Source organism: Catharus ustulatus, chromosome 2 (assembly GCF_009819885.2).
Source record: "Catharus ustulatus isolate bCatUst1 chromosome 2, bCatUst1.pri.v2, whole genome shotgun sequence".
Taxonomy (NCBI): Eukaryota; Metazoa; Chordata; class Aves; order Passeriformes; family Turdidae; genus Catharus; species Catharus ustulatus.
In genome coordinates, this window is record NC_046222.1 from 92,636,976 (window position 1) to 92,781,154 (window position 144,179).

The 144,179-nt window shown below is 40.6% G+C and overlaps 2 protein-coding genes across 2 annotated transcripts in view; one reads left to right on the forward strand and one right to left on the reverse strand.

Annotated features, from left to right (window-relative positions):
* Nucleotides 1-15,456: 15,456 nt before the first annotated feature.
* VWA3B (von Willebrand factor A domain containing 3B) lies at nt 15,457-79,758 on the reverse strand. Its single transcript, XM_033052477.1, has 28 exons — nt 79,659-79,758; nt 76,514-76,599; nt 74,629-74,850; nt 72,946-73,040; nt 70,362-70,612; nt 68,672-68,831; nt 63,031-63,200; nt 61,037-61,161; nt 54,462-54,578; nt 52,683-52,879; nt 51,902-52,056; nt 50,015-50,153; nt 48,424-48,555; nt 45,334-45,432; nt 43,603-43,785; nt 42,108-42,235; nt 40,914-41,020; nt 40,112-40,249; nt 39,246-39,282; nt 38,971-39,127; nt 35,348-35,466; nt 28,564-28,614; nt 27,173-27,392; nt 23,560-23,680; nt 22,697-22,821; nt 20,220-20,357; nt 19,573-19,670; nt 15,457-16,450 (listed from the first exon to the last, which is right to left on the reverse strand). Exons 2-28 carry the CDS (start codon nt 76,551-76,553, stop codon nt 16,261-16,263), a joined length of 3,714 nt encoding a protein of 1,237 aa, XP_032908368.1. The 5' UTR covers nt 76,554-76,599; nt 79,659-79,758; the 3' UTR covers nt 15,457-16,260.
* A 36,300-nt stretch (nt 79,759-116,058) lies between these two features.
* Nucleotides 116,059-144,179, forward strand: part of TMEM131 (transmembrane protein 131) — a 66,639-nt gene continuing 38,518 nt past the window's right edge. The window contains exons 1-2 of the mRNA XM_033051727.1: nt 116,059-116,224; nt 135,453-135,514. Of these exons, the coding sequence (XP_032907618.1) occupies nt 116,059-116,224; nt 135,453-135,514 (228 nt within the window). The remainder of the gene's footprint in view (nt 116,225-135,452; nt 135,515-144,179) is intronic.

A 144,179-nucleotide genomic window follows, 5' to 3' on the forward strand; every position in this document is an offset into this window, starting at 1 on the left:
GAACACCAGAGCAACTCTTATCTGCTGGTTTCCAGAGGACAAGTGCTACTGGATCTTTCTACAGGATCACTGCTTTAAGAAGGTCACTTTATCTGGACTGCTACCACCACCCTAACTAGCAGGATGTCAGGCTGTATTCTGACTCTGTCAGTGGTTTTTCTTTTGTACTATTGCAAGTATTTTATTTTTCTCTCTTTTCCTATTAAATTGTATTTCTGACTTGGAGTCTCTCACTGGTTTTGCTTTCAAACCATTACAGTCATGCTACTTAGAGACTGGGAAGGAGACCTCTGCAGATTCTTCTGCCCTTTCCATTCCATGCAGTTGTTTTTTCTAGAGAAGAGCTAAGAGTCCTTTTGGTGTAAGTACCCTTCCTTGAGTAATTCCTGGGTTGTTTCATTTATGTTTTCCTTATCCTCAAAGCATGGACTGATCAGTATAGAAACAGCGGGTGAATGGCATGTGGCTGTAATTCAGAGCTAGGCAAGCCAGATGTCTGGTTTGCATGGCAATTCTGAGTCAGATAACTCATAATACAGAAGAGGACCATCTTCTCCAAAATCAAAACCTTGAAATGTGAGCAGTTATGATTCACAAGGAAACTCCATTCATCTTTCATGATGAATGTCAAAAATACAGCATAAAAAATGAGAGAAGGCAACTTCAGAACCTTCTGGTTGCTAAAGTAAAGCCCCAGCATACAACAACACCACATTGTGATCAGGCTGTTCTTGGCACTGCAGAAATCACAGCCGTTTTCAAAAATAAATAATAAAGATATATACTACATCAAAACTATTGGAAAGGGACATTGCAGCGTGTTTCTTTTTCTGAAAGATGTAGAGAGGTTGGGTGACTAAGTCACTGCTGCACTCATTTCAAAGAATAACAAAACTAAAATTAGGACAATAGTCTAGAAATTGCTGTACCACAACAAAGTCAGTAGTCACTTTAATTGTGGCTATGTTTTGTTTAGGGATAATATGCAGAAATGAACAGTAGAGGGTGTTAGCTTAAAAGAAAACTTGAGTTAGCTCTGTGGAATAAATCCTGTTTAATACAATTCACAACAAGAAAAAATCAGGTGCTGGGAAGTACCTTGTCTCAGTGCAAATGGCACTAGAGGACCTGCCCATGACCTTACCTAAGAGCAAAGTCAAGGAAAAAAAATAACTGTGAACAAATGTCTCTTAAAATAATAAAATTTTAAAATTATTTAGATTGGAAAAGACCTCTAAGATAATTGAGTCCAGCTGTTAACCTGGCACCACTAAACCATGTCCCCAAGTGTCCCATCTGCACATCTTTTAAATACCTCCAGGGACGGTGACTTCACCGCTACCTGGGCAGCTTGTTTCAGTGCTTCATAATCCTTTCACTGAAGAAGTTTTTTCTGATATCTAATCTGGACCTCTCCAGGCACAGTTTGAGGCTATTTCTTCTCATTCTGTCATTTGTTACCTGGCAGAAGAGACTGCCCCCCTGTTTTTATGTCATTCATGACTAATTAGTAGACTTGAATGATTTTTCAATGTAGCTTGCAGATTGGATAATTATTCCTTTGATGACTTTCTGGATAGCAGCTCAGAAAATATTTTCAATTACAGTAATTTCACAATTATATAATTATATAATTAATTTTAATAATCATAATTAATTTTATAAATAATTATATAATTAATTTGACTAAAATTTTGGTCCGAACCCGGAAGTGCGGCTTATAATCACGTGTTGCTTACATATGGACAAAGAACGAAAAGTTGCTGTTTTAGTTTGGAGGACAGGTGTCTGCTGAGAAAGGCAGGAGCTTCTCTTTGAAATGGAGACTGTAAACCCCCTCCCTCCAAATTATTATAATTTTGAAATCAAGGGGTTCTCAGGCAAAGATATGGGAATTAGGAATAACAGTTCTTTACTAGGGAAATTAAAATAGAAATACAGTACTACAAAGAAACAAACTCCAAACCCTGACAAAGTCAGAGTACAACCTGACACCCTGTCAGGCAGGGTGTTGGTAGCAGTCCCATTAAATGGTGGCTGCATCCTCCTGCAGTGACAGATGTGGCTCAGTTGGAGCAGTGCTCCTGCAGAAGGTGCAGTTTCCCACTGGAGGTCCAGTGGTGATGTGGAGAAATCTGGTTTTCCTCTGGAGTCCAGTGGAGAAAGGGGCTCCCTTAGTGTCCCAAAACCTCTGTTTTTATTTTGGTAAGAAATGTTGGGCCCTTCCCCCTGTCTGGAGCAACTTCCAATGGGATGCAGTAATTTTATCAGTCCCACAGTGGGACTCAATGGGCCATTAGCAGAAAACGACTCTCTGGAGGAAGGATGAGTTGTGAAAAGATAAAGAACAATGCCCCGCCTGGTTTCAATGGATCGCCCATTAGCAGAATATCTTTCACAGAGATAAGGATCACTGCCCCCACCCTCAACAGATGGTGATGGAAGAGATACCTTTTATCACTCTCTGTATTATAACGTGCGGCTTATAATCAGGTGTGGCTTATATATGGACAAAGAACGAATAGTTGCCGACACCCAGAAGCGCAGCTTGTAATCAGGTGCTTCTTATATTTGTGAAATTACTGTACATTTTTTTTTTGTAGCATGTCTCAGTATTACTAGATTTGCCTTTGTTTTCTGCAGTTTCCTAATGTCAAAACAATTTCTTCCACTCTTCACATAATTAGGCAGATATAAATGGTAGTGGCTATAAATGGACAAACCTAAGCCTCTCCTGCAGTACTCACCAGAGGGAATGACTTTACTGACAGGGATCAGTGCTATTTTAGGTGCTGTGGATTATTTCCCCCAGCATCTAGCAGCCAGACAAAATGAGTCCTTAGTAAGTCTTACGTCATATATGCCAGCCTGAAACAGATGCCTTGAACACCCTTAGCCATCTCAGATAGCTCTGGACTGATGTTTGGGCAGCTGGACTTCATCCTGTTTGTTTCAATTCTGTGGATCTGAAGAAAAAGAATATATAGAGAAAAAAAGACAGAGATAGTTCCTCAGGAAACATATTTGTGGCTAGAGCATTTATGAGCATCACATCTAAAATCCTCAATCATGGGACTTCCCTCCCTTTCCATTCACTTAGATGCCAAATTTGTGTCCCGGACACACACTAAGTGCTTGCATTTAGATTTCAACTCTCAGATGAAAATTGTCAAGCATTGGTCTTACCACAAACTTGGCCACCTTTATTTTTGTACATTTCAATGTACATTTTAGTTCATAAGACCCCATGAACATCACAAATGAGACACATTTTTAAAGTATTGTACAGTTGGAAGTACCAGGTATTATGGGGAATTAATTGAAGTCGCAGACTATGGTGTCCAGAGTTCCTGTAAGAACAAGCCCTCACACTTATCTGGGGCAACTGCTGGGAAGATCGAAAGGGCAGTGCCCCTGAGCTCAGCATTACACAGCTTGTAAGAAGTCCAAAGCCCTTGTAGAAGTGTTTGTAGTTTCATTCAAGAAAATATATTTTAGAAAAGCCAAACAGCAATAGATGTGCATGTAAATACAACATATAATAAAACTTTATTATTACCTACTTTGCCAGAGCCACTGCATAAATATTCTGAGATCTGTCTTTGCTGGTTTCTGTGTAGGAGTGGCCTTGTCCTCTCAGCTTCTCCCTGACTTGTTTGAATTTAAAAAGTTTTTGCCACTGCAAAGCACCTGCAAACCACATACACACAAGGTCACATTTATATAGGAACAAAAGTTTTAGTCACTGGTGGGAGGTGAGGAATTTTGTATTCAGTACTTTGGCATGCTGTGAACTTCAAGGCTTTTTCAGCAGTTTTATGGGTAATGATCAAAACTGGTCAGACTGGTCATTGGATTGTATTGATCTCTTAAAGCAACACAAAGTGGGTAGGCTTGGAAAAGAGAGAAAAAACAACCATAGACTATTTGTCAGCTGCCAGTTTGTCACTAGGAAAGTTCCTCTTGGTGGATCAGACATCCTGCACAAAATGTCACATATTTATGAGAGAAAGGGTTCCCAGAAGTCCCACCAACCATGGAAAATGTTTGGGATTTGCTGTTTTGTGCCAATTATAAAGCACATCCCCTGAAGCTTTCTAGTGTAACCCATTTCTCTGTGGAGTTAAAACCTGCAATCTCCTGTTGCTCTTACAGCCAGAATTAAGCTAAAGATTCCACAGTAAGAAAATAAGAAAGAAAAGGCAAGTAAAATTAATTTTTGTCCTTTAGCACATGAAGGAAGTCTGTGTAGGTTTTGTGCTCAGGCTGAAAACACAGTGAGAGTGTAGCTGCTCTGTGACCACAAGGGCTGGCAGAACTGAAGGAATCAGCAAGCACAGCATTGCTCATCCCAGCCAGAGCTAACGTGGCTGAATGCACTTAGCCATATATTTAATTAAGGGAACAAACAGGCCAACACTCAGCTGCCAGCCCTGCAGGCATACTCACAGTGTAATTATCTGGAAACATATTTTTAAATTCATGTGCAAAAGATATTTAGGTACTCAATACAAAGCTGTTAGGCTGAAATGCTGCCTCTTGTTTGTTGAGGAAGGGTCTGAGTTTCCTTCTTCTGCAAAGCAGCTGAATAAAATAATGATTGATGGTGAATCCTGGCATGAATTTTCTTGTGGAAGAAATTTTCTCTGGTGCTATACCTCTTATAATTTATCCACAGGCAGATTGCCTCATGTCACCCATTAAGATGCAAGTTTAAAAAAAGGCCAGTAAATACCAAAATATGTTTCAGTTCAGGAAGAAAAGGACCAAGATAAGTAATGAAAGGTATAACACATATAGCATACCCTGCCTTGGTGTCTAATCTGCCACCATTCTATTCCAGCCATCTATTAAATCCAAGAGCATCTTGCCTTTTTATGCACAACTCAGCTTCAGTATCTATGACCTCCTGTAACAGTAATCTCTACAAAAACTTGCTTAGTCCTTGTCTTTTGTATGCTTGTATTTATGTTTTTTAGTACTTTGCACACCTAGCAAGGGCAAAGCTCTTTCAGTTCAAGGTGACTTTCGTGTTGGATCAATGAAAACAGCAGAAGAGAATAAACAGGCAGCTTCTGTGGGTGGTAAACCAATGCAGTATGCGTGAAAATACTTTCAGAACAAAATGAGGCTCTGCAGACAGGCAGAGAAGGTTGAAAACATGAAGTATAGTAGAAAGAAAAAAAAAAACGATTCTGCTGTATTTGCCATCTGTATTCACTGCATTGCCTGGATCTACTCCCCTCACACATTTCTTGGTTAAAGATTTCGGTTTCCATTTCATCTGTGAAAAGCGAGTAGATTCACAGCATGCTGTATTAGAAAGAGCATGGGGAGATGGTGATTCCATGAATTTCTGGCATGTAAGGAGACCATCTCAGCCCAGGACCGCCTGTCACGTTCCCAGCACGGTCCCACACATCCCAGCCAGCAGGGAGAGCAGTGCCCCAAGGATGAAGAACAGAGCCTGCAGCAGCTCCAGCAGCGCCGGAGCGCAGGAGAGGCAGTGGCACTGCAGCACCGGCTGTGCCTTAGGCAGCGGCTAACAGGATATTCCAGGGAAGGTGTCATGTCAGTGATCTGTCTGAGGAGAATGTTTGGCTTGAAAATCATCATCCTCAAATATTTTTTGCTTACTGCTGTCCCAGATTCTGTTTTCAAGCACAAGCATGTAAGCTCTACATTAAGTCTGAGCCTACAAGCAGCTGTGTAGCACCAGTATTGTAGAGTGGATCTTAAATCAGTGCAGGCTGCTTCTTGTCTGGGCTGATCAATGCAGCATCAGTGCTGCAGGAGTCACTGTCAGGTGGCTTCTGATTGACTCAGGGGACTGACAGACATGTTTGCAAAAAAACAAATCTGCATACATACTACATAAAACAAAGGTGAGCTGTGGAGGATCTCCATTATCCTAATCACTGTCTGATGCAGCAAAAACTCAGCTTAGGGTCACAAATCTGATCTTAAGATCAGTGCATGCAGGTAGCTGTCACTACATGTCAAAGCTTGTGTCACAAATTTCTCAACATCCTCTCCTTAAAACCCACAAACAACTAAAGATCATGTGGAGAACAGACAGAGAGGCATCTGCTTGGATGCTGTAATGCTCAGCTCTGAGTGACCTGTGAGGGAAACTGTCTGGAGCAGGGAATACCACTGGAGATGGACAACTACCTCTTCTAAATCTGCTAAGGACCGAGACATGGGGCAACTTTCACAGGAAGGGATGACACTGCCAGTGCAGAGACCTCAACCATAATAGCTTTTGGAGTGGAAGAACTGGGCAAAAAGAGCTGGTGTTCAGTTTAGGCCACAGATGTGTTTGTATTTGTTGGCTTCTGACCTTTTCTTACAGCCCTGTAATTAGAAGACTGAGCTTACAATGTGTTGTAAAATCATCCCTCACACAGTTTTGCCCTCAGTATGTTTGCTGTTAAATTGGAACCTTGGCACCACCAAGCCAGGTTGAGGTGTGTCTGTGCAGAAGCAGCAAGGCTGCATCAGCAAACCTTGTCTCATAGTTTGGGCAGGTACAGCACTTGTTTAATGCTGTTGGCCTGGCTCCAGAGCCACTGTGGGGAGGACTGGGATCACTAACTGCTTGGTTTTCATGGGCACTCAGCATACACCTGCATGCTTTTCTGCTGAGCATTCCCCTCTCCCAGGAGAAACACCTTCCAGCTGGAGGAAAACCTCAGCTCTGATGCCAACACTCTCATTTTATCAACAGCAGAGGGTTGCAGTTGGCTCTGGAGCACTCAGAGCCATGGGGATGTGTGATGAAGAGGAGCTTATGTGCTCTCTCACAGTGTTGCTGTATTTATGCAGCAGCCAAGCCCTAGGCAAGCAAGGAAACAGCTTGAGTTTGTTATACAGACTTCCATGAAGCTTCCTTTTTTTCTCAGAAGATAGGATATTGATCTGATTTCCCATTTTCACAACTGAGTAGGAGGTTACTGATGCCTTTCTAAAGGAATTCAGGCTCAATTGTCTGCTTCCTGCCTTTCTAACAGCTGGCACCAACAGGACAGCTAACAGGTGTTCTCTCCCTATGCCTTTCATGCAGACCTGAATGCCAGGGTTTGAGTCTCAAATCTTGGGTTCAAGGCTTGGTCCAGAATGATGAATACATATGCAGGTGAACATTTTTTTCTGTTTGTTTGCTTGGGGGTTTTTGTTTAGTTTTTTTGTTTAGTTATTTTTGCTATGTTCCTTTAGCAAGACTTAGTAGCTGGAAAAGAACAGAAAGAAGTAGTCTGAGGCAGTGTGATGAAGAAGCAACCTGGATTTTTGATGGTCTGGTTATGCGCCCTTGACAGAATCTGAAACTAGGCCTTCCTGGTCAGGCTCAGCTATCTGGTAAATCCAAATGGAAAATTCATCTTATTGGCAGACCACAATAATACTACTTACAGTAGTTTCACGAATACAAGCCGCACGGATTATAAGCCGCACTTCCGGTGCCTCGACAATGTTGCTGTCTTTGTCAATAGATAAGCCGCACCCCGAATATTAGCCGCACTTTCGTTCGTCGCGAGAATCCGTGCGCAGCTTTCACAAATTGGCCAATTAGTAACAGGATCGCGGCATAGTGGGCTTTACTGGCTCGGGGCGGGACCAGGAAGGCTCGGCCTGCTCATGGTTGCCGACGGGGCCGGGTGGCCCAGCTCAGCGCCACGGCTTGGCGGGGCTGGCCGGGTGGTGCTGCCGCCGCCGCCGGGCTCGCTGGCCCCCCTCTCCCGTCAGCACCGCCCCACTGCCGCGTTCGCTCGCCCGGCCGGCGGGGCTGCCGCTGCCGCCGCCGGGCTCGCCGGCCGCCCCCTCCCGTCTGCACCGCCGCCGCGTTTCCTCGCCCTGGCCGGCACTGCAGGCCCCCGCACCGCCGGGCTCCCCCACGCTGCTGGCCCCGATTCTGCTGGGCTTCCCCCGCTGCCAGGCAGCCCCACCCGTCGGCCTTCCTGCTTCTGCCATGTTCCCCTGCACTGCTAGCCCCAGTTCTCCCGGGCTCCCCCGCCCTGCTGGCTCAGGCTCTGCCGCCCCCCCTGCCCCGCCCTGCTGGCCCGGGCTCTGCCGCCCCCCTGCCCCGCCCTGCTGGCTCAGGCTCTGCCGCCCGCCCCCCACACTGCTGGCCCCGCCTCTGCCAGGCTTTCCCACCTCTGCCGGGGCCGGCCGGGCTCCAGCTTGGCTTGGGGCTGCCGCGGGCTCTCACTTCCGTGTTGGCAGCTTTTAGAATTTTGTTAATGTATTAGCCGCCCCGGAATATTGGCCGCACTTCCGGGTTTCCACCAAAATTTTGGTCAAATTGGTGCGGCTTGTATTCGTGAAATTACTGTATCTTTTTAAAAGAGATGGAGGACAGACACAAGCATATGGAAACATAACCTTCCATACATCTCACCAGGGTGTGGAACTCAGGACAGAACTCAGTTTGTGCAAATGGACCAACAGGAATGTTTGAATTAAAAGAATAAATCACCCTAACAATTCCCAAGCTTACTGAAAAGCAATGCAACAAAACATTTAACCAAACTCAGGCAGGAAAGTCTTGCGGCCACAGTAGGGAAAATTAATAAATGTTATCCCATGACAGGTGGTTCTTGAGGTCAAGAACACATCCAGAACATAACTGTGCAATGGATCCTTAATAACAGGTGAAAAGGGAACTCATTCATCACCATCCATATTTCTGTAATACATCAGTTTTTAAACATAACCTGTTTAAATAACCAACAGTGATTGATGGCCACCTTTTATGCATAAGAATTAGCCATTCAGACTAACTGTGCTGGCCATTTTAATCCTGTGCTTGGTTAACATTCCTGTTTGTATTTTGTGCACCCAATGTAATACTAAGGTAAGTTTCTTTGGCCATTATTTGAAACAGGATCCAAGTCTTTGGCACTGTCAGATGGCACATAATTCATCTGCACATACTTAGTATTTACATACAAAATTGGCCCACACTCCATTTTCTTCATGTCATTGGAATTGCACCTGCTCAGCCTCAAACACCCAGTAATCAAAAAGACATAGGTGAGATCATCATGTCAATGCTAGACTAATTTGAGACACATCTTCCTCAAAAAAATGTGAGCAGGTCAATTCCAAAGTCTGTGTGACTGAAAGCCACTCTTGGGGATAAAACAGATATCTAAACCATCCATTTAGATATCTTCTCTGCCATCAGGTAAGGGGCTCTTCTATCCCTTGGTAGTGCCATTTCCTTCACAAAATGAAATGTTCATCTCCACAGTAAAGTATTTCTTTCCAGATGCCCTGTCCTAAAATTTCCTGAATGCTGTGGTATAGTGATATCTCTTCACTGTATAGAAAAGACCCTCAGTGACTGCCTGTACCAGGGACTCCATGTGTGTGCCAGCTCCATTCTCCAAGAGCAAGCTCTAGGACATGCCGAAGGAAAGAACAGAAGGTGATATGAGCCATGCTAACTGCAGCTTCCAGGATAGACCATTTCAGTTTCTCCTGGGTTTGAGTCTTCCCTAAATCAGGCCAAGCAAAAAATTTCCACACTCTCTCACAGCCCCACTGAACTATCCTGGCTTCATGGTCATTTTGGCTGCACAAATTCTATATTTCTCTTTTACTAAATAAAAATGTCCTCTTTTTTTTTTTCTTTTTATTTTTTTCTTTTTTTTTTCTTTTTTTCTTTTTCCTCCGCACTGAGACAAAAGCAGGTATCAAACCCTCAAGATTTTCCCAAAAGTGATCTCTGGTGAAACCAGTGTTCTCCTGGGAAATACCTGCACAGCTACTGTGTAGGATTTTCCCGGCCAACTGTACACCTGAACTGGCTACCTAGAGCAGGCAATTGAAAAACGCCTAAAGGAACCACTCCAGAGATATTTAAATATATCCTCAAAGACTCTGCCTCCACTGACTATAGAAATATTTATATCTATATCTATATCTATATCTATATCTATCTCTATCTCTATCTCTATCTATCTATCTATCTATCTATCTATCTATCTATCTATCTATCTATCTATCTATCTAATCTATCTCCTGTCTCTTAAAGGATGGTACAAGGATATTCTCATTTTTGTCTCTATTACTCTTTCTTTAATCATCCAGCAACCCTGGGGATGCTGCTTTTACCAGGCTCTGGAGAATTTCCTTCAGTCGGACTTTGCAAGCATCAAGGAGACTTCGGTGGGCTGGAAGGTGAAGCACTCAACAACTGCAGTTTGACACCTTGAGGAACACCAGGATAATGAAATGGAGAGGGAAGATGCTAGGAGAGAACAAGGACTCTTTAGTGAGAGAACACACTTACCCACCATGAGCTTGGATGTCACAGTTCAAACATCCCCTGAAATTTGTCATTATACAAATAACTCAATGACTATGTTAACAGAGCAGTAGTTCTGCATAAAGATTTTTTTGCTTTCTTCCTCACAAGTTCAAACCAGTCTGTCTTTCAGGTATTTTAAAGTATTCTCACTTTCTAACTCTGTAGCTTGTAGTTGTTGTATTCACAGGCCAATCTTTGATCTTACTCTTTCTCAGGAATCATCTCCCAGGAACTGCTAGGTTAGGGGATAGGCTACATGGAACTTTGTTTGACCCTTCTCTGAAGGGTCACTGAAGAGTCACTTCTTAGTCATATCATATGAGACCACCAACTACTGGGCACCCTCCTAGCACAAAATGATGACAATCATAATGAATGACAAAAGATCAGAAGCTGGAGGAAAAATGAAAGAGAATAAAATAGGAAGAAACAAAGTAAACAAAAGCATGTAGTCTATTTTGCTTCAGACTTTGGTTTTCAACGATCATATAAAAATCACTTGTGTAGTAGAAAACAATACTGTGGAAGGAATCAGAAGGATAAAGAAGGATAAGTATATGATGTACAGGTTGGGGAAGCAACAGCATAGATTGAATACATATAGAATATGAGTATGATTAGTTTTTAGGAGTGATTGTCATCCATAGCTACCACTGAAACTCTGAAGCTGCAGTTTAAAAATCAAAAGCACGCCTTTGAAAATTGTCTAATAAACATGTACCACCAGCACTTACATACACAAAGGAACATTCTGATTCTTCTTCAGCACCCTAAGAGACAGAAATCTAGAGTTCACACGTGTAAGGGTCAGGAAATTTCTTGACTCTGTCCTGTCTGTCTGCAGTACAAAATACTGAAAGGTATTGTGGCCATAGTGCTTCCCAGAGTAGAGTGAAAGCTGCACTGTTAAATGAGTGTTCCCCATCACACACAGTTCACAACCTGTTCATTGTCTCCAGCCAGTGTACAGGCTTTGTTTTTTCCTAAGATGCTGAAGGAACCCATTCTGGTCTTGCTCATAGGACCTGGACTGAACGGTCCTCCGTCTCTGCCCTCACATCCCCCAAACAAACCTCCTAAACTAATGGAACTGCACTTCTTTTCCCTTGCCTGTCTCCATGTTTCATTCTTTATGGGGAAAGAGACGGAGAGTTTAGCACACTTTCCTCTTTCCATAAGCAGACAACCCTGAGAGAAGACAGAATGTTTCTAGCCAAGCTGTACCATGGTATCAAGAGACAAACAAAAGCTAAATCTGGCCGCTGTTGAGGAGCCCTTAGCCACACACAGCTGCAGTAAGGAACAGATGCAGGCATAGCTGAATTGACATCAACTGCTCATTAGACAAGCCATGACCAACAGATGGGAACAGTGCTTTATTATGATAGCCTTCTCCAAATGCTGAATGAACTAGATGGAAAATGAGACTGGAAAATGAGAGGGTACTAAAAATGGGAAATCTTACTGCAGGAAATCCAGCCAATTCCATAGAATGCCAGGTGCTACAGCTGCTCCACTCTTGAACCCAATTCAGACAAACTACGTTTGCTACAGAAAAGGATAGAAAATGTTCATTTTCAAAGGTCTCCCAACTGCCCATATTGGCAGTTACAGTAATTATCAGCATAATTGCTTCAAGTCACATCTCATTATAAATGAAAGAGGAGATTTTGGCTCTGATAGCTATTATTTGCTAATGCATCAGGCAGTGCAGTGTATTACTGTGTATTATACCTGTATTTCACCCTAATTTTTTTCTTATTTTTTTTTTTACTAGATACAAATTTTAGAAAATTGACAAGGAAGTTATAGGAACAAATATTAGGCATTTCAGAACAGAGAGAAAACTAGAAAAACAGGCAGAAGAATTTTTCTATGGAAAGAGATACATTATTTTACTGCACTTACAAAAACAATTATTGCAATAACCAAGGACAGGGTTAAGTATCAATGGTCTTGCTACATCAAATAGTATTATTTGAGTTACCAAGACAAAGAATCATTAGCCAACAGTCAGCAGGAATTTTCCAGGCTTTCATTCACTCTTTTTATAAACACATAGAGCTAACTAACACAGTAAGAGTGGCAAGCATGCACATCAAAATAATGTTTCAAATATAGCAGTTCTGGAAGAAATAAAGGAGAATTCACTTCACACAACAATGAAGCTAATATACACTAAATAACTAACACAATTACTTAATCTTTATTTACTTCTGTTTATGCTGTTTCCGCAAGAGGGACCAACAGGAATGGGCTGTTGATTCCTCTTAACAATCAGAAATATTTTAGCTGAGGAGAAACCAAACCACAAACTGTCCAAATTCCCTTGATTCATACAGGGCCCACAGCTCTGTTGAAATATAAGGCTTTATGAGAATAGAAGGCTTCATCAACCAGCTATATAAGAGCCATGTAGCTGAACCTTCATGAACCTGGGGAACACAAAAATCCATCTTGGTATCTGGCAATGCTCATTCAAGTTTAGGAGAACTTACTTCCTCATATGGCTAGTGAATGTACACATGAAGGCAGCAGAAACATGGGCAGAAGTGTTGATTAACACATCAAATAGTTACAAAACATAGCCCAGTCAGATTATTTAATGCATACCATATACATATATATACACATATATACATATCTATCTATCTATCTATATATATATATGTGTGTGTGTATGTATATATGAAGAAAATGCCTTTACTTCAGTCAAACAGATCAGGACTATTGAGCTTTTATAGAAGTTAAAAGATATCCAAATTATCTAGGTATTTGATAAGACAAGGAAAAGAATATGTGGGACGAATATACATCTTTCAGATAAACCCAGTTTAACAGACTGTTTTCAGAAAACTAAAAAAGCATAACCTTGTTCCTGTAAAAGATATTTAACTACAAAAGTTGTTAATATTACAGCTATTCAAAACATTTCCCCAAGATGCAGACTATTTTTAAAAATTTTGCCTTTGTATAAACAATCCAGAAATAATGAAGTAATGAAAGCAACTATTAGGAAAATGTGGAAAGGGATCACTCTGATGAACACTGTTGTGTCCAGTGTATGAAAGGCAATATTTATTTGAGACTTCAGAGTGATACAGAGGTCTGAAGAGGAAAACAGGGTATTTCACCTCACTTGTGCAGCTCCTGACTTGAATATCCAGCTTTATTTCAGCACTACAAAAACTCCATTAAGGGAAACTCCATTGTTAGATACATGATATTTTTAATACCTGGTCCATAGAGACTAACTGAATAATTCATTAGAATGGTGGTGCTTTCCAACTCCTCGTCCATGTTATTTAACACCTACCCACATCAATGTAATCAAATATGACAACTTCTAAGGAAAAGTGTTAACCTGCACAGGGGAATCTCACAGATCTGGTGCTCAACACACATTGAACTGCCAAGCAGTAAGTGTAAACTAATAGCTCATACTTGACGGGAAGTTAAGCAGAAGGAAAAAAACAATGCCAGGCAAATTTGTTTTCTTTATTCTCTTCATCTTTAAAATGAGATCCAGTATTAGCACAGTTCAAAGAGATGTGTATATCAGGGGTCAGGTACACAGAGTGAAACATTTGCATAGTATGAAAATGGAGCAACTATCCACACTCAAAGAGAATAAATACACAGTCACATAGAGGGATTGGAAAAAGAGATATCTAACAAAACCATGTGAGGATGACCATATAGTGTTACTTAACATCTTTATCAGCTCTGACTTTAACCTTTCTGATAAAACACAGAAGGGTACGTAAATGAAAATAAATTTTAGAAAAAAACCCCACATTCAATATTTATGGTGTCACAAGAACAGGAAAAGGTACTTTCTTCAGGATGTTTGACCTGCATATGACATTGAAACCTTGTTAGAATATTATGAGATTATTTGCTAAATCCAGGCAGGATTAAAATGCACAGATAACTACTGCTCTCATGTAATCTTTCCTCCAAGCTGCAGGGAATCAGTTACAGGACTTGCTGATCACATTAGGATTATTTCACATTTCCTCAGCATCTGCATCTTGAAATGTCTAAGACGAAGGCATCTGGGATAATAGAGCATTTCCAGTGATGTAGCCCCACCTTTGGAAACATGGTTTCTCACTGGACAAGCCCAACACCTCTGCTCTCACATGATTCTGATCAGGCCACTCATAAAATGCCCATTATATAATGGGCACCATAATACCTACTATAACCAGTGTACAGTAATTTCACAAATACAAGCCGCAGCAATTTGACAAAAATTTTGGTGGAAACCCGGAAGTGTGGCTAATAGTCGGGGGCGGCTAATATGTGAATAATTTTCTGACATTTACAACCCCAGACGTGCCAGCCAGGGCGCCAAGCCAAGCACCTGCCAGTAAAAGCCGGCATTCGGCGATTGTTACAGTGTTACTGTGTTGCCCTGGCTCCCTGCAGGCAGCACGGGGGGGCGGGGAGAGAGGCGGGAGAGTTCTCTTCTTTCCTCCTCTGCCGCAGCCCAGGGGAGGGGGGGGGGGGGGGGGGGGGCGCGCGCCACCATTGCCGCGGTTCGGGGAGGACGGGGGCCCTGCGCCGCCATTGCTGTGGCTTGGGGAGGAGAGGGGGGGGGCTGCGCCGCCATTGCTGCGGCCCGGGGAGCCGACGGGGGCCCTGCGCCGCCATTGCCGCGGCTCCGGGAGCCGATGGGAGCCCCGCGCAGCCATTGCCGCAGCTCGGGGAGGAGGCGGGGTGCTTTGTCCGCGCCCACCGCCGGCGCCAAGGGCGCAGGAAAGCTCCGTCCCCGCCTGCCGCCGCTGCCGTAGGAGCAGGGGAAGCTCCGTCCCTGCCTGCCACCACGGGGCAGCGCCGACCCGGGGTGACCGAGCCCAGTGGCAGCAGCGGCCAGCCCCGAGCGGCAGCGCCGGGCTGGGCCACCTGGCCCCGTCAGCAGCCCCTAGCGGGCCGAGCCTGCACAGCCTTAGCTCAGCCAGTAAACCCCGCCCTCCCGCGGTTCTGTTACTAATTGCACGTGGGTCCTCGCTGCGAACGACAGAGCGGCTTATATTCGTGTGCGGCTTATCTATGGACAAAAACCGAAATATTTGCCAACACCCAGAGATGCGGCTTATACTCAGTGCGGCTTGTATTCGTGAATTTACTGTAAATGGAATTTGCAAGCAATCTTTAAAAGATGAGTGAGAACACAGAAGCAACATTCAGATGAGCCAAATCAAGTTGATTGAAAACAAGATGACTGAGTAAATTTATAACCCATCACTTCTGGACATAAATACACAATGGGGCTGTTGAAAACGTATTTAAAATGGTACAAGGAGGTACACCTAGCAAGTATGGATAAAAACCCTGTCATCTTTCCACTAAATGAAAAGCTGACTGACATAATGGCAGGCCTACACTAACCCAACCTCTGCTCCAGAGTGACAGAGAGTATAGGCACTGCTGTCAGCTTTAACTGAGCCAGCTCATACACCAAAAGCAATTTAATCTCTGAAGCACTGAGATACAGGAGCAATAATTTAAAACCCACAATACAGACATAACTTAATCTAACAAAGCACAAGCAGTAGAGGGACTGGAATATATACTCTGCTTACAAGCAGGCACTAAGGTTTGGTGTTACTGTATCCTCACTGCTACTACAACTGTTAGGGAAATTAAGGTGGCATATGCTGTAATCTGCTTTATTCATTTCTTGCTGTTGCTGTGAAAACACATGCTGAGAAGGTGTCAAGAACAGTTTCTAAAGAAGGTGAAAGAATTTCATCATATAGGACATGGGAAAGCTAACTTGGCTAACACCCAGAAATGCAGAAATCTGTTTCTTGTGTGGGGAATAGCTAAAGGCCCATCACAGAAGCTTAATTCTTAAAACTTACACTTTTCCAGAGCTACATCTTTACCTCCAAATTCTTTCTTCTTGCTAGACAGTTAATTTCTTCCTGTCTGTTTTACTTCACTTCCAGAGACAAAAGATTATCAAAATCTGACATCAACTCCCTGCGATGCCTTTTGTCCAATGTTGACCTCTTCTTTTTCTTTTTTCTCCTCTTTTCTTTCACAATACTTTTCTTTGCTTCTCCTTCTCCTTCATCTTCCACAGGTGGGCGAGGGCAGGGCTTTGCAGTCTTACCATCCAGGCTGGAAAACCAGAAAAGGAAATCCACAAAGCTAAAAGCACACATCTCATAAAGCCTCTTTTACATGGCACAGATTTCACCTTTCTCCATATCTCACAGTACTGACAAGAGAAGGACTTCTCACACTCTTGACCATTTGACAGGGCTATAAATGTTCTACAATACAGTTTCCATTTTACTAATAGAATTAAGTGAAGGATACCCTAAAACAGAGCTCTGGCCCTTAATCATATTTGCCTCTTATGACTCCAGAAAGGATGTGGGCAAAAAGGACCCTTTTGCTCTGTGGGTCCAGATCACACAGTGTTTTACTTTACATATGGAACTTGTTAGCTATATTTGCAGAGAGCTTTTTCTCCATAACTATTTCCTTCCATAGTGATAGCAGGAAAATGCCCCAAACAGATACTAAAGTCTCATACTAAAATTGTAAGAGCTGTATTAGTACCTCTAAAGAATAGTCAGTTAAGCATAACCCCAATACACACCACAAAAACATTAAAAGACAATCCCAAACAACTCAGAGCTGGAGTTAGCCAAACCATTGTAATACATCTACGGGCACTGAGGATTTCCTGTCGACATGGGAACCTGGGAAGTGCCTTTTAATTTTTTTTCCCTTACTACTCCAGTACTTAGCATAAAGTGTTGGTCTCTTTTTGAGGTTCTAATATCATATTGTATTCAGAATTTTTTATTCCTTTCCAATTAAATTATGCTTTGGCATTGTTCCTTTCAACAATGTCAGCACTTTCTCATTAGATCTGTGCACACCCATGAGCAATATGCTGCAGTGTCCCCCTCTAAGAAGGACACAGGAGGGAGGGATTTATTTCAGAAATATAATAAATAACAAATTTCATTGGAAAGCACACTTCCATGCCCTCATAAAAGGCAGGGGTTCTAGTGCATTCATTTGGTGCATTCACTTCAGTTAATTCTCCAAAGAATTCCTGTTTGCCAGTGCATAACTCAATTTTCTCCTCATTTGTACATAAAAATGGCAATTCAGCTTGCTAATAAATTCTCTTTGGAGAGTGAATATTTTTACTAAAGCACTTTTTCATGAAACAAAGCATGTAGAATAGACACTATTCTTATTGCTTATGCATTTAATCACATCTTTTCTTAATAAGGTACTTCATTTAGAATACAATTCAACTCAGTGGAAGGAAAAAACTGCTGATTTTTCTGGAATTCAGACCAGTTATATACCTGCTTCTTTTCAACTGGTTGTATGCATTAAGAAGGAAACCATGGTCTTCAGGTTTGCTTTTTGGTGACAAGAGGCGACTGTCATATCAATGATGTGGCCTGGGAAAAAGCACTGATGTATTCCCAGATTTGGAATTCTGCTCAGTAAAGAGAGGGTATTCATTTGTTTGTGTGCTGTGTCTGCAAGCTGGTGGAAGGTTGAGTGTCAAACTGTACTGGGATCACTACTAGAAAATATGTGGGAATCACAGGACTTGAATTTCAGTTGCTTCTCACTCCATGCCTTCTCAGTGAATCCATAGATCAGCCCACAACTGGTACCCTCACTCATAATTTTTAGATTAAATCTTTAATGATGATAATCATATTAGAACATTTCAGTGAAAATTAAGAACATCTGTGGGTGACCAAGCACTGGAGCAGGTTTCCCAGAGAGAGTGTGCAGTCTCCTCACTGGAGATACCATTTGGATGCAATCATGTGCCATGTGCTCTGGGATGACCCTGCTTGAGCAGGAGGATTGAACCAGATGACCCACTGTGGTGCCTTCCAATCTGACCCATCCCATGATTCTGTGATCTAAAATTGCCTTGAATAGTGGAATATATTTCTCTCTACAACTACCAGAAAGGAAAGTGTAGCTGGGGGTGGGTTGGTCTCTTCTCCCAGATAACCAGTGAGAGGACAAGAGCACACAGCCTCAAGCAGCACCAGGAGAAGGTTTAGGCAGGACATTAGGAAGAAGCTCTTCACAGAAGGAGTGAATGGGCATTAGAATGGGCTGCCCAGGGAGATGGTAAAATCACCATCCTTGGAGGTGTTTAAGAATAAAGACTGAATGTGGCACTCAGTGCCATGGTCTAGTTGACAAGGAGGTGTTGGGTGATAGGTTGGACTCAATGATCCCAGGGGTCTTTTCCAACCAAGCTAATTCTGGGATTCTGTGATTTTTCCTGTTCATGTTTCCTCTTGGAAATAAACTTCCCATGATGGAGATTATATGATTCTTTTGCAGCAGTGCTCATACTACAGGAAAGAGGAAATCCTTCATCTTGTGGATGTCAAGGCAAATGGAAGATTCAAAACAAATTATGTTTTTTCACACAAAATGTTAGACTGTGCGACTCCCCCAGGAAGAAGCTATGAATGATGAAGTTTTACATGGTTTCAAAAAAAGTAACTCCACAAATTCATGGAAGAAAATTCCATCAAGGCTGTTTAATACAGAGACTTCAATTCTGCTTCAGAGAATTTTTAAATCCCAAATTATTGTAGGTTGGGAATGTATTTTAGAGAAATATCCCTGGATGTTTGTTCTGATCTTATTGTCCATCCTAAGGTTGTCTGAAAATGTTCGTCTTCTAAAGGGTGTCACAATTTCAACTGGATTAAACTAGAACTTAATACATGATGAAAATCCATAAATACCTGGAACCACGGCATTTTCAGTGCACACTTCATATCTTGCTGCACATTAATTATACAGAACCTAAGTAGGGGCTCATGCTCATCTTACACACTCTCTCTCCATCATTCTCCATATTTAAGTCCAGAAGATGAACAAGTACCGTAGAAAACAATTGCAATTTAATGTGCAGCTTTACATAACAATAAATATCTTAAAAGGAAAGTAAGATCTACAACAAATAGAAACTCCATCTCACGTTTCAGCAACCCCCTTAACAATTTTCTGGGACTAAGCTTCAAACCACCACATCCCACCAATGTTTCCAGAGTGAAAATAGGGCAAGAGATTCTCACATAGTTGCATGAGTAGAGTAAGCCAGTTCACAATAGCTGTAGTTAGAGTAATACATATAGAAACCTGACAGTATAGCTGAATTTAAAGTGCTACATTTAGGATTCAAATTTTTTAAAATTTGGTATTTTCAGTTCAAACGTACTCACATCTCATAATCCACTGTCTGCACTGTTCTTATGTACTGACACGAATAGATATACTTGGCTTGGCTGATTTTAATGAGCTCGCTTCTTACACAGTGTTCCTGCAATAACACAATCAACATTCATCTAATTTAAACTGAAATCTCATAACCAATGAAGATAAATATGCATAAAAAGTCAACTGTTTAAATGAAACTGCAATCAGCCTCTAATAAAGACAATTAATATAAAAGTTTCAAGTACAAAGTAAATTTTCTGTAATGCACGTTATAAAAATGCAGTAAAATTATCATAATGGCTTACAAACAAAAAACAAAATAAACAAACATAATGGAATTAATTTCAGACTATACTGACTGTGTTAAAACTCCCTGTTTCTTATTTTAGAAGTATGGAACTTGTGAAAGCCACCAAATGTATGAAAGAAGGAAGAACAGTGTATGATTTAAGAATAAATTATCCTACAGAATTTCTTTGATCAGGTTTATTACATGAGCTCTTCATTGCACTCTGAAATCTGATTTACTCTGGTTAGCTGGAGACTCAGATTGGGATAGGGAGCTCATCAGCCTAGAAAATTCTATCTGCCTCTTCAAAAACAGAATAATGGTAAAATGGCCAGACTGGTATCATCTTCTAGGATTACTTACCTCCTTGCTGTTGAACATCAGTACTGTGTAGAGTTTGTCACCTGCTTCCACTCTCTCTGGTGTTGCTATGACAATGGCAGGTGCATAATATTCATTTTCTGCCTTTCTCCCAGTTCTGGCAAGCACATAGTCTCCAACCTGCACACCAGAAAAGCATCAATGCAAGAACCATGTAACTTGTGAGGTTTACAAGATACAAAGCGCAACTACTAAGGTATTTTTACATCATTCTACCATGTTCCCATGATTTAATATAGAGCATTGAAAGAAAAGAACTTGGTTCTTGCATTTCTGATCATGTAATTTCCACTGAATCAGGAAGAGAACACAAAACAAAAATAAAGGACTGAGCTCTACCAAATGTACCTGGGTTATCTGGCAACTGAATGAGGAAACTCCTACAAATTGTCCATTCCCTTGGATTCTATGCATTTTTTAAGGCTTTCAACAAGTTTTTAAGCCAACCTTGGGAATTTTAGATAATTCCAGATGTAACTGATTTATCCAAAATTGTTTTTAAAATTAACACAGAAGTCAAAATTTTACATCAAATTCTGCAGGTCTCTAGAGTTGGATACAGAACTGACAGAAGTATCAGGAGCTACCATATCAGGATTTGCCTTCATCTCAAAGTGAAAAAAAGGTACATCTCTAGTTTTATATGTAGCAATGCAATTATAAACATGTTTCTTTAATTCATAACAGACGGATCAATGCTGCAATCATCACCTTTCTGGTGTGTAGAATAAGAATCACCAAAAAAACCCAGTTGTGATTACAGATAATCAGCTGATAAATTTTAAAGAAAACCAGAAATGAAACAGGGATTATAATTTTTTATTACTGTTATTTGCCTTAGTATATGGTTATTTGCTGGATTTAAAACATGCTGTGGAAACCAAATGGTTAAAAATTGATGTAAATCACACTGAAGTATAAAAGGTTCTCTTACATTTATAATCTATGTACTCGCAAACAATAACTGTACTACTAAATAGCTCACCTTTCCTCTATGGGTGGGGAAATATTCATGTTTTATAAAAAAACAATATACAGTAAATTCACGAATACAAGCCGCACTGAGTATAAGCCGCATCTCTGGGTGTTGGCAAATATTTTGTTTTTTGTCCATAGATAAGCCGCACACGAACATAAACCGCTCTGTCGTTCGCAGCGAGGACCCGCGTGCAATTAGTAACAGAACCGCGGGAGGGCGGGGTTTACTGGCTGAGCTAAGGCTGTGCAGGCTCGGCCCGCTAGGGGCCGCTGACGGGGCCAGGTGGCCCAGCCCGGTGCTGCCGCTCGGGGCCGGCCGCCGCTGCCACTGGGCTCGGTCACCCCGGGTCGGCGCTGCCCCGCGGTGGCAGGCAGGGACGGAGCTTCCCCCGCTCCTACGGCAGCGGCGGCGGGCGGGGACGGAGCTTTCCCGCGCCCGTGGCGCCGGCGGCGGGCGCGGACAAAGCACCCCGCCTCCTCCCCGAGCCGCGGTAATGGCGGCGCGCGCTTCCCGCCCCCCCCCCGGGCCTCGGCAATGGCTGCGCAGGGCTCCCGTCGGCTCCCGGAGCCGTGGCAATAGCGGCGCTTCCCCCCCGTCGGCTCCCCGGGCCGCGGCAATGGCGGCGCGGCCCCCCCGCATCCTCCCCGAGCCGCGGCAATGGCGGCGCCCCCCCCCGTCGGCTCCCGGAGCCGTGGCAATAGCGGCGCTTCCCCCCCGTCGGCTCCCCGGGCCGCGGCAATGGCGGCGCGGCCCCCCCGCATCCTCCCCGAGCCGCGGCAATGGCGGCGCCCCCCCCCGTCGGCTCCCGGGGCCGCGGCAATGGCGGCGCCCCCCCCCCCGTCGGCTCCCCGGGCCGCGGCAATGGCGGCGCCCCCCCCGCGTCCTCCCCGGGCCGCGGCAATGGCGGCGCCCCCCCCCCCGTCGGCTCCCCGGGCCGCGGCAATGGCGGCGCCCCCCCCCCCCCCCTCCCCTGGGCTGCAGCAGAGGAGGAAAGAGAGCTCTCCCGCCTCTCTCCCCGCCCCCCGTGCTGCCTGCAGGGAGCCAGGACAACATGGTAACACTGTAACAATTGCGAAATGCCGGCTTTTACTGGCCGGTGCTTGGCTCGGCACTCTGGCTGGCACGTCTGGGGTTGTAAATGTCAGAAAATTATTAATATATTAGCTGCACCCGACTATTAGCCGCACTTCTGGGTTTCCACCAAAATTTTTGTCAAATTGCTGCGGCTTGTATTCGTGAAATTACTGTAGATTAATTTAGAACACACAATTTCAATAAACAAAGTAATAGAATTACAATGAAAACAATCTTCAAACAAATGACAAACTTCATGTTGAAACAGCATGATAATACTATAATGAAAAAATCTTCTTTAAAATAAATAAATGTATTTAAAAGTTTTTTTAACTCTATAATTTATTCTATTGAGCAAGTAAAATATAAAATGCATATTTGCAATAATGAAAAAATAGTTTTTCACCTGCAGATGTGGGCATGGCATAGCACCTCCCACAGGTATAGTGAACTTGACAGGGACATCACAGCTCTCCCCATTGCTGAAGTCAACAAGTGCAGATGTAGAACTGATATTCCTTATCACAGTTCCTGAAAAAGACCCAGAATAAAATATTCAAATTATTTTACTTTCACCTCTTGTGGTAATTATTTCTTTTAAAAATCCTGTAGGCTGTCACACATCACTGAGGTCAAACATGTCTATACTATACATTCTTCATTTTCATTTAGCTACTGTAAGCTGTGCTAGGGCTGCTTTACTAACCATTCTTAATACTGCTAGAAAAAGAAAATGAAATCTTTTTCAACCACAGGTCTGAAATTTGTAAGTTGATCAGGTTAACATAATAAAACTGACAGTTTAAATAATAAAACTACTGCCACAGTTAAAAATATGTAATTGAAAAAAAATCCCAACCAAAAAAGTAAAGGTAACACAAATATAAAGACATACATAAGAGAATATTTTTCTTAAGAAATAACAGAACCGAGTTTTACCTAGTAACCATTCTGGCTTAAAATTCAACAAAAAGACAGCAGCATTTAGTGATATTTTCAGACACATGCAAAAGCTTGGCTTACTGTTTTCTTTCACACTTTTCATAGACAAACATATAATTGCTCTCCAACTTTACAAAATTAATGTCTTCTTATAAATGTGTATATATATTTATGTGCACATACAAAATATATATTAGTTTTTCATGAATATACACATGCAATATTAAATGTCATTAAGAAAGAAGTAGTTAATTATGACCATAACTTATGTTTTATCAGTATTAAGGAACACTAAATAATACTGAAAATATGGACAAAAATGTATACCTGGATAATAAAATCCTGTGATGTCTGATCTTGCAATTACCTTTTGGCTTTTGTGAGTCACAAATATTTGACGTTTTTGTCTTGTCTTAGACTTCAGCTTCCCACTTTCTTCTTCAAGTCTCTGTAATTTGACATAATTATTTTTCTACAACAGTTAATGCAGTCCATCTTAATCTGTTCTTTGGAATTATTTTAAAATCGAGGCAATGTAATGCTACGAGATCTGTAAGAATGCACTGTAAATTGTAAATGCACTTTAAACTTTCAGAAGTAAGTCCTAAGTACAGGAAGTACTCATGTAAGAGTTTTCACTATAAAATCCTGTTCTGTATGGTCAAAGAATACCTGCATTTTCATGTGTTTAGGCAGAAATTTACTTTGATGAATTATAGGCTTTGCTTACCATTTTCCTACAAAAAATTTTACAAAGCTACATAATTCATATTAAAGGATGAGGTAAGGGAAAATCAACTCTTTTTTCAGAATAAGAATATTTGCTCTACACATTTATTTTGTCCAGATAGGAGAGTTTTCACTGTAATCTGATTTGCATTAGAAGTACCTCACTGTATGGGATGAAGCATTAAAAAATCAAATATGAAATCAAACAATGTTCACACAAATCTTCAAGTGTCTGGGAAAAAAAGTTTATTTCCACACTATAAATTCAAAATTTGACATTTTCAACCATTTTAAAACATTCCAGTTTAGCAAAATATTGTACCACATCTTCCAGACCTAACACTGTCCATTATTCTGTCTTACTAGTTTAGGTTCTTCATACACTAATTATTTTTGCCATTCTGCTCACAATAATGTTCCTAAATATAAACTGCAAACAAATGCAAAACAAATGAATGAAACACTAAATGAACACTAAATGAAAATTGTGGCATTTATTTTCACAACTAAATAAATCAGTTTCACCATTAATTTTTAAAATATTTATTAGCCTATCTCCTACTATTTGCAGTCATCTATCTCTTACATAGTTCTTTTGAATCATAAAGATATGCAACTTGAAATCTCAAACTTTTCCCCAGGTCTACACATTGTTCTGAAAAACTACCATAAGTCACAGACTCTTAATAAAACCCCTGCTTGCTAGGATGTGTATGACTTGCTTCTTTTTCTGATAACATTACTGTTCTAAAAAAAAAGTATTCGATTTGATACTTTATTTTCCCTAATAGTCAATAATGATGGAAATGATATTAATAACTTTGTCTAAGTTGTTTGTTCTCAGTTTCACTACAATTATCACAATCTCTTTTTTTCAAACTCCCCCTTAAAAATCACAAACAACCCAAGGAAAAATGTCCTAAAAATAAGCAAAACACACAAAAGAGGAAAGGAGATATAAATGAGAGATATATGGGATTTTTCTAGCTTATTCTTTACCCTTAGAACATATTAATTATATCAACAGTTTGCCTTTTCAAACTCAGAACCAGGGGCTCTTTACAGAGCTTAACTGACTGCTTGAAGTATATAACTCAACAAAGGCTGACCTGAGAGCAGACCTACAGTTCAGACACAAAAAGGTATTTGGGTAAAGCATTTACTTAATTCCTCAGGCTCCAAAAGGACAGCTGCTGCTGAATATTTATTATCAACTAATTTGTAATGCTTGACTAATAGCTTGGGCAACTTCCAGCACTCTACATTAATCCAAATACTAAAGACGACACAAGCATCCACAATGAGGATTCCGAGTCATGCAGATTTCAGGTGGCTCAGAAACACTGTCTAAATTCAAATCCATCTTTCTTTTCTCTCACACAGCATTTAGGTGTTCAGCAGGATTGACCCAGACACTATTTGAGTGGCCATTTCTGGCATTCAGTATTTTTATTACAAAAGAGCCCCATCTGATTCTCAGGGATTTTTACCATGTTTCGCTCTGCTTCTGTTGAAGGTAATGCATTAAACCACAATGGGTGAAGGAGACTTTGTTTGCTTCCTCCAGTAGCTGCTACATTTTTAAATTCCCTTTCAAAAAGAATAGTCTTCGCACTTTCCTACTATAAGTGAGAATAGATGTGAAAAATACGCACAGATCTCCATGTATCTTGGCTCAAACTCTGGGTTTTCATAGTCCTGACACCTGCAGAGTCAAGCAACCACCACTCTTCCCTGGGTGCCAGTGGGAACAAGACCATCCTATGTGGACCTAGCCCATTTTTATACAACAGCCTAAAAAGAAAGAGCTAACAACTAAGGTGTTTTATTTAAAATTCAGTGAAAAAATCATCAGGAAATTTAAAAGTCTGCTTTGCTGACTAGAGTTTTGGGATAACTGTGATTTTTCTATGATGTCACAATGACAATTCCATGCAGTGCCATATCAGCTATTTCCTTGCTGTAATATATTTCAGTTGGCAGTTTATTTCTCTAGACCCATTTTGTGGGCAGACATCACAAAACCTTCATCTACACTTTTAAAAGGCTCCTCATTTTTCTTCATTTTCTCCCACTCTTTTTCTACCACATAAACAGAATTCTAATTACATCTGCATTTCTGCCTCTTACTCTTGAAGCCTTTCAGTTGCAGATTAGCAATTACTGAAGATGCCCCTCTGATTAGACTCCTAAAGCGGGTTGACTCAGGATAAGTGATTGCACAATGTTAATCACATCATGTCTGAGAGCACACACTGGTTATTCCAAGGCAACAGTAAAATTACACTCAACAAATGAAACATAAACATGTTTCTGCTGCTCTTGTATTGGGACATTATACAGCATAGGTAAATCAATAATCAAAATAACTGCAACAATAATGTAATATTTTCAAACTAATATGAAATGAATCAAGATCATCTGTTTTTTGAAGACATCCAAATGTTTCCAAATGTGCAGTCATAATGGAATTTAAAAACTCAAAAAAACCCTCAAAAAGACAGAAAACACACACACATACATATACAAAAACACTAACTTCAATCATAGTTTCAGAGTAGCTAGACTAATGTATTAATGCTAAACTAAAGTATTAATGAAATGGAGAGAGAAAAAAAGCCTCTTTGCCTAGCCAAAAGTTGGTGCCCACTTCAGAAGGACCTCCAGATGCCACTGACTCAGTTCACAATGCTGTGATATTGCACCAGTTCATGTATACTCACATTTTAGGGACAATTAAATTTTAATGTACAAAGTTGAATCCCACCTCTTCTCTCTGCATTTCTTTTACAAGAAATGTACCATGGAAGATTACAGTGAACTCCTCCAATATTACAAGATCTTTTAGTCCTGTTTATCAGATATTAACCCAACCACAAATCTTGTATCTAAATTGCCTTTAATATATCTGTTATTTTTCTTTCCTGCTATCATTGCAGCAGAGATTAAGATCCTTTGCTGCAATTTATTTCTAAGAGGCTTGATTTCTGTGGCTCTCTCTAAAGCTTCAGAACTTCTACTTCCCCAATATTTAAAAAAAAGTAACTGAAAGCTTGTTCTCTTTTAAAATACCTTCTTTTCTCCATCCCTTTTATTTACCATCATGCTACATGTCTCCTTTATCATCTATGATCATGGAAAAAAAAGAGTATTCCAGAGGTAAATAGTGAGAAGGAATACCTTAGGGGGAAAAATCTTTCCCATGTATTACCTTTTTATTGTTGCTTATGCGTGATTCTGAGCTTTTCTTGGTTTCCTTTTTGACAGCTTCCTGAAGATCAGAGGCTTGCTGTATATATGTTAATGCTGTCAATATCTCATCTTCTAACAGTTTCACATCTTCATAGGAAACTGGCCATCCTAAATTCTCTAAAGCCTCCAGTAAAGCTTCTTTATGCTGTATATATTGGACTGGCCCATCCTCTTTAAATCTTAAAAAACACATATATTTTAAGAAATCAGTAATCACAAGTAGGAAAAATTTTAATTACATCAGTGCTTTACAGATAGAGTCACAAACTGTGATGGCAGAATAAAGAATCAGATTTGCTCAATTCATCTTCTGCATGCTACAAGTTCTTGCATTTCATCCAGATACTGCTGTGTTCAGTCAAACAATCATGTCTGGTATAACTATATTTTATATGAAGACAGCTACAGGGAAATTCAAGTGGCTGAGCCATAATTTCTAAAAAATAAATCAAATGTTTTAATATCTATGCACCAATATTAATGATTAATATGCTCCTCTAGCAATAGACTGTGCAACTGCTATGTTTTTTTCATCACATGCATAATTTGCCATATGTTATCAATAATTAAACATTTTGGACGACACCCTGTCAAACTTCTATACTCCGCAACTCATTGTCTAGCAAGAGATATCTATTTCCTTTTTTTTTCATTACATGCTTTTTTGTTTAAGAGTCTTCATTTCCTCTGTGCACCAGAATGAGGTTTTAGTTCTCCTTATTAATGATAGAACTGTAGGTTTTCTACTTATTAGCTTATGTCTTCTTAAAAGCATTCTAGTTGTCATTCCCATTTTTCTGTGAAGAACTATTTCATGCCCATTCAGTTTTCATTAATTGATCTTTGCTTTATTCACTGGGACAAACAGATGCTAACTTCACTGATTTTTATACAGCAATTAATTTTCTAAATCAATATAAAAATAGGCCAGTTAACATAGTATAAACTTCTGGAGTGAAATATAGTTTCAGCACATGCTTTTAAGGTGCTTATTACACCTTAACAAACCAGCCACTAGAGAGCTCTTTATGGGATGAGAGAAGATTTACTTTGATGTCGAAAGCAATGACATGCTGCCCTCCCAAGGCCCTCCACTTGACACTGATTAAGGATAGAGAAGCAACATTCAAATGGAACACAAGTCCTTTCCTTTAAAAATAATCAACACCACAAAAAGGAGGTCCAGAATTTAATGTCACTCCATATCATATGTACATTTTTGAAAGCAAGGTATACTTACGAAATATTTGAAAATTAAACCAGTTGGTTATAGAAATAGTGATAAAAAACTACCAAATATTTACGATCAGCCCTTCAGAGTACATTAGAAAACTAAAAGTGATAGCTTACTTGTCTCTTTCCTCCTGAGATAGTGCTCTCCAAATAACTAGGTTCAGGCGCCTATTAAAGAAAGCAAAGCAGTTTTTGAGGGAATGCAGTTCCTTGTGCAGCTGATCATCTCAAAACTAGCAAATAAACACAGTTTCTTAAGATATCTGCACTGATTTGTATTCCAAGCACACTGTATCATCAAATTGTATCCTTATGGTTCAGCTATGGAATTATCAACTGTAAAAGAAGATGGGAAAACAGTATCTTCCATCAAATAACAGCATGACTATTTCTGGGTCATAGAAGGTTTAATGGCAATCACTGCTCCTTCCTGACAGGATTTTCTATGGATGGTTGTCTTCAGCACCAGCAAGTTAAATCAAATAACAAAATTTATTAAATTCCAGTTAAGCTGCACAGTTCCTACAACTAAATGTTTTCAGAAAATGTAGTCTGAATGTAGCAATGCTAATTTCGCTTTTTTTTCCCCTGCTAAGATTACCCCTCAGTTTTGCCATTCAGGTTTCTAATTCATTAAACTCTGCCTATGAAGACAAACTACTGACAGGAAAACAGAAGTGATTATTTCAAAGCAATGTAGTTCTGAGATCTTTTAAAAGCACCACTAAACTTTCTGCTTTTGCTTTTTAAGACATAAATTTTAAACTCTTGTAAGATCATCTAGCTTTTCTTTATTAACATCCCAGACAAGCCATCACTCAATTACTTAATTTCACCTATAGATCCTAATTACTGTAATTCTAGAAAAATTTTCCAAACTTCCTTTGGATACAAGAACAAATTCATTGCTAGGAAAAATTCAGATTGTAACCTGATGGACTACAAGTACAGTAAATTCACGAATACAAGCCGCACGGACTATAAGCCGCATATCCGGTGTGTTGCCAACATTGTTGCCTTTGTTAATAGATAAGCCGCTCCCGGAATATTAGCCGCAATTTAGTTCGCTGCGAACTTTCACAAAGTTGTCATTTAGTAACACAATCGCGGGATCGCGGGGCTTACTGGCTTACTGCCGACCTTGGAAACATTGTTTCCAAGTGAAAAAAGACACACCCTTTATTTACAAGCCGAAAAAGACAGGAACAATAGTGTGGTCATTTTGCGAGCATTCCCAATGGATCTGCGTTGCCTTTAAACAGCCGCTCAGCCGCGCGGGCAGGCAGCTGAGCTCCGAGCGGAGCCACATCTCCGTGCTGGCACAGACACCCCGCTCAGCCCCGCGGGTGAGCGGCGCCCCCCAGCCCTGTCCCAGCAGGGCGAGCGGCTGCTCTGCCCCTCCCCCTGTGAGCTGAGCGGCCCCCCCCCAGCCCTCTCCCAGCAGGGCGAGTGACTGCTCTACCCCTCTCCCAGCACGGCGAGCGACTGCTCTACCCCTCTCCCAGCACAACGAGCGACTGCTCTACCCCTCTCCCAGCACGGCGAGCGGCTGCTCTACCCCTCTCCCAGCACGGCGAGCGGCTGCTCTACCCCTCTCCCAGCACGGCGAGCGGCTGCTCTACCCCTCTCCCAGCACGGCGAGCGGCTGCTCTACCCCTCTCCCAGCAGGGCGAGCGGCTGCTCTACCCCTCTCCCAGCAGGGCGAGAGGTTGCTCTGCCCCTCTCCCTGTGAGCTGAGCGGCCCCCCCCAGCCCTCTCCCAGCAGGGCGAGCGACTGCTCTACCCCTCTCCCAGCACGGCGAGCGACTGCTCTACCCCTCTCCCAGCACGGCGAGCGACTGCTCTACCCCTCTCCCAGCAGGGCGAGCGGCTGCTCTACCCCTCTCCCAGCACGGCGAGCGGCTGCTCTACCCCTCTCCCAGCACGGCGAGCGGCTGCTCTACCCCTCTCCCAGCACGGCGAGCGGCTGCTCTACCCCTCTCCCAGCACGGCGAGCGGCTGCTCCACCCCTCTCCCAGCAGGGCGAGCGGCTGCTCCACCCCTCTCCCAGCACGGCGAGCGACTGCTCTACCCCTCTCCCAGCACGGCGAGCGACTGCTCTACCCCTCTCCCAGCACGGCGAGCGACTGCTCTACCCCTCTCCCTGTGAGCTGAGCGGCCCCCCCCAGCCCTCTCCCAGCAGGGCGAGCGACTGCTCTACCCCTCTCCCAGCAGGGCGAGCGACTGCTCTACCCCTCTCCCATCAGGGCGAGCGGCTGCTCTACCCCTCTCCCAGCACGGTGAGCGACTGCTCTACCCCTCTCCCAGCACGGTGAGCGACTGCTCTACCCCTCTCCCATCAGGGCGAGCAGCTGCTCTACCCCTCTCCCAGCAGGGCGAGCAGCCGCTTCATCCTTCTCCCTGCAAGCCTAGCAGCTCCCTCAGCCCTCTCCCTGCAAGCCCAGCCAGCCCCGCAGCCGCACAAGACTGAAAACACTTTAAAAAGTACAGAGAAATATCACACACTTTTATCGAACTGCCGAGGTAACTCGCCGAGGTAACTCACCCCGATAACAACCCCCGCCCCTCAGTAACGCCGCCATCCACAGGCAGGCAATAAGCTGTTCTCTGATTGGTTCATCGTCGGAACAACGGGAAACCATGGATTTCAAAGTGTTTCGGCTCGGGACTGGACTGGTATGATACTAGGTAAGGGCAGATATCACATTTTTGTCCATAGATTAGCCGCACCCAAATATTAGCCGCACTTCCGGGTTTCCACCAAAATTTTTGTCTAATTACTGCGGCTTGTATTCGTGAAATTACTGTAGTCTTGCCAGATTTACGGGTGCATGTACAAAAACAAGCACATTAACAACATAATACTAAATACTTCATGAATACTAATACTTGATGAATACTAAATTCTTGATGATTCATTTTATCTACCAGAAACTAAGTCCCAGCATTTTTAGAATACAAACTACAGTAGTTTCACGAATACAAGCCGCATGGATTATAAGCCGCACCCCCGGTGCCTCGACAATGTTGCTGTCTTTGTCAATAGATAAGCCGCACCCCGAATATTAGCCGCACTTTCGTTCGTCGCGAGAATCCGTGCGCAGCTTTCACAAATTGGCCAATTAGTAACAGGATCGCGGCATAGCGGGCTTTACTGGCTCGGGGCGGGGCCAGGCAGGCTCGGCCCGCTCATGGTTGCCGACGGGGCCGGGTGGCCCAGCTCAGCGCCACGGCTCGGCGGGGCTGGCCGGTTGGTGCTGCCGCCGCTGCCGGGCTCGCTGGCCCCCCTCTCCCGTCAGCACCGCCCCACTGCCGCGTTCGCTCGCCCGGCTGGCACGGCTGCCGCCGCCGCCGCCGGGCTCGCCGCTCGCCCCGCGCCGCGTTCGCTCGCCCTGCGCCGCTTTCGCTCGCGCCGCTTTTGCTCGTGCCGCGCCTCGCTCGCCCTGTGCCGCGCCTTGCTCGCCCCGCGCCGCGTTCGCCCCGCGCCGCTTTCGCTTGCGCCGCTTTCGCTCGCCCCGCGCCTCGCTCGCCCCGCGCCGCGCTCGCCCCGCGCCGCGCTCGTGCCGCGCCGCGTTTGCTCGCGCCGCGCCTCGCTCGCCCCGCGCCGCGTTCGCCCCGCGCCGCCGGCAGGGCTGCCGCCGCCGCTGCCAGGCTCGCCGGCCGCCCCCTCCCGTCTGCACCGCCGCCGCGTTTCCTCGCCCTGACCGGCACTGCAGGCCCCCGCACCGCCGGGCTCCCCCACGCTGCTGGCCCCGATTCTGCTGGGCTTCCCCCGCTGCCAGGCAGCCCCACCCGCCGGCCTTCCTGCTTCTGCCACGCTCCCCTGCACTGCTAGCCCCAGTTCTCCCGGGCTCCCCCGCCCTGCTGGCCTGGGCTCTGCCGCCCCCCTGCCCCGCCCTGCTGGCTCAGGCTCTGCCGCCCGCCCCCCACACTGCTGGCCCCGCCTCTGCCAGGCTTTCCCACCTCTGCCGGGGCCGGCCGGGCTCCAGCTTGGCTTGGGGCTGCCGCGGGCTCTCACTTCCGTGTTGGCAGCTTTTAGAATTTTGTTAATGTATTAGCCGCCCCGGAATATTGGCCGCACTTGCGGGTTTCCACCAAAATTTTGGTCAAATTGGTGCGGCTTGTATTCGTGAAATTACTGTACTTAGTTCATTCTCAATATACAGTCTCAGCATGCTCCAATGCCTATTTCATCCTTCTAAATTTGCACACTCATAACTAAGTTGGCTATAAAAGCTTCTGACTATACAAAATCATACACATTATGAAGCTTTCACTGTTTTTCTCTTTTAATACTATATATTCTCTCTGTCAGACCACAAAAATTCTGCCCCCACCACTTTTCTGCCCCTAAATCTAATGCTAAACTCAATCTGCATACGGAGAAAATACTGGCATGTTTGCTTCTCTGCTGGAAACCTGCATGTCCTGATCTATTGTTTCATCTACAAATGTCAGAATAAATTTGTGACCAACCACTATTTACAAAGCTGAACTGCAGCTTTTGGAAATTCAGTTACTAGAAAAGGGCTATGACATCTAGACAAAAAAAATTTTCACTGGCTTGCTGTTTCACATGTAGAGGAAAAGCAAAGAGATCTCTTTTTTTGTACTGTCTATTATAGGATCTTCAGGTAGATTTGTCTTCTATACCTCTTCTTCATGGAAGTAGGAACTGGATCCTACTATTGTAAGCACACAGATTCAGTGATCTCTGTTGGTAAACAGAAGTAAACAGTAATCCTTACCAAAGTTTTAGGGAGACTGTGGAAATGCTATCAGAGTTTAATCAAAAACAATTTTCTTTCCCTTAAAATCAAAGTCAGTAAGTGTAAAAAATTCAATGAAAAACTTGAATTTTTTTCAGAATTCATCATCACAAATACACCACTTTAACCTTCTATTAAAATAAGTGACAAATCAATTTCTATGAATCCTTCTGATAACATCAGTGATACCAACATTGTCTCAATGACAGAACAAACAAAACAAGAGACTTTTATTCACTGAACTCCATTAATACTAGACATAGCAAGCAGCATTTTCAATTCAAAATTCTTTATTTTACCACAAAAGATCTACAGTAATTTCACGACTATAAGGTGCACCCTTTTGACTAAAATTTTGGTTCGAACCCAGAAGTGTGCCTTATAGTCTGGTGCGCCTTATATAATGGACAAAGTTCGGAAATTTGCCAACCTGGAAGTGCGAGTTGCGAGCTCAGCCGGAACGCACAGGAGCTGTGGCCGCGCGAGGGAAGCCGGGAACCATGGGAGCCGCGGCTGCTGGGCAGGGGAAACCGGGAACCGGCGCCGCCACCAGGCGGAGGGACGCCGGGACGCGGCGCGGCTGCCAGGCAGGGGGATGCTGCGCAGCTGCCAGCTGGGAAGAAGCAGGGAGAAGCCATGCAGCCACTGGCCGGAGGGACGCGGTGCGGCTGCTGGCTGGGGGGATGTGGGGAGAAGCAGCATGGCGGCCACTGGCCAGGGAGAAGCGGGGAGAAGCAGGAAGAAGTGGCGCAGCGGCCGCTGGCCGGGGAGAAGCAGGGAGAAGTGGCGCATTGGCTGCCGGCCGGGGAGAAGTGGAGAAGGAGGGAGTCGCCGCCCCTGGCCCGGCACTAACCGCGCAGGGAGGCAGGGAGGGAACCACCGCTGCCGGCTCCGGAGCGGTGCTAAGCATGTGGGGACGGAGGGAGCTGCCGGCTCCAGCCCGGCGTGAATTGCACAGGGAGGGAGGGAGGGAGCTGTTGCCGCCAGCTCTGGACTGGCACGAATTGCGCAGGGACGGAGGAAGCCGCTGCCCGCCGCTGGCCCGGAGCAAGCTCTGCGGGGAAGGAGGGAGCCGCTGCCGGCCTGGCGCAAGCTGCACGGGGAGGGAGGGAGGGAGGGAGGGAGGGAGCTGCCAGCCCGGTGCGAGCCATGTCCACCCCGAGCCAACCCGGACCGCGGGCAGCCCCGAGCTGGCACCGCATGCAGGTGAGAGTGCCAAGGCACCCGGTACGGGGAGGGCGCCTGGGGCTGCATTTAAAGGCTACGCCAATCTGTGAAAAATGTTTGCAATTTGAGCACCTGCCAGTAAACCCTGCAATTGTGCGATTCCGTTACTATTTCATTACTTTGTTGCATGCAGCGCAGCTCCTCGCTGCAAAAAAAAAAAATGCGCCTTATAGTCCGGTGCACCTTATATAATGTACAAAGTTGCAAAATTTGTTGGCTCCTGGAGGGGCGCCTTATACTCCGGTGCGCCTTATGGTCGTGAAATTACTGTATCTAAGACAATACGATTGAAAAAGAAAGCTTTGGTATTTTAGAAAGAACTGGTATGATCATAGAGCTAGCAAGGAAAATAAGACCCCCTCAAACTAACATTTAATTAAAAAGTACAATACATAAGCCTCTCAAAAAAACCCCACACCAAATTTAAATTGTCAGTTTCTTATTGGTGCCTCAGTTATATTCTTGCATGCATAGATGGTGATAGAGAGCTGGCAGCAAAAAACAGGTCCTTAATTTAAGTGTCAGCCTATGGATATAGGACCTTAATTTTAAGTTAAAAGTCTGGCTAGCATTGTATGTTTAAGGGCAATTCCTCTCGAGGAATGACTGGTTTCAGGTTTGCTCCCAAAAAGTAAAATAATTTTGCTTTTGTCACTGAACAAACATAATATGAGCAACATGTTGTTATTTATCTCCTTGCCTATTATCTGTTTTCACATTTGCCTTTTTTAGTGTGGTTTTTTTTAAGAAAATAAAATTTCTCCTACATGTTGATGGTGGATTAAAGTGTGTCAACATAGAGAATTATCATTATAGAGCAAAGCATGTGTGAGGAAATACTGAGTACAGAGGAAAAAACTGAAACATGACAGTAACCATAATAAATTCCTGGTGAGTAGACTTGCCTCTCATAGGATTTAATTGCTTGTTCCAGCTTCTCTTTATAGGCATCAAGATTCACTGCCCAAGGATTAATTAGCGCAATCCCCTTCTTGTCACTGCTAACATGGGCCAATGGTAACATCTATTACAAAATAAAAGACACAAATATCATTTATCATACAAATTTTCAAATGACTGAATGCCAAGACTCAGAACAGCCAGAAGGAACACTGGAAGAAGAAAGACAATGTTAATCTCCCCAAAACTGTCTTCAACACATATGACTGAGTGGGAATCTTCCCCAAGTGTCTGTCTGAGATCAGGATATAATGAGAAAAACATGGATGAGGTTCAATTTACATTAAACTAAAACCTCTGTAGGGGGAATAAGACAATTAATCAGAAAATAGAGTAATAAAGAGAATTATTGAATTGAGAAAATTTTTCAGTGATGCTTTGTGTTTGCATCATCTCAGCACAGCTGGATTCCAAATTGCAACAGTATAAATCATTCTTTTAGGAGCTGTGGTGTGACTTCATATCACCCTTTCTTTCCAAGGACCTCTTCTCTCTGACTAATAAATCTGTGTCACATCAGTGCCAGACCACATCAAAGCTCTTAATATGAAATTAATCTTAAAATCACTTAGAAGCTAAAGACAATGGGAACATGTCAGTGAGAGCATCAGAGACAGATGAGGTAAATCTCTGCCCATAACTCTAAGCAGTGATATCTGGCTACTTGTCATTTCCAGGTGAAGTTTGAAAGCTGGCAGGCAGGGAAGTGATGACCCTCTTTCAAGTCCTGCAATGCCTTGATTGTTGTCTACAAAGTTACTCAAACCAAGGTAACAGAAGCTCAGCAGGACCTCACCATGTAGGATTCTGCACAAATTCTGAGAGTAATTTCAAGTACCAACAGCATAATTTGCAACATGACTATTTAATATCATTTATAAAAATACTTTGTTTAGAATAGAAGAGGCAGAGAAACATAAACACATTATTATACTTTTGAAGATAAAAACCAGAATGGAATGCATTCTTAGCAAATACTAAACTTGAAATACTATGCATACTTTGAGAACAATGAAAACTGCTCATGAAGTCAAGTGAAATTTGACATATTCAGCTGATAGAAATCACTGAGTAGTTTTTTATTGCCAAAATATTTTTTTCATTTCCTAAATTAAATACTTTAACTTTCACAATAAAAGAATTCACTTGGTTCAAAATGGCTTTTATTTCAAACCCCAAGTTTCAAAATCTTAAAGACAAAACCAAAACACAATAACCCTATAAAAATTTTCTTATTTTAGACCAAAGAAAGATGGTTTTGTTGGCTGAATCTGATTCTTTTGAGCAAAGCACTGAGTCAAAACTCCATGACTTGCAAACCTGTACTTAGATGCCATAACCTGCAACATATATTTGCATAATTCTACAGGGAAGTTTTCCCTCAGAATTACCATAGCATCATTTCTGAATATGAACCTGGATGGGTAGTTTAATAAATTAACTTTGAAATAACTGAGGTGAAACTGACAGATAGCACAGAACTGAAAACAACAGGTCAGCCTCTTGTTAATGAACAGTTGTCATGGAAACCTTTTTCTTACTGCATCTCCAAGGTAAGAGAACTGTTCATACTTATTCTATCATCACTGCTGGTAAAGGCCAAAAATAAAAATTTTACTATCCCCTAAAAAGCAAACAAGGATGTCTGTATTCCACATCGAGAAAACTAAGATCTCAGAAGGAACAATGCAAAATTATCTGCACATTTATTATCTTCAATGAAGTGTTCTGAAGTACTGTAATAATCAAGATCCTTAAAGTCTCCTATTCAAGCTCACTGTCTAGTGTCTATTTTCTTGATATGCTGGTGTGAAGCTTGAAGTGGATTCTGTAGCTCAGAAATTCTACTGCTTTCACCTTGTGTGCAACCCTTAACCTTCTGTTTCTTTTCTATACTCAGCTTCAGATCCAGAAAAATCCATTCCTCTACACATAGAACAATAATTCTTCACTGCCTGAGAAACTGGGTGTCTGATTACAACTAATGGAGACTCGTAGGTATGAAGAAAGTACAAAAATTATTATTCTGCCTTAACATCCCCAAATCTAAAGAAAGCCCATGGATCACTGTTTGGATTCTGTACAGAACCTGTTAATTAAAATAACACTGAATTTAATTCAGTCCTGAACTAGACTACCAGGAGTTGCTATGAATTGTTACTTGTACACAGTACTTGCTGAATCATAGTTTAGACTATTTTCAAAGACAGACAGTCTTTTACAGAGTGCTTTGGTTTTTGCAAGGGTTTTCTGCAATGAATTCAAAGAGCTGTTCATTGAGAAACATGGAATTAAGAGGACCTCTTAAGTATATTCAGAAGAAGATGGAAAAAGAAGTAACTGCTCACAAATGAGATGTAAAAGTTTTGTGAAATTCACGATGACTTTTGTTTGACATTTATGGTAGATTGTTTTGCGCAGTTTTGTAACTATTGCATGTCTGAACTTTTTTGAAAAATGGTTATTTTGCATCTGAAATGTTAAAATGTACCTTTAAAATGTTCTCATATAAAAAGATATCTTTCAATTCTATTTTTTAAAAATCCCACTCATAAAAAAATTCTTACAGATCTTGGTTTTGACTTGGTTTTACCAAATAAGAGGAACTGCTTTTACCAAAAAGAGGAACTGTTTTTTCTTCTACAGTCTGCATGCTTTAGCAAAAATTATCATTCTTAAATTAAAAAAATAAAAATGAATACTTTAAAATGTAAAATTATGTATATTTTCTACAAATCTTTTACTTAGTTCTATGCCACATTCTATTACGAATGTCTTGTTCTTTGTTTATTATTTTTTTAAAAAAAGTTGTTTAGTTTTTTCTTTGAGCATTGTTTAAAGAAACAGTTTTTATAAATTGAAATGAGCTGCATCATATTCATAGGACTTTTGTAGGATACATTGCACAAGAAAAATTAGAGCAACTTGCCATGAAATGGATTTCCTATAAGTGGAATGGCAATTCAATCTTTATGATACAAAATTTCCCCTAAATTTTACAAAACTTAAAACTGCCTAAAATTTCATTTAAAATCTCTCAAAAATTAATTTTAATTACATTAAAATTTAATTACATTAATTTTAATTTAATTTAATTACATTTAATTACATTAAATGTACATTAATTTAATGACAATACTTCTCAAAATACCTTTGACTGTGTTCACAGACACATGTTAAAGTTGAGAATGTACAAATGCACGAAATGCCCACCAGCACCCTTTTCCAGATGACTTTGTGAAATAAAAGACATCCTTCAGTGAATTAATAAGTATCAGTGGAGGCTGTGGTGCTCAAGAAATTGCCTAACACCCAATGGCTGCACACTGCCACCAGCTGGTAACTGTGAAACAACTTCAGGGTAAAGCACGCAAGACATACTCATAGTTATCAGTTTTATCTTCTTACTGATGCATGAATGAACATCCAGAAATGCATGATACATTTAGTGCACATCAACAATCTGCAACACCAGAAAATGTTATTGTGACATTCATAGAAATGAATTTTAAAAATCCTTTTGAAAACACTATTTTGGTCTAGCTTTCACACAGCACAGGAGTTTTACCTTATCAAATACTTTAGAAACTACATGCTTGTCCAGAATTGGGATGTATTTTGTACTGCGAGGGACAGCTGTAGGAGCTAAGGCATCCATGATGGTGAGTCGCCTAGCAGCCAAGCCGTGGGTCTTTAACCAGAGAGCTGAAGAGATATCTAGAGAACTAGAAAAGAGAGACTGAGATGTAGCACAAGGTAGAAATACAATTGAAAGTTTGAAATGAGTGAAGAAAATATGTAATATATAAGTTTTGTATTTCATTTATATATGCACACACATACCTTTTAGATGCCCTTTCCACATTCTGCATTTTCACATCTAAAGAAAACATTTGCATTTTGTTATCTCAGAGATTTTGTGCACACAAAAAATATGCATAAATAAGTTGCCATATAATAGCACTGATTTTTTTATTTGAGCCTACAAGCAGCATCATGCACAAGGCCTATACAACATTTCAGTTGCTAATTAAGCACTGAGAATTACTTTTCCCCACCTCCATTGTGCTTGATCAATAGTAAGATTGTTGCCATATGCCTCATGAGCCCTAATCAGCCAGCCAGGAAATTTATAAAATAGGAAGGTAATTTTGTTTTTTAAATTGGAATTTGTTTCAGTTTATTTATTTTTGACCAAGACCGAAGATTAACTAGCTTATTTCCCGAGTCAAAATGTAATACTGAGTACTACCACTAATGAGGTGATGAGGAGTAGCTAATTTAAGGTACACCAATATGAAAATCTCTATAAAAGATGCACAAAAAACTAAACATAAGATGCTGAAATGTAAAAAAGTCAAACATCTTCAAGCGTCATAGGTAAGGTTTTACAATTACTTAGACAATATATCATAAAGTTCTGAGTTGGACTAATTATTGAAAGAAATTAATACTATCTGGATGTATTTCTAAGCCCCACTGAAAACCCAGTAGCAAACTTCTAGTTTGGGAACTGGCAGGAGTCTGGCCATAGCTGTAAGGACACTCTCACAGTACCCAACTTCATGTCCAACTCTGCATCTCTGCTGAGTTTCAGTCCTTTGTACTGCAGATCTTCACAGTTTTGCCTCAAAGGAGGCACCATTAGTTACGAACGGGAGAAACCTTATCATCTGCCCCACTTGGAGCTTCTTATTCTGTCAACTTGCCTTTGAAAATGGTTGTACATTTCACACCCTTCTTGACAGAAAAACCCTTTTCCTCTGGATTCACTCCTTCCTCTGGGCTTCCTTCCCTAGATTTCACACCTTGGCTCAGGATTCGCAGCAGACTTGTCTTTGTTTGATCTGTAGTTGTTGAAAGGGAAAGAAAGGAAGATCTAATTTACCGCTCAAATACATACCTGGGATTTTTGAGTTCCTCTTTAGTATTCAGTATCTAAGGGACTGCCTACATAATACCTCAAACAGAAAACTACTTCAACAGTAAGTTGTACTTCGCATTTTCCCAAAAGATGAGGGTTTATTTTACTTCAGCTGGGTAAATTAAGTTTCAGACTTCATACAAAGGACACTTCCAGGAGAAATGTAGTAGTAAGGGTGTAGTAAAAGGAAACATTAGTGTAAATAATGCTGTAATTGGTACAATAGAGATCACCTCTTCATTCTTGCCAATGATGTACTTACTTAGAATAAAAAGAGATTATGGTTTAATATCTACTGTTAAAAAACTGTTTACAGAGCTTTCATAACATTCTGCTAAAATACTACTTTTTCATGGCAGGGCCTGTGACAAAGCACAAATGAGCAGACGTTTGTCTGGTTGGGCCAAATGAGTAGGATGGCTGAAAAGCAGAGATGAAAAGTTTAGATTTTCAAAATGATGATTACTTAAGTCAGCAAACACTTAATTTGTTCCCAAAACGAGGGATGATTTTTTGCTATTTGCAAAAGAATCATTTCAAGGTAATGAATGAATTCTGCTGCCAATTACAGCTCATTTGAGTCTTACCTGCATATAATGCTTTCTTTCTTCGGGCTGGACTGGCAGCAGTGCTTTGCCCAGTTTGCTCATGTGATGGCACTGATGGTTCTTCTGAAGTACAGCATGGAGTACTCCTAAGAGAATTACTCAGCTCTTAAATGTGTTTGGTTACAGGGACACAGTGTGTCTGCTTGTGATTACTGTTTGTAAGTGACAAGAAGAAATTACTGCAACATATAACACCAGTTTAAAAAATGCTAAGCTGAAGTTTTCTGGCAATTTAAACACTGATTTCAAATGCTTCCAACAGTGGAAAATATTTTTTGTTATACCAATATGCATTTCAAAGGAGAGTTCAAAGAAGGTTAAAATATTCTTAGGTTTTTTAATTATTTAAATGTACTTTCTTACTTTATTTAAAAGATGTTCATTACTTTTAAGGTAACACCCTCATATACTTTTAATAAAAAAGAATGTTCTGTAATAGCTATTTCAAATCCCAGGGCTAAGTAGCTACCATCAACAATGAAAATATCTGCTACATACCTATATATGCACATATACACACACACACATATATATCTATGTCCCAGCATTAATAAAAAATAAAATATGCAAATTCTGAAATAAACACTTAAAAACTTTTCATACTGGACATCCTACCTGCCCTTTCACACATGAAATCATAACACATCACTGTCCAATTTTAATAACTTTTACTTTATTTTCATTTCTTTACTGTATTAAATTGATTTCTGTCTTAAAAATCTGATTCCTTTTAATGCATTTTTAAAATGTTTTTTACTATTATTGCACAAATAAATACACAAATATATTTTTACATAATTTATGTTTCAAACAGCATATACCAATGAGTGGCCATTTAGTCAGGAAGTATCAAGCCAGCTCTACTTAGATGACCGTAATTTTTCATGAATTCTCTAGGTCAGAGGGACCAATTTTTTCATGTGTTGGAGGCAAAAAAAAAATTTCCCCTCCTTGCTTTAATTATTCATAATATGTTGAGACTATTGGTATATTTGAGATAATTTTGTTTCAGGCATCACAGTATTACTAAATTTTTCTAGATTTTTCTTTTCCATTACCTTGTCTGTTTAAAAAACCTTGAGAGTAAGAAAGCAACAACCCTTCTTTTAAGAAGGAGAAATGTAAGAGATAGTTCCCACCTATTATTAACATAATAACAGAATGAGGACATACTTATTCTCTGGATAATTTTCTTTATTATAAGAGTTCATCATCAGACTTTTCTCATGAAAGGTCTTCACCTTCTCTAGATCTTTCTCTCCTTGATCAATTTCTCTTTTCAAAAGATGCATGTCTTTATTCTAACAAAAAGAAAATCAAATGTTTTAGTACAGTTACTCCAAATTATGTTTCATTTCTGAACTGAAATAATGATCGTTCTGATAGGAACTGACTTGGGACAGCTTCCAAATTTTGTATACTTTTCCATGTAGGCTCTTGTGCTTGGCATTATAGCCTTTCAGATTATTCTGGAAAATGGCAAGCATTCCCTAACTAGCCTGTTACCCCTTGAGATATGAACACCTGTATTTCTGAATAAGGTAATAAGGCCACTACCTTCGCTCATTTCAAGCTAGTAAGGAAAAAAGTAAGGAAATTAATAAAATACAATACAAGGTATGTAATTAAAAGGGACAGCCTGTCATTCTACAGATCTCAACTGTATCACGTACTATCCCAGGCCCAGGGAAACAAAAAACATACTCTTCAAGCAAACACTGGAATTGACTAGGAATCATGTAGGATAGAGGAGGAAACTGGAAGGAAATTCCAACAATGTTCCCTCTACAGCTCCCACAGGGTCACAGGCTCCCATCTCCAAGTCTGGAGATGTACAACACAGACTCTGGCCCTCATTTTCCCAACATGAGCAGTGTCACACAGTCCACACCAGCAGAATCACTGAAATTCCCCAGAACTATGACATTTTTCAAGAGCTGGATTATTTTCGCATCTTCCTTCTAATTGGTGTCTGTAAAGTTCAAATTTCCCAGTACTGTCTTGTACTCATGGTTCAACTACCACCATTTCTGAAATCTATGCAACCAATTCACTGAGTGGTAATTTTAATTAAAAGCAAGGATACATTTCAAATGGGTGTTTCTGTCTATTCAGAAATTTCCTGTTGGAGATTGTTGAGCTGCATAATCACACTTGATAGAATACTGCTATTCTAGACATTTTACTCCTTATAGATCTCTCCCAAGCAGCTACTGCAGAACAAACTTCTGATGAAATCCATAGAATCATTATCATTCAAATTCAGCTCTGCATTCTCTTATTTATTACAAACTATATTTTAACTTTAAACAGTAACTAATTTCTGAAACAGCAGAGATTATGTGTTTCTTCCAGAGCTGATTTGGTCTATATGTACTTTTTAGGTTTTACTTTTCAAGTGGGAGGGCATCAGGAGAAGGAGAATGTGTTTTGCAACAATGGCACTACAAATATACTTTGCATTATATCTAGCAGGCTTTTTTTCGTGGTCTAGAAAAAATTCACAAGCAAAATAATCATATTATCGCTTTCATATCACATCAAATCTGACTAGGATTAACCCTCTCGTTTTTAGTAATCTATTGTAATATGAAATCACAATAATGCAAGTCATATGGCTCTTCAAAGTAGCATGAAGCAGCAAATATATTTATTTTCAGATACTTACAACAATAAACTCTGTAGTATCAGGATCACTCCAACAAACGTTGTAATAATGAAACCGTCCCTCTGTTTTAGTAGATAGTTCATACAAAAATTTATTGGCTTCTATATCATCACAGTTGAAGGATACAGTATGGATGGGAATTTTACAGTGAAGTTGGATTTCAGCCAAAATTATCTGAGGGGGCTGAAAATCAAAAAAACTTCTTATGTTAAAAATGTGGCATCTAGAAACATATTTATCAAAACATGGAGAACTTGTAAAAATTTAATCACTCATTCTGTTGCTCAGAGATGGATATAGATCAGTTAAAAGCATCCACTTTACACAGATTGCTATTTCAATTAGAAATCAGCTAAATGAGCTAATTAAAACTGATTTTGAAAGACTGATAAATGCATTAAGGCACATGATGTAAATTGTAATATAATCAGTACTCTTTGTTTCTGAAGTTTTAAAGGAAATTACAGTAATTTCATTATTACAAGCCGCACCATTTTGACCAAAATTTTGGTCTGAACCCGAAGAGCAGCGTATAATCAGGTGCAGCTAATATGTTGATGAGGTTCAGAAATTTACTAACCCGGAAGTACGAGCCCGCATGGCCCTGAGCCAATCCAAGCCCTCATGGTCCTGGCAGAGGAAAAGTGGGACCGATCCAAGCCCTCACGGCCGCGGCAGAGGAAAAGCGGGGCCAATCCGAGTCTGCACAGCCCCTGCAGGGGAAAAGCGGAGCCCATCCGAGCTGACCCGGCCCCTGCAGGGGAAAAGCGGGGCCCTGATCCGAGCTTGCCCGGTCCCTGCAGGGGAAAAGTGGGGCTGAGCCAAGCCTGCACGGCCCTGATCCGAGCCAGTAAACCCCGCAATCCCACGATTCTGTTACTAAATGGTAACTTTGTGAAAGTTGCACGCGGATCCTTGCTGCGAATGAAAGTGCGGCTTACAGCCCGGTGCAGTTTATTTATGGAGGAAAAACGAAATGTTACCGACACCACGGAAGTGCGGCTTATACTCAGTGCGGCTTGAAATCATGAAATTACTGTACTTATGTTTAGGAAATTAAACTACTACATTAGTGTTTAGTTTCACAGGATGTCTGCAAAAATATTTTTGGAAGTATACAAGTGTGGATCTTTTTAAGAAACTAAATTAGTTTAAAGAAAGGTTGATTCAATACCAGGAAAGAAACTAGAGCTTGAGAAAACAGGAAAGCTAGTTTCCTCCTACCATAAAGAAATAAAATTTAGGTGAAAATGTAGATCTATCATCTCCAAAAATGATGAAGGATCTGGTAGAAAAAAAAATATTGATTCAGTTCTCTAAATTCTGGTAACATTTCAGTTTTTCAAAATACTCAAAAATCTTGACAAATTAAGCAGTGTTTGCAATATAATTGTTGTGTTGTTTAAACTTTAATAGCTAAAGGCAGTATCAGCCATTTCCTTTCTTTAACTGTTAAAAAAGTATAAAAGACATTAACAAGGTAAAAAGAAATTACTTACTAATTTTGAAATTTAAAATATTTAAAATATGAATATTAGTAAGTGTACATGAAGCCAAATTATTATTTGGTAAAATATTAATTTATATTCTTAGCAAGAAAAACTGTGAAAAAATGCCAATAAATATCCAAGAGACTCCACAAGATTCAGCACCGCAGGCATGACAGTCATCTCATAATTCCAACTGCTGACACCTCTTTTCTGCATTTTCTGTTTTCTTATTCTGAAATACCTGGTCAGGTCTCCCATCAGTCAAGAGATAAATAGCCTGATTGTCAGTATCAGCAAGAGCAATCTGGAGAGCTTTGAGTGTATTTGTGGAACTTCCAGCCTAAGAAACCAAAGAGCAAAAGGCAAAGAAACAGCTATAAATGCTAACAGTTCTTTGTCTCTGTTCTTAAATTCATAATGACAGTGTACTGATTCAAGGGATAATACAGAACCAAAATGACTAAAAATGGTGAAAACATTTATTTTATGTAGCTAACAAAAGCTAAGTAAGTGTCGAAGTAACATAAACTGGTATCAGATTGGTATTCAGTGCTTATGCAAACACACAGAAGCAAAATGCTGGCAACAGTAATCTGAGTTGTAAAAGAAAAAACAATCACTGAAAGACTATAAACAGATAGGAAGATGTAAGACAAAAGATGCATTCTTGTCATTTTTACCACTGATGCTCCAGCTTGCTAACTCATCACACTCCCTTGAAACACATATTTTACTTAACCAAACAGTTCAAAAGTTGCTCAAAAGAGTTGTGTCATTTCATTTCTCCAAAACTGGCAAAGGAGTTGTCGGTTTTCCAAACTTATTTTTCCAGAGTTTCTCCCATCTACCCCCTTCACACATTAATGTAAGCATCATTTGTATTTTATAACCAAAAAGTTAGCTATAACAACAAAATATGCCCAGAAAACTACTGCTGTGCTCACTAAAAATTTCCATTGGAATAATACTAGCACTTTTCCTATGTCATTCACATACTTAGTGATCATAATCTTTCTTCTTTTTACACTAAATTAAATGAAACGCATTTCATGGAATGCACTTAGGAACCTAAGACCTACATTTTATGTCTTCAAGTGTCCAGCTTTTAAACATTGTGTACAAGACCTTCCAAATTAAAGGTACACGTAAGGTTTACCAGTATGGAAAACTATTTCATCAAGTCTTAGTTTTTTAATGGAACCAAAGCAAAACCTCAAAAAATATAGGAGTCGTGTTTTTATGCTTGTATAACACCTGAGTACTGCTCTGGAGGGCAGTGAAAATTGTAGTGGTGTAAGAAGAGATTCAGGATCCAGGTATATAATGCATATAAATTTATATAAAAGATAAATGTAAATATCCAACATTGACCCATACATGCAAAAACATGCTAAGAGATAACATTATTTCTTCAGTCCTATGAGATGTTAAAATTTCTTCCAGTCCTTCCCACCAGCAATCCATTCTATTAAGAAGGGCAAAGGAAATCAGGTGAAATGGAAGAGAAGGTATATTCTGATAATTATTCTGTATGGCTACATAAGAGTGGAAGGGCCAGGCAACGTGATAGTTCATCTACTTAATTATCTTATCTTCTAACTCACAAACAATCCTTACCAATACCCACTCATAAGAAACAACCGGCCTAAGCTATTAAATTTATCTAATACTCCTGATGTTTTAGTAATTAAAAAGTTTTAGACACATTGCTCATTGTCATGTATAAATTGGCCAAACTGATTTAAAACAAAACAGCTTTTTTCACGTCTTTTCACATCATGGGAACATAGGGTAGATGCAGATGATTTGCAGGAAATAACCCTGTACCTTATGGCAAAAGTTGTTCATTTTAGGTTTCTCAATTGCTGCTGTTACAAATGAACACCAGTTTTATCAGTGTTTAAACAACAATGGCATATTTCAACTATATGACAGTACTAGCACTAAAATTTTAAATGCTATCACATCTAAAGGATTTTTAAGGAGCAGTTAGTTACTGTTTATAGTTCAACTTCCTTATTCATAATCTTGGGACCAAAGAGCATAAAATGGGATCAAAGGATCTACTCTGAATAATATCCCAGAGTAACCCTCTATTCATTTCAGCTTCAGTGTAAAGCCAGTTTTTTGATCTCAGACTTATGCGAGCAATGCTTAAAAGAGGCTACAAGGTCAGCAGCAGATATCATCCCTGAAATAAAGTAGACTGTTCTTGTGCCTTCCTATTCCATTCTAGCTATCTAGATCTGAACTTAGAATGAAATTTATAACAAAAAATTCACACTTTCATGAGTGATTGAAAAGGCCATTCACCAATGCATATACCAGATGGTATCAAAATATGGTAGTTCAAAGTATTATTGAACTTGCATGATGCTGTACAACATACATTACTTAAACAGAGACAAGTTTTCAAGCCTCAAGGAGGGCAGCAAAATAATGCTAAATAATCTCAGTTACAAGTGTTCAGATACTCAGAGAGGCCACACTAATACTTCTTCTCTGTGTATTGGTCTGTTCGTGTTTTCTGAGAATACCAAGTTATTGATCTTGCTTTGTAGTCGCAAAGGTATTACGTAGCTTACCCAATTCCCTCATCCCCAGGAATTTTGGATTAAATTTGAGGAAGAGCTATCATAATGCTGAGGAGTTTTATTATATGAACATGGGGGCTTGTGCTAGAAAATACAATGTGGGATATAGCTATACCTTTGCATAAGTGATTTTTAGTCTTGTGTTCATAACATTGCTGCCCACATTTAAGAGATTAAGTGGTCCCAAAGCTGATAGTTACAATTTGGTGGATGGCTGTGACTGACTACAAGCAGTCACATGTTCGTTCTCAGGTATGTTTGTTCTCATGTTTCTATGGCACCTAAAGTTAGCTTTCTATCCATCAAAAGGGACTAGAAATGCTTCTCCAGTTTTCTGGCACTGGTCTCCTGTACAAGGCCTGAGCTGTAAGACAGCCAGCAACACCTCTCATCTATGCAACAGCCCTGCAGCAAGAATGAAAAATTTAAACACAGTGTCTGAGCAACAGCACGATTCCTACGGAATTCAAATTGGCCAATGCTCGCATTGTGGCTACTAAACATAGCAGGCTGCAAATTGAATTAATATGATTGTATAAATGGGTCCATTGTTAAAGGATTTTTACACCTGCCAAACACATTGTATTCAGATCTGCTTAATTTTTCCATCAGCTATATTGTCAGTTTACTCAAGTCAAATACTTAGTCTATGCAAAACCATCCTAGCTATATAGAAAGTGGAGGAACATACACAACTTTGAACAAACACCCTTTGTAATAATTTGCTGCCATATTACCTCAAGCCCTTTTATCCAAAGCCAAGCATCTTGCAAATTTTCCTCATTAACTTCAGCAAGTTTCTCTTGCCATGCCACTGCTTGGGCACTAAATTTCACAAAGTTAAATCTCTTCTTGTGCCTCAGTTGTTCCTGCAAGAGACAGCATCTGAATTTTACCTACTATTAAAAGAAAGAATACTTGTTTCCTGAAATACTGAGTAATATAAATTATTTTAATTATTATATAGTTAATTATATGATTACAATAAATTATTATAACACTTATATAAGTGTTATATACTTATATAACACTATAACTATTATATAATAAAATCTATGGCACTCAGAGAGACATACAAAACCAGAGACAATTATTGCTTCCAAGTATTAAGATAGTCTGAAATTCCCAAAATTAAATCTCCATATATTCATATTTCTCAAACAATTTAAATAGCAAATGTGAAGGAGGACATGAAAGAGAGTGAAACCAGATATGACCAGTGGTGTAAGAAAGGGATTATCACCGCTTATCAGAGGAAATTGAAATCAGAAAGAAAGATATCACTTAGAGGAGGAGAACAAGAATCATATAAAGAGTTCTGGCAAGGGGAACTAGGACATCAGGAGAAAATCAAGAATTTGATTAATCTGCTTTTGGACAGAACTTATAAGACAAGGAAGATTTGTGTAAGTGAGTACAATCTTTCAGAGCCTGAAGTCTTTGCCTCCCATTCATCACAATTTTTGTGCAGCTTCCTGTGAAACCTTCTGTCACAGTATCTAATATATTTCTAGTAATGACCTGCTTAAAGGACCACAAGAAACTATGTCCTATGACTTGAAAACTTAGCTCAAAAACTTCTCTGTCATAGTTTTAATTTTTTTAGTCCTACCAATGATTGCTATCAATGCCAGACTGAATTTTCATTTCAGTTATTTCTTTTACGACTAAAGAAATTTAAGATTAATCATATCTCTGAAATATTAATGTAAGCTTAGGTGACATCATTGTAGACTTCTAAAACCAGACAAGACTAATCCTGTCTTAGGTGTGTCTCCCAGTACTCACAGCTTTTGAGGTACTCCTGCACTTTGCCAGTCCCTTTGCAAAATTCTGAGTCACTGTAAGATGCAAGAAAGTTCAAAATGTTCTACACCTTCTATTGCAGAAGTATGAAGGTGAATCTAGAACATACATTACAAATCACAACAAGCCAGTGAAATGACACTGCTTAAAAGCACAAATGAAAATGACAAAAGGTGTTTCATTGCATAGGGTTTTTTTTAAGTTTGGGGGCTTTTTGTTGGTTTTTTTGCTTGTTTTTCTTTCTTTTAGAACGCAGGTGGCTTGAGGGAAAGAACTACTTAAGCCCTTTTAATTTTTAATATTTTCTCTAGTTTTTTTTTCAAATAGATGTAAAAATGAGGGGAAATATAAATTCTTAACTAAAAAATGAGCACGTGAAGAAAAATCTAAATACGTTGATGAAGCTGCTGTTTTTAAAAAACTTTTTTTTAAAATTAACAAAAAGTACAGTAACAACCATCCTGAAAAGATCAATTTACTCTAAAATGCTCCTCAGCCTTTAGAGTCCTCCCTTTATCATACCTGCATTAGCTGAAATATTTTTTCCTTCACTAGTGGAAGCTTGTTGTTCATAGACTGGGATGTATCAATAAGAATATAGACATCATCTTCTAACACATTCCCGAAAAGCCCTCTGCTTCCTTGTTGAAGCCACTTAATTCTGGGGGAGGAAAAAAAATATCAAAACCTATTCTGTAACATCTTTGGAACTCTGTGTATCAGAATCTGAAAGGTAGGATCTTTTTGTCACTACTGTACTTCTTATTCTCTTTCCCTAAACACCTGTTAGTAACTACTGTCAGAAGCCCTTGATGTCCCTATATAACATCACAAAACATTTTTAGTTTTTTATTCCAATAGAAATCTAGAGACAGACAAAAAAGAAGACAAAACAATACAGCACCTTTATGAAGTCAGTTAGCAGGTAGTTTGGGCTGGGAAATCCAGTGTAGAAGGAACTACAACTATGGCCCCTGTATCTGTTTTCCAGACTCATCTCAGTAAATCATTTAAGCCTATACTACTATGTCTCCCTTCTTAGGAAACCACTTGAGAACCTCTTCTTCAAAGAACTTAAGCACTTTGAAGAGTCTTAATACAACACTGATGCTTCAATGGTTTGTGGACCTTGAGCCTTAAATACAGAATTAGATTTATATTTTAAACAGGACTGGAGTGTGCTTGCCAGTTAAATACATGCATACATACTGCTCTGCACAAGAACATTTCCTCAGTAATGGCTGCAACAAGTGTAAATCAAATTTCCATTGAGTCACAAAATACTCATCTACACTGAAACAGAGACATTTAACACATGGAACATCATGGCCCCGGGAAAAATATTCATATCCACAAAAGGTTTCAGAAAAAATTACATAATGGAAATGTAAGGATACTCCTACAGTAGCTACTGATAACTATTTTGTCATTAGTTATTTCATCCAAAGTGTTTGATGAGGTCTACCAAGACTTTTCAACATCTAGATGAAACATTCAAAGCAGAAAGCCCTTAATCTTTACTTGGATTTCAAAAATCGGTACTCACCAAAACTGCTTATCTCAAATTTTCCTTTGACAGTATGTAAATGTTATCCTAAATACAGTAAGATGAAGACAAACTAGAAGGAATAACAAAATTCTATTTGATCTTGCTAAATATAATCAGGCTATTATATTTTCGATAGGAAAGGAGCAATAAAAAGGAAAATACACCAATAAAATGAAAGCTCACATCCTGCTTTTTTTAGTGAGGTATCTCACTGTCCTAATATACAAACCAGACGGCAGCATTTATTTTCTCTGTTCTACAATGTGTTTTCCTTAGACCGCCTATTATTTTGTAGATGTCATACAAAACTTAAGTGTCCATATGGCTGCAGAAATGCCAATTAGGTAGTTAGTTTGAGCAGCAAACTTCTGATCATGTGCATCACTTAGCTCATGCCCTGATCTGATCTAGATTGTTCAAACTTGTCTTCAACACAAAATTGCGAAAAGGGCAGATAATGACTATCAGTAAAGGCATGGACCAAGCTGTACTTCTTGGTGTCACAAGGGATCCTAGGTATGCAGGATGAATGTTTACTATGTTTTGTTGATGATTCTTGAAGCTGTCTGCCACCTTACAGTCCCAAAACTTTCTGGCACTTTTAGCAGTATTTCAAAAATGTGCAGACTGACTTTCACACCTGTGTTTCAGAAGGAGAACAAAAGTTCAAAACCTTCATCAGTTTTCTTCTATGGCTACTAAGAACTCCAACACATAAGATTCTGATTTAAAATAGACTTCTGGCTTAGCACTGCTACTGTCAGTTTACCAACCACTTCAACTTATTATGACAGTAAATGTCAAACTTTTCAACGCTCATGTAAAGTGATCAAACCGATTTTACGTGAAATAACACAAACCTTTCTTCTACTTGTCTGAGAGCTGTCCTCATTTTCTCTTTGTACTGCTTATACTTTTCTGTAGTAACATATACATGGACTACAGATCCATCTTTCCAGAGGGTATGCACAAACTTGTCACAGTATCTTGCATGAATTATCTTCCTCTTTGTCTCCTACAACACGGAAAAACACAATTCATGTGGAAAACATATTATTTTGCAGTGTCTTTAATATTTGAGGAGCAAACTTCAAAGGTACATGCTTGTTGCACATGAACAGGAGTAGAAATATGGGATATGGTGGTCACAGAATTTGCTCCTAAAAAGATTCAATTAGAAATTGGTTTTGTTCTTGCAGCTAGCAAAAAACAGAAGCTTACCAAACAGTGCAATGGCAAACCTTGAGAAAAACAAATAAAAGGCAAACTAATCTAAATTTTTTTGAGGAACTGGAAGACACTGCAGCAGCTGAGACTAACACATCCTCTAAATATAATAAGAAATTGTTGCCCCACCCCACAGAAATACAAAGAAAACCAAGGCAGTGCTTAAGCCGGACCTGATTCTTCCTCTTAGATTTTATGAGAACCAGCAAGGATTCCTTAAAGCAATCATTCTCAAAAAGATCTTTGAAACATTCCTCTTCTATGTCTCATTAATTAATAATCTGATTTCAACAAAAACTACAAAACAACACCATACACTGTATCATTAATTTATCCATCAATCAAGTTTTCAAGCTTTAAAAGAAAAAAAACCAAACAACTCACAGGACATGAGGGAAAATTAACAATACTCACAACATCAGTTTGTGAACATTCATTCTCTGGTTTAATTTTTATGTCAACAAGCTCATCTACATGGCGAAAAACACAATCAGCAAGGGCATCATACAGCGTGAGCTTCTGAGCTTCCAAGCCATACTTCTGCAACCACTTCTCAGAAGTCAAATATTTGTCAGTTATATGTTTTGGTAATGGATGATCACCTTTGTTCGCTAATAAAGAAAATAAACAAAAAACATCTCCTGTAAAACATGGTTCATTTTGGATAAGTTGTTTTCAAAAGCAGACTGATACTGGAATCAAAATTTCCAAACCTGTTCTGCTTGCTCTGACAGCATCGGAGTGAATAGATACTTCTGGGTGATTCTTAATAGCCTACACTTTGGCTGAAAGGCTTTTTTCTTATCTTATCTGGTAACTCCCTGCAACAAATTCTTTTATAACTGGGGAAAAAACCCACCAGAAGACGGGGAGCAAAGACAATAGATACTGAGAAGATCAACATACAAAAGAATTTTTTTTAGTAGTTGAATTACAAAATTCCAGAAAGTATTCCTGAATGAGATGTCTAACTTCAAGGAGAATCATCTGAGAAAATGAAACAACAGAAGATATAATTGAAAATACAGTCAAGACCATTGGCTAACATTAACCTTTTTAGAGATGGCTATTTAAAGTAAAAGGCAAACTACAATGTTTTACACATTTTCTAAGGATTGTCTTAAGGTAGGGCACTGCACATATCTGGACACCAGTATAGTATACAGATAATACAGACAAAATAATAGGACACAGGACTCTCCACTCACTCATCACCATCCCAATAAATCACACCTAAATCAAATGACAAGGCAGTGGGTCACATAGCAGGGTACCATAACACTTTAATTTTGGTGGACCAAGATGGTACAAATGTCTACTCAGTTTAGATGCAGCTACAATGATCACAGTATTGAGAGTTTGTAAATAAACTTATGGAGGCATCTACTGCCTTTACACACACAGAGATCAGCCAACATCAGGGCAGGTGCACAGTCAGAGCCTGTTCATGTGGAAACCTTTGCTTTATGATTGCTTGTGCTGCTTAAAACAACAAATGTCACAAATGTGCTCACACAATTTTGAAAAGAAAACTGTTGTTTTCTTTCTTCCACGTGCTTTACACAGAGCATCTCCATTTTTGCAGGACTGAGTAGCTTCTCACTGTCCCATGTTAAAGCCTTCCAGAACAGAACTTCAGAAACCAGCTATGCTTCTGTCTCCAGAGTACTTATTCTCAATTGTTTTCAGACCTCCACCCTTGACAAAAATGTAACCCCTGTGCTTCTTCCCTTTATGTTGAATGAACTAGCTACCAGGTTGGAGGCTATCCCAAGAAGACTGTGATAGGAGAGGGATGAGGTATTTCCCCAGCTGTGTAGGAAAAATGGATGATTTACTGGTTCAGGCAGACAGCAAGAGATAAAAAAATCCCCCAAATAATTTCCATATTCTAAAATCTAGGTAAATTCCAAACCTTGTCAGTGGTAAACTAAAAATGCTGTGTTTCAGCCTGAGCTGTTAAAGTTTAGCAAGTTTAAGCCATAGTAAATGGAGATTTGTATTGGAAAGTTTGAAGCAATCCTATGTTTAGATAACAATTACAGGGGCTATATAGACATATAGGTGCTATACCCTGCATACAGACATTTTTGATAAAATCATCCCCAAACTGATGTGCAATCAAATCTGTTCACAAAAATACGTTGATCATTAATATAATGGTAGTTGTCTTGAAAGAAATAGAAATTATACCATCTAGAGAAGCAGACTGGTCAGATTCTGATAAGATTTTCTGAACTTGTCTCACTGTACTCCTGGCTTCTTCCAGCTCCTTCCAGATCAAAAATACATCTTCACGGACACCAGCTACTGCAAGAGAAATAATAAATAGAACTCCACATTTTTATACAATTTCCACTTTTTGTAACTCCTCAATCCCAACAAAGTCATTGGTATACCCAGATCTTGCCATATAACCTTGTTTTCTTGAGATCTCATTGTAATGACAAGAGCTGTTTTCTGATAGACTTAAAAAAATGCTCAAACCTGGCTCCAGAATGTGAGGGGTGCACAGTGTGTTGGAACTAACCTCCAAAGCTGGCCACAGATTGTTCCCACAATGGAAGCAAACATATTTTAGCACTGTCAAAAAATAGTAAGGAAAATCCACAATGGAATTCACTGGCTTTCCCCTTCACTTCATTGCAAAACCTGGGTCCAAATAGTAAACTTAGTTGTGACATTTTAAAGAGAAGACATTTTTTACTCTTTCCATTTCCTAAAGTACATAATTAATTTTATTTAAATCTTCTTTCCCTGATGACTATCTGATGAAATTTTACTAAAGATAAATTTATTTTTACCCCAACAATTCTAAACAATCATAAACAAATGCTACCAAAAAAAAATACTGCTAGGCTATATTTAAAAAAAAAATAGAACAATCCAAAGCTGGAACAGAGACAAGGTTTTCTTAATTTCAACAGATATGTCTTTCTTGATGAAAATAGCAAATATATTTATTTATTTCATAAAAGAAACTACTAAAATTTAGACACCTTATATACCTAAGCAGTAGGATCACTTTTTAAAATGTGCTAAATTAGGTTACTCTCAAAGTTTAAATTGCAATATAAGACAATGCAGAGAAACCATGTGCAGTGTTACAGTAAAAATTTTAAAGAAACTAAATCATCAGCTATCCTAACTACAAATACAGGTTACAAAGTGTTACACATCCTAATCTATTAATGAATTGCACATAAAAATGCTGAACAAGGCAAACTGTATCTTATCCAGTGGTTCAGCTAATATACAATGATGGTTCACTGTATGAAAGATAAGATATGCGAACTTGTCTATTAAAGTAGGCTGCCAGTTCTTTGATAAATTTTCTGGAAGAAAAAAAAATAATATAAAGTTATACAAATAAGAAATCAATTTTAATTGTGAAATGTTTTCAGTTTCCAAGAAATATTTTGAATTGTGTTATTGTACACTGCCATCTCCTGGGACCTTCCTGCATTTCAAAACATCTGTTGCAGCCATTAGGACAAAGATCAACATTTCCTAAATCACAAAAAGGTTCAGTAAGGCAGATCATTCCACAACATAAAACACAAAAGGGAGGGAAAAAAACCTCAGTCTGTAATCTCAGTCTGTTAACACTGGTTAAGAAAAATATTCTCTTCAAATATTTCAGAAATAATTCAACTTTTATTTTATAAGCAATCCCTCCCCAGAAAAGCAATCACATGCGTTCATACCACACATGAACGTAGTCCTAAGTTTAAGGCTATTTAGAATGCAATTCCAGTGGTGCTGTCTCCAACTAAATCTGGATATCCTCCACAAGCTGTTAATTACTGCCATCCAAATTTAATGTTATTAATATTTTAATGTAATGTTTGAAAATATTGAAATAAATATGCATACTTCAACTACCTTTAAAACAATAACCATTATATATCATTGTGTTGCTTCATTCCCCCTTAAATTGATGCTATGAACTCATCAGTTTAACAGGATTATTGTTACTGTCTCCATTAAGGTAGATGGAATTAATTGTTATTACATGAGAAGGTATTTTTTTCCTCATTTATGCTTGTAGCACAGCAAAGTAAAACTGCATACCCTTTTAAAACAAGTATGTTTGATACCACTTGCTACACAAGACAACTGCAAGCACCAAGAACTGCACATTGTGAAATTCCAGTTGCTTAAAAACTTTTTTTTCCAACAACATTTTTCCTGATTTCAACTGGGAGAGAAGCTTGCAAGCAGCATCTCTCTCTATACAGGAAACTCAGCTACACCTCTACCTTGGCCCCTCTGTCCCTACAGCTAAGGAGGAGTTGCAAAAAACCCATGTCTTTCAAAACGGAACCCCCAAAATCAAAACCTACATACACATGCAAGGCATAGTATCTTCCAGATGTGGCCCATCCCTCAGAGCACATCTCTTGTAAATGACCAAGAAAGCATGAACTTCACTTTGGTTTAAATTCCCTCTGCTCACACCTCATTTTTGGGGACCACCAACCAAAGAAAATCAGCCCTCTGGAAGGTGCAGTTCACAACCACTCCAAGCCACTGTCTCTTGTAACATTCAGGCATCCAAGTCCCAGGAACAATCTTGTCTTAAAGAATTACTTTTCCAGGGAGAGTAAGGGTTCTCCCGGTTCCCCCCATCATGAAGCACTTTCCCAGCTGCTCTGGGTGTCAGTGTAACAGCCAGACATCTGGGGACCCCTCTGGTTCTGACTCAAAACCCACCCCACTGCAATGGCAGGAGGATGTCCAGCAGTCACACACGGGGGGACCAGCCTGAACACCCTGCTGCACGTGTCCAGCCTGCGCCAAGCTCCACCAGCTTCCCTGGGCTTTCCCTGCAGCCATCCTGACCCTGCAGAGTGCCTCACCCTGGAAAATGTTCCAGGAGTGCTCTGCCTGCAGGTTAAGGCGTTTCTGCTCTGGAGAAGGGAGGCCCTAGAGAAGAGGAAGAGGATGAGGAAGAGGAAGGTTACAGGGAGAGCCTGTGGCAAGGGGCAGAAGCATTTTGCTGACACCCACAAACTGAGAAGCAAGATGGTAGACCTAAGCAAAAACACAACCACACTTGCACGTGTACACGGAAACTCATTTCCATTTCCCAGTTATTTAACTTGCAGACAATCTCAAAAGAAGCAATTTTTCCACATGTACCTCCCCATAAACAAGCTCATCCTGTTTGGCAAGTCACTGTAACCTATTTGATTTCCATATTGCTAGTGAAAAAAATCCTGTATAATTTTTTTTAAAGCCTACAAAATATCCAAAATATCTACAATATCTTTGAAAAAGGAAGCAAATACCAATACAAAAGCAAATAATGGAAAACAGATGCATTTCTTACTTGTCTGAATAAACTGTGAAAGCAAGTAAATCCAAATACAATTAAATAAAATCTATTTGAAAATTAATTTGCTGGCAAGGGAAGATGGGGAAGTTGATTTTCTTCACTGTCAGTCCCTTTCTCGGCCTCCACGTGGCAGCAGAACACAACAATATACCCTTATGCATTGATTTTTAAAATCTACACTTAGAGGGGGATGAATGAAGGCACAAAGAAGCATAAGAGGATAGTCCACAGCTTTTACCTGCATACCTGCCAGGTCAAACAGCACTGAAACTCACTGCAGCCCAATTCTTCCCCTTTTCCACTGGGCAAATGGACAAAGCAAATGAACTTTGTAACCCATGTGGTATCACAGAACAGTTACCTGCATCACTCTCTACACATTAGCAAAGAGATTTGCCAGGCCAAGGTTAGGCTGCTGAGACTAGACAAAGCACATGCAAGAAAAAAACAGAGGCAATGATCTTTGCTACAGCTTCTAGGTAAAGTAGCTACTCTTCAGTCATTATCCTGGCTCTCCAAAGAGGGGGTTCAATCTTTCCCATGTCAGTGTACATAAACAGTGCAGAGTTCATTGACTTCAATGTCATACAGGAGAATGACGCTCTTATGCTTCCCTTTTTTACACCCAACAACCTGAAATATTCCCTATCAAATTTCCCTAAATGTGAAAAATCAAGTATGTCTAAGAGCAGAGCCTTATACTGTTCACAAGGAGGTCAAACACTTCTCTGTTTGGATTTATCACATCAGTAAAATCCTGATTTCAGTCCGTTTGCATTTTCTTTACACATGCCAGCTCATCTATTCCACCACACAGAAACCACTACACAGAAATTTATTGTTTCCATGTCAGCCACGGAGGACCCTCTATTCATTTCAGGATCTAGTTCAAAGCACCATTGCTTTTCAAGCCCTATGTAGCACTTATTGCCCTGTTACTCCAAGCAGATGACACAAATGTGCCCTTTTCCAGAAAGATATCTTTTCTCCAGAGCTTCCACCATTCCTTGCCCTCTATGTCTTCAAGTTCCTACTTGTCACCTCCTTTCCACTTATAATTTTAACTACATAAGAAGACTGCTTAATTCTACTGCTTTTTGCAGACGAATAAATTGCACAAAGAATGTAGGCAGAAGTGATAACAGGAAAATTAGTGCTGGATGAGGAGATATTATCACATTGGTGAAATTAGGCTTTATGTAAAAGCATTTCTCCGCCATAAATAAATCTGAGGCTGCCACATAAGGACCCTAATTCTTTTATGAGTTACACCTGTTTTGATCTCGAGCACCCACTCAAAATGAGTGTAAAAAAATTCAGAATTGTCAGCTTCTCACACTTGCTTTCTAAATGTCTGCTCAAGATGCAAAATAGCGGAGAATTGAGCTCTTATCAAAAAATTTTAAATAGTTCACTTCTGACTTGTTTTGGTTAAGCAGATGAAAAGGAGTGCACATAAAGACATCTAACATTTGCAAAATGCTGATATTCAGTGGATTCCCAGAAACAATCAGATGTCATTAAAACAGCTTTTCCAGTCCATATAACATGGTTATGAATTTCAGCTTCCAGCTCTTGCATTTGTGGTACAAAAAGGAATATAATCAAAATATTCCTGTGCCTCCCCTTAGTTTTTAGAAACACCACATTTGAAGAATTAAATCTCTGGTTCATTCTCTATTTATTACCTTGTGTAGTTTATGCCACACATCCAAGAACCAGTTTCAGAGCCCATTAGTGAGTAATTGACAATTTTACTTTTATTGCCTTATTACTACATCCCTGAAGGAGTCTCTGAACCAAGAGAAATCAGACACAGACCAGAATAATGTCTTCAATGTGTTTTCTTTTCTGAAAGGACTTAAGATTCTGCATATGACTGAAAGACTCCAATTGGCTGCCAGTGATGTCACGACTGTGCTTGTAATACCCAGTAAATGCAGAAAGCTAATTGTGCTCCTTTTTAATGTGTAAATTCTACTCCATAATAGCAGTAAGACGCAACAGACAATGCACTTCAAGGGGATTACTGCCCTTTTGACCGATTAAAGCTATTCAACTTTCAGCTTTAGAAACAGTGGTGAGGAAGTAATTTCAGTCATATAGGAACTCTAGGCTCATCTATTGAAACAGGCTGACTGCCCCAGGGGAAGAGGGAAGCAGTTCCCCCCTTGCACACCCCCAAATGTGGTACAGAAAGCAAGTACTCACAGCAGACTGAAGGCAATCATTATACTGTTCTGCATTAGTATGAAACAATTATGAAGCGTTTTGAAGCAGACTCTGCTGTTGGTTTCTAAACTCTGCATGAGTGAGGCTTGAGTATTGTTTCACAATCAAAAAAGCAGGTGATACCTCACTCCTTTATTTCTGGCTCCCCACAACAGTTCTTTCTCTTGCGCTGTTATAATCATGGTCCTAGTGAAGAATAGGTTACTATGCAAGAAACTTCATTGCAACCCAAATATGGGCCAGTCAGTGCAAGATTGACAAACAGCCTTACATGAGACACCAAATCCACCTCATGCCATACATTCCCGAACAGCGAGAAGAAGCTAACTCTTTTCTACCTTTGGGGTAACACTGCTGCCCCCAGCACAAAGGGAGAGTAGGGGATAGGTGTGTTGAGCCACTAGACTAAAGACATCTTATGATTCCTGACATCTAAAATAAAAATTTATTTTGTATTACTTTCCTGCTGAGAAAGACATCAGGTTTGACACACAAAGCCTCACTTCACATCAAAAGTCCCTCTCCTCCCCACCCTGGCTGAAACCACAGTCCAGTTCCACTGAACACTTACCCAGAGGAAGTAGCACTGTGACTAATATGAAACACACTGAGCTTTCTGCCCAGCTCCACCCACCAGTAAAACTGTTTATTTTGGTTGTTTCCTCCTATTTTTTCTATCAATCCTCCCACCATCACTTCACACTGCCTTCTCTACAGGCTTTTTGCCTGTCTTTGTGACAAATTCTTGGGACAAGCAAGTAAAACTCATGGTGATTTAATCCCCTTATATTACCCATTAACTTGGCCTATACTGATGTTGGCTGTTGTATCACATGGTCTGCCACACCATTCCTCTTCCTTTTTATCATGACTCCATACGCCATTTCCACAAGGTCACTGGCATAAGCACACAAGTGCTATTCTTCATATTCCTAAATAAATTATCATCTCCCTTTTTTTCACTTTCTTCTTTCTTTCATTCTCACATGCACATCCTCAACTCTCTTCATTTTTCTCTTTTCCATGCCGTCTCCTTCCCATCCAGAGAATTTCCATTTCCAGACCAGTCCTGTCTTCACCCCACCCACACCTACAGGTTTATTTTGATTTTACACTCATCAAGTTCCTAAACTACATTTCTATTCTAACATCTTGCTGATAATATCAGTATAATCTTGGGGTTTATATTGTCTACCTAGTGGCATTCGCCCTTTCACTTTTCCAGGGTTCAGGGCAATTAATCTTTTTCCATCCTCTTCATATTTTAGTGCAGGTCCAGTAGCATCTCTATAGTCATTCTTCTCAGCAAAAGCATGGAATCTGTAACACAAAATGAGTTTCCACCAGTACACAAAATACATAAATACTTCTCAATTTTTAAAGAGATGTTTTTCACACATACAACTATAGAATTATATCTAAAGTTTCAACTACAATAAGGTTATTAACATTATCAAACTTTTTATACACATTTATGTATTTTCTGAGGTCTTCTCATGTAAAATATTCTTTCTTCTTGGAATTACTTACTGCAAGGCATCTTACTCTTCAATTTCCTGGAAATCTATTTTTAATTAATGCTTTTAAGAGGCTGGTCAGGCATGTAATTTGAGATGTCAGAGATGACACTAACACCTTTTTATCAGATTATCCTCCCAGTTGAAAGCCTAACAGGAATATTTATTTCATTATGGACATACAAATCAGGATGACAAGCAGACTTCATTTATCCTCATTGTCAAAACAGAGAAGCTCTCAGAGCAGGAAAAAGATACATTTCTAAAACAGAACTACACTAGAAACAGGTTCAAGGCACGAAAAGCCCATGAACTTGGCTGCTTCTGTGGGAAAGCTGACGTATACTTATATTCAGTTATTGGGCAAATATCCACCTGCAAGTTATTAACTGGTCCTATTAAGTCTCTGCACAAAAGCTAGACTCATGCAAAAAGATGACAGTGAGAATAGTATCAAACAAAACAATTCCTCTCAGCTCCCTGCCACAAACCTTTTTTGCCTCTGTCTCTACCATACAAGAAACATTCACTTTCCTGTAATAAAGAAGGTATAAACACTGCCAAAAGAAAATGAGGGATAGTGACTGGCAATGTACCTGGTACCATAGAGGTACCATGCTTCTAAATGACCACAATCCTTTTAAACACACATCAGACCAGAGCAAACATAACACTTTCCCACAGTCTTGTTTCTGGCAGACGCTCCCATCTCCTAAAAGCTATTTCTAAACACAGATGGCTATAAAAGAGCTAAGCAGCTGCCATCTTACCAATTGCTCTGCTGTCATTTGGGAGATTTCTACTGTTGGAGGGCTTCCCACTCTTACACAAACAACAGCGAAACAGAAAAAGCTAGCAGCCATTTCACAAGTCTGTAACTGTATGGTGACTTCTGTTAAGCAGAAAAACACCTACTGACTCCTACTGCCTTCCTGCTGTTGAGGATGAGTTTGGTCTTGTGGGTTTTGTATTTGTTCATTTGTTTTCCTTATTTTGATGACAGAATCAAGATTTAAGTCATCCTATCCACTTCTACTGAAGGCTGATTCTCACCACATGGCTGATTCCCAGGATAAAGCAGTCAACAAGCCATGTGGAATATATTAATTTCCACCAACCATACCAAAAGGATGCTAGAGAGCATGTTACAGAACATGCTTTTCCACAAACCAGGCTTGACGAATAACACCCATTAATAACATCAATTTCCTATTATTCCATGAACTGTTCATTTAGGACAGGAATTTCCTTTTTAGTACATGTTTCTATGGCACTTGACTCAACAAAATCCTAGATCTTTTTCTGGTGCTTGTGGATACTACTAATGTACAAAGCAATACAATAAAAAAAAACTTATTTCATTTTATGCGTGACCATTTCCCCTGAACAGTTTTCCAGACTTCAAGAGAGAGAAAGATGGCAGACAATTTTGGGCATAAAAAGGGAATAGCCTTTCTGCAAGCCAGTGAGAAAATATGCAGAAAAAAGCTGCATTAAATGGAGTCAGCATTCTAGTTATACCTCTTAAGACTATTTCCCCATCCCCAGATCACTTGCTGAACTGTTTTGTCTCATTTTCTTCATGGATTATACTCAAGTATGTCCCAATACCATTCCTATCAGCAAAGAACTTCATGAGTACTGAAATCTTTACTGTCCTTCGTTGTCATACCTGCCAGAGGCCAAGTGGCTCAACTCCTTCAGAAAAATAATCGTTTCATCTTCCCTAGCATTGAAAGACACTGTGTTGACTGGACAGGAGCCATCTGAAACCTTTTCAAGGAGTAGCTGCTTTGTGTCTACTGGAACATCCCCCACAGCAAAGTAATAAACAGCTTCAACCTGTCATTAAACAGAAAAAAAAGGTAATTGGAAAATGTTGTTTTACATAAATGCCTGATACTTATTCAAGCACAGTCCTGTGCTCAGTATTGGTAGGAAATTTTGGTAAAACTGATGCATTACTTGGACAATAAGATTTTTAGACCTTTGGTTCTTCCTCTCATTTATGCTACTAATTCAAATGAAGGCAAAAGTTCCTCAAGTGAGACAAGAACCTGTTCCACAGCCCCTGGGTCTGATTATGCCCAATGCAAATCTCTTTCCACAGAAGTTAACTGAAGCCAAAGAGAGGTGTAAGGAAGGACAACATCATTAATCAGAAAAAGGCTCTGTGTCATATGCCACTTTTATCAAGAGACAAGCTATGTTGATGCCAGAATAGTTTTACTGGAAGCATGTATTCTGAGGTTAGGAAAGATGGCAGTCAAGGGAGGTGATTTTCCTGTTCTGCTCTGCACTAGTGCAACCTCACCTTGAATATTGTGTGCAGTTTTGACCACTGCAACGTAAGAAAGACACTAAACTATTGGAGAGTATCCAACAGAGAGCAACAAAGATGACCCTTGACAGGAAGCTGTATGAGTAGTGTTTGAGGTCACTTGGTCTGTTCAGCCTGGAGGAGACCAAGGGCAGACCTCATGGTAGTCTACAACTTCTTCATGAGGGGAAGAGGAGAGGCAGACACTGATCTCTTCTCTGTGGTGACAAGTGTGGGAATGGCATGAAGCTGTGTGAGGGATGGTTTAGGTTGGATATTAGAAAAATTCTTCACTCAGAGGGTGGTTGGGCATTGGAACAGCTCCCCAGCGAAGTGGTCACAGTACCAGCCTGACAGAGTTCAAGAAGCATTTGGACAACACTCTCAGGCACATGGTATGATTCTTAGGGACAGTCCTGTGCAAGGCCAGGAGCTGGGTTCAATGATCCTGTGGGTCCTTTCCAACCTAGCATATTTTCTGATTCTGTGATTTTTTTGAGTGCTATTTCTGGTATTTATAGATTATTTGTATTTTTTATAGTTCCCAAAGCAGAGGAAGCTTGGCATGTTTTCTACAACCACACATACCTATATTTTGAAAATGTTATTACAAGGAGAGAGAAGCTGAAAGAATGTCCTTTAGTTATTGCTTGAATATTACATTATGAAGGATTTTATGTTACTTGCATTTATCCATGTAACCATCCTCATAGTAAGTATGTTTCTTGAATTTTCACCCTCATTAAAAACAAATGTAGCAAACTATTCTATGTTGACTTTCAAGACAATACCTGAAATATACCAGTTCTAGATCATGGTCCATACCAGCTGATAGATGCCTGATAAATCATTGTTTAACTGAAAAAATACATTTGAACACACGCATCTCTGTGCCCAGCAGGGAGCGGATCATCCTGGAAATTATGCTAAGGCACACTGAAAATAAGAAGCCAACATGGCTTCACTGAGAGCAAACCATGGCTGACAAATTTGGTAACCTTCTACAATGGGGCTACTGACCTCATCTACCTGGACATGCATCAAGCATGACACTCTTGTATCTAAATTGAAGAGATGTAGATTTGGAAGATGGACCTGTCAGTGGATAACGAATTAACTGGATGTTGCACTCCAAGACTTGCGGCGAACAGCTTGATGTCAAAGTGGAAAGTCCATGGTGCTCCTGAGGGGTCAGTATGGGGATTGGCACTTTTTAACATCTTTTTTGGTGATAAGGGTAATGGGACTGACTGTACCTTCAGCAAGTTTGCCAACACCACAAAGCTGCGTGGCGTCTGATGCCCTGGAGAGAAGGGATGCCAACCAGCAGGACCTGGACAGCCTTGAGACCTGGAACCCAGTGAACACCATGAAGTACAAGGTCGAGTGCAAGGTCCTGCTTCTGGGTAAGGGCAATCTGAAGTTCAATCACAGACTGGGTGGAGAATGGATTGAGAACAGCTCTAAAGAGAAGGATTTGGGGTTATTGGTTGATGAGAAGTTCAACATGACCCAGCAATGTGCATCCCAGAAATCCAACTGTATCCAAGGCTACATCAAAATCAGCATGGCCAGCAAGGGAAAGGAGGTGCATCTGCCCCTCTACTCTACACCTTTGAGACCCTTCTTGGAGCATTGTGTCCAGCTTTGGGACCCCCAGCATAAGAAGTCATGGATTTTCTGGAGCGAGTCCAGAGGAGAGCCACAAAGATGATCACAGGGCTGGAGCACCTTTCCTATGAATACAGATTGAGATAGTTGAGGCTGTTCAGCTAGAGAAGAGAAGGTTCTGGGGAGACCTTATAGCCTTCCAAGACCTAAAGGGGCCTACATGAAAGCTGCAGAGGGACTTTTCACAAGGATATGGAAAAACAGCCTTAAACTGAAGGATGGTAGATTTAGATTAGATGCTAGGATGGAATTCTTCACTATGAGAGTCTCAGGCACTGGGAACAATTGTCCAGAGAAGTTAGGAATACCCTATACCAGGAAGTGTTCAAGGCCAGGTTAAATGGGGCTTTGAGCTATCTGGTCAAGTGAAAGGTGTCCATGCCCATGGCAGGGCTGTTGGAACTAAATGGTCTTTAAGGTCCCTTCCAAACCAAACCATTCTGTGACTCAAGGATTCCATAATATGATTGGGATTCCCAGGATGTGCACCACAAATGACAACTATTTGAGTCTGGGATGGCACTGAAGAAATGTCTCTGCACTCACATAATTTCATGCAGTAGTAAAGCAAATTCAGTTATCACCTACTAGTGTGCTCATACATTTCCACTACTGCCTTCGATACTGATTTGCATTCCAGTTCCCTGAATAATTTCTGCATTTCAAGCTTCCTTCCTCATGTACTTTTTGGCACCTTCCTGAACACTGGAAGGTGTCTCTCCCAAGTAGCAACCCAATTTCAGGCTGGATCAGGCAAACTAAAAAAGCAGCACCTTGCCATCTTGGACTTTTCTTGAATCTTGAGGAGGAGCAAGATGCTCCATGTGGAAGGCAGGGGCCATAGTTTTAGACTCCACCTATTTCGGAGGAAGCAGGACCAGGTGTCCTAGCAACACTGATAGTTCTAGACAAATACTAAAGGTAAAGAGAAAAATGAATGCTTTTTATTAAAGTGCAAGATTAACAAAATACTTATTAGCTTTACAAAAAGGTACACAGAAACAAAAAGAACAAACTCTTACACCAATCTGTGTTTTAGTTCAGTTTTACAAAGTTCTCTGTCTGCCTCCTCCAGCTAAAAAGTGTCTGAGTCTGCACACAGGTCACCCAGATGAGACCCAGTCCTTGGACAACACCGTATTCCTACTGCTCCGTATTCCTACTGCTTTTGTTGAAGAGGCTGCTGGCCCAGAGGAATGCATGTGTATTACACAACCATTTTTCCTTGTGTTCCTTCAGATTCACATCTTCTCCCTCTCCCCTCTAAGAGAACCATTAATTAATAAACTCGGTATTCAACAAGAATAGAAATTTTCACACTTTTTTCAAGGGATTCACCACCTGCCTCTGCAACTTCTAAAATCCTGACATTTATTGGGCATAGCTGATAAAGAACTAACCCCTCACAAGAAAATTTTAAAAAATTACGAACCACCAATAATTCACTCTACTTAACTACAAATCCAGCAATGACACACCACAAAGGAAATGTTCCTCACAGACTAGTGGGGAAAGGTTAAAACCTTTCAAGTGAGTACTTCATATTTTGAAAATTATAATTTGTAAACTAAAACAAGCAAAAAAACTTCATGTAAGAACAGAAAGGAGAACAACATGAACAGTTCTTCACAGTCTTGATCTTGATGGGGAGGTGTTTTGGATGACTGATCCACACTTCATGGAGTGGCACCTGTACAGAACCTGTACAGGCTAGACATTTGTGGATGCATTTGTGGCAGGTAGAGCTCAAAGGATTGCAACATTACAGCAGACTGATCTTGAGTTTGGGATTTACAGGTCATAAGGAAAGGAAATCTAAGAAATCACCACATATGGGAAGAAAAGGAAAAAAAAGGAAAAAAAAAAGGAACTGTTGTTTTGGAGCAACTTCTGTGGAAGAAGTCAGTTGTTATGAATGAGTTATTCATGGCTGCTCAGTAAGCAGACAAGTTTTGCCTAGGACTGAATGGGGTATCTCCCATCTGCACTACAGTGAATGTTGCTCTTAAGTGAACTGTCAGTTATGAATGACAATGACTCTGGTTAGGAGCAACTGAAGTTTGTTTTATGTTGAGCACCTGCCACAACTGACTCCCCCAGATTGCCTATTGGCCCGCCAATATCTGGAAAAATAACAATGGTCACTGTCTGACAGATCTTAATTTTTGTTTATTCAAACAGAGACCCACAAGGTCCAACAAGACTTTTTTCATCCAGACAATGCTGAAATCTAAGTACGATTTTTTAGTTACTCATCAGGAAATTTTATTATACTGCAAATTAAAAATGCTAATAAAATTTTTGGAGGAGGCATTTTAAAAAACATTAATAAAAAAAATCTCACTAGTGAACAATTTGTTCTTTACTCAGTTCCTTTCTAATACTAGTTTCCAAACATCAAGGCTCATCTGGGTGAGAATACAGCAGCACAACAAACCAGAAGGTAATTCAAGCAAAATTTACATTCTCTTTCAAACAATGTCCCAGAAATAGATTTACAAAGAAGTTAGTATTGGATCTGTGTGCAGGCATGGATGTTAATAGTTGTGAAAAACAATGACTCTACTCCACAGACAGCAGGTCAAATTTTCCATTAAATTCAGTTGTTAGAAAACTGAAAGAATATACATTGTAAGGAAATGTCATAAAATATCTCTTTAATAACACAAGTTTTAAGTGACTAGTTCAAATGATGGCATATATGTTTCAGTTCTTGTGACTCTAATATATAAAGTAATAGGGTACTTTTAAAAATGAACAGCATGTAATTGCAGGAATAACTGTACATGCTTTGTCTCTGTCCTGGAAGAAAGTCTAGCTATCACGTGGCTGATGAAAAAGGATTTACATAGCCCCACCATAAGCTAATATTTCCATAAATCTCTGTACTCACTATTTTGAATTTTAAATATAACTCTTCATGAGCAAGTTGGATACATAACAAAATAAAAATGGTTTCCCTGCCTTCAAAAATTTCAATACTAGAAATCTTCTCAAAAACTTGAAGCCCTGAAAAACTTATATGGCAAAGAAAGTGGAAGGGAAGATGTTTTCTTTTTCCCTTAATGACTGAATATTAGTTATTCTGGGTACTCTAGGAGAGAAAATAAACAAGTTTCTGCATTCAAAATACAGTACATTTACATAAAATGACAATCATTAAGCATAGTATGCAGTTACACTTGATGGGGAAAAAAATCCTTTCCAAATGCTGTCATTAATATTTATCTTTGCAACATTGAACAGGGCAAATCACAGCAGCCAACCTAGCATAGAATACTCTTGGATTTACTTGGGCTTCTGAAAAGATGTATGAGCTTACCGCTTCATCACCCATGGCTTCCAGCAGTGCTTCAGCTGAGCTGGTATGGTTGACAGCTGTCATATGCTCCAGCTTCCAGAGCCATGTAACTGCAGATTTTACAGTATGCTCAGACACAGGAGTACATTTCTGTTGCCACTTCATAAGATCCTGAGCAGCTCTGAAAATGAGATCATCTATAAATCAGAAACAGTGAGAATCATGCTGGCAGAACAAGAGAGTGGAGCTCTGCTATTGTTACAGTTCTTTTATATTCTTAAATAAGAATTACAATATACCACAGATGCTAAATCTAGACTTGCAATAAAGGAAGCAGAGAAAAAATGAAACCATGTAATTTTATAAGCGGGTTTTTTTGGGACAACTGTTTCCAAAGGCCAGGTTGGATGGGGCTTTGAACAACCTGGTCTAGTGGAAGGTGTCTCTGCCCATAGCAGGGGGCTTGGAACTAGGTGGTCTATAATGTCCCTTCCAACCCAAACCATTCCATGACTTTATTACTCTCCTTTCCAAATCTCAGTAGTACCACAATCTAGAGAATTAAGATAGGGCACTGAATCAAATCTGTAAGACAACGCCTGGGTAAAATAACATTAAGAATCACTGCATAATTGAAAGTTAACATTGTGGAACCCATTTTAAAATTATATAACCAAATTTGTGGATTTGTTTTTTTCCCACTCATCTATCTAAACCCAAGCTTACGCATTCAAATTCTCCTGCATGTATGAGAATTTTTGCAGATAGGTAAAATTTGAATAGCTGCTTCTATTCTTCTAACTAAGAGCAAATTAATTTATTCCTCTAAGGGAACAAGCGCTTGGAAATCTTCTTTTGTTATGGAAATCTACTATTGTTTCCTAGTTCTGCTACTGAGTTCTGTGACCATGGAAATCTATAGAAATACAAACGGCTACGCCTGTGCTTGTGGCACTTGGGGGAGTGCATATTTAGCTGCAAGCCAGAAACCTGTAATGTCTAAAGACACAAAAATGCAATAGGTGGCCAGATAAAACCTCACTGTTTCACTAATATTGCAACATCTGCAGGGCACTACTGCTGTTGCAAATCCTTCTGATTTTGTAGAAGACATCTGTTGATATTTGGGTTCTGTTACCTTTTATCTGTTCTTCATGGTAACAGTGGCCTTCTGTTAAATGAAGTGGCACGTTCAGCAAGACTATGGGTAAAAATTGGTGGGAAATCTACAGATATAAGCATGACATGAACCATGACAATTTCAGCACAGAAAGTGCCTTATCCAAACACGTAAAAGATGCAACTCCTCTTTATTCTTGAGCAATGGGCTGACATGGACTTCTTTGTCTAGCCTGGAGAGACCTGATTGTGGCCTTTCAGTACTTGAAGAGACTTAGAAGAAAAATGGGGAGAGTCTTTTCAGTAGGGCCTGTAGCAATACGACAAGGGGTGATGGTTTTAAACTAAAAGAACTGATATTCAGACTAGACAAAAGGAAGAATTTTTTTACAATGAGGGTGCTGAAACACATGAGCAGATTCCCCAGAGAGGTGGGAGATGCCTCACCCTTGGAAACATTCAAGGTCAGGCTGGATGTGGTTTTGGTGTAGTGGAAGGTGTCTACGCCCATCTGCAGGCATGTTGGACCAGACCACCTTTAAAAGTGCCTTCCAACCCAAACTATTTGATGATTCTGATTCTTTCTGCTTACCGAATGATGTTGAATCTGGAAATTTGTATCACCTGTTCCACAAGTACCATAGAAAGTGCATCCCGACATAGATCAAATTCAGCTGGAGCTGCAGTGCCAAAATCCAACACAATGACAATGCACTGTTCTTGAATCACTCCAAATATCTGCCGGCTCTCAGTGGTTAACCATTCCATTCGCTGCTTATATAGCTCAATAGCTCCAATTAGACAATCCACAAAATGAAGAATCAGTTCTTTTTTGGCTGTCAGCTTTATTCAAATAAGGGAGAGAAGGAAATTGAATATCAAAACAAATAATACAAATGCAGCCCCAAGCTTAGCACAGCTGCATGGCTAGTTTGTAAGTGTCAGATATGCCAGCTAAGGTAGCAGTGAAAACAACCAATTTTCCCTCCACTGTTTCAAGAGCAAATACTTGACAAATGCATCTAAGCTATAAAGAAAAGGCACTGCATTTTGTCCTAATTGCTTTTCATAATCTTTTTTATGTGAGCATGGGACAGTGCCAGTGGGTTGTCTGACTTGTCTATCTGAAAACTGGAGCAATTAGAAAGAGCTGAACACAGGCTAGGATGTAGAAAGGGCTGCAGAGCAGATGGGTGAACAAACAAGGACACAGAAACTTTGTACCTTCTCAGACTAGAACTATGACTGGTTTTAAAAAAAAAAATTTACAGCAATACAAGGCAGCATACGGTTTGGTTCTACAGCACTTCAATCTCCACCTTGTCTTTAGCATTTGAAAGGAAAACGTAAAATATTTCTTGTTTGTACTATTATTTCACTAACAATGCCTGCATTACAGATTAACTACTTGTGGGTAGGTGCTTAGGCAAATTTAGTTCAGATAACTGCAATCAATAAGTAAAACTTCCCATATCTTTTCAGGAAAGCAAAATCTAGATGCAGTATTAAAATTAAAACCAGCACATCCTCCCTGTGAATAAGTGTATACACATTCACCATGACCTATGGGTCTAAAAATGCACCATAGATTCCCCCAATATCTCTGGTCCATGTGAGCTGATTTACTGGTTGCCTTCTACCTCTAACATCCTTTCCAGGACTAAGTACAAAACCTTGGAAATACAACTGTTTTTAAACAAGAACATTTCTCAGGGACAAGATATTTTGTGTGTCAGTCTGCACACTTCTCCCTCTCATTTGTATTTTTCTGTGTTCCTTAATATCAGCTCGGGCCCTGTAATGTGCCTCCCACATACAGAGTCTCAGGCAGTCTGCCAAAGGAATGTCAGCCTGGGAAGGAGTACTTAGAAATCCAGTTTCCTCCTATGACAGTCAGACTTATACAAAGGAGTTTATTACACTACACCAACCAAACTCCATCTTAAAATAAAACACTTTTCTTAGAATATTCCCTCACGTGTAGTAAGCAAGTGCAGATTTCCATTTCTCTGAGGGCCAGAAAACTTATGACTGTCCAGCCTAATTTTATTCATTCAGCTCATACCCATTTATTTTTGAACTAGCATGCCTTTTAGCAGAGAAAACGACAGTTTCTCCCTATCCCTGTAATTTGCTTTTCTGGAGCATTCAATGGCAATAATACTACCCTTCTTCTGTCTTCTTTCAGGCTTACATTTCAGCATCAACCAAGCCCTCTTACAAGATCGCCACTTCACTGCAGTTCATCCTATCAGCTCTTCTCAGTACCTGCTCTGGTTTGAATGACTTCTTCTAAGCCTGTAGTAACTGTATACAATATGGTATTCAATATCCTAAAGAACATCTGATCAGATTTTGTATAGTAACAAAAATGCCTTTCCTGCTGCTCACAACATGTCCTGAGATGAAAAGACATTATGTAGATATTTCATATTGAATTAATGGGAATAAAATGAGGGGGAAAGCCTCCCTGAAAAGGTTCTTTACCCATTTTTAAGCTTTGTGCCATCAGAAGTTACTCCAGTCATCAGAAAAAATGACAAGCCATTTGCTTTCATAAAATCCTTTATAAATTAACTCTCTCCCTTCCACACTAACATGCACATCTCTTCAATCCAAATCCATCCTCTTAACAATGGGGCTGCCAGCAGCTGTTGCTAAGACATTCCTTAGAACATGAGCCTGGGCAGAGATCCAGTTAGCTGTCTCTATAGAATAGGCTGAGCCTTTTGTGACCTGTTGGCACTAAGCAAAGCACTGCTTTGCATTGGCAATGACAGCGCACTATGTCTTGTTATTTCAGCATCCCCGTTTGTTTTATTGATTACAATTTTATTTTTTTAACTGGTTCTGAGCATCTTCTCTTTAAGGTTCCCTCTTTCAAGACGGGGTAGATGTTGCTTAGAAACTGCAATCTTGTCTGGAAAAGATTTACTGCAATGCTGCACCAAGGCAAGAGACTAAGACTTAAAAAGGAAAAAAGATACCTAATTTTTTTACCACTGATAGTTAGCACTTATAATTTGACAAAACAGAAGAAAAAATACCAAAAGATAAAGCACTCACCAAGAATATAAGTATTTTATGCCATAGGGAGACATTTTAGTCTCATCATTCTACTACACTGATAATAACTTCTAAGTGCATAAGGAAGTTAGCACATCAGCCACACTTACATTATACACGCTGCCATCTTGTGCTCTCTTGTATTGAGGAAATAGACCATCTGCATATCGAGAAGCCACAGGTTTCCTCAAGGTGGTCACATAATCTACATAAAATTTACAAAAGATCAAGTTGCTAATCTTTGAGACTACTTCAAACAGATATTCTTCAGGTTGATGGGTATGTCATCCACGTGTGAGGCACATGTATCAGTACGGAGTTCTTGACATTAAGAAACTTGAGAGAAATTCTAATTCTGTTTTTGTTTTATTTTCCGGTTATGCCTATGATGGGGCCCTGAGGCTCTCAACCTCTGGCTGCATCTCATGTTGTCCTTGGCTGCATTTCCTGGCTAGACCCTAGACATGGTTAATTACCTCGCCCTGCTGCAGGACCGTATCCTGTTCAGTGAGGACACTGCTTGGGCTGCAATCCCTTTTGGCTCCTGGTTCATTTTCCTCCCATAGAATTCGCTCTGCTTTTGCTGCTTCCTCCCAGTTTAGTTAGAAGTGAGGAAAAATCCCACATCTAATTACTTATAGACAAAAAAGCTACATAGGACTTTAATTATTGTGAGGTTTGGGCAACCTCACAACAGGACTTGCAAATATTTGTCTATCTAACCAAATACAAAATCTGGTACAGATAATGCTGTTCTCTTACACAACTCAATGGGTGCAGAAGTGAGTGCATCTAAGGAAAAGGCTGCACTCTGCACTTTCACTAGCTAGAAATCTTCTCCAGGATCTCCACTGATAGGAAAACATTAGGGGTGGGAAGAGTTAACGTCATAAAGCAGCTATCTGTACACCATGCTGCCCTGCCAAGCTAGTACATTCTGCTCCTAACACTGTAACAACTTTAACCCTGCTAAATAGCTTCTTCTTCATTTGCAGCATACAAAATATCAGGAATTGCACTGGTGATCTTTGAATGCCCCATGGACACAAGCCAGCCAAAACCTTAAATTATGCAACTTAGAACTATTGCAATACATTACAATTCCTACTTCTCAGGCAGCAAGCTGTTCAAAGAAAAGAATATATTACCATGCTCTGCAAAGCACCATTATGGCAGTGGTTAATAATTACTAGCAAACTCTTCCCCTCCAGCTGTCAGATAACTGCAAAGGAACATTTTTCTATAGTCTGACTTTGCATGAAAAGCAGACTGAATTCTAATTAAATTTAACTTTTTCCTTAAAGCTAGATACCTGGAAATAATATGCTATTCCCAATCACATATACTAATCCTCATGATCAATAGTAGATCACAGATTATGGCACGGCATACATTATGTTTGCCATCTGAAAGGAGATGGAGATCTTATTGTGTGTTATTGCAAAAAAAATATTAATAGTCTCAGCAGCACCAGCTATTTCCCAACTACAGCTATACTGGTTATTTCCCAGCTACAGCTATACTGGTGAGGATGTGAATTGCAGCCTGGGGTAAAGAAACAGTACAGTTGAGTAAGGAAGGCCATTCTCAGACCCAAAGTCCTTCTCATATCAAAAGGAAAAGGAGTTTCTCAATTCTCTGAACTGGCAGTATCAGTAACTGTGGATACTGCCATTACCATAAGAGACGATGTAGGAATCTCCACTGTGTACCTTGGGGTGCCGAATGAGTGTGACTCTCCAGACAATTCAAAGTTAGGGGATTTATTATCCTATTATTGATTTGTCTTATACCTTTCCTGTGCTGGAATCCAATCTGGGACAAAATCTGGGACAGGGATAATTTATTTCTTTTGAGACCATAACGCTGAAGCCATTTAGAAGATGAAACAAGGGATTGTACATCTGCTCTCCACTGACCAACCACCAGTCTTCTTCTCTTCTCTTTTGATTTCTTCTTGTGGACCTTGTGCGAACCATCAATATCTTGTCTGTGCTTTGAATCAAAGGCATCTGCTGTAAAGAGAAACAAAGGAAATACTACATTTATATTTTAATCAAACAATTTCAAAACCAAATGAGATTAATTATTCTTTCTTTACCTGCATTCCCTCCTTTCTTTACCTGTATTCCATGGTCCTGTATATATGCATAGCTCACCTCTTGTTTTCTTTATTTTATACTGAATAATGTCCTTAATCTGGAAAGCTGCTCTCAGTCCTACACATCCACTTGCTGTTACATCTTTTTATTCATCCATATACATTCACCTTCAATTTATTAAAGAAAATGTCTCTCGTATGCTGAAATTCAAGCCCTCAAATGTAAGTCCAGTTTGCCAAATGGCACTTCTGCCAACTCCTAAGACAACTCTCCTAAGTCTTGGAAATCAGAACACATAATAGGCATTCTAAGATTGTCAGACCATCACTACATACACATTAGAAATATTATGCAATAAACAAGTATTTCCTAAAAATTGTATGTTGAACTCCTACCATAAGCAACAGCACTGTCCCCAGAAGAACCTGACTTTATTGCAAGGCTGGTGAAATGCCCTCCGGTGACACCACTTGTCTCAAGTTTAAACAATGATTCTGTCAGTTTCTGCTCTGGGCTGTGATCGATCATGTGCATACACAAGAAATCATGGACCTGAAGATCCAGGCTCCCTTTAAAGTTCGACAGGACATGGAACACACCTGAGCATGGCAGTATGGTTTGCTAGGCTAGCTCCACTTGCATTTGGCAGCAGCAGCAGCTCAGACTCCAGAGTGCTGAGGCAGAAATGGAAGCAATGACAACAATAATGCCTCTGTTCCTGAGCACAGAGGTTCTAGAAAGACTTTGGTATTTCCTGTTCATTCCCAAAATACTCTGCATGAGCTAAGCTGGCTCTAGTTGATTAAATACCCTTGCTGTATCCAAGTTTACTTTCTGTGGACTTTGGAAATTTCTGTACATTTTCCCCAGTACCAACATCATCTGGTGTGTCCCAGTCCTCCATTGCCCATATACCGTAAACTGCTTGTAAATGTACTGCATGTATCAAACTGGTCGAAAATACAAAGAAAGGTACTTCTGTCTTTAATGCCTCCAAAATAACCTTCAGTCTAATATGGAATATGATCAGAACTCCCTGATAAATTCAAGTACCATAACAACCAACCTGGTTCCAAAGGTTCATTAGATAGACAGTTCTGCAGTTAACACTACATAAAGGAAATGAGACTCTTATTTTCAGAAATCATCTTTCAGTGACAGAGGGATTGTATGAAGTGTAGACTGGCCTGGGTTCTTTCACAGTCGTCAGTCCTACAAGCAGGATTCTGGGCTGGCATGCCTGTAGAGGCTGGCATTTTACCAGCCCTCCTGTGCTCTGTGCAGAAGCAGCAGTGACAGATGTTAACTCTAGGGAAAGGCAAGTGAACGTTTGCAGCTGCTCAAGCTTTGAATACAGTCAGGCATTGTTTATAGTCACTTGAACAGTCATTCTCAGTTTCCTTCCCCAAAAATACAAAAAGGCCAGCACAGCACTCCATATACAGCCCAGGTGAGAGTGGCACTGCTTTCAAATGGCTTGTACACAGCCAGCAGGCACACCACAGTGCTCAAATGGAAACTGGATGCTATCTAGGAGAACACAGAATCTATGCAAAAATAGTGATGAAATACTCACAGTCACTCCAGGCAACCCTCTTAGATGGATTAGCAGTCATGATAGATCTTTTGACTGACAGCTCCTCTTCACTTTATTCTGAAACCCTGAGGAATCATTGTTTTAAAACAATTAAAATATTGCCATGCACAGGTCAATATGAACTGAAGACCACATGCCTAGCCAATAATAAACTGCAGATGGGTAAGATCTGGATTATCTGCAAGCAAAAAAAATTATAAAGTAAAAATTATTGCTACTCCCCATCTCAAGAAAGATTGAAGTCAGACCTGACAGGGATCCACAAGCTCAAAAGAGGGAAATCAGGAAATTGGTAATATTGTTTCCCTTTCTTTACCCCAAATTATCATTAAAAAGAGCCAATATGCTAGAAGAATGAGCGTGGTACTTTGGCATGCTGTCAGCCAGCTGTATCATATTCTATTATTGCTATGCAGTATACCTTACCTTTGCTATAATCCAATTTATGACTAAACCTAGGAGTATCTGAGATGCAACTGTGCAGAGATTCATAACTTTGCCTATAAGACTACAAGATGAGTCACAAAGAAAAGGAACTATGTGTGTGAATGTGGTATAAGGCCCAAGTGTGACTAAGACACAGCAGATAAACAGAAGACAAAATGTCAGACAAAGCAAGGTAGTATACAGTGGCTGAGTGCATTGCTTTGAGACATTGATGCTTTAATTTTTCTTTTAATAATAAGTAAGATGAATGAATGAGGGATATTTATGAATCACTAGAAGGCTAGCTGTTAGCCATTGTCATCAAGCCGTTTTTCCCACTCTAAAAGCAAAAACAGGATAAAATATTTAACCCAAAGACTTAGCCTTCTCCCTCTTTCTTCACTGCAGAAGGGAACATGGTATTTATTCCTATTATACGGGTTTAAATACCTATATGGAAACATATAAACCATTCCAGTCTTTGTCCTGCTCATGAAGAAAGACATGAACAGTGTGAAGGGCAGGGAGAACTTAAAAAAAACCAGGACTCTATTCTGCACCCTAACACCTCGGATGCTGTGCAGCACAACCCCTGACTTCCCTTGGCATCAGGGCATTAAAAGGAAGCCCCTGCCACAGGGGAGCTGTGGCATTCAATGCCTACAGTGAAAGGTCATAGTAAGCCACAGGGATTGTGCCACTTTTCTCTCAGAATGCAGAAAAAGTACCCAGAACTCTCATGGTAATAGCTGACACATTTCAGTGAGCAGTGTGCATCAGAGAATGAATCCCAGGTGCTGTCTCATTTTCCACATGCCCAGAGGTGGGGCAACAGATTTTCCCTTGCCTTAACCTCCAGCACCACCCCCACTTGCTTGAACAACACCTGGACATGAAATGCTAGCTCTGTATGAAAAGGAGTGTTTGAAAGCAGATGAAGCATCTTCCAATGGAAACAGTGACTTCTACATCAAGTCTTGTAAACAGTGAGCTCAAAACCAATGATAGCTGGGATAACTTTCAGCCCAAGATCTGAATCCAAACAGGTTATTTTCAAAAGGTGAGCCAGAGTTCATCCGGGTACCTCTACCCTTTCCGCTCGGGCCCGTGCAAAAAAACTGCTAAAGCCATAACCCACCACTGGCTCAGAGTGCGTAACATGTGCAGGTGGCAATGTTTGCTGAGGCCACTCTGTTGGAGTCTGAAAACAGAGGTCGTTCTGAGTTTCTCAGAGAGAGATCAGCAAGTTTTAGTGAAGGTTGAAAAACATAGTCCTAAATACCAGCGTTGAAAACATGTTTCGTGGGGGCTGGCCCTGACAGGTGGGAATGCCTTGGGAAAGCCCACACTCCTTACAGCACAAGAAGCCGCCCCACACCACCTGAAGTGCCAAACCTCAGATGAAGGGAGTGCAGAGGGCGCAGGCTGGTGGCTGCCCACTGAGGAAAGTGAATCATAGAATTGTGAGATGTTACATAGTGATTCGCATCATTATGAAAATACACCATGGGATCAATATAAACAAGAATACTAAATCCAAAGTAAAGCATGGACATGAGACACAGAAAGACCTAATGATTTCATTATATTAGTTTAAATCACTTTGCTGTAAATTGTTGGGTTTTTGTTTTTACGTATTTTTATTATTTTGTCACTATAATTATGAATTGTATCCATTTTTATGTATAAGGTAAACGCAGGCTGATGTAGACATGAGTAGACTTGTCACTGCTGTTGCCTGCTTGTTAGGAGTGTAACCTGACAACATGTTCGAGCCTTGTCCAGACCTAGTGGGGCGTTGCGGCCACTGCTGCTTGAGTGCTGGCTAACATGTTTGGGCTTGCTCGGACTGGTACCCCAGCACGGTGGGCACGTCACATGTCAAGAAGGGCAGTGACACAGACGTGTTGGCAGAGCGCAGATTCCTCGTGCCCCCAGCACTGTTCGCCTGTTCCTTATCAATGAACTAATAAACTGCCTTACTGATTGACCTACCCGATTTTGGTGAGTAATTTATAACAGAATCACAGAATGGGTCAGGTCAGAAGAGAGCACAGTGGGTCATCTGGTCCAATCTCCGCTCAGGGGGAGTTATCCTAGAGCACAGGGTACAGGATTGTGCCCAGGATGTTCTTTAATACCTCCAGGGAGGGAGAGTCCACAACCTTTCTGGTCAATCTATTCCAGTGCTCGGTCACCCCCACAGTAAAGTTATTCCTCTTATTCAGGTAGAACTTCCCGTGCATCAGTTTCTGCCTTGTGTCCTGGTGACTGGCACCACTGAGAAGAGCCTGGCTCCCTCCCCTCGGCACACATCCCCCCTGCCCGCCCCCCTTTAGATATTTACACACTGATAGGGACCCTTCTCCAACAGGACAGAGGAGTCATAGCAGAACCATAGCGGGGCCTGAGGAAGAGGGGAACAGCGGGACAAGGGCCAGGGCGAGCCCCGGCCACGGCGCTCACTGGCGCAGCGCCCTCGCAGCGGCCACCTGAGGCCGCGTCCCCGTATGGACTGCATGGCAACGGGCGGGAAGGGCAGCCGGGCCTCCGGGCTGAAGGACCTCAGCTCGGCGATGGCACATCCCTGCGCCAGCACCGCCTGCCGCTGCGTGCGGCGGGACCGGGGCCGCCGCCTGCGCCGCCTCCCCTCCTCCCCCAGCGCGGTGCTGCCCGCCCGGCCGCCCTCCGCCCTCACCTGCCTCCAGCCGCGGCCTCACCGCCGCCTGCCCGGCCGCCCTCGCTGCCGCTGCGAGCCTGGAGACCGAGACCGCCCGGTTGCTACGGCACGGCCTCACCCCGCGCAGCGAGCGGCAGGAGGGACGGCGCGAGGGCCGAGCTGCCCGAGGCCCGGCACGGCGCAGGCACGGCACGGCACAGGCACGGCACAGGCACGGCACAGGCACGGCACGGCACGGCACAGCACAGGCACGGCACGGCACGGGAGGCTCCGGGCCGCTGGCCCTGACCCTGCCATTGCCCCTGCCCTGTTCTAGCCCCTGTTGCTGCCCCTGCCACCGCCCCCGCCCTGCCCCTTTCCCTGGCACTGCTGTCAGGGGGCACCGATGCGCAATACATTCATCCTCAACAGGCGCCGGCACAACGCCGCGCGTTCGTTCCCTGGGGAGCCAGAAATACACGGGCCAACTTGGAGAGTTACAGAAATCTATATATAGAGGATTCGAGCCTTCTGGTCTCGTTAATTCTTAATTTAGGCTAAGCCGTTGACAATATTTATAACAAGAGCAGCCACGCATGTCCTTTATTTAAGTCAGAGGAAGGATATACACTGGCTGGGGCGTTGCTGTGCTCACATAGTCATAAAATCAGTCAAGTTGGAAGGGACCACAGTGGGTCGTCTGGTCCAATCTCCTCAAGCAGGGTCAGCACATTGCACAGGATTGTGTCCAGATGGTTCTTGAGTATCTCCAGTGGGGGAGACTCCACAACCTTCTTGGACAATCCGTTCCAATGCTCAGTCACCTCCACAGTAAAGAAGGTCTTCTTCATATTCAGGTAGAACGTGCCATGCATTAGTTTCTGCCCCTTGCCTTGTGTGCTGGTGATTGGCACCACTGAGAAGAGCCTGACTCCCCCCTCTTGGCATCCCCCTTTAAGATATGCACTAATGAGGTCCCTCTTCAGTCATCTCTTTTCAAGGCTGAACAGGCCCAGCTCCTTCTCCTCCTGGAGAGGCCAAATAAAAACTATTTTAGTGTAGTAAAATATGCAAAAATATGTGCACCATAAACCTGAATTTGGTATTAAATAGCTCCTGTTGATGTAAGATAACCAGAACCCCAGGCCTTTATTTGCAGTATTTGGTCTGTAAATGTTTGTGAGCTGAGGATCAGATAGGGCTGAGATTTGCACTTTAGCTGTTTTGCTCTGGATTACTGTGCAATCACAGAGTAATAAAAGATCTGTGACTTTATAGGATCAATGGATCAGCCTTATCTAGATATTGATGTTCAGATGGAAACACACACCCACAGGCCATCCTGCAGCACGCTAAAGCATTGACTTCAACTCTCCAGGATTGGTAAACAGTGACAGGCAAGAGAAGCTCCTTATAAGGCATGCAGTTGGGATGGGAACATGACTTTGTGGAGCTCTGGTTTCTCATACAGTTGGAATCAAGTGTTTAAAGACTAGCCTAGGCACGGTAAATGATTCGGGCTTGCACAACTCTTCCCCTGAGGTATAGAAAAGGCATTTATTTCTCAGGCGTGAAACAGTTTCCCATCATATCATTAAAAATAGTAGGTGCTGAATATTCTCAGGATCCTTTCAGACACCATGACTGCCATAGCACAAGTTTCTGTAGAGACCCATATTTTGGGGGGAAGGCTTAAAAAATTTCTTTTGAAAGTTTAAGTATAATGGATTTATAAGTTTTAAGTATAATGGATTTATAAGTGGGTGCCCAAAATCAAACTAGTCAATCTCTTGATTTGTTATGCTGCTTCCAGTGAAATTTTTTAACCAACACTCAATGTTTCTCACTCAGGTAATTTTTTATGCACTATACAGAAAAGCTCCATCCATTGTCATGCATAAATGTCTGTAAATGTAGTAATTACAGGGTTTTTTTAAAGTGATTGTATGTGCTGAAACTTTCTCTGCTTAGAGTGTGCCAGAAACCTTCACTTGAGGCTTGGCTGCGCTAAACAAAATATGTTGCAGGAAAACATTCCTTAAAATGCTTTGAACTTCAGGGCTTATAGAATTGCCTGACAAGCCCAGGGGCAAAGGCTGACAAATGCAAAGCTACTCCTGGCTCCCATGGGCTTTGTAATCAACTGGCTGTTGTCTCTTAGGTAAAATTCTTAGGAAAATAAAATGCTCTCCGCACATCTCATAAACATTGTTCATGTGGAAGCCCTGCCTTGGTCATTGCCAGCACTGCAACTTGTGAAAATGAGGAATGTATTCTCCAGATGCTGCCTGCTGAATGAGGCAAGGCTGAATAATAAAGGAGGTAGGGGATCCAAGTAACTTGGAAGTGGGAATTGACTCTTTGTCAATTGGGATGATAAAATGAAATCTGGAGCCAGTCTGTCATCTGACCTTTAGAATGAATGACAAAGTGATTTTGATGGGTGGAAAAATGTTATTATGTCATCGTAACATGCATCCTGAGATTGCATAAGCAGGCATGATTTTGTTCTGACTCGAGTACTTCACCTATCAGTAAATGTACTTGATCCGTTTTTCTAATGGATAATAAAAACAGCATTCTCAACGTTTTCTCTGTAGTGGTGCTTAGAATAGGAAACTGTTGGCTTGTAGTTTATGATGATTCCTTTTCAACCAAAATAAAGGCGTAATCCACTCTTCTTCTGTCTTTCATTTCAAAAAACTCCCAGCTCTTTAACATAATATCTTATTTCTTTTAGATAACTAAAACCCCATTTAACATAAACTTAGAAAATTTCTTTATCCATGCAAAGCAATGTACATGGTGCATCTAATCTAACTGCTCATATATTAAGAAGGAAACTTTCTCTCATGGTAAGCAGGATCAGTAGGTAATGATACTCATGGCACTGATGCTTATGGCTATGATACTACAAAGAATGAAGCTTCACCAGGAAGTTTAATGCTGTCACACATCCTTCCCCAGAGTGTCATGCTTCCTGTTGACTCCCTCTCAAAGAGAAACAGGAATAAGTTGCAAGGGTTAAGGAAAAGGACAAAAACAAGCTGGTCTGAACCTGAGTTAATGCTGTCCTTACACACTGTTTACAGTGATTGTCTTATAAAAACCCTGCATATACTTTTAAACAGTTAATCAGTACAGAACATGTAAAGCATAAAAATATCATCAAATAAGTAAAGTACTCCATTCAAGTGTATGTTGTTCTTCAAGAGCCTCCTAAAAACTTTCTAAAAAAATTCTTCAGCATATCTAAAAGCCGGAGGTAAAACAGTTAGCCATAGAACAGTTAGCTATCAGCAGCAGTATGCTGGCATCAGTGTGGGATTTCACCTGTTCCTGCCTAGAAGTCAAGCAATCAAGGCAGGACAGAGCATTGTGTAGAAGAGCTGGGCAGAGCAGGCTCAATTCCATCTATACAGCACTGCCCTGTGCATTTACCTGAAGAGAAGCACTTCACAGGACAGAATGTCCTGGGGATGAAGGGATGCCAATGGGGATAAACTAAAATTTTAGGGAGGAAAGTGAGAGACAGGAAGGGAGCTAAGAATAATGTGACTGATGTGCAGCAACAGGAGAATAAAGAATTCCAGCTGTAGAAGTGGGATCCACATTAAAGATGTGGATACACTTGATAGGAAAATGGAGGAGGGCTGGACTGTCATGGTGGAAGTGATGTGCATAGAGAGGTTTTTTACCTCCTGCCCCACAATCTCCATAGCAAATAGGATGCACCGAATAAACAGTCCCATACTGTAGGAGCACTGAACTGGAGAAGGAAGGCACAGGAGTAGAAAGTTAATATCACTGCACAAAGGTCTAACAAACTATAATAGCTGTAGGACTACACTGTTAGCCATAGAGTGATAATGAAAAGCTGGGCATCACTTGTGAATGTCTACTGCCCTTGTTTAAAAATCTACTTTCAGGCCTTGAGGAAAGGGAGTTGTGTTTCCAACAGAAGCCAGCAACTGGGTGTCCTCACCAGCCCACCTATGTTTTTGAGTTGTGCATATCTCCTCTACTTAGTCATACACTGCTGCTTCCTGAATCTGCCAGTGCAGTCTTGAAAGAATCATAGTTGCTGAATATGAATGTACCATTCTTCAGTTTTTATTTTTGTTTCTTCTTTTTACTCTTCTTTGGATTTATACTTAACTAGAAGTGTTTCCAAACTCAAATTTTTCCATCTCTGTCTTCCCGTCACCACATGTAGTACGGCTAGGTATTAATGGAGGTGATCTTGTCACTGAAGAAGCAATGCTACATGGAACAGCTCAAAACAGATCAGTCAAAATTTAAAATTAAAAAATAATAAAAACAATTGCAGGGCTCCATAACCTTTGTTTTTAAGACACGCACTGCAAATCAAGGTTTGCCACTCCCTGGTATCCATGTGGTGTTTGTGTCTTCTGGAATGGAGGATGAAAGATACAAATACTGCTGATTCCTTATTGCCTTGGGGTGATATTGCCTTACCTAGATCACATGAATTTCTTTCCAGGTAGTCTGCTTGCACAAGCTCAAAAGCATGCTAGCAGGCACTGTGCCAGTACTGGAGATCCTGTGCTGAAAGAAGAATGAGGCATAAGCTGCCTGGGAGCGCTTCTTGTCTTCTTCAGCAAATAAAGAGGAGGCTCTCACAGTTCTTGTTCTTCCCCAAGTCCATGGTCAGTAATGTTTTTCCTGTTTTTGGAAGTCATCCTTATTCACAGCTTGTCTTTGACCTGAGGGGTTCTCTTTAAGGAGACTAGAAAGAACTGATTTCTTGTTCCAGTGAGGAATTGTCTCATTATTTGCCATGACATTTTCCTGTCTTCCCATCACAGGATGATTCTAGTTAACATGTGCAAAAAGTCGCTGCCTACTTCTACTGACATTAGCCTGCTAATACTCTTTGGTCTGTGAACCTCCAAGTCAAGGCATTGAAGCCTAGTAGTTTATCAAGAAATGAGCAATACCAGTATAGGTAAAGAGACTGAGAGAGCTCAGAGAGCACAAATAGGAAAATAAGTTGTTGGGTTTTTGTCCGTGCTAGTATAACATGCAACGAAGGAGACTAAGGTAGCCATTAATAACTCTAGTTTAGAAAACAGAACAAAATTCTTAAATGTGAGAAAAGTGAGGATTTGGATCAGACTTAAAGCTAGAGTATTGGTGGGACACATGCACCTTAAAAGATAGAGGTTAATACAAAACGGAACAGACTGACCAAGAAAGTCGTGCCCATTTTTCTATTCTTAGGAGTAGGGTTGTTAAGTGCAAGGTAGAAATGAAAGAGCATAATGAGGCATAAATGGAGAGACAGGAGGAGTGAGAAAATGAATGGATGAATGAATGAATGCATGCATGCACGAGTAGATTAATTTGCACTGGAGGGGAAATTTTCAATGGAGTATTTGAAATAAGAGCATTTAAAACCCTTAATAAAATTTGCTTTGGGTTGAGACACTCATTTTGCACCATCATAAAAGCACTGAATGTGGAGAGATGTTTGGGGCACAACTGTGACAGTTTACACTAAAGATGGTTCGTTTGGTACCAGAAGAGTTCAAAAATTTAACAAATATTCTGCCAACACATTTAAAAGCCAGTAAATATCTTAGCAAGCTGAATACACTAGGACAAGTCAAAGTTAAAACTTCATTCTTTCAAGGCAAGATGGAGAATGAACAATTTCCCCTAGTAATGGAAGGTTTGGCTTGCTAGGGAGCAACAGTGATATAATTGTGCAGTGGTTTGTGCAAACCAACAGATTGACTTGTCTTCAAAAACTCCAAAGTCTTTCTGGCAGCATCATGTGTAAAAGGGTAGAGAGAGGTCACGTGGGACAAAGTTATCAAGATACCTCAGACTCCAGCCAGGTTGGAGACAATTTTTTGATAATATCTAAAGGTTGTATTTAATTCAAAGGACATCTATTTATAATGATACAATCTTTATGAAAATCAGGTGGTTTTATTTATAAATATCTAGAGCCACATGGCACTCACTGTACTCTACCTGTGCTGTAACCCCACTATTCACTCAAATCAAATTAATGAACTCATCAATGAACGCACAAAGAATTCTGCCATTGTATTTTATTTTCTTACGTGTGTGCCAGGGTGTTATATACATTTCTGTCACATTGTCTACCTTCTATCGAGAAATAGGTATTGACTGGAAATCCTTGTTACAGTGACTAAACTTATGAGATTAAGAAGTGTTTGGAATGACAGAAAAAAACACCAGTAATTGTTAAAAACAATTTTTAATAAGAAATTGCACATCTTTTGTAGCAGATAACAGAGGATCTTCACTGCAACAGCAAATCAAAGTAGTTATGTTAAGATTTCTAATTAAGCCTAGACAAGAAATACTGTAATATTGTTGTACTACTGCCAAAACTACAGAGAGCAAAGATGGGGTAAGAGAAGCAACAACTGAGGAAAATAAGGTCAAGACCCAAAGTGATGGCTGCTGCAGGGGGACACAGTGTGATGGTGAGCAAAGGAAGGCACAGATGAAAACAAGCACAACAGGACAGGGGGAGTCAAAGGAATCAAAGGGAGAATCAAAGGAATGGGAGCTGACCCAAAATATCCTACTACCATTCTGCAAGGTATATAATGTTATGTAACAATAAATTCAACATTTTAATAAACAAATGAAAACCCTGTATCAGTAAGGTGCTCCAGTATAGACCAGGTTGCATATTTTACTGTGGACAACTGTAAACCCAGTTTTTTCTGTTTTAGGTAAAGTTGATGTGGAGTCATCTGCTTGTCTGCCATTAAATATATGGCAAAGGACAGTGCATCACCTTGAAAAATTATTTAAGCTAAATAGTATTACTTTCTTTCCTGCAGAGTACAGTATCATGGTGTTATCAAAAGGGATAACTGAAGGTGAGAATTACTTAAACCTACAAAAAAGAGTTTGCCTCATATGACTTCAGTCACCTATGAAATGTGTGATTAATCAGAGCCAGTCACCTGCCCTCCTTGGCAAGGCAGTGGACAGGGATGAGTTAGCCCTCTCCTCACACCCACGTGTGCTCTGGCTGCCCAGGCTGAGTGCCAGCTTGCACCTCTGCGAACAAGGGAATGCTTACAGCTCTCCAGTGCTGGAAATGGTGGGAATGATGGGCAGGTGTGGTCCCACCACTCCAATCTGTGTCAGGGGGCCAGGCAGACACCCTTCCTGTGCCTTGGTGAGAGGAGCCTGCTTTCAGGGGCAGTGACCTGTGCTGCAGCAGCAGAGAGCTCACCTGTTCACCGCGCTCCCACCATCCCTGTCCACACCAACCCTCGGCAGGGCAGCAGGGAAGATGGGACAAGACAGGGTAAGGGCCTTGAAGCTCTGCCAAACACCAGCTGCTGGGAGCTATGTGCTAAAATGAGGTCTCAAAGATGCTGCCTAAATCTTAAGCTGAGATTGCAAGGCTTGCTTATAAAAGGGGTTTAAAAAGATTAGTGTCCATTTGTAAATGTAGCATCAACCCAACAACTGGAGCTTGTAAATCACTGGGGGATTTACAAATATTGATCCTGAAAGCAATATTTATACCCAATCACTGTGTTTAAACTGAGACATGTGTTTTCAACTATAAAATAATTACCTTCATTCATGCTAAGGGTTGTTTGGCCGAAAGCAATATATCATAGATGACAGTTCTTTACCCAGCAGGATAGATGCTGGACCGTTATTTCATTTAGAAAAAAGTGGTATAAAATTTCTCAAATGTAAGATATAAAAAGATTGGCTTTGTCCCATTGGCAGATAACTAAACTTCAACATAGTATTTTTTACATTAGATTCAACAGAAGGCATTAAATCTATTAATGTTATATTTTAAAGCATTTTCCTGTCTTTTAACAACATAAAATAGATTCAGTGTTGGTAAAATCCCACACAACCTTTTGATAATACAGGAAAGAAATATGTTAAACAATTAAGACTTGTTTTTCACCTTTTAGTTTTCATGTATTTCCTTGCTACATTTGTGATGGGCATGCTACTCAGCATACTCCAAGGCAGGACTTTGTTTTTAAATAACTTCAACTCTTTCCTCACTCTAAAGGATTTTAAAATATTTGACTACCATTGAGCTCATTCAAAAGAGATCAGTAACCTCAGTGCATTGTAATTACAGTCTAAGCACAATTAAGATAATAATTCTCAAGTCGAAATAATTCTTTACAGCATAGTTTCATAAATATTCTACAGAGTTATGAAATAATTAATAGATAACAACTTTCATGAAGTACTTGCTGACATTTTAATCCCAAGGTGTCACTACAGGCAGGACCTGCCTCTCAGAGTGCAATTGAGACACTATCCAGGTGATTTATAACTGGTTCCTCCTGCTGGATTGTCACAGGATATCCATGAAAAGGACAGTGACATGCATCATTCAGTAGTAACCATCATAGAAGCTGTATTTAGAGATCTGCACTATGTCCACCAAGCAAGGATTTTCAAAGCACATGGGTTTAGAATAAGGAAAGAGCCAGAGAATTTTTTGGGAGGGAATGTTTCATTATCATCAGGAAAATGCATTTTGCAAAGTCTTTGAAAGGCAATTAATAGCATCAAGAAAAAAAAGAAAAAAGAAAAAAAAAAGATTGATTACATCATGATTGAAGAACCTGCCGACTAGGCTTTTTGTTTTAATCAGTGCCTTTTATTTCTTTTCATCCTGGCTGCCAGCTTCATTCCACAGAGCAGGAGCCGGGATGTCTGCTCACAGCTGCCTTGCTGTATGGCTAGCAGGAGGTGCTGATACTGAGCTGAAATTGCAACCTGCCTTTGGGAAGCAGATGCATGGGTGTAATTATACTAATAGTGGCTTTTTGCTCCTCCCACTATTCCCATCACTTCCATCTGCAGTACTTTTATTTTAAATGAAATATATTATGTCACATAAATTTTAATTTTCCATTCTATCCCCCACAGTTGGTGTGTGTCTTCGTAACTCAGGGCACATTTTACACATGACTCACGTAATAGTCAAAGTTATTAATTTGTTACAAAGCTGCCTGCAATCCCAATTTTCATAGTGTTTCTACATTGCTCACAGACTTAAACTCTGAAGCCACTCATATTGCTTATTAGTTGAGCAAAGTAATTGGAAGTGTCAGTGTAACTATTGTTTTATAGGGCCCCAGGCCATGGCATTGTGTGCTGGAGATTCAGTGGAGCCTCTTGTCCCATCTGGGTGGCTCAGAGCTTCCACGGCAGCCTTTGTCTGGGCCAGGAAGTACCTTTCTTCATGAGCAGTCCCACTGGCTGTGATGGAGAGACTCAGGAGGACATCCATGCCACATGAGTCACGCACCAGAATGTGCCCCTTAGGTGCTAATTAAAGTCCACTTCACACACAGGAATATACTCCCAATTATCATAGTAGCCTTGGAATGCATTGTGGGATGTGGAAAAGAGCAGAAGCTATTGCAAAAAAAAAAAGTAATTGGAGTGTTTAAATGGCAAGGCCCTCGTGATTAGTCTGTGTTGTTGTATGAATTATCCCTCAATGACTCTGCTCCAGCTTCCAAAACAGATGCTCATGTGAAGGCTTTTCCAGGACTTCCAAGTCCTGGCTTCTCAACAGTCCAAAAATCTGAGGAAATAAAGCTTTTTTAGTTTCCTTCTCTTCAGCTTCCCACATCACTGCTTGGTAAAGAGCCAAAACTATTGGCTGTTCAAAGAACGTGAAGGAAAATTTGTAAAGGACAAACAAATATGTCATTCAGAATGCTGACCTGGGGAAAAAAATATCCAAAAATCTACTTCCATGGGCAACCTCAAGTTTATTTTTTTGTTTCGAAATGACTTCATATTTTGGAATTTCACTTGGAATAGAGATTTAAAGGGTCTGCCAATTCAAGCCTCTGTTGTGATTCAACTGTTACTCATCTATAAAATTAATAACGTTATGTCCTGTTTCTTAATTCTTCGAAGTTTATCATCTATTTATCATTACCCTTCTTCATAATTTCTCAAATACTCTCCAAAGCATTATTCAGGAGGGAAATAAGGAGGCAGTCTGAAAGACTATGCTGAAATATTTATTTACAGAGAGATACTGGGGCTTCTTTTATTCTACTTTTTTTATTCTACTTAAGAAAGTACTGTAACAAGTCCTTCCACCACATTGCACCTAAAAGCTGTGAATCCCATATAAAAAATCCACTTCAATAAGAAAATCTGTGCCATCAAGTGGCCCCCAGTGTGCCCAGGACACTTGCAAGCAATAATCATATCAGACTCCATTTCCTGCGGGCATTTTATTGCTTTTCAGATGCACTTAAATTCTGTCTATCTTGAAGTGCAATGAATATTTATATAAAGCTGTGTGTCCACACTTTGTGGTCTGTGTCAGCAAAATAAAGGGTCCAAATGCCAAAGAAGGCTTTGAGTTTAGCCATAAAAGTGAGCACAAATACACTCTAAGATGTAGGTAACTAGCAAAAGGGTGTTGGCCCTTACAGTTCATATTCATTTTGAGAAATCATTTGCTTTGACAAGTATTTACATAAGCATATGGTGACAGGTACACCCAACGGTTGAGTACCTTTCTTTTTCTGGTATTGTCGCAGTGTCGCAATGGTAAGCATAAAAAATGCTCTTGCTCCAAAAGCAAACAAAGAGCCCTTCAGTAAGCTGCTGCAGAAAGTCCTGCTCTCCCTCTTTTGACTTCTTGGTAAAGAAGTCTTCATCAGTCTTCCCCTTTCATGTCTTCCCAGAGCAGTCTCAAAGAAACAGAACAAATCTCACTGCTGTAACAGCCCCTGTTCCACCTTTGGACACAAACTATGAACAAGCAGCACCAAAATGTTGCCAAAAAGTGTCTGGTTTTGAAATATATTATCAGCATCCTGGAAATCAGAATCCAGGATGAGCCAGTCTTTAGCTTTGATTTAACATGGTGAACTGAGGGGTCAATACTGATCAGTTGAATGAGGATCTATGAGCAAGATAAAAATGTATTTCATGCTTGGATGGATCTGCGCATGTAGCAAGAAAAATATAATTATTTTTCAATGCTCCAACAAAACCTTCCCTTTCAATTATTTGGTTTATCTTGTCCTGTGATTTCTATAACTCTGAAGAAATCAATACATGGAACACACAACTGTATCATCAGAACTTTTTGGGAAAGGAAGAGTTTGACAAAATTGGTGAGAGACATAAGAAATGTTAAGAAGATGTTCACATCTGAGAATGAAGAACTATTACAGAAACACAATGTGTATTATCTGTTCCTGAAAACCTGCACAGTTGATGACTTTGCTGAAATATATGAGAAAATATACTTGGGAGTGACCATCAGCATCCCCGTGACACAGAATGTCAGTGAGAGGTATGTAAGAGTTTGCTTTGAGGCAAGGCATTGCATTTGGAAGATCATTCCTGGTTTAATTTTGAGAGGGGAAGCCAGGACTACAGCCCATTTCATTATATTGTGCTGAGCAATTGTCTCCTTTTTATTCTTTATAGTGTCCTCTGTCACAGGAGTTTCATGAATGGATGGCTGCAGGAATTGCATTCATTTTTGAAACTGGCTACTGAGGGATAGTGATAAAGAGGGCTGATAGGAACAGCTGGAGAAATGGCTAAGATGTAGCAATTTAACAGATTTTATATAAAAAATAGCATAGCACTAGTATGGCACTTTAGAACTCCAGCTCTTGGCAATTAGTGAAAGTGTGAGGTGATTATAGCTCTGTTAAGGCAGAGGTCTTCGTCTCTCAGTAGTCCCATTTACCATTCAGTGCTTTCACATACCTGCAGTACTGCACCACTTACCATCCTTTGCTAGGAAATCCCTTTCATTTGCATTGAATTAGGTCATTGCCCTGCTGCTTTTCCCACAAGAACAGGAAAGCGCATAGATGCTTAGAAAAAGAGAGGAAGGACACTTCCTATTTCCCAAAGAAGCAGAGGCGGGTCAGTAAAACATCTGAAAAATGACATTAAGTGTAAAACAACTCTGCCCTTCTATTTTCTTATTCCCACTGATCAGAGCTGCTGCTCAAAAAGAAAACCTGCTCAATACAACCACAAAATGGAGGACAACAAAATAGATACAGCTGCATATTAACAATGACAGGCAGAGCAAATTAAGCCATAATTTTAAAGCACAGCATAGCCTCACAAAGGTGACTTCCTCAAAAGAGTGGCTATGGTGGAGGCTGTTTGCATCCTCTGCCGTGGGCTTCCAGAAGACATGTCCACCATTGGGGTGGTGTGAGAAACAGGAGCAGAGGGCTCCCAAAGAGCACTTAGCTCCTAATTTTGCCAAAATGCTTTATAAACATGAGGCTACCCTCGTAGCAGCATGAGGAGGGAGGTGTTATCCCCTGCCCAAAGTCAAATGACTTGGGCAGCTGCACACGTGGAGTCACCAGAGTCAGGGAGTGAATACAGAAAGGTTTTTTGAATCTTTTTCTATTGAAACCTTCCCTAACTGCAGAACTCATTTCTTTCCTGAAAACCTAAAAGGCAAAATTCACCATGAATGCCAGCCAATGCCTTAAGTAGTGCAATGCCTTCAATCTGTCACTGAGGAATACCTAGCATTTAAGGATTACTTTACTTCTAGTCAGGGCTTGTTGCCTACTACAGCTTCAACCAGGCTTTCCATCTCAGTCTGTGAAACTGGATTCATATTACTATGAAGCTGGCAGTGGCACAAAGTATGTTTACAATCAGAAAAAACCCTTTTCCAGCTATTTTTGCCAAGCAGGAAGGAAAGACCAACAGCAGCAAAATGTCTGCTTATGTCATCTCAGCCTCAGTTAACTGGGGCTGGGTGTTCATATAATTGGTTTAAAATATTTAATTAACGTTTATAAGAACCTCTCACAGGTTCTTAGTGCTCTGTGTTGCACTTGAGCTGCCCTTGGTAGATCAGACTCTAAGAGAACAGCATCATAACTATCTGGGAGAAGGGGAGACTGACAAATGTGAAAAAATCCTCTGTATCACAGTTTCTTATGCTTTTATACCAGCTCCTGTTTTACAGCTACCTCGCTGAAACTGTTCAACAGCAGCTGTTTTCTTACAGGCACCACAGCAGAAAACAGACCTTAAAGCATATTACAAATAGAGGGGTGGCTCCAGGGGGCTTCCTTCACGCGGAAGAGGATGCTATGGAGGAAAGTGTTACAGAGGGAAAGGAGATAATAAGTATCTTCATAAATATCACATATATAAGGGCTGTGAGAAGTGTAACCTATTGACATCAAATCTTAATCCACCTGACAGGTTGGTAAAATACAAAAATTTGTTGATTTTCAGTTCATTTTAGAGTTAATGAGGCCTTCTTAATACAACCTGTTGCACCTGCTTGAATTAATGCATTTCCCAGCCCAGTAACAGTAGCTGAAGCAGAAAATATCTTTTGGAAAAGCCTTTCATTCGTATTTTGAAGTTACTTGTGAAGGAAAAGCAACCTCTGACAACTTGTCCAGGTGTTATTTTCCTTCCCAGATTCAAAGATCTGTCAGAATGACACTGGGAAGCTTGTGTTCTTTTTTAAATTTGTAAATTGCATCCTCCTTCTTTCTTATTACTTTAATGGCTTTTTCAAAAATGTTGCAATTGTCTCTGCACATTCTCAGCCTGTGGAAGACCTATGCAAACTACACAACTGTCATAAATGACAGGAGTGCAGCTGAAGTCAGGAGCAATAACGTCACGCTCTGCATACAGAGTCCCATTTTAAAATTTTTGTTCTGTTGAGAAGAGGTTTCCTGTGAGTATAATGAAGTGGTGGTTGGCTGCTTGCTGTAAATAATTTCTTATGCAAATTTTACCTAAGATTGTACTTACAGTTCTCTTATAGCTCTGAAGGGAGAAGATAAAGTTAGCCACACAGGGAAAACAGTTCATTATTTTTAATTTTTTTAATGTGTGTCTGTATGCATGCAATATGTCATCTTCATGTTAGAAAGCATGAAATCACTTTTTCCAGAGAAACAAACATATGAAAATAATGTACGAACATTATTACCACAGATTTACCCATTTAAGCCAGAATCTACAGGAACCTGAGGGAACCTCCCTGTAGCTAGCTGTGTGCATTGGGCCAGGCTGGGATTTCTGAGCAGCAGCTACAAAGAACCTCAACTCTAATCCTGCTCCCCAACCACAGGACAGCAAAGTTTTTGTCCTGGAAATGCTCATCCCAAGACCTCACTATGCAACTCAAGAAACAGTGGAAAACAATAATGTTTAATTTCATCATTGAATCTTTCTGATAAATGCAATGATGATTCAGTCATTCATTACTTACTCCAAAAGTGGATTAAATTTGCCCACCACTGAAACAAAAACCAAGCTTTAAAGCTAATATCAGTAATATTCAATCCAGTAATTTCTTTCAGGCCTGAAAATACATGTGCTGCCGACAAAAACACTTATTATAATTGCTAATTAGCTCAGCATACTTAACTGATGGGTTCTGCAGCATCCTTAGAATTTAAATTCTATAATTGAAAGTAATAAATTAATTAAAATTAATAAACATATTTTATTCTTAATCCCATTATATATGTACTGTATTTTAAGCATGAGGGAACCTGAAATTCACAGTAGATGTCTAATGAATAATCAGATCTGGAACATGCAATTTGTCATAGCCACAGAATTAGCTTGGTAAAAACCAAGCCTGACAAGTTAATTAAATAAGTCTGAATACATTAGATAGTGTGAGTATTTGCCAGCAACTGTGTTGGGTTTTTTTGCTTTACACCTTATTTTGACACATAGAAAAAAATAAGAAACAAATAAGAAAGTCTACAGCTTATGGAACTACAGATCTTGACAAAAAAAACCCCTTAAATATTTAATATCTAGTGGATTAAATTCTTCATGCTTTTTTACACAAAATATCCTTCTCAGAAAACTCAGCCAATATTTAAAATAGTATTTCCATAAATGGCTTGACCTTACAACCCTTTAACCTGATGAGTCATTCTAGATCATGCTAAAGCTTACTCATGAGGAAGAATGTAATTTTTGGATCCTTAGCATCTGACCTCACAAAGTATGATGCAAACTACCACCACGAGTGAGAAAACTACGCACAGTATCAGGGTGCTGGAATCTCTTGCTGGAAGAGATGGAGCTTTTGTGCTCCCTCCTGGGTAGCTCCTGCTCTCTACTGACTACCACCTCTATCCACATGGAAAAACAGCTCGAGTGGATCAAATGCTTGCAAGATCCAGCCATAAGTCTTCTGACTCCTAAAGGGCCTAGTCTGGCAATAGGCTGAGTCTTCTCCAAACCGGCTGTGTATCTGCAATCCTTTTTTTTTTTTTTTTTTTTTTTTTTTAATATTGGCTTTGCCGGGAACTACCTCCTTGCCAAACATGAAATCCTTGCTTGCCTTCACAGAGATGGTGAAATGTGTCACTCCTACCCTCCCTCCACACAGATAGACAGATACACAAGGACACACCCACACACACCATCTACACATACACCTGTGATATATGGGTGTATATGTATATACACATTAAAGGTGGGTTGGTTTGCTTTCTCTTTTTTTAGGCTTCAGGAAGCCTACGGTTTCAGATTCTTCCATGATGGCTGCCAACACCGATCTCTGATAGGAGAGGAAGGACAAGAAGGAAGAATCTCATAAAATCACATGACTTAGCTTGGAATCAGGATAAAACCTTGTCACTCATAAACAGCATGTGAACGTGGATGGCAACTGAACAAAGTCCACAGCACAAGTTTGCAGTGCTTACACGGTTTCCCATTTTGAACTTTTTTATCTTGAAATACATTTTTGCTGCTAAGAAAGAGCAGGTAATAAGAAACCTGGTGCTTCTGTGACATTAAGAAACTGGTATCCTTTAAATATTATTGATCTTTCTGAGCAATTAGAGGTTTTACCCTTGGCTGGTGGTTTGTTGAAATACACCAAAATATACATTTTGTAGGAGTTGTCCCAAATCAATCTCCTGACACCAGAAAGCCAGGTCTCATAGAACCATGTAGCTATAAAACCTCCCTGCAGCTGTTGCCTTTGCAGTGGATCCTGTCTAGATCCTCCCTCCCAGCATGGAGTATGTAAACAGAAGATACGTTGCAGCTTGGGATGCTCTATTCTATAGCTATTTTTTCAGCTGAGACTGAGGTCCAATTCCTGTTGATGCTCTCTCCCTGACTGCAGATGAAGGTTTTTCCTACTGTTTCAGAGGAGAGGCTACTGTGGCAACCCACGCCACAGTCAAAACTTAACAGAAATTCAAGTTCTCTGGGCTTCTGGTGGTACTTTCTCCACTCATACATATGCTCTCAAGGCATAGTTTATCCCCATTCTTCCACCACATCACAGCTACAGGCTGGATTAGTAAATAAAGCAGGCGTGGAGCATAGAATGGGAGGTTAAACGCTGCACTGGAAAGTCAGCAGTTTTAGTCATCGGGTAAAATCTCCCGTGACGGCATTCCCTTCTGAAACCTGATCCTGGAGAGAGGAGTTTACAGAGCTGAAGAGACGCCAGGCAATGATCTACGGCCCTGGCCTTCCTGAAACGTATTCCTCCCAAGCATCTGTAAGCTGTCAAGTCATCCGCGTAGTCCTCACGTATGTGTAATACATTCTTGAGCCATGACTTTTCTCCTGTGGCTCAAAGCTGTGTTTTCATGTGCCTCTGAGCACTTTAACTATGCAGTATTGGGATACAGGTCCAAACAAAATACTTTTATATCAGCTTCCCTATTTTTAGAGGACAGCTTATGTTCTGCTTGGCTGAGTGAACAGAAATGTTTGGGAATGGCCCCCAGCAAACTTCCTGTAAGCTGGAAGTCTAAATGCTACAGCTCAACTCAAGCAATCACATGATTATGTGTGCAATCAAGACCTTACATCTGCAGGATGTCTTCAGACTTTTCCGGGAAGTTAGGATCTGTCAGAAGAATTGCAAAATTTTTGAGTAGTCTTGAGCAGTCTTTTTGAGTAGTCTTTCTGTTCAGACCTGTTATTACATACAGTAATACCACTGTTAACTAAACATGGTTGGACCTAATGGTCTTAGAGGTCTTTCTTAACTGTAATGATTGTATGGTTCTCTATACTTCTAATGACTTGGGGGATTTTCTTCCAGATTTTGGAACCAGGCATGAGGGAAGGAGGAAGAGAGAAAATTTCTCCTGGGAGACTTGGACATTTGGATTTTCTTTCAGCATTAATCTGATTCCCAAAGAAACTGTAGCCTACATCATAAGTCAACTAAATTAAATAAAGTAATTTTCATAACACATTCCAGTACTGAAATATTCAGTGTGTGTAGAGTTTGAGATGAAATGTATCACGTTTAGGACTTTTAGCCAGCCTCTGGAATTCATGTTGCAATCACAAGTTTCCCAGATATTAAAGCAATGCTCCAAGACAGAAGGCAGCTCTTCTTGCATGGGATCTGTCTGGCTGTATATAGAAAAGGCATGACTGTCTCCTTATTTCCTGGATAAGGTTGGACAAAAATGCAATTACTTCTGTGATTTTAGAGAACATTTCAAAAGGTCTCTAAGGGTAGTAATGCTCATAACAGCATCCTGAAATGCCAGCTGAAGGCACTGCTGCTAACAGGGAGTATATGCAGCTCATGGTTCCTTCTACAATTTGGTTACCAAACTAAGTACTGAATCTGCTGTGGTTTCCCACAGTTGTTGATCCTAGGATCTATTTGTAAGGTATACCTTTAATTACTGATATAATTATTTCCACCAGCGTATGGGTTATGTTGTAGCAACTCATAAACTACATTATTGCCCTACAGGTCATTACCGCGTCATCATCCGTGTATCATAGGCACCAAACCAGGTGCTCTTTACTGAAGAACACTTTACTGTCATTTCCATACACTTCTCTCCAGAAATTCACCTGAAAATAACCTCCAAAATTTAAAGAGGTACAACTTTTTCTTGTTTTCACATGGAATCACCAACTCTCATCTGAGAACAAGCCCAGCCCTTATAACCAACATACTTCTTACTTCCTGCTCCACATTAATTTTTCTGTCTCGATCAGGCAATAGAGATGGCTTGTCAGATGTGGAATCTTGCTGCATTGCAGTGCTAATTAAGGGAATTTTCAACACACAATGATATTTGATTTTTTTACCTGCTAAAACAGACAGTGAGAGGCCACCTTCCATTCAGGGTTGCCCTACACCTTGGTAAATATGGTAGTCTGGAAAAAAAATGAGCTAAAGCTGATTAAAGCTGCAGGCAGTTTTCTAACGAAGAGCATATTTTTGGTTCGATTGGCATGCTGGCCTCCCAGGACTAATAACATATTCTACCTGGTATTTACTTTAGGATATTCCCTCTCTCCTCTTCAGATTACTCAAAACTCAACATATCTACAACATTCTCTGTAGTGTTTGAAAATTACTTACAGATGACAGGAAGGGATCTGGTGGCCTCTCATATTTGTCTTGAGTCTTTTCCAATTAAAGAATTCAGTCAGTGGGAAAACTTCAGCTGTATCTGTTTAGTCAAAAGAAGCCCATGACCAAAAGCTGTTCAGCAGTCAAGCACAGAAAGCAGTGGGACAATTGAGTTGTGGAAAATCAACAAAGTAAGACCAGCAGAAAGCATAACTTCATGAACACCCAGAAAACATCAATCTCCCTGTTGTAGCTGGTATACTACAGTACCAACTACACTTTTTTTTGCTTTGCTCCACTTCAAGGAGTTTTATTTAAGTGATTTCTTCTAGAATTTTTTAAATGCAGATGATTTTGTTCACCATGCCTGGATTCATAGGAAAGGAACAGATTGCAGAACTGACACATGCATATATATAAATTCTTGAGCAATGTGCAGCATTTAATTACTTATTGGTTTTATATAGTATTTGCAGGAATGTCTAGTAGCTGTAAAAAGGAGTAAGAGGAGCAGTCTATGACTGATGTCTTGATCAACCTAGAAATAAATGGTTTTATAGATGGATTTTTTTTTACCTTGTGTAACCTCCTGTGTTCCTCTTTTGTCAGAGCCTTTACTGTTAATAAAAATTTACAATATGCTAGGTAAGTAGAAAGATTACCAGGTGCAATGGGACCAGAGGCTTCCAAAGGCCTTTCTCCCTCCTCTGCAAAAGGAAAGCACTGAAGTCACACCACAGGAATAGGAGGTGCAGCATCATAGTCTCACAGGTACAGCAGATGGCTGGGCAGATCTCAGATATCTTTGGCAATGAGGATTCAGTAACTCTCACAGTCAGAATTACGGAAAAAAGACTTTAAATGGCCTTCCTTCAGCAAGAAGAAGACAGGCACAGAGACAGTACATGCATCCAGTATTTCTATTTATGAGCCCAGAAGGCCCTGCTTACTAAGCAATTTCCCCATTAGGAAAAAATAGCAGAGCCTTCTGCAAAGGGCCTATTGGACAACACTGACTGTTTAGAGTTATTTAATACACTGGGAGAAGGATAAAGAATTTAAATATCTGAAACCATCACAGTGAGGACTGTAAAAGAGAACAACTAAGTTATCAGGTGATGGCATGTGCTATAATTGCTAGGTCATATGGAAATAACATTCAGCAGCTGTTATTTTACCAGCATTAATAACTCTAGTTCTCCCATAGACATAAAGAAATAAAAAGTCAGTCTGCTGCCTATGAATCTCAGATCACAAGCCGCGGGCCTCAGGCAAGACTTTTGTCTCAAATGTCTGCATTTTATTTTAGAGGTAGATATGAAACATAAATTAAATGAACTAAAATAATAATTTGCCTGGTAACTATAATTTTCCTACACATCACTGTGCTTCACAAAGTCTGAATAAAGGTGGACTTCTGTTCAGTGAGTCACAGAAAAAAAAAAAAATAATGCTGTTTACCTTTACACGTCAGCTGTAGTGCTATATGGAAGTCATTCTACAATAAAGAGCTGAGAAAGCTAAATGAGATTTTACTGCTACAATCAGAAATATTCTTATTCTTATTATTCTTTCTTTCTTGTGAAGAAGTAAAAAAAGGCAGCAAAAATGCCATTAAATACAATTCTAATGTTAATCTTCATAAGAACATCTATTTTACTTGAGACAAAGACTTAAACAAATATTTTATTGCAAAGATATTGGTAACCCACCTGGATCAGTGCCTTAGATCACCCTATGGATCTTTGACCACATAGCAAACAAATTGGCAGAGGTATGTGTCAATATTCTTTCACTCTAATAAAGAGGACAAGGCAGTTTGGCAAACTGCCTTGGTTACTGTTTGCCTTCTGAGAAAAGTATATTAGCAGCAAACCTGGTCACCTAAGAGCAGGACTCTGCAGGATACTCACAGTTCAAGGGCGAGATTCAAGTCTAGAAAAATCTTGTAAGTCTCTGTCATTGCCCTGACTTTACTGAAGCCTTTCTCTGCAAAAACCTGAGCAGGTCTTTAATTCAGCCTTACCTTTCTAGCAACTCAGTTGCCTACAAGCTACAACACCTAGTCCTGCTCTCTCCTAGACAGGTGAGGGAATAAGTAGTTTAAAAATATTAGGCCAGACAGCACTTCCTGCAAAAGATGGTGCAGTGTTTTATTAATAACATGCTATGCAGCTTTATAATGTAATTGCTGCCTCTGAGGCAGAGGCAGTAAAGGAGGGCACTGCTGCTCTCCATGCTGGGCCTTTCCCTGGTACCCGCTGTGTACTTTGGACTTATGCAGTGGGCTCAAAAAAGGAAAAAAACTCTTCTAAAGAGAAATTTGTTGGCCTTGAGTAGGAGGGGGTTCCAGTCACTGAGCTGAAGGGAAAGGGAAACCAGGACTGCATCTTGACGGTGTGTCAAGGCCAAAGTGTTTGTCAAAATTTTTCATGTGTAGGCTGTGCATCTTGCAAAGCAGTCTTATAAACTTTTTCTTGATGTGCAGGAAGTAAAAATGCAAAAATGTGTCTCCCTGGAAATTATGAATAAAAAGCAAACCAAAAAGCAGCAAAAAGAACCACAGGGTGGTTACTTGCATTGAGGAAGCTTTGCTGGGGGGTTCCCTCTTCTGGTTAGAAGATAATTTTAACGAGGCAGAACTTTGTGTATTGAATTTAGAGTGAGTAATACACAGAGATTATGTGCCCAGTGGGAGACTATTAGACACTTCTGTGTTAACATTTACTTTGAAAAAAGTTTGCACAAAGGTAGCTCATAATTTGTTAGCTGTGGAAGATAACTCCATGGACAGGTTAGCAAAAGAGCTATAAACACTGAGACAGAAATTTAGGGTGTTTTTTAAAAGTATCAGCTGTGAATTCCCTGCCCTGGGGGTGAGTCAGATGCAGCATTTCAAGGAAACATTTCTAGTGAAGTGACTAAAGAGTTGGAGGAGGCCCAACTGCAACGCATTCACAGGCATCCCATGAGTCACGTGAAAGAAGCTGTTTTAGGGGCTTCCTGGCCAGACAGTACTTGAAGATGATGCAGAGACAAAAGCCAAAGGAGGTGTTGCCCATGTAGACAAAAGCCTCATCCAGAAAAATAGGAGCTGCAGAGATGTCAGCACCCAACAACCAGAGCAATATGTGTGAGGAGCTATCCAGGCACCTGCTGCTCCGAACAGAAATCAACAGCTGAAAAGAATTGTGATTTGGTGAAAATATCATCCATGGAAAGTACTTACAAGTCTGAAGGGGAAGGAAATGTACTGCCTGAATAACACTGGGAGCTACTAATGATTACTTCAAAAGAAATTAATCTCCCATCAACTTTGGGGGTGTGTAAACTCAGTGGATTACATTTTGTGATCAGTATTTCTAGTGCTCTTGTACTGAGAGTCATTTTCATCTAAGGACCCCTGAAGGTGTTCTGGACTACTGAAGCAAGTAATTGTGCTCTGGAGCAGAACTGAACCCCTCCACAGAAAGCTGGCAGGAAGAGATGTGGCTACAGGGAGTTCTTTGGGCTTCAGGTGCTTCTAGAATGAGTATGGAGTGACAAAGATTAATTGCTCCCCATGACAGCTCAAACTAGGTCATTGTGTAATAGTATGCCTAAGTGAACCTGTTGGAGTATTTGAAACTCCAGCTGTGCCATCAGGTTTTCTCCTTGTCAGGATGCAGCCTCATGTGGCATGAGAAGTTGAGCTCTAAGTAAGAACAAAAACATGAGTGACATTACCAGATTCTAAGGACAACAGCCCAACATTTTACAGCATGTCATGGCAAAGAATTGTGAAACATTCCATTTTGTCTGAGTATTAGGGAAATATTCACAGACGACAGAGAATAGAAGCCATTGCTCTAATGCAACCCATTTATCTTAAATTTACAGGGACTTGAACATGCATGGGTGTAGTATCAGGTGATAAAACACTATGTGCCTTTTTTTTTTTTTTTTTCCCCTGGTCATACTGGATATCTGTGAGGTATTGGGTGGTGGAAAATGGCCTGACCACATCCACATTATCTTGAACTTCCTATATTGGAACTATTAAAAAAGTCCTACTCAGCCACTTCACCAACAACTGAGACAAAGCTTTGCAATAACTATAAGAAATATAATTCAAAATAGCAGCAAACTTTCCTGCAGTCAAGAGCTGAATGTGTTATTGGTTTTGACTGGGAGTCTGCATCATCTAGTTACACTGACATTGACAAATTAAGACAGAGCACAAGTTAGCACAAGGTCTGCAGAGTACCTTTCATATTCATGCATATCCCAGAGATATTTCAGAGGATGAAAAATTATCTAATATACGAGATGAAAACTGAACACACTCAGGAAAACCCATAGGAGGAAGATCCAGACCAAGCCAAAAGGTCTCTGAAGCTGTTTTAGATGATTAGTAAAGAAGGCTTAACTCTTGGGGGATGACATTGGTTTCTGCACTGAAAACTTGAAGAGGCAAATTCCACAGGATGGATGGACCTGGCTGGCAGAACAAACACTATTGTCTCACCAATGATCTAGAATCAAGAATTCAAGGTGTCCCCCTCGCTTGAGCAGGCATTCTCACATGGAGCCTGTGAGGACTGCTGAGCTTCCTTCAACCACAGAAATCACAACAGTGATCAAACTGATAACGCTTTCAAATTCTTACTGAACAAAATAGGGAAAAGTTGCAGAGAGCACGTGGCTATGATGCCATATGTTTGTCTCTGTGGGAAATTGCTGTATTTATATCATCACACTTTTTGTGTTTGATGGGTGAGGAGAGAAAAATGGAAGTTGTGCCAGAGCTTTTACTCAGAGTGCTTCTCTACATCTCAAACTTACATGTGTGAATGATAAAATAACATGGAAGAAGAAAGCTTCACATAGATAAAACCATGCCTATAATAAGGCATTCATTCTAAGGTGTTTGCATTATTTCACATTTGATCCCAGCTGAGTGAGAAGAACACCAACAGATATTTCACAGTACCCCACCCTGATGTTCTTCAAGGAAATCAGTTCTGTAAACTATAGGACCTGTGTCTGCAAGGATTATACTTTATGGTCATATAACTGCACAGATTGAAAAGAAAAAAATTAAGTTCAAAGTAAAAATTGACACTGCTGCATAAATAAAAAACAGCCACCACTTGTTCAGCGGGAGTAAGCAGAACATCTGGCCTCCAGTTCTGTAGCTGCCTGGCTGAATAGTTTGGGAGCACTAAGGAGCTACTGCTGCCTAGGAGGAAGGGAGTGCCCAGTATTAGTCACCAGAAACCAGGTCTGAATCATTACATGGAGTCCTGATTCAGCAAGTTAAACACTGGTGTGAAACAGGAGATGGGTCCTCAGCATTCCTCACTGAAGCGGACAACTGCTGGGAAAAGCAGGGGGACACCAGTGACATGACTGGAGATCCAGGAGGACCTGGGACTGAGACAGGCCACCTGGCTCTTCGAGCGCTTGGACCCAGACATGAGATACTGGTGTGCTGGGGGGAGGATATCCTGTCTCTGGGAAGGTCAGTGACAACAAGAGGCACATAGGGCGGCCCTGGGAGCCCAAACTCTGTTCAGAGTTTGCCTTCCCCCATTTATTTTTGCTCTTCCTGAGCGGATGATATGAAGGCTCCCACTTAAGCCTCCTGCACCCAAGAGCAGCTGCCCACAATTACACAAAGCAAATGTGTGTTTGGAGAATGCCACATCAGCAGTCCTCCTAGGGTGTGCAGAGGATTTGAGCCAGCCCCGTATGATGTTTACATAAGAGGATTTGATCTGGGCTTCCTAGTGTGATTCACAGGGCTCTGCCTTGCTGGAGTAGCTAAAAGTTAATTCCTCTTGCTTCTGTACTTGGCCCTGGTACTCTGCTTTTTACAGCAACTGCATTGGTAACAGCAATATTACAGCAGTCATTACAGTACAATTTTAACAGAGATATTTTTAATTGGCACTTTTTTTTCCTCCACATATTTTCCCAACTGTATCTTTTGTGCTTACAAACTTATATTTCAACTGCAAATCCTGCTTCCTGTATTTAGATGAAAACCAGAACACTAACATTTAGAAATACAAAGTTCCCAGCACTGTTTAAACATCCTTTTTTAAATATGTAGGTTTGTAAAAATGAAACTGGTGCCACTGTATTTTGACGAGCTAAAAATGACACTGGTTTCAAAGACATGAAGCATGAAAAGAAATGAAAGGCTAAACTATAAATAACTCGGTCTTCATTTGTCCTCCAGAAACTTACACAGCTTCCTATACATTTCACCACTAAGGTACCAACTAATTTATCAATGCCAAGGTGTTTCCCTGTTTAAATAGAAGTAATTATTGACAGCTGTGTCTGTAAAAGCAAATGAAACAGTACAGAAGTGGTTGTGACACTGATGGAACCAGCCTTAATCTGCTACATGCAGACACAGAGCTTTCTCATCTTGGAGCAGGGTACTGTGTCTTTATTATCTTTGAGCAAATGTCTACAGCCTGCTCAGTCATTAGATCAATAGGCTAGGTGAAATGTAGTAAAAAGTGTGAGAACTTCAATGAACATCACTGTAAGCACCATGTTCTGTTGTTTTTTGTATTAGGGATAATAATTTCAAAAATATGCTTCCTCATATCCTTTCTTAAGAATTTACAGTAATTTCACGAATACAAGCCGCACCAATTTGACCAAAATTTTGGTGGAAACCCGGAAGTGCGGCTAATATTCCGGGGCGGCTAATCTATTAACAAAATTCTAAAAGCTGCCAACACGGAAGTGAGAGCCCGCGGCAGCCCCAAGCCAAGCTGGAGCCCGGCCGGCCCCGGCTGAGGTGGGAAAGCCTGGCAGAGGCGGGGCCAGCAGTGTGGGGGGCGGGCGGCAGAGCCTGAGCCAGCAGGGCGGGGCAGGGGGGGGCGGCAGAGCCCGGGCCAGCAGGGCGGGGGAGCCCGGGAGAACTGGGGCTAGCAGTGCAGGGGAGCATGGCAGAAGCAGGAAGGCCGGCGGGTGGGGCTGCCTGGCAGCGGGGGAAGCCCAGCAGAATCGGGGCCAGCAGCGTGGGGGAGCCCGGCGGTGCGGCGGCCAGCGAGCCTGGCAGGGGCGGCAGCGGCTAGCCCGCCGGCACGGCGAGTACGTGAACGCAGCAGCGAGGCGGCCGGCATGCCTGCCAGCGGCGGCGGCGGCAGCCCGCCGGCAGGGCTAGGGAACGCGGCGCGGCCAGCGAGCCGGGCGGCGGCCGGCCGCCGACAGGGCTAGGGAACGCGGCGGCGGCCGGCCGCCGACAGGGCTAGAGAACGCGGCGGCGGCCGGCCGCCGACAGGGCTAGGGAACGCGGCGGCGGCCGGCCGCCGACAGGGCTAGGGAACGCGGCGGCGGCCGGCCGCCGACAGGGCTAGGGAACGCGGCGGCGGCCGGCCGCCGACAGGGCTAGGGAACGGCCAGCGAGCCGGGCGGCGGCAGGCCGCCGACAGGGCTAGGGAACGCGGCGGCGGCCAGCGAGCCGGGCGGCGGCAGGCCGCCGACAGGGCTAGGGAACGCGGCGGCGGCCGGCCGCCGACAGGGCTAGGGAACGCGGCGGCGGCCGGCCGCCGCCAGGGCTAGGGAACGCGGCGGCGGCCAGCGAGCCGGGCGGCGGCAGGCCGCCGACAGGGCTAGGGAACGCGGCGGCGGCCGGCCGCCGACAGGGCTAGGGAACGCGGCGGCGGCCGGCCGCCGACAGGGCTAGGGAACGCGGCGGCGGCCAGCGAGCCGGGCGGCGGCAGGCCGCCGACAGGGCTAGGGAACGCGGCGGCGGCCGGCCGCCGACAGGGCTAGGGAACGCGGCGGCGGCCGGCCGCCGACAGGGCTAGGGAACGCGGCGGCGGCCGGCCGCCGACAGGGCTAGGGAACGCGGCGGCGGCCGGCCGCCGACAGGGCTAGGGAACGCGGCGGCGGCCAGCGAGCCGGGCGGCGGCAGGCCGCCGACAGGGCTAGGGAACGCGGCGGCGACCGGCCGCCGACAGGGCTAGGGAACGCGGCGGCGGCCAGCGAGCCGGGCGGCGGCAGGCCGCCGACAGGGCTAGGGAACGCGGCGGCGACCGGCCGCCGACAGGGCTAGGGAACGCGGCGGCGGCCAGCGAGCCGGGCGGCGGCAGGCCGCCGACAGGGCTAGGGAACGCGGCGGCGGCCAGCGAGCCGGGCGGCGGCAGGCCGCCGACAGGGCTAGGGAACGCGGCGGCGGCCAGCGAGCCGGGCGGCGGCAGGCCGCCGGCAGGGCTAGGGAACGCGGCAGCGGGGCGGTGCTGACGGGAGAGGGGGGCCAGCGAGCCCGGCGGCGGCGGCGGCAGCACCACCCGGCCAGCCCCGCCGAGCCGTGGCGCTGAGCTGGGCTACCCGGCCCCGTCGGCAACCATGAGCGGGCCGAGCCTTCCTGGCCCCGCCCCGAGCCAGTAAAGCCCGCTATGCCGCGATCCTGTTACTAATTGGCCAATTTGTGAAAGCTGCGCCCGGATTCTCGCGATGAACGAAAGTGCGGCTAATATTCGGGGTGCGGCTTATCTATTGACAAAGACAGCAACATTGTCGAGGCACCGGAAGTGCGGCTTATAATCCGTGCGGCTTGTATTCGTGAAACTACTGTACATGTTTACTATTGAAAGCCTTGGTGTTCTCTCTTCCTGCTTTTCGATCAGTGTAACCATTCTGTATCTCAATTTTCTGGCTTTAAAAAGATCTCCAGACTCATAAACCACACAAGAATCTAACAAAGCTTCACCTACCAAAATTCTTACGTGTTTTGCTTTCCCAATACTTTAGGAGGCATGTGCAAGTAAACTGTAAGACATTAGAAATAATCACATTTTGAGCAGGATTGAGAGTTTAATACCTGGAAGTTCAGGACATGACCAACCCTTATTGGGCTCAGGCTTGATTAAGATACTGAAACATCTCTGCTTTCTACCTGGCATGACTTCCGCTGTGCAACTTTTTCATGCAGGGTTATGGGTAAAATGTAGTTAATTTATCTTGGTTTGCTCTTCTTCTTCTTGAAGATTCTTTTGTTTCATTTTAAGTGTGGTGTAGCTTTCTGGACACTTCCAACACCAGCAGATGTTGCTTAAGCAAGAAGTTTGACTCCCCAGATCCACCTGTCATCATCTGCCCAAATGGTTCCCTGGGGATGCTTCTCTTACTAGTATTTCCAGGAAAGTAGGCTGATGGTTGGGGTCCACAATCCCCAGCCAGGAAGTCCCCTTGGCTGCTTTACATCTGTCCCTTTCTTCTGACACATCCAGTTTTGGTGGGCTACAAGGAGACAGGCCTCCTCTGGAAGAGTCACTGAGTTTACTTGATACACTCATGCAATCACGCTGTGTCAAAGTACAATGAGAAGCAAAGGAATGTTGGCAAGAGAACATCATGTATAAGCTATGATTAAGACATTAACAGAACCATTATTTATTACTCAATTTTCTATCACAGCAACCAAGATCAAAGGTTTTGTCTTTTATTCCCCTAGGAAAACCTTATCTGGATCAATGTGAGTCATACTATTCAGTTTTTCTGCAGAACTCTTCCTACATGGGCTTTTCATGAACTTGCAAATGTACTTTCTTCAGCTCAGCCCTCTATGACCGTCTCCTCCCCATCCACCACCTAAATCATTTACGCACAAGTAAGTCTGGATTTTATTGCTTACTGTTTCTTTTGGAGCCACAAGAAACCCATTTGTCTTTGAAAAGCTTAATTTAATTTCGAAGTAATTTTAAATATGTCAGTTTAGAGCTGCTCTGGTTTTAATCTTTTTTCCTTGGTTTCAATATGTTGCCATTTTTACATTTTATTTGAACAATCCAAGAGGATTATGTACTATGAAAGATGAAATTATATACTAAAAGTGGTGTTGTCACAAGAAGAGTTTGTTTCCACTGCAGTGACTAGCAATTCACTCTGTGTACAACTGCTGCAGCAGCCATTGTGGGAACTGACTTCTGCAACTAAGCAAAAGTGCCCATGCAGGGTGGTGCATGCAGTTGCTTATGGTCTGAGCCAGCTGGATGTTATCCAGACTGGGTATCAGGTAGCTGCACTAACCAAGAGCTCAGTGCTGTGTTGATAAGTCCTGCAGAGAGAACAGTTATGGTAAATGCACACACAGTGTCACACTGTCACAGTTTCAGTTTTCATATCAGAGCTTGCCTGCAGCATGGTAGCTCAAAGTATAAGAGCAGACAAGCAGCTCTCCACACCCATCCATCCAGATATAATCCCTGAGTTATGCATAAGGTCTTTTAATATTCCAGAGAGAATGTCAGTTCCAAAATGCTCTGTTTTCTCTGGGTTCTCAGTTCTCTCTGTTAGATGAAATTCCACCTCCACCCTGATGCATGCCTAGACGTCTATGCCTCAGTTTGGACAGGCAAGGCTGACAGCTCTTGTGCTGCTCAATGAGAAAGCAGCACCTGGAAGAAGAACAGCAGGTTCTTATTAAAAGCAAATTTCAAAAAAAAAAATTAACTAGTTATGAAGGAGCCTCAACTTAGGCTTCCTTGGCACTCCATCCAACCACAGCTCCTCATTCAAGGTAGCACTTTGTCTTTTGAATCTTTTAGTATACTGTTGTATAACAAAAGACTGGGATGTCTCATATTCAGTCATATTTCAGTGTATGCAGACTAGGATTTGATAGACACTTGATAAAATTTTGCAGGAGACTAAAACATGCTAGCCCCATTAGGATGAGATGGCACTGGGAACTGCAGCAAATTCCTAAAGTACTGGCTATATCCCATTTGTTCAGCCCCATGCTGTTACTTAAGTTCCTGCAGGAGCTGTGCTAGTCCTGTCCTGCTCAGCTGGTGCCACTTCTCTCTTTTTCTGCCCTTTTTTTTTCTGCCCTGACTAGTGTCTCCTCTGAAGGGTGAAAGTGAGGAGACAACACCCATGCTCTCCACCTCATCTTCTCAGACCTCACTCCTTCCCCTGCAGCCTTATGGCACAAAAAAGACTGCACAGCACACTTTAAAAGAAGGTGAAGAGATCCCAAATAAACAAGGAAGCTGAGGGAATAGAGCCTTGAATGTTCATACTCATACAGGCTGTACTGGGGCTAACCCTCACCCATAAATATATTTGTAGTGCTACTTGGGAGCCTTTATTTCCCATTGTGAGAGACAAGATAATAAGCACTTGGAGACATGTGAAAGTGATGTTGATCAGTTTACAACAGAATATCAGGGAAGGTATTTCCAAACATATACGGCTATACCATGAGAGTCTACCCTAGCATTTGGTCTCATCTCTTTTGGTTTTTTTCTATTATAACATGCAGAAGTGAAAGAGATGCTTACCCACAGTAGCAGATGGGAAGTCAGAGAAGAGTGAAGAGCCATCATTTATACAATTCAATCCAGAAACAGAAATGAAAGAGACAACAGCAGAGCAAAAGAGAAGTGCATATCTGAGAGCCTGTACACAGAATGGCAGTACTAATGATAACCTAGGCTACCTGAAAGGACAGGAAAGTCCAGACATCCCCTTACTTATACTTCATATCATAGAGCATGTGACACATTTAAGATGGAGAAAATATTTAGTGTTGTCTAGAGGGCAAGGAGAATGAGTAATCATCAAACTCCTCAAGCTCCTCCAGAAGTGAGACTTTAAAAACACAGAGCAGAAGACACAACACATGCACAGAAAGTAGTAAAAATCAGATTGAACCATTTTCAATTTTTAAGGCATTTAATCAAATTCTACCATCAGATTTTCATCCAACCTCATCCTGCAAGGTAATTTTCATGAGCAGATGTCTCTGACTTCGCTCTCCTTTGAGAATGAGGGGTCCAGGCAGCAACTGGAATCCACAGCATTTGATGAGTGCCCTCTTTACATGCTTCATCTATTGTTCTGTTCAGTTTCTAAATTGAAATCAACAGTACCTCCATAAAAATGCCCTCCTATGATATGGGTTCCATGAGCATTGGCAGGTAATCTGGGACTGATAAACTCTGGCCAAGAATTTCAGATGGAGATATCTGTGGCTGAGCTTCTGAATCTGCATGGAGACAACTGGATAAATCATCAAGTGTGTGGGTATTTTCAACTCTCCATGAAAATGAGTTGCACTTCAGTCTGTTTATGAACTACCACCTTTTCACCCAAGCACAGAAACCCTTTGGCATTGATACATCATTGCAATGCTGCTCGTCAGAAAATATAGGACACAGTTGAGTGTATCACTATTTTGGTAGAATCCAATTTTACTGAAAGAACAGGTTTCCAGTGAAGTTTCAACACCCAGAAAAGCTTTAGGAACTTAAGGATGCAGTCCTGTGTATCTTTGGGCTGAACAAGGTCTTTGTTTTATCAGCATTCTGTTCAGGCCCATTTATCTTCTATTTCTTTTTTCTGTTGCATCAGTGGATTACTTCTGCAGTCATGGATGTTTCAGCACAAAATGCCTGCTCTTATGGCAGAAAATTCAATACACAGGATTTACCATAAAATTAACATCTATCTAGCATGATTCTGTGGGTACTACCCTATAGTACCATGTTAGCAGTCTTGGATTTCTACCAAAATGATAGAGAGGAGGACTGTGTTAGAAAGTTCCAGCTTTGCTGAATCAGTGTGGAGTATGGGTGGAATAAATATCACAAACCTGCTGTCATACCAAAATACCTATCCACTACACCTGAAATTGTGCCAGGCTGCCAAACACTGGGGGAGGCAATAACACTGCGCTGACAGCAAATGGAGCTGTATTGCTGCACCCTTGGGGAGTGAATCTGGAAAGTCTGGCTCATCCTAGCAAGGCATCTAACAAACATACAGCCAAACAGTAGCAGTTCCCTTCATTGACAGTACTCGTACACACAAATCTAACCTGGTGTTGAAGTCTTCTGCTGCGTCAGGTTTTGAGGCAAGATAGAGACTTCTGTGTTCTATGTCCCCAAAGTCACCATGACCCAGTGCACAGCACTGCATGGGATAGGGCATGAGAACACTGCAAATGCATTAGGTCAAGCAACAGCCACTGTACTACAGCCACACAACATCCATTTGTAGCCTCCTCCATGACTTCACCTTCTTACATATCAAACCTACATGCCAGACACAACTAATTAGGTCATCCCAGATCAGCCCAGTCCACTCTGCCTGGTGCTAGGCACTACAGGAGAGAGGGACAATGACGGGGCACTTGAAAGACACTGATGTATCAGTAGGGAAACCTGAATTGGTGGTCAAATAAACTGGGCTAATGCTTATTTCATGCATCTTTAGAGGTGCGTATCCACAGCAACAGTTCACATCCCAGTTCACAACAGGGATACTACAGCTAACACTATTGGCAGCAAAATGTTGCATCTTTCATTTACTGCTCTTTTATTAGAGAGATGTGGCAAACCAAAATCAGAGTAATGGCTTTTATCAAGGCAAAGCTGAAAGTGGGCTCTCATTGGGCAAATGCATATTAGATTATGAGCCCACTCAAAAAGTAATAATCCCTTTCTCCAAGAAAGTAACTTCTGGATCATTACATTTAATTCCTAAAATGTAAAAATTCTTAAAGAAATTAGGGATTTTTTTTCTCATGGGCTTAACAAAAATCATATGACATATCTTGGATTTTAATTTAGGTGCATGATCATATGAGTGATTAAGCAAACAGAAAATCAAAGTAGAACAATTAACAGCCCCTCCCCTGCCAATGTACCACTGTTTATCTAGAATATAAAATCATTGAGTAAAAAGTAACAAGGAATCACTGAAAATAAATTTTGTAGGCAATCCTGAATATTAAAATCCCAATATATCATATCTCCTCTGTTTCCGTCATGCACAAATTTCACAATGCCACCAATGCCTGGAAACAAACCGTTGGAAACAAAGCCCTCCAATGACTTGAAGCTGACATGGAAAATGAAGCAGTAGGGGAGTCCTGAGCCACTGGTCCTCATTGCAGGGCTGCCTTCAGCACCCAGGTCCAATATTAGAAAGTAAAAGACACACCACAAATCCACCAGCTAGTAAACTCTGCTTTAGGGTGTTCAGAAACATAGCCAAGTGATGGAGAGCACCGAACTGATGCAAAATCATTTTGGCAGCTCAAGCTTATTGAAACATTTCCAAAAAGGACAACTTTTCCCTAGTAGACTCAATAATGGTATGTGCCTTGTTTCTCTGTCATTCATCATAACATTGAGACAAATGAAGCAATTTGAGGAACAGCAACAAGCATTATCTGGAAAAGTGGTTTTATAGGGAAAGGTTAAAAGAGCTTAATACAGCCAGTTTTGTTAAAGCAGAGGTGGATGGAGGCATGTCTCCAGCCAGCAAATGCTTAAGTAACGCAAACCTTAAGGATGGAAAGGAAATACTTGGGCTTATACATATGGTAACAAGTAAGAATAAATGAAAAGAGGTGGGGAAAGACTGAATATCAGAAAATCTTGTTGGCAGTGAAGAGTAGAGCCTGTGCAAAATTTTTACGGGAATTTTTAAAGTTATTTTAAAACAATTTGAAAAATACTAATAAACAAGCTACTAGGAGTAAGTCTGTACTAGCAGAAGAGTTGATTGGATTACAAAACAGCCTCCTCTGCCCCCATTTCTTCCTATGTTTGGTTTATCTTCTACCAATTAACAATGTACAACATCTAGTAAAAGCAAAAAGACAGTAACCTAAGGCACATACATGACAGAAATCTCAATGCTGATTTGAGTTCATGGGCTCCCCAATCCTGAGAAACTGACCCCACAAAAAATGCTCATTTATTTGAGTGCAACATCAGTTGGATTTGTTCCATGTCACACATAAGAGGTAACTCCCTGCAGGAGAGACAAGGTGGTTCAAACAATGGATTATTGCTTTTGTAGTCTGTCAGGCAGATAATCTCTAGTGAGTACTAGCAGTCGAAAAGGTTACAGCTTCTAACTAACCAGACTGACACTCTCACAAAATGTCTGCTTCCATATCAAGGTGGCAGAAATCACACATCTGTATTTTAGCATTTCTGGTTCCTTGCCCAGGAGAAAAGAAAAAAACAAAACAAACAAAACAAAACAAAACAAAACACCCCCCCCCCCCCCCAAAAAAAAACCCAAAAAACCCCCAAAAAACAACAAAAAAAAAGAAACTAAAGAAAAACCAAGACGAAAAAAAAACCCCTATACATATCAACCAAGGTATCTTACATGATAATTGAATGCCGGAACTTTGGTGTGCTTAGGAGGAATGCTTTAAACTACTACAGCTCTGTAAATGTAGCAGTCTTTAGGTACACAATTTTTCACTGAGGGACCACCACACTCTTCTGGCGTTTAAATTTACTCTGTTCTAGCAGTCATGCTAGCAAAGTTGACAATGGCTGCAGGAATCAGAGTACAGCTCTCCATTTCAAAGTCTTTTTGATGTGTTCTCCTGTAGAACAGGGCATTCCTTCATCTGATGCGTCAGCTGTTGAACTTTAGTTCTTTAAATATTTATGTCATTTCTGTTTATGAACACAAATACACTTCCATAAGAACTATAATCTATGTCTTGTCATAGTTTATTACAAGAAGCTTTTTTTTCTAGATAGAAATTGGTTTTTAAACTGTTCAACATGCTTAAGCAACACTGCAGTAACCAAATGCTGATATTTATATGCACTGCATGTATAAATGAAACAACTTGAAGAGTCTCAAATACGTATGAAATAATACAACCCAGATTAAAGAAGAAATAAATTAATGGAATGCTTTTTTGCTTTATCGTTTGCAGACATTGGACCATATTGTATTGATTTTTCCTGCACAGAAAACAGTGGGAGTTCTGGACAAAGATGAAAGGGAGAATATGTACTGTGAGCTGTTTGTTTTCTACTCATAATATCTTTTTCAAAAGACATTCTGTATTTAGAACAAACAAAAAACTGTCCATATTTTAATGTTGAAAGGTTGAAGATTCATAGATACCATAACAGTAGGACTCATGGTTCTTTTCTCATTTATATCATGACCTTTTTTTTTTTTAATAGCACAGTTGGCATTTCCATTTTTACTCCAAGGCAGATTTTGCCATTCTTACATCTTAGTTATGTTAGAGTTCTCATTCATTTTAGTGGGTAGGATGCTCTACAGCATGAATTACGAGAAAGTCTGGCTGCTTGGTTGTGCAATACCGAATTTGAAATACGAGAAACAGAAAATAGCTGACTTTTTTCCCAGAAGAGTAATGTGCGCACAGCAGAAATCCAGTTAGGAAGGTAAAATCAAAATCTTACAGGATCCACTGTAATAAAAAAGCATCACTAACTGCTGTTTATCTGAGTTCTTAGATTTGATGGTGCTCTTTCATGTGCATACCTAACCCCCACGGAAGTCAACATGTGGGCTTCTGCTCACAGCAGTGATCCAGCTTTATATTTACTGTGGTTTGGGTGGTCTAAGAAATATGAACAGAGATTCATGCTCATAAATTACTGATTTTTATAAACCCATTTTCAATGCAGTAGTCAAAACACTACACAACTTTGAAAGATTAGTAATTGCACAGAAGCCTTTGGTTCCTCCTCATGTCTTCTGGAAATGATCACTATTGCTGGGAAAGGTTTTGACCCAGTACTTCTAAAATTCCCTTTCTTCCATGAAAATAAACCTAATTGATGCCGTAGCCATAGTTCAACACAACAACCACATCCAGACTTCCAAGGTGTCTTTAGGGAGTTCTAACAATAAAAAACAGTGTACGTTACGGCTGTGTAAGAGCCATAACAAACGTTACTATTTTTAGTTAGGCTGTTAGTCAGTCCCTTAGAGAATCTGGCTCAATTACACTACCAAGATCTGTTATGCTGTTGTGACAGATGAAACTCAGTGATGTGTTCAACCACTTCAAACCCAGTGTGATGTGCTGATCAGGTGGTGAAATGAGCAGTTGAGAACGGCACGTGGGTGCATACAGGTTTTTATTTTAAAAAACTAAAGTATTTCTTCAGTGGACAGACTGTACTACAGGCTTTTGCTTCTGACACTTTATCCAAGATGACTTTCAGACTATCAGTCTCAGGTTATACCCAGTTCACATCTCTCAATGGGAGCAGCTCCACATGGCACACCTGGTATCACAGTTTCTTCCAGCACTGGTTCCACGGACCCACTTCCCAGCGTAGTCTCCACTTGACAGACCCAAACCTCACATGTGTAACAACGCGTCTTCTCGCGCAATGCAAATTCATTCCACGCGTTCCCAGAGGCCTTACGGCCATGCGGATCACCCTAACAGACAGCACTTGTCTTCCCCCAAGAGTGGCAGACGCGTGTGTCACGCCCTGGCTCCAGCGCAGTCTCACCGCGCCCCAGGCACGCAAAACCTCCCAGTCCTCCGCTTCTGCTGCGGCCGAGGCTGCTGTGCCCACAGGACCGGCACGGCCCAGCAGCTGAGGCGGAGGGGATTCCCTCAGGGTGAAGCTATCGACACCCCTGCTGCCCGGACAACGCTCCGGGCCTTCAGCTGGGAGGAGAAGACCCGGGAAAAGGACAGGAATACTAGAAAGAAACGCCCCAGTCTCTCAGGCGAGGCCGCGGGGCGCCGCGCACAGGAGCTGCCCGCCCGCCGCCATCTTGGGCGCGGGTGGGACGAGCCCCGTCAGCCGCGGCAAGGAAACAACAGCGGCCCCCGGCCCTCCTAGAGACCGGGAGAACCAGAGAGCGCTGGAGCGGAGTGACCCCTCCACAAATAGCCGGCACCTAGAGAAGATGTAAAATCGCATTTTAGAAAAATGGGGGAGGGGGGAAAAAAAAAAAAAAAAAAAAAAAAAAAAAGAAGGACTAAATCGGCAAACGAGTAGCCAGAGCAGAGACTGAAAGAACAAGGGGCCCTGCCCGCACTTAAAATGGCACCTGCTCTCCGCCCTCGCCCGGTAGGGGCGTGGCCTCGCCAGGGGGCGTGGCGGCCCGTGACGCGCGCGTCAGGAGCCGCAGCGCGCGCTCGCGGGGGTGTCTGCCCCGCCCCTCCCCGAGCTCCTCCGCGCGCGCGCCGCGGCCCGGCCGGAGACAGACGCGGACACTCGGCGGACCCGCGGCGGCGGCGGCAGCAGCAGCAGCAGCGCGATGACGGCGGCGCCCGGCTGCCCCCGCTGCTCCCCCCGCTGCCCCCGCTGCTCCCCCGGCAGCTGCCCCTTCCCCCGCGCCGGCGGCTGGGCAGCCGCCTGGCGGGGCGCGGCGCTGCGCTTCGCGCTGGCGCTGCTCCTCCACACGGCCCGGGCCGAGAAGGAAGGTGAGACCCAGATTTGCCTTCCCTTTCTTGTCCTCCTTGCCCCCGCTCCTCCTCTTCTTCCCCCAGTGGCGGTGGGGCCGTTGGCGGCCGCGGCCCGCGCCCGCTCCCCGGCGGCGGGGTGGGGGAGCGGCTGGGGAGGTGCCCCGGGGTCGCCGTCCCTTGTCCCGCCGTCCCTTGTCCCGCATCCCGCCGGCTCGGCTCTCCCGCCGGCTCTGCTCTCCCGCGGGCTCCGCTCTCCCGCCGGCTCCCGCTGCCCTGGGTGTGCGGCGAGTCGCGGCGCTGCCTCCCCCGCCCCGCCGCCGCGGCCGCCGGAGTGCGGGTGTGTGTCCGTGTGTGTCCGTATGTGTGTCGCTGACGTTTCGCGGGGGTTTCTCCTCCTTGGCAGCGGCAGGGACGGGGATGGAGATGGAGCTGCCCTTTAAACAGGCGAAAGGGAAATAAATAAATAAATACAATGCGAGGCTTTCTCGCGTTGAGCTGGTTTCCCTGCGGCAGGCTTCCAGCAGGAGACGAAGCCAAGCCAAACAGACTGGCGAAGCTGCATGAGAAAGGGCAGAAATGCATGCTTTGCATGGATGGGATTTTGATCCCTCACCAAGTGACAGTGGGACACCCCTTTTCCTCCCCGAACTTTTGACAGGTTCTGGAGCCTTTGCGAGGTCTGTGGCGTTTTCTCCAAACTTTATAAAGTCCCTGCCTGACTTTCCCTAACTTGCAGTGTCTGATTTTGGCATGAAGTCTTTTCATTGTGGTTTAGCAGGGAAAAAAAGCCCCGAGCGAAACACCTAAGCATAATCTGTAGCATTGCTGGGAACAGCTTTCAAGCATTTCCAAGGTGCAGACTTGCAGGCTACTTGAAAGCATGGCTGTGTGGCAGCATGAAAATGCAGCAGGTAAATATAATGTATTACTAAAGTAGGTGAAACAGATTTACTTTGGTTGGACAGGAGAATTTTTATTCAGGCAAGTTGCTGCACCGGAGGAGGGAGGAGATTGAGGTCTTACAGGAAGAAACAGACTAAGAATAAAGGAAGAGAAAGAATAAAAAGAGTATGAAATAGGAGCTTAGCAAGGAGGGGCTAGTCGTGTGCCTAGACCAGACTTGAGGGAAGAAATACATCCTAATAATGCAGGTATTAAAAAAAAAAGTAGATGTGCCTTTCTAAATAAGGGCTCAATTTCAGAAATTTCCTAATAGCTTCTTTGTAAAAATATGAGGATGTTGGTATTAAGGTGATTAAAAATCCAGATCAGTTGTTGCACAGCTACTCTTGTTCACTTGGCTTTGTCTGCAGGGAATGTAAACATTTAGAAAACACTGTGAGTATGATCCCATATCCTCAGAGAGGTAAGAATGTGTAAATTTGTCAGTGTGGCCTGTGGTGTCCTGAAGTACTAAAAAAGTTCAAATGCTTGAGAAATTTCTATTTTTAACTCTGATTGTGACTGCATTCCTTCATAGGTAGTAAGGTATATGTGTTTATAAGCTTTGCCAGTGATGTCATATACTGGTATGATGGAATTGATTCATACCCTAAAAGTTATGACAGCTGGGGCCATGGTCTGGTTTGGTTCATTTGTGAAGAAGATACTGGGTTTTTTTCCTCTGTGGACTTTTCTTGGCATTCCTAAATAAACAAGGGCAGTTTTAGATTCAGAGTTTGCACAGATACAATTGAAGCCCTTCAAGAAAATTGAGTAGTTTGTACTGATAACGTTTACTTCTGTTTATACAGTCTTTTACCTAAAAGTTATCCCAGAAATGCATCTGTCATTTTCAAAAGATTAATTTGTTTCTCAAATAGAACATGGATTTCTTTTAGTCTTCAGATTTCTTTTAGATTTGCTTTTCTTTACAAGTGTGCTGCTGCTTAGGGTAGTCTAGGAGTAGTAGATCTAAGGTGACTAATAAGTGTTTCTTCAGTGTTTGTTTGGGTTTTTTCTCAGTTATTCATCTTTTATGGACTCCTGAGCAGAATTCAGTGGCAATCTGCGTTTGTGGATCACATGTTGGAAAGTGTTGTCTTGCAGTCTTCCTTTTGCTGAGCAATGACTGTTTAAACCTGGATTTAACAAAACATAAACCAAACAATAGTTTTAAAGCAAGACAAAGATTAAAGGGACTTGTGAGATCTAGTCCCACTGATCTTAAGCTACAATATAAGTGCCAGTCTGCAAGAGGTAGTGACTGAGCACTGGAGAGAAAGGACCACTTTGGACACCGGGCCTTTAGACCAAAGCGGGAACCCAAAATATTGTTGAGAAGAAAGAAGGGGAGCGTGTTCAGTCTCTGTCCTTAGCTGCCTTAGCTTTTACCAGGTTGTGTCAAGTTAAATGTAGTAAGACACAGTTTAAAAATAATAGTCAGGAAGCAGGGAAGTAGCTAGGAATATCCTTTCCATCTCCCAATTGTGGGCATACATTTTTCACTACAGCTGCAGGAAGGAAGCTGTGGAGAGGGATTAGGGCTGAGGTTGTGCATTGTTGCTCCTGAGCACTGCCAAGTTGAAGGTGGCTATAGTAAGACATAGTGCAATACTCCAGAGAATTTGCTACAGAAAAAAACTTGATAGAAGCAAGTGCCAGGTGAATAGTATGAGAAGAATAGATCAGAATATGACAAAAGAAAGTGAAAAACTAATGTGGAGGACACTCTTTTCCTCTTACCTTACCTTTTCCTCTTACATGAGGAGAAACTGGGGGAATGATGGAGAGAAGATTATGCTGGCTTCATATGGAGAAGGACCAGCAAGCAGTTCTTTATGGATGGAGCTGTCACAAGGAGAAAGAAGATTGATGGTGGAGTAGTCTAGATAGACATGACTGTTTCTAGTACCCAGTCTTAGTTAAGGAGTGTGAGGGGGGGGCGAAATATAACATAAACATCTTTTGCTAAAAACAAGAAGCAAAACTGAAAATGTTTGTGTGTTCTAGCTGTAAATCAAAGTCTTGAGGAACTGTGACGTTGCTATACACTCTCTCTGTGCTAGAGAAATAGAACTTGTGGAAATTATCTGGTATCTGAACAGATAGCAAGGTAGAGAAAACTGTGCATGAACCAACCAGAGAACCTTAAACATCAGACTAAACATTGATATGTGACTTTTCTTTTTTTGTCCCTAGCTGGGTCCTCGTGGGTGCCCATGTATTGCTGAGAAATGAGTAAGGCTGAGAAGGTTGTAAAATTTTATGTTTGTTTTTTTTTCACTTAGGAAGTCTGTGAACCATTTCAAAAGAATGGCATGGCAGGAAAAAATTCCAGTCTCAAAGAGCCTCTTGCTGTTTAGGAGGGGCAGAAATTACCTTTAGCTTTTCTTTGGCAAATATGTATGATTTTCAGGATTTTTGTAAGGCTGATGCTTTCCTAGTGTAATTGTCGCGTTCTGTATTGCCACATAGATTGAGGACAGCTATCTGTTTATACATACACATATACAACATACACAGAACAGTCTTCCGGGTTTTAGTTTGCCACAGTAATGCTGTAACCCCTTGGTAAGTTAAGTGTTTTGAAGATAAATGTCTGACACAAGGATGCTTTTTTACCTGAACTGCTTTGTGTTGGCTCCATTATTTGTATACGATTATATATTTTTAGAAAATCTTCATTTTATTCAACTCATTTTTTAAAATTCCCTTTTATTTGGCCGACTGACTGAAAGCCTGTTGAGACTACTTTGATAGTTCTCTTACGTACCCATCTGCTCACAAGATAGGTGCGGGTAGAGCAGGGTCGATATTTAGGAGATGTTCTATCGCTGACTGTAATTTTTGAAGTTACATCTTGCTGCTGGATCTGGGAAAACAATGCTATTTGAACATCTGTATTATGATACCAGATAGACCAGTGAAAATAGGACTTTTTTTCCCTAATGCTTAGTATATTCTCTTCTAGCTTCCTAGAAACTAAGTTAGTTACTGAGTGTAAGTGGGATATTGTCATCAGAGCAGTGCGCTGATATTTTGGAATTCTGGTTCCATTTTTGTCATTCTTTCTAATTTCAAACAAGTAACTTTTTGTTTCCTACTGATATTTAAAATAGCAAACAGGAGTATCAAAACTAAATAAGTATTGGAAGATGATTGAGAGAAAGCTTATATGTTTAATATTACAAAAAGTCTCTTCACGTATACTGCCTGTTTGTCATGTCCTGCTGTCAGAACTAATCTAACGCATGCCAGCGTTTACTTTTATGCTGGTGTTTTGACCCTGACTTAAATCAAAGTGTGATTCAGAAAGAATGACCTCAGTCAAACTGAAAACACTCCAGTTGAAGTAGCACATCAGAATCATGAAGAGTGTGAGGAAAACACAGTGGATAAAAATTGACCGTGCTATCTCACTGTGGTTTTGAAACTGGAGTGTGCGACAGCTGATTAGGCTTGCACTGTGTCTTTGCACTTGTAAATGAAAAATATTGTCCACATGCTTGGATTGAATAGTCTCTTACTTTCTTGTGAAATCTTTGGACTAAAATAAAGAAAAAAGTTTAATGCAGTGGACAGGAAGTTGAGACCACATATTCTCCATGACCTTCAATGTAATCTCACAATGGGTGCTATTCCCTCCCTGCACCTCTTTCTCCCTCACTTGTGTTTAGTTATATTGCACATGTGAAGCAGACTGGGGTCTCCTCGCCTGTAGAGGTCCATTGAAGGATGGTGTGCTCAGTTCAGGGCCTTAGATTGTCATCTCTTGAAGGAACTTGTTATGGATTTGTGTAGTGGCTAATATGATGAAATTTCACCAGAGTGTGTGGAAGTTGATAGACTTTGCATTATTTAAAGCTTTCAGTTGTGATTTTTTTGTGAATGATTGCATTATGGATTGCTCTGAGTCATTTGGATGTATTTGTGCATGCTAAAATTTTCAACTGTTTGCTTGGACATTTGCTGTGAGTCACTTTATTTCAAAGCCTACCCAGTATTATGCTGCTTAAAGTGATACGTGTTATGGTTTTACAAATCTGTAAGTTCAAAGAATCTTTTCAAAGAGTAAACTTGGTAAATGACCTCGGAGTCTGTCAGTGAATGGTAGATGCTGTGGTTCATGCATAACGAGCAGTAAAAGTTATGTGACTGAAGCACAGGCTAGAACCAGTTTGGTTTGTTCCTGTGTTTGTGGGTTCGGCAAGAATAGAAGTCTATAATGATCTCTTTTATTTCTCTTGCTCGTACCTTCTGTCCAGTGTAGCACCACGACTTTGTCAGTCTGCAGCATGAACTTACCTGGGTATAACAGGAGCTCAAGAAAGTGCCTTTTTTTTTTTTCTCTAAAAGACAGCAGTTGAATTAAATGTCCACTCTTCATAGTAGTTAGTGGAGGTACTTGGAACACCTTGTAGCACCTTGAGCAGCCTCCTCTGACTAGATGTTCTCTGATCAGGTGGCTGGGGTGGAGCCTCCGGGGTCACTTCTAGCCTGCATCATCCTGGAGTTCCAAAAGTTTAGCACAATTGGTCCTTACATTGATCCATTCACACTGAGGGAGTTGGCAAACTTGAGTTTGAACTAAAGTTATTTTAAAAATAATTCCTGTTTAAAAAAAAAAATTGTTAGTATTTCAGCATTTTAAATTATTTATACCAAGACAGGATGCAGAATTTCTTCTTGCATCGGGGGAAACCAAAGGACCATTAGAGCGAAATACTTTCAGTTTATTTTTCTAGTCATAAATACAAGTGAAGAATAAACTTGTATCAGATATGGATTTGTTAGAGGCAGCTGTTAAAATTTTAATGGGATGCAAGATTGCTGTGTATTTTTGTTTTCTCAACTGTCCTTATGGAATAATTAGTGATTTACTGACTGCAGCAATGATGTGATGCAGCATTTGCATGTAGCATTTTTGAAATATCATTTTGACATTTTCTTTTAAGCAGACTTGGATAACTTTTGGTTTTCAATACTAAAGGGACAAAACCAGGGTCATATCTTTCTCTCTCTCTTTTTGAAAACCTTGGATATAGTGGGGAAATAGCAAAGAGCTGAAGGATTGCCATGTAATTCCAGTCTCTAAAATGGAGTAAAAAATCGAGGTGTTTCACTAGTTTGTGATTTCCCTGCTACAATTACCAGATTAGTTTTTCCACTAAGACTGTCATAGATGCATTTTTAGTACCTATCCTCCTGCCTGGCATAGCTAGCAGCAGAGAACCATCTGAGAACAGGAGTTTTGCTGTCTTTATCAAACTGGTTTTAGAGATACCTGAGTGACATTTAGTGGAAGGAACTGTGCAGGAAATGAAACTATGCACATAACAGCTTCTTCTGTCTGTGTACTCTATGAAGCTACAAAATGTTATGTAATAGAACTGTTCAACTGACTCTAATGCAACATGCTTAGTTTTTTAAAGTTATTTTATAATTGGATCCATTGCCTGTTCTTTGTAAAGCGGTTTGTCTTTGCAATGTCTTAAGTGTTATCTGAGGGTTTTTTTCAGTTGAACACCTAGATCTATGTTGGACTGTATTTGGATTTGGTGTAATAGGATGTGCGTGGACTTTTAAAAGTTACTTAAAGTAGAAAAATCTCAGACAACCCTTGGTTATAGGGTTAGGTTTTTAAAAATTGTTTAAGTGAGGAAGCACAGATAATATGATGTTAAACAGATTAAATTATCGTTTGAGGAAGTGATGATAGGAGATAAAGTTGTAGACAAGCATGGTACCAATTTAAGTAGTTCACAACATTTCTTCATAAGTGTCATAATATGTTAAATGAATTTATAGACTGGTTATCTGAAGCTTGTAAATAAATATGAAATAATCTAGAAACACAGAAGAAATCTAAATGAATCACTGATTTACACCAAAATACTGTACAAATATTTACAGGTGGAATTTGTAGATAATGATAAAAACTATCTGGGCAACTAGATAAACTGCAAGATGTGTGGTTTTGGTTTATTCCCAGCAGTGGTTCATGCTTTACCTCAGAGGCTGGCTACAAGGAGCTCTTCCTGGCTCTATTCTGGGACCAGTCCTGCTTTATATCTTCGTCACTGATCTGGAGTTGGAATGTACCAATGCTCAAGGGCAAGTCTGCATTTTGGAGGGATCTAAGCAGGACAGAACAATGAGCTGTCAGGACCTTCATGAAATCCAAAAAGGATAAATGGAAAGTCCTTTATATGGAACAGAATAACCACCTGCAGGGAATACAACCTGGAAATGCTATACATGAGTCAGCAATGTACCCTGGCAACGTACAGGAGTGTAGCCATTGGGCTGAGCAAAGTGATTATTCCTGTTTACTCAGCACTTAATAGACCACACCTAAACTACTGTGTCTTAGTTTTGTTCTCTGCCATCCCACTGGAAGTCTGCAAAGATGGTCGATATGTGTGTGACCTATGAATGGAGGCTGAGGGATCCTGTGGCATCATGCCAATATTGAAATAGTTTATGGAGGAAAATGAAGCCCGACACCTCACAGAGATGCATGGCTGGAGCCTGAGACAGTGGCCATAAAGTGAAACATGGAAAGTTTGTTTTGTGCCGGGAGATACTGCTCTGTGATGATCTGAGTACAATAGGCACCTGGACACTCTAAAATAGCTTTGAAAATTCTATTTATTAAAGATAACCATCTTGGATCTCTTTTGATGCTGGGAACCCTGAACCATGCAGTGCCAAACAGACCTCCAAAGAGTCCATGTGCAACATGTTGTGCAGACCCCACCCATAGAAAGGTTACTCCATGTTGCTTTGTGGCTAGATTTCCTTGCAAGAAGACAACTCTATTCCTAATTTTTGCTGTAAGGTGGAAAGGATGCTCACATGGCAATTTCCATGTGCACTTTCAGATAAAGCAAGGCCGTCCAGGTGGCATAATCGCTGGTGGAGTTGGCTGCAGCTTCTCTGTTTCAGAGGGCTGGCTGAGCTCCCCCTGAGCCACAGAGTACGTGCAGCACGGGCCTGACAGCCAGCCCAGACATGCAACCCAGCACAGGCGTGGGTCTGCTCCGCTTGGCTCCTGCATGGATCACTGACTCCTCCATCTCTCACGGGCTTCTGGTCAGGATGGCTGTGATCTTCTGCCTTGACATCATGAGTCTGCATTTCACCATGAGGATGGTCAGGCGTTGAGACAGGTTCTTCTCTAGAGAGGCTGTGGAATCTCTTGACTTGGGAGGCTTTCAAGGCCCAGCTAAATGAGAGCCTGAAGCAACATCATCCAAATTCAGCATTCACTGTAATTCTGCAGAGGGTAGAGCTGGATGACAGTCTCAAAGAACCATTCCACCCTCAGTTTCCTTGTCTCTATTTTGTGTCTTCCCTGTGATTTTAAAACTTAGTTGGAGCTTACAGTAGTTTTGTTGCAGCTGATGGGAATATCTGAAAAACAAAAGTTTGACTTTTCATGTAACTCTGTGGTGAAGTCAGTGCTATGGTAATAATGATATAGATATAATTTTGGTAGAAGCGGAGTAGTAATTGTACCAGGAAGCTTCATGTGTTGCTGCATCAATAAAATAGTGTGATAAAAACAAGACCTTATGAACTATTCCTTATTTCTGTAATCATGGATCACTTAGGCTTTATTTGTCCCCATGTTTTTGTTCTTTCTCTTGAAAAATTTGTTTCAAAAGGAGATTTGTGTCCCATCTTTCATGTGAAGCATAATACAGACATTAGTTTTCATCTTTGCCAGCTGCTGGCAATATAACAATACATTCAGTTGTGGTTTACATATTAATATACAAGATGTATTAAAGTTATGCTTAACAATCTGTGCAGCTAATATGTCTGAGGAAATACTGAGAGATTTGGACAGTTAATGTTGCAAAGTTTTTGATTATTCCTTTCTCGCAGTGGAGGACATGGAGTACTTGGTTCTTACTAGTAACCATTTCCTTCTTTTGTGTTTGCTTTGGTATTCTGAACCTGTGTGTAACTTCAATCTGTGGGGATAGTTTAGAGGTACCATTAATTACTAGGAGGCACTGATACTGCTCTTGCCCTCTAAGTTGTCTCCCCTACATATAAGAAGGTGAGTGTGTGTGTAACTTTCACATTATGATACCGCTTCTTTTATATAATCATATACCTTGTCAGTTGCCTTTTGTGTAGCTTAACTCGAGGTCATGATGTGCCCGAATAGCTTTGGCTGACCTGTATCTTCCAAAATATTCAAAAGATTAATTAATTCCTTGTTTTGGGAGAAACATGATTACATTTGATGCTGAAGGGGAGATGGTTGTCATTGACAGAGTCTGAATCTTCATAGATGAAATCACTCTAGCAATCTGTACTACTGAATATCATTAACTGGTGGAGAAAAGATTGAAAGAACTTCCAGTTCATCAGGGAAAATTTGTCAGAGTTTCAGTGCTTGATGAGTGCTGTGAATTCTTCCTTTGATTAAATCAAATTTCTCTAGGGAAAAAGACTAGACTAAGGATCTCAGAGATTGAATAAAGCACTTATTTATTTAGCATTATTTGATTAATTGTGCTTTAAAAATACCTGTTTTGTGAAAAAAAAAACCCAAACAAACCTCTAAGTTGAATTTAGCAAAGGTGTGCCCATTTAGGTTGAGACTTGATACTAGGCATATCAAAGTAGAAATGACAGGTATTTTTGAGTGAAGGCTTGTCTTAGGGGGCAGCTTGGTGATGAGTGGTTATTGCAATCTTCAAAGTAAAATTAGATGTCTCTCCGTAACATATTCTGTCACTAAGCCTAAGCGTTTGGAATTATTGGGTGAAATCATGATCTATGTTGCACTGTGTGTCAACTTAGATCATCACAGCTGTTTGTAAAAGAGTCTGACCAGAAGAGATTGTTTATTTAGTTCTGAGGGGTAACTGCTTCCAAGGTATTGTAGGTAGCTAAATTGCTTTTCTTCAAGCATTTCATTTCCCTATGCCTACTTGCACCTTTAACTCATTAATGTTTTTAGAGTGTTCCCCACAGACTGAAATTTGCCTATTTTGTTTCATTGTTTTTGCTCTGTGTTTTATCTCCTTTCAAAACTTTCAGCTGTTCTTCTCCACCCTTTTCTCCTCTGGTTTTATCAAACCTTGCAGCTGGCTTTTTCCTGCTGGTCTGTGTTCTCTCAACATACTCAACAGGCAAGTCAACAGACTGCTGTGCTCAGCAATCAGTAAGTAGTGTTACTGCCACATCATTAACACAGTGGCTTTAACCAGGCATTTTCTACCTTTTCCTGGCCTTCGATTGTTGTAATTATAAACTTTATATGGTAGCTGAACAAATGTTATCTTGCCACTCTTTGTTGCTTGTCCTTAGGCTTACTAGCTGTTTTCAGTGGACACTTCAGTGTTACCAGGGAGGCATAGGAGGGGTGGGGATCCCAGTGATACTTCTCTCCAGTAACTTGGTGTTAACTAAGTTAACACAGCTGTTAGACAATAATATCTAAACAATTGTGTTGTTCATGTACCCTTGTGATTCTAAAAATTCATGCAGTTCCACCCTGATAACTGACCCAAAAAAAAAGGGAGGGAGGCAAAATTAGAGCAGGGAGGAGAGCAGTCTCACTTAGTAGACTAATGTTTCTGTCCCATAAGTGATAGAAAGCATCCTCTGTAGTAAGTAGCAAGGTAGAAGTAAGGATGGGAAACTGAACAGTGTCCACAGAGCATAAGCTGTAGCCCTTACCTGATTGCATTCACATTGCCAGCAAGACATTTAGATGTCAGGAGGTATCTGCCTGGCTCTCTCAGCTTCCTGTTCTGTGGGGGGTTTTTTGGAAACTGAAAATTGCGTCTTCCTTCCTCTTTTCTATGGTGTGGAGCACAATGCTTGATCTCTGTTGGTGTTTATTAAGGTCATTAATCGTCCTGGATATACCTTTTAGGTAGGTCTTTACCCTGTGTTGACACAACCCTTTTTTTTTTTTTTTTTTTGAGTAAAGGGGGTCTGTTCAGTGATTCATTTCATGAGAGTAATTGGAAGACTGATGTTAATGGTAAAAGCTGAAATTTTCATTTAATGCATTGTTCTCCTGACGTTCCAGAAGCCATGAACTGACTGCTGTTTCTGGCAAGCTATATATTGAATGTTCTATATGCTAAAAAGATTAGAATTCCATTAAGTGCACGTTATCTTTTTGAACATCAGTTTTCAGTGCTACATGAGTAGTAAAACTGCCACAATGAGAAGTTTCTGATCTAAACTTTGAGAAATAGAGATAAATCATTAAGAATAGTTTGGAGGGGCTATTGTTTGTCCCCTTTCATTGCAGGACAACTTACCTTGTTTTTGAGAGTAGTTCCAAATAATTTTATGTCTGTACACATTCAATAGCAATACATGTATAGGAGTATAATTGAGTTTTAACATATTGAAATTTTTAAATTGCCATCATTAGAAAGAATAGCCACATTTTGTATGGCCCAAAGCTGAAAAAAATGGATGCTGTTTGCAGATGTTTGTTTTCTCTTTAGCTTCCTTTTAAAATTTTCCTCTCTTTAAATGATTTCTGAGAAGTTTCCATGAGTATCAGGAGTATTGTTCTCTTTGGCTTAAAAATAGCATACACAAAAGTTTTTCTCCCACTGAGAGAATTATTTCTCCTTTTTATTTAATTTAAAAAAAAAACTATTTTAAAGTAAGTTTTCTCATTCCTATCCCTCCATGAATGGAATTGAGTATTATTTCCTGAGAAGTGTTTTGGAGCCAGGAAATAAATATCTTTAGAGGAACAAATGAAATTTTTGAAAAGTTTAAAAGTAAAGCACCAACTTAAAGCATCTGGCAGCTTTCAAAGTAGTATTTTGGTGGTTTTTTCGAAGTGAAGTTTTATAGCCTTTATTGCTACCACCTGAAATTCACCATTTTGACCAATAGCAGATAATTTTTCAAACTCAGTACAAAAAAACTAGATGATAATAAAAATTGCTTTAGTTGAAGTTGATGGAAATGCACATTTCTGCAAGATAGAAATACAGGCTGAATACAGAATAAGCATCTGAGAATAAAGGTATATGAATAAAATGTGATTTTTTTGTATGTCAATCTGAAATAATCTAATGTAATTTTGTTAGAAAAATAAATAAAAGCAGATTGTTAGGTGTAGTACATGTTACTTTCAATGAGCTTTGCTGTTTCTATGTATGTTTGTATAGTTTTTTTGCTAGGATATATATATCACAGGGCACATCTAATCACTGTTAATGGTAAAAGAAACCTTTAAGCAGTTGCACTGTCTTCTGAAGCATGGAACAAATGTTGTGAACCAGATGTGTGAGCAGTGGCTTCAGGGTGGAACCTGACTTTCTCCCTTTCTCAGTCTAAGCAGTAGCTTCATTGTCTGTCTGGAGCCTGTGTTCAGAATCAGAATCATACTGTCACTTTGTATTTCATGGCTAGCTTTAGAAGCTGAATTGGTGACTGAATTCCTAAAAATCTGCATCAGTCTTAACTAAGGGGAAAGGAGATGAGTGAATAAGTGCAATGTGACAGCTCTTCTTACGAGGGAAGGGCCTTGCTGGATAAAGAAGCTTGTCTTTTATCTGAAGGCAGAAATTACACAAAAATAAATTAGTGAAATATTATAGGCAGACTTAGTTGGGTGTCAGTGATGCGCTTAATTTGTGTTGTTGCATGCAGTAAAGTAGAAATAATTTGACTTTCCCCCCCAGTGTGAAATAGTCAGTAGTGTGCTCTGGTATTGCAGTGCAAGTGATCTGCTGCCTCTGTTTAGCTTGTATTAACTTGGGCATAGGTTGGTGCATATGAACTTACTTGAGCATGTACTGTGTAGAGTCAGATTTTATTTTTTTTTATCAGTAATACAAAATGAGGGTTTTGATGAAGATTCTTTTTGTTATTTAGCTAAATGTATTGCTTTTTCATTTCACGTGATGATTAAAGTGCATTATCTAGGAATGGTTCTATTTAAAATCTAATATATAAATAGAAAACGCAAATTTGACCAATTGGCTTTTTGGGGGATGGTCATTAGAGGTTTTAATAATGAAGGAAGAATAAATATGTTTCTCTGTAAAAAGACTTTGAAGTGTGACATTTGTACATGTGGTCTTTACTGCATTGTGTGTATTTTCTTTGTTGTGATGCCTCTTCCTGAGGTCTGTTGGAAAAATTATTGATTTCCTCTTGTTATGGAATACTGGAAAACAAACAAGCTAATTGCCTAGGTAAGTGCAAGAGGATTTAACTGGAAAAGCAAGCCTGTTGGCTGGTGATTCTCACTTGCTTGGCGTTCACTGTCTCATAAGAGAATGACCTTTTACATTTCCAGTGAGCAGTCACCTGTTGGGATGCAGGCAGAAATCCAGGCAGATAGCTACACTGGCTCATCTGTCTTGGAGAACAGGCCTTTTTAAAACAGATTTGTTAAGTTTAACACTGAACTGAGATGTGTTTCTTGAGGCTCACCAGACTTCTGTAATCCTGAAGCTGATTAAAATGATCACTCACATTACAGTGTAATACTGTTTTCCTTTATCTGTTTTTTTTTAACAATGTAATTTTCCATTCATAATAATTTTATTTTTTCATTCTGTATCTGCCTGCCTGAATTCCCCATGCTGCTCAGTTTTCCACTGTTCAGGATGATTGAAATTGTGACTATGCAGTTAATTCATAGCCAAAACTTTAGAAATAACTTATCCAGGTCTAGTTCTGTGCTTTACCAGTAGTGATACAAATGTAACAATTACAATTACATGGACAGAAGTGAGTGGCATTTAGCACACTGTAATTGGCTCATGTGGTTATGGTTCCCTTGAAGTGAACCTAGTCATTAAGACAAAGGGTTAGAAACTGGACTTAAAAAAAAACCTTAATGTAAATTAGGAATTATTTAAATAATTGACCTTTCCCTGTTTTGGTAAGATAGGACACTACTTTTAGACTTGGGATAAAATTCACAGACTAGAGGATACAGATTTGTATAAATCTAGTTTGCAAGAAAGAAAACTGGTTTAGACAAGACTTAGGAAAGAAAACAGTTCTTGCAAGCGTGTAAGAGATTATATAAAGATCATTAACATAAAAATAAATCAATGCACTGCTCTTGAGTAACTGTTCAAGAGCTAAGTTATATTTCAGAATAGTGTTTTATTATTATAAGTGTATATGCCAGAATGTACTTTCATGTTAAAATGAAGAGATTAACAGTGGCTAAAGAAAGATAAGTGTGCAAAGCCACCTTAAAAATCAGGTCTGTGAGTCAGAGTAGGCCTCATAACCTGTGGGCCATGGAGATTTTTTTTTTTTGTTGAGCACCAAGAGCCTTGGCATAGTCACTGCTCTCGCGTTACATGTAAATTTTTTCTGTTTTTTGTAATTCAGTCACAGCTAAAGACTGGTGTTGGCTAAAGTTATTTTGATAATAAGTTCCTGTTTGCTTTGGAGATTTGTAGAATTTTAAAATTTTCTTCTTATTTGATGGTTTATAGGTCTGTATTTTTCTTGTTTTCCCCCCAAATACGAAAGGCTTGGACAAAAGACAATCAAAACAAGGATGTGTTTGTGCAAGATTTGTCTATTAGATTTATAAACTTGTGAAAAGATACTGCTTAAAGTTTTGAGGAATATAAGTGAATTCAGTTACTGTTGCTTTAATTTTTGTCATGTTAGGTGTTTACCGTCAAGTGCTGTGATGTTGTTGGAAAGCGCAGGGGAAAGCATTCAGGAATCTACTGGTAATAATGACTAGATAGTGTTTTCACTGTTCCAGAAAGCTGTGGTTGGGGAACTGGGGGCTATGGTCATGGTGGTGGGTTTTCTTTTGCCATTTTTTAGAGCTTGGAAAGTGCTGTCAGTGGAACAAGCAGTTCTGGAGCAAACGGAAAGACTAGGTTCATGGTCTTTTTCTGATATATTTTATGGGCTTTTCATAGTAAAGCTGACTTAATGAAAGAAGTTGCATTTTAAAGGTGTAGACTGAAAACAAACAGAAAATGAAACTTTGAGTATTTTTAGTGTTAGCTTCTATATAATCTGTTAGTAGTGATTTACTGTCTGAAAAGAGGAAACCAAGAACACACAAGCTAGAAGCTGAAAAATTTGACCCTGAAATCATATAATATCTTAGTAGGGAGAGTGGCTGAAATTGTTACAGATTCTCATGAATCTGTTACGTTTGCTTTTTGTGGAAGCTTGGAAGGATAGAGGTTTTCTGTCAAGAGGAATTTCTGTATGCCTCTCAGAAGAAAGTATTTTGTTCAGCATAGGTGAAGAGGAGAGGAGACTATAATTCTTCTGGCCTTGAAATCTGCAGATATGAATATGTATCCTTTTCCTTCTTTGGTCTGTGAACATTTAAAGTTTGACTAATAGCTATTATAATTAGCCTGCAGGGCTTCAATTGCCTATAGGGTCAGGAAGGAATTATTTTCCTAATGTGTAATTTGGCTTCTTGGCTGCTGATTTGTGCAGTGGCAGATCATGCTCTGACAGCTGACATGCTTCCTTACCCCAAATATTATGTTGTGCCCCTCTTGGAGCAGTCCCCGGTCATGTGTCAGGGATGACTTAAACGGCAAGGCAAGAGTTGTTAATTTGCTGCATTTTACTATTCCAGAGTATTAAAGTATTGGCTACAGTGTTAGACTGGTATGGAGACCATGGTGGTAGCAGCTGAAGCTTTGGGAAGAAGTTTTTCTTAGGGGAAGTTGTCAGGGGCTTAGCAGAAAACAGTCATCTTCCTCTCTAGCATGGGGAATGGTTCAACTAATAAAGCATGCCCAAGTGATCTCATACTTAATTGCTTACAGTGACTTTGCACATGGTAATAACCTATTGCCTGTTGGTGACATACATATTTTGTGTAAAAGGACAGTAAAAACTGGTTTTGGGCTTGTGTTGCAAAGTTTGTGAACTTGCTTAGGTCAGGTAGTACAAGTGCAAAAGATGAGCAACTGCCTTCTAATTCTGGAACAGGCAAAAAAGTACCCACAAGGACACTGTCAGCATTTCACTTTGAAGAAGGCTTGTCCATTCTGTGGTTCATTTTCGGCAGTTTGAGGGCTGCTCTTAGAGGGATTCGGGTGACTCTTTGTGACTCGTCGGTAGAGGTTTTTTAAAATGTAATTAGTTTGCCTCATTTGAATGAGGTGACTTGTTGCTTCATCCTGAGTTGAGAGTCTGAGAAACCAGTTGCAAAAACAAGCTTTCATCTCATGAAGGTATATGTATTTACTTGCCATTTCCTTGTGAAATAACCAATAAAGAGAAACGTAGGCTTGAGAGTTAGTCTAAACCAAAATGAAAGGTATAACCACAACTTCATCACTGTCTCAGCTGAGATGTGCCTGCTGTGAAATGGACAGCAGCCAGTCTTTACATTGCATCTGACTTTACCTGGCACTGTCATCTGCTCCCTGAAAACATTTCTTAAACGATATAATGATGAATAGCCCTGCTATTTAACAGCGTTATCTGCTCAAAATGTTCTGTAACATCTGTTGCTTTGTTCATCAAAGATGAAATAACTAGAGTGGCTGAGAAAGTGTTTGGGGTCTACAGAAGGTCTGTATGAAGTCAAGATACTTGGGTAGAAAGCTTGGGCTAGTGTGTATCATCCTTGTGGAAGAATTGTTGCTACTTTCTGCTCTTTGTACTGATGGGGTATTGTATTTTAATCAGGAGGAAAAAAGCCTCAAAAATACTAAGAATTTGCCGTTAGATGAAGCAACCTTTTATATTTTGCTGGTTGTTAATAAACTATTTATATAAATTGTTCTCTAATGACTTTTTTTGTTTCTACCTGATGTCTCAATCTAGTGCTGTGTATTCTTTGTTTCCAAAAGATGTAGAAAGCAATAGAATGCCAAAAAGTCCAACTTCAGTGGTGCAATTCCTTTTGATTAATAGGAAGGTGTGCTTGTATCTGTAATTTTTTTGTAATTACTGAACTTCCAGTAAATCAAATACATGAGAGAACATAATTTCATTCTGTATTTCTCCCCAAGTTAAAAATTGAGAATTTTCCCTTTATGCTAGTTAATCTGTAATTTGGGGTTCCTGCGTCGAATATAGGCATGACGCTTCTGTGAAATCATGATTAACTGTCGTACTCTGCATTTTAACCTAATGTGTCAAAACTTCATTTTCTTATGTCTTGCCCTGCAATACACTTAAGAGTTTTTTTTCAGTGATTTTAAAACCAAACTTAAACTGTGAAATGAATGTCTTGCATCATACATGTTGCTGGTTAAATTGAGAAGAACTCACTTGTTCTTTGTTCTGGTATTAAACCTTAAACTGACAGATCTGTTCCAGTAATTTAAGTTTTAAGAGCCCAAAATTTTGTAAACTATAGAACTTGATTTTGTAACAGCTTTTTAAATGCTGTTTTGGTTTGTTTGTTTTTTGTTGTTTTGGTTTTTTTTTTAAATCTTTTACCCTGTGTTCTGTATAGCTCGTCTATATAAATGATTGACCAAACTCTTGATTCTTGCATCAAGGATGGATTTTATTTGTTTTGAGTAACATTAAGGTAATAACAATAAACACACCAAAAAATGCTAACTTACTGCTGACACAACTGACTAGGACTTCTCATGCCACTGTAAATATTGCAGTGTCAGTGTAAATATTGCAGGACATGCATGTTGTTTATAATACGAGCTCCCCCTTTCTCCTCTGTGGTGATTCTCACACTCCACCTGAGCTGGGCTGCTTTCTCAACCTGTGGCATGTTAGAATTGTGTGGTGTGGTAGCTTGAAAAGTAATTGTATAAAACTTTTTTGTTTGGGGATCTATTAAATTTCAGGGGGTTTGCATACTTAACTTTTGGAGATGGTAGCAGCAATCTTTGTCGTATGTTAACTTTTTCTTGGGGTCATATGAAAGCAAGATTGTGGAGCTTGCACCTTTGAGGAGAAGGTATTGAAATGTGTGGGGATGTCAGGCGTGCAAAATGGGATTTGCAAACAGTGATATGTTAATTAGCATAGTGAATTTTGGGTACTGAGTGTCACCAAAGCAGCCAGTGAGGAAATGTTTGGGACAAATATATGTCAAAGCTAATGTTTCTCTATGTGGTAGGTGCCTTTATTCCTATTTACCAAGAGTGCTTTTTGTTTTCTGAAAGTACTGACACTTTTTTATTTAAAGCATCATAGAGTGGCATTGTTGGTGACATTATAATAATTGTTTTTGTTAGAACACTGAGCTTCAAAGTGGGAGATAAAGGTCTAAGTCTCCTTTTTCGGACTGAGATTCAAAATCCATCTTCCAGAAGGACACACTGTGCTTCTGTGTACTGGGAAATCTTTAATTTCTTCCTGTTAAAGTTGTTCCTTTTTGTGGAAAGGGAGGAATGGGATCACTCACTCAACTTCATCTAACATGAATGGTAAATACTAAAGACAGTCATGGGCAAAGGACATTGAGTAGAGGAGGGGTTATTTATAGGACTATTTTTTTTTTCTTTTAAATACTCTTTTCTCATTTGAGATTGCTACTGTATTTTATTCTAAAGACCTTTGTGTGTGTCAGTAGATTTTTGGGGAGTAAAATGTAGAACTCTTTGAACCTTTCTTTCCTCTTTAAATCTTACTCATTTTTCTACAGATTATTATATTTTACAGGAAGGGCAATGCCCTTATTTCTTTGTCTTTAGAAGAAAGTTGCATTCCCTACATTTTAAGAGGACTTAAAAAACAATTGCCTGACCAAATATGTAGAGGAAATGAGTGGAGTGTTTGAGGATCCTATATTTGACTGAGGCATGACTTTTTTGTGGAGTTTAGTCTTATGGTGCAAACATTTCTAAACTGTTTCAAATTTTAATATGTTCCTGTCAAGATGGAGAGGATAGTTGCCTTGCCAAGGATTAGGCTGCAGTGTGAAGGAGTCTTTCCAGATGTACAGTTAAGATTAGTAGTGTGTAAATGAGACAAATTCTGTTTGTGTCTGAACTCTTTGTGAGCTTACATGTATTAAACTCACTTGTTCAGGTATCCAGCCTGTCATATTGGTTGAAGTATGGAATTAGCTTGGTACAATCACTTTTTTTCAGGACCCTAGAAGAAATTGTTCCCTTTGGAGTTACACATTTTTAAGCTAAGACTAATTTGCAAAATGTGGTATTTGTTGAGCAAAGTTAGTGTCACAGACTTGTGTTTGTTATTTTGGTAGGTAATGCATTATTATTTTGGTTTGTCATAGCTCTGTCTACAAAATGAGATACAGCAGATTTCAGATGTTTAAATTTTTCTTTTGATTTAATAACAAAGGTTTTTTTCATTGAATTACTTAGTTTTTTGTTTTTCTTTACAGCTTTCATCCAGTCAGATGGCATAATAGAAATGCTGCGTTTTGATGAAGGAGACCTATTGCAGGTATGTAGTTTTATTGTAAATCATCTGAACTAGCAATGTTTCATCTTTTTGATAGCTCCTTTTTGAACTCATGGGTTAGTGGAATTCTGAAAATAAACAAGCACTAAGCACAAAACCTTTAGATTTTCTAAAGTTGCTTTCAACAGTATGCTTTGGTGTGGCCAGAGCTTCTGGTTCCTTGATGGTTTGTGTTGGGAAACTGATGAGTTTTACCACAGGTTCACTCTAGCCTGTCCCTCTGTTCAGTTCTTTCTTTCTCAGAGGAATTGGGGGATAGTTTCTGTTTATGGCTGATCTTGATCTAGAGTTGGGATGCAGTTGGCTAACTCATCTGTAGGAACTGCAGTGTTGCAAGATTCCCAAATCTAAAGGCAGTTCTTGGGACCACGTTACCACTGGGTTTAAAGAAATCTAGTTACTGGAGTGTAGCAATTACTGTTGCAAATAGTTGTTTTTCATTATGTTGCCATTCCTGTCTGTTTTCTTTTAATCTGAGTCAAAACGGGAAAATACCTAATTTTAGAGAATATATGCTGAAATTTTGAGATTCTGGTAGTATTTAGGATGACATAAACAAGCAACATGCCTAGATACTAGAGCTACATAACTCTGAAGTTCTATTGACTAGGATTTCATATGCGTGTATTTTGTGGATTGTATGTATGTTGAGAATATTTTTTTTAATTCCTTGATGGTGATAGTCTACTGCTTGAAAGGGAGTAGAGGAGTTACCAGTGCAGTGCTTGATTTATAGTTCAGAAAAGTCAATATATGCGTCAACATATTACATGTTTCAGATTTATGATGTTGTCTTTTTTATTTTTTCCCTGCCTACCAAGTTGTTTGGTTTGGTTTTTCCCTTTCTTCAATCCTTGTTCCTTAATGTAACTCAAGAGTATCTTACTGTAGATGTTAAGACTGCAATGTACAAGAGTAAGATACTTCAGTATTACATAAACTGGTGACAGGAAACACTTCAGTTTTTAAAAAAGAAAACCCCAATACAAACCCCTCATAAAAAGCCTCCCGAACCCAAATACCCTACCAGACAAGCAAACAAAAAGCCTCAGGTTCCTCATTAGCTAGTTGTTCAGCTGTCATGTGCTAAACATATTCTCATAAGAGATATCTGTGTATGGGCTTATGTTTGGATGTGTAGAGTAGAATGGTGGAACTTTTCCATGTAGTGGTTACAGTCTCAATTATTAAAGCTTTCAACTGTGCATATTTCTTTAACTTGCATGAAGATACCACATATCACCATAAATCTGAGGAAAAAATCCACAAAGCTTAGTTTCTTTTCTTTTACATACTGTATTGGAACGTATTATGTTTGACACAAGTAGTTTAATAAAAACAACAGAGATGTCATTGGCCCAGTGTTTAAGGTAAAGATGATGTCGTTGGATTCACTCATCTGTATTTTAAGTGTTCCTTTCTCACCAGGATTATTTTTTTAAACTAGTTCAAATTAATCTTCAAAATTTGTAACTTTCTTACTCATTTTAGCACTCTATTAACCTCTAGTTCTTAGACTAGAAAGTAATGGTACTGCTGTGAACCACTCAATAAGTCATATAAAAATGGGAAAATAAAAGGATTGTTAGTTATACTAACAATTGCAAGATGTAGCAGTATTATTATGGTGGGACAAAGTCAAGAAATTCTGCATGCTGCACCATAAAATTTGCAGTGCTTTAGATGGCTTTGGCCTGCCACTTCCCTTAAGATGTTGCTGAATGATTTAAAACAAAACAGGAGAGACAAAATTTCTGATAAGTGGTTTGTACGTTTTATGTTATCGTTGTGACTCTTAAGCCAGGCATACCTATAAAAGTGAAACCACTTCCTTTTAGTCAAATGATAGTGTATACTGTTTTCTCTAGCTTACAAATTATTTGGGATTTTTCATGTAGATATTAATATGGTGACCTCTTGTGATTACTTACTGCAATTTAAAAAAAGCAATTAGACTGTTGTAAAACCAGATTTATGTCTTGTGAACAGCAGTTACTAAAGTTTTAAACCTACTGTGTTGTCACTGTTTCTCTTTTGGGTTTTCCACAAGCTTTCACAAATGTCTGTTTTCTACAAATGCCATGATGTTGTAGTAAATCACTATTGTCTAATGTTATTTCACCTTCAGGTGGTTTGGGTTTTTTTAATAAAAAAATTAACCAATTCAGTACATAAAGTGATTAATAATCATTGAGGTATCAAAGAAAACTATCTCCAGTCTTGGTTTATCTCCGCTTCCCCCAAGAATCTGATATCTTTAGAGCGGAAGCAAGCTTTTTCTTGTTTGAAACAGTTGCTTTACAAGTAAGGTAAATCAATTGCCGAGTCTTGAATAATTTTATTTTTGAGGATTCTTGCCCCCTCCTTCCAGTTAGTGTCAACTCTCTTGATACTGGTATTTGTACTAATTTGGAGTACATACGGTTGGTATAATATTCCTAATGCCTTTCAATCACATTTTAGGAATTCTGTTGTAAAAAATAAATGGAATTTGTTGAAAAGTTTGCTTTGACCAGTCTGACTGAGAACAGCTATTTATTGAAAGAGAATAAATCTTTAAATATTTAAGTAGAAAAACATTTCATTGATAAAAATAAACTGACAATGGAAATGTCACGAGTTCATGCTACTGAATAACTAGCAAAAATAAAGACTCTGCTCTTTGGGTGTGGACTTACAGTTTGTGGTTTAGAAAGTGCTATACCATGTAGCTCAACCTTCTGTCTTGCCAGAGCAAAAGTGAGAATTCTACTCTTTAGCTTATGTGTTCAGATTAAAGGCTTATATCTAAATAATTTTATGCTAATTCTACCTGTGAATTAAAATAAAGAGGGAATTTCTTAAGTCTGTCTATTCACATGAATTGGTCCCTTTTAGGACTCAACTTTTTGAACTCTTCAAATTCATTTAGATCCGGAACATAGGGCAAGACTAGTATTAATGTAAATACTGTGTAGGGTTGGGTTTTTTTCTTCAATGGCAGGTGGTTTGCAGATGTCTGTATGGTTGTTTGGCACTTCAGAGTCATAGGCTTGGTTCATTGTAATGGACCTTGGGAGATCATATATATGTTTTTCAAGTGGTGGTGCGGCAGGTGCTTGACTCGACTCTTCTCAAAACCTCTAGAGAAGTGTGTAGGTTTCATGCCTAAGCTGGTTTTGCTGCTGCTTTTTTCTCAAACGTGTGTGTAGTTGGGTTTTTTGTTAGGTTGTGTTGCCTCTTCATCATGATAATTTTGTGCTAAAATCTACCTGCAGCTTCTTCATGCAAGTTTTTTACAACACTCTCTGAATTTACTGGATTTTAATTTGTCACTACTTAAAGTGTAGCATTTATTTGAGACATTGTGCTCAGAGAGAGGGCAGAGTAGTTCCTTGCCTGTCTAGTAATGCTTGTTTTAGTAATGCCAAAATGAGTTGTAAGCTTTTGACGACATTTTGTTTGCTCATATAGTTTGTATTTCATTGTGCTTTCCAGGAACATTGTTTTCTTTAGTGTGCTATCAGTTGTTCCGTTCCCAGTTTTACATTTAAGCTCTCATTCAGCTGAACTTTGCCATGTCAGTGTCAGGCCATCTCCTCCATGTGTTGTCCTGATTGTTTGAACCCTTGTCCAGACCTGACAGATGCTTCATGTCTCTGACAATGATGTCATCTGCAGCTATTAGGAGGGCTGAAATAAACTACAACTGTTACTTTTAATAATTTGTCCTTTCACGTTAAGCCAACATACTGGCTCACTTTTTGAGGACTTTACTTTGAAAAGTGAGCAGTAAAAGAAAACTTCTTTTTCTGAGCAAAGGTTTTTTTGGTTTTTTGGGTTTTTTTTTTTTCTTTGTTGTTTTTTTTTGTTTAGTTTTTGGGGGGGTTGTTTTTGTTTTTGCGTTTTTTTGTTTTGTCTTGTTTGGTTTTTGGGTTTTTTTTAGTTAATAAAGGACTATTTCCCAGGTCCTTCTGTTTGTTGTTAGAGCTTTTGCCTTGGGTATCTAATATTCTTGTGCGCAGTGTAGTTGGGACCACTATTTTCTAGAGTGATTATTTTTTTTTTCTCATTCAGAATGCTTTGAAAGTACTTCTACTTATGTAGTAGTGTTTTTTAAGTAGTATATTGCTAAAATGAAAAAGGAAAATGATAAGACTTTTCAGTCAAATTATCTTAACATGAATCTGCTGCAATAATCGTAAGCGTATGAAAGTATTTTTTATAGGTAAACTAGAAATTATTTTACTAATAATTATTGGTTTGCAGAATAGCTGAAATAGGACAAATAAAGAAAACCTGTGTGCTTATATATACTTAATACATATTTGCTGTCTTTGTTCATACACTGCTGTGAACTGCTTATTACAAAGACTGGTAGTGAGAATTGCAGTGGTCCTACATGACAAAGAGACAGGACCTTACTATGACTTGCAGTGGCTTTGTAACATAGAAGTTGTGGAACCAAATTACCTTTGTGGGACTCAGCTGTGTTGATCTCTTACTGGTGGAAGTTTAGTATTTTCTGCATGATCTATACGTCATTCTCAGTGGCACAGCAAAGAATTCTCTTAACAGAAGTGGCAAGCATGCAGTTCTGTATCATCAACAGTGTTTTCAGGGAGTAAAGTCTAAGCGTATTTTTTAGTTAACTAAAATTTTCCTGGTGTCTATTGACTTTTTAAAGGGATTTGATGTGATCTCCATTGATATTTGTGTAGCCAAAGTACTAAGAATATAGGCTTGTAGGTGGGCAGTAAAGTGACTGGACCATTGACCTCAATGGGTGTATTCTACAGGACAGAGTTCAGCTGGGAGTTGGTTATCTGTGACAGAGCTTGGAACTGAGGAGAGCATGCTTAATGTTGTCTTTTGCAACCTGGTTGGTGTTGTGGAGAGTACTCTGTGAGTTTGGAGTTTGTACCAAACTGGCCAAAGTAGCTGTCGCACTGGAAGGCAGGCTGCTCTTCAGAGGGCCTTCAGCAGGTTGACAGGAAGCTCGAGACTTTCAGCTCAGACAAATGCAATGCCTGCACCTGGGAGAGAGCAGCCCTGTGTGACAGGATGGGCTGGGCCGTGACAGCAGCACTGCGGCGAAGACATGTTCACTGAATTGTGAGCAAATGTGCACCCAGAAGGTAAAGGGTGTGATTTTTTCCCCCCTCTCGAGGGACTGCAACTCAGTATTGTGTCCAGTCTGGGCTGCCCTGTGAGGAAGGCACTGATGTACTGGAGCAGGCACAGCAGAGTAGTACAGGATGATCGGGGCCTGGAAGGTTTCTCATGTTAGGATATATTTTTTCAGCTGTTAAGAGAAAAGATCAAAACTGATTGCTGTGGCCAGTGTGACATTAATAGGAACCAGATTTTTCATTGTGTCAGTGGAAGGATAACAAACTTTGGACAGAGGTTCCCAAATCCATGCAAGAAAAAAGACTAAAACTTGAGAATGTTCAAACACTTGACCAGGTTATTAAAAGAAGTTTAGGATTTCTATCTTTTGAGATTCCCAAGACATGATTGCCCAAAGCTGTGAGCAATCTGCACTGAGATCTCCTCTGAGCAGCAACTGACTTGATGGTCTCTGGAACTTTCTTTCCCATGTGTGATTTTATAAAGGAGTAAGAACCATGTTCATTGCCATTGCTTGTGAGCAGCTGAAGTTCTTCTACTTCTTATACTGGAAGAGTTGCCATCCCCAGTCTTTAGATTAAAAATAATTGGTGCCCAGGAGTGACTGTTGCAAATACAGAGTCAGTAGGATGTGTTGCATCAGCTGCGGTCAACTGATGATGTTTTTGTTTCCTTGTGTGAGTTTAGGTCATAAAAGACCAGGGCAAGAAAGATTTCAGTCCACTTTCAGCTACCTTTCAGATTACAGCATTCATTTTTTTCATTACCTTAAGTGTGATATTCCTCATTAATTATGTTTATTTTAATTACACTAATTACTAGCGTAGAGCTCATGAGCTCAGCAATGAAGACTTAAGCTGCCATTTATGTATCGCATTTGTAACTATCTCTCAATATTTAGTTGCAAGCAGCACTTAGATCTTCTACAAGAAGGAACCAACCTTACTATGAAATAGCGAGATGTAGAATGTTCTGAGTCTTTCAGACTGCAAAAGACTTTTAAATTGGTGTGGATACTGTCTTGTGTAGGAATATAAAAAACTTTGGTTGATGAGAATTTTGTTAACATTAAAGAAATATATTTGGTGAGGGAAACCCCAGGTCTTACTTAAGAGGGCCTGTCTGCCTCCTTCCATTGCCCCAACTGTCCTTTTTGAAGACTTCTGAGCTCTAGTTTAGTTGCTTAAACATAGGTAACCAGTGCTATTTGAGATGTCCTGGACTGTCGTGGGTATCTACATGAACCTGGCAGATATGGCACAGGGTGTAGGAGAAACTGTGTCCTTCTGGGTGTCAGTCTGAGACCAGGCAGGCTGCCCTAGGACATTTATCTCAAGTGGCAACAGATGCCTATGTTTAGATGACTGAATGTAGTCTGGGTAATATGACCTCTTACCAAGAAATGAAGAATAGCTATTATAACAAATTGGTGAGATATTAGAATTTACTTGGTGGTTGTGACTGTTTGGTGGGATTTTTTGGTTTTATGTTCTGGCTAGAGTTAACAACCATAGGTATTTCTTTAGAGTCAGCATTCAGACTTTCTCTATGGATTTTGATTCTCCATGTGTGCAAGATTGCCTGTTGTCTTCCACAATTATACTGGGTCTTTAAAGTGTACTTTGAGGTACAGATTCTCTGCAAAATCTATCTTGAGAATATAAGCCTTTGGAGAGAAACTATTCTTAAGTCTTGAAACCATGGTGTTGGCTGACTGCCTTGAAATTTTCTAGCTCACTGTGTTCAAGTTTTGTCAAGATCTTTATACTGAAATCCTCTAGGTTTATAGTTTAATCCTTCTAGGGTTATATAAGAGATTAAATTAAGGCATGATACTGTTAGGAGCAATAGCCTAAATGTTATCTGCTGTCTTTAAACTAAAAAAATAAATAAAAAAAGAATCCTCTATCTTCAAGGCTTGAACACAGCTTGTTTGGTGGAAGGATCATAAATGCCCAGCACCGGTAAAAGTGATGATTTTTCCCTCTCTCACTTTCTTCCTGCGCAGTTGTATATTTCTGCTGTTCCTTTTGTGCTGACCTTAGGTTTTGTTGTTAGGGATTTGGATTGAGAAATTAATTCAATTGAGGGGGTTTTTTCCTGTAATTTATCTTATTGTGTATCTTGAAATATTAATAGTGTGCACATGCATTGTACTTCCTGATCTGTACATTGCAATATTTTGTTATTTGTAATGCTTCTTCAATACAGATAATATTGAATAAATGTTTTGCGTAAATATTTTGATAATTCTATTCTTTTACAATGTATCCTTTATGGAGAAAAGACAAAGCTGTATTTTTTAAAGAGCATAACTTTATTTCTCTTTACTTGATAAACCAACAGTATTAAGCAAAACCTACACAATAAATAGTGGATTGATCAGGTACATGGCTTTAATTCCTGGCAGTTTTGTGCAGTCACACAGGAAAAATAGCAGGCCACACTGCAATACAATAGGTCCACAATTATATCTGGAGATCAAATTTAAAAAAAAAAGGTATTTAGGACTTGTAACTGAACACAGTTGTATGTTTTTGTTTACTGCATGACTTGAAAGATTGACATGTAATAAAAATGAGTGGTAATTATAGAAACTGCCGCATGAGATTTATTTTTGGTTTAGTTCCATGATGCCATGTTGCTGAAGTTGGTATGCTATTTCTTTGCTCTTGATTGACCCTGATCCAAAAAACGAACTTAAAAAAAACCCAGCAAAATCCTCACAACAAAATACCCCAAAAACAATCAAACAAAGCAGAAAGCAAGCAGCCCCTGCTCAAAAACCAGAAGGTGTAATTGAATTGAAATTATAATATTGCTTGTGTTTTTGCACAGTGATTTATGATTTTAAACCTGATTTACAGATATTCGACTTAATATTTTCATAGTAAATCAGTGATTTCAGAACATAGGGGGAAATCTTGGGTATTTCAACTCCCAACAGTTGAACAGCCATGGCAATGTAATAATTGCTTTTGTCAATTACAGTAATTTCACGGTTATAAGCCACACCATTTTGGCTAAAATTTTGGTCCGAACCCAGAAGAGCGGCTTATAATCAGGTGCGGTTTATATATGGACAAAGAATGAAAAGTTGCTGTTTTAGTTTGGAGGACAGGTGTCTGCTGAGAAAGGCAGGAGCTTCTCTTTGAAATGGAGAATGTAAACTCCCTCCCTCCAAATTATTATAATTTTGAAATCAAGAGGCTTTCAGGCAAAAATATGGGAATTAGGAATAACAGTTCTTTTCTAGGGAAATTAAAATAGAAATACAGTACTACAAAGAAACAAACTCCAAACCCTGACAAAGTCAGAGTACAACCTGACACCCCATCAGGCAGGGTGTTGGTAGCAGTCCCATTAAATGGTGACTGCAGTCCTCTTGCAGTGACAGATGTGGCTCAGTTGGAGCAGTGCTCCTGTACAAAGTGGAGTTTCCCTCCTAAGGTCCAGTGGTGATGTGGAGAACTCCGGTTTTCCTCTGGAGTCCAGTGGAGAAAGGGGCTCCCTTAGTGTCCCAAAACCTCTGTTT

Excerpts from the sequence above, each read along its gene's own strand:
- VWA3B (XM_033052477.1), bottom strand. The coding sequence starts at position 76,553 with ATGACTGCTAATCCATCTAAGAGGGTTGCCTGGAGTGACT. Across the intron at positions 61,162-63,030 it reads AGCCACTTGGCCTCTGGCAG|ATTCCATGCTTTTGCTGAGA; the intron begins GTATGACAACGA and ends TTTGTGTTACAG. Across the intron at positions 20,358-22,696 it reads TGCCATGCCCACATCTGCAG|GTTGGAGACTATGTGCTTGC; the intron begins GTGAAAAACTAT and ends TCTGGTGTGCAG.